This window comes from Eublepharis macularius, chromosome 2 (genome assembly GCF_028583425.1).
Source record: "Eublepharis macularius isolate TG4126 chromosome 2, MPM_Emac_v1.0, whole genome shotgun sequence".
In the NCBI taxonomy this organism is placed as follows: Eukaryota; Metazoa; Chordata; class Lepidosauria; order Squamata; family Eublepharidae; genus Eublepharis; species Eublepharis macularius.
Genome location: NC_072791.1, coordinates 151,486,000 through 151,614,340, shown reverse-complemented (window position 1 = coordinate 151,614,340; position 128,341 = coordinate 151,486,000). Strand labels below are relative to the sequence as shown.

Sequence of the window (128,341 nt, the reverse complement as noted above, 5' to 3'; positions counted from 1 at the left end):
TCTTTTTACACTGTTAGTTATCTCTGTCCATTTAATTGCCAGTTTACAATAGCTAAATTTCTCCCATGTGAAGTGATTTCAAATTCTACATCTAGAGTAGTCACAGGTGTGTACGTATTTTAAGAAGCAACAGAGAGCTGCCATAAGCAGATCTATTCAGCACGAAGTTCTATTTTATTTGGTGGAACTTATTCCCAGGAAAGTGTTCTAAGGATTGCACCCGTAGTCTTGTTGTTTTTTAATGGTGAATAATAAAGTCAGGAAGCAAATGAAAGCCAAGAAAGTAGCTTTGTCTATAAGCCACAATCTGATTGTTCTGATCCGATTTCAGGCTTTCCAACAGGGATAACGTAACCCAAACTGATTGTGTAACTTGCAATTTCCCCCCTCCTGTTTCTGCCTCAGCAAATACAGTATAAAAGGCTTAACAACACAGGGCTTGATTAAGTGAATGCATAAGCCTTAAACTACAAAGCAATTGTTCCCACAAAAGGACTAGGGAAGAAAAGAGGGAACCAATATACAGTGCTGCCTGGGTAAACAAGCCATAACTGGCAGTGGGTTTGAAGTATGAGATAGGTTAGGGACTTTGACCTTAGACTGCCTATCCCATCGTGTGGGAATTCTGATCCAGTCCAACTGCTGGGTAAAATTGAGAGGGAATGGGAGTTTTACCATAGTCCCAGTTGAACTATGTTGCTTATTGGACGTCCATTTTGTTGATTATATTGATTTACACTGTGTAATCTGCTTTGAGTCTCAGTGAGAAAGGTAGACTATAAATAACATAAATAAATAATACAGGAGGCTTCCCATCTCATATAGCCATTTCTCTAGGGATGCAGGGGTTGCCAGGTCTCCCCAGCAACTAACAGGAGGATGGTAACCCTGGAACTTACCAGGGTTAATTCCTGTGCTTGTGCACAGTGTGCATGGACTCCCAGCTGGCACACAATGACATCACTTCCAGAAGTTATGGAGGTGAGCAACCCCATGTCCTGATCAGGAAAGAGAAAATGTCCTGCCTGCCTTGCAATTTCCGTTTTTTTTTTCAGTGCCCTTATGTCCTTCAGTTTGAGCCATCCCACAAACTTGAATGACATCAGCTTTTTACTTCAAAGGTATGCTTCAAGGGTCTATCGCATCTTGAATATCATCAGAACCGAAGCCCCGTCCCCCTCTGTTATCTCTAGCAACAAACAATTTAAGCACTATGCATTGATGATCAAAGCTAAAAAAGACCAAACCATTTTGGGTCTCAAAGGAATAGTTCATTAACTGCCATATACACAGAAGTTTAAGCAAATGTCTCTGTGATCCAGTTGCTACTAAGGTATGATGCACAAACTCCCCATATCCATTTCAATGATTCTATAGTGAACACATTTATACCTACTGCTTTGTCATTACATCGCAACCTGTTTTAAAATGACTGTCTTGATATCAAATAGCTTTTCCCAATGGGTTTTCTTTTCAAATAACAGCCTGACTCCAGTTTTATGACATCTTGGTAGCCAAAATAATAATTTGTATGTGGAACTTGGAATCAGCTCAAAGTTAATGGGACCCCCATTGGGTGGATCCTTCTTCCCATTAGCTTACTATTATCTGAAGACTCTGGGAAATAGTGAGGCGGGAACTTATTGAAAGGTCAGGCTGGGTGTTCCTTCTCCTTCCAGTCAACTTCAAGAAATTAAACAAGGAGTGACTCTTGAAAGACTAATGAAATATGACTCATAAGATTTTAAAGTCAAACAAAGATATTGCTGTCAAGAGACTGAATCACTAGGAGAGATGCAGGAGCACAGTTCAACATACAATGTGGCCGTATCCCATCAGCCAGTATTAACCACTGTTACTGCAGATTGACAGAACAAACTCTTTTCCAGTGCCTACTACTAGAGACCTGGGAATGCCAGGGCCTGAACTTTGGACCTTTTGCAAATAAAGTAATGTGCTGTACCACTGAGCCACACCTCTATCAATTGTGGTTTGGCAGCTGCCATCAGACATCTTTTCTCCTCCTACCTTTTGATACCGCTTGAAAAGATCCATCTTATCACTGATGAATCCAGGCAATCCCCACTGTTTGCAAGCTAGTGTTCAATTTCCTTGAAAGATTTGTTGTTTCTCATAACTTGGAGTCTCTTACACAAGTAGGATCAATTTAAGAACTTACACTTGTTCTCCCATGGTGGATACACATGCACTACTAGGGAGACAGAGCATACATGAATATAAGACTACACAGATAGTAAGTCACTTGAGCATCCCCGTGTAAGATACCTTGTACAGAGAGAGACTGCACAATGGTTTCACTCTAGCTGTTTACAATGTAATCTCAAGAACACTTTCCTGGGAGTAAGCCCCCTTGAACAGACCAGAGTCGGATTCCATGTAGGTTTGCTTAGGGTTGCTCTGCTAGTCTAGAAAAAACATCATTTGTTTATCCAGTTCTTACACAGAATCCAGGCAACATTTTTGCCAATTGGCTATATTCCATTGTATTCTGTGTCTTTACTCAAGCCCTGGTTTGTGGTAATATATTTTTTTTAGTGCATCATCCATCCACTTGTGAATTGACAAAAGTGGTATTGAGACTTCCCCACTCTACTGTCCTTTATATATTTGTCCTTTTATAAAATTAAAAAAGCAGCTTTTGATTGATTGTTGGGGCACCATAGTATTTCTGAATGAACCTTTATCAGGGACAGATTGATCACTGCTTGTTTGTTTGTTTAAAATTACCCCCCGCCCCCAGGGAACCACTGCCCTGGAACTTATTCCTAAACTCCCTACCATGAATAGTCCCCCTGCCCTATATCTCTTCCCTCTTAGGGATTCCTTGTCTTGCCTTCCAGCCAGCTCTTTGTCTTGGTCTGGTTGAGGTGGCTGGGTTTTCTGGCTACCTTAGGACTGTGACAAATGTGGAATTCACTGCCAGAGGATGGCCCATGGCCAGCGAGGCCATGTTTTGCTGGCTTTGTTCTCCGTGGTGAGAGGGCACTAATCTGCCTAGAAAAGCACTATAGAAACACACTGTTCTTGTCACCATTATGTCTGAGTTGGGATTGGGAAATACCTGGAGATTTTTGAGGTGGAGCTTGAGGGGTGGGTGTTGCCTTCTGACACACTTCCGGTGATGGCAGGGGGTGTGGCATATGCAAATCAGTTATGCTAATGACACACTTCTGGTGATAGGATGGGACTGTGGCATATGCTAATGAGTTATGCTAATGAGTTCCTGCAGCTCTTTTTCTCCAAAATGACCCCTGACTAAAGCCCTCTTTTTGTCACAGAAACCAGAAACTCTCCTTATGCAGAGGGAGGGGTCAGGGGTCTACTATGTTGCCCATTCCAACACTGTTTTAGCTTACCAGACTGCCCTGATCTTTATTAGTTGAGGGGTGGTAAAAATACTTTAATTACTGATTTTCTTTTGTGATAATTTACAAAATTATGATCCTGAAAAGGCAAAACGTACTGAGTTTCACTGAAAACAGAAAAGCTATAATTAAAGCCTTCCTACCCGCAGGAAATGAATTAAGGATCCATCCAGACACTGTGGGAATGAACCAATGAATTAATTAGGCATAAAGTATCTATGAAAGTAAGCGATAACTGCAGGGGGAAGTGGGACTTTTGCTGCATGGCTGTTACTACCAATTTAGCATAATACAAAAGGACAGGAATTGCTGGATTTTTATGTGGAATATAGTGCTATAATAAGTACTACATGAAACCACTATTCCATATGCAGATGAATGCAGAAAAAGGATTGGTCGAAAGGTCATAGTGTGGACAACTTTTAGTCAGCCTGGGTGCAAGTTGTCTTATTGTCATTGTTCCTTAAGAACTGAAGGCAGATTTAAAAGAATTAGTAGACTCCTGGCAGACTCACGTTCAGCTTGTGATTGACTAGCTGAGATCATTTCCTGGCTCCCCACCACCACTGAAGGGATTTTTTATTTTGAATACACATACACTCATTAATTTCACAACAATAACAAAAATACATATTATCATACATCCACTATAAAGTGTTAACTTAAATTGCTAACTTAAGTTGATTTCCATGTAGATTTGTAAAAAAAATATTGTGTAAGGCCTCAAGAGAGATGGCCCCTTCTTTGTGCGACCCTTATGATCCTTGGAGCTTTTCGCGCTCCGCAAGTATGAGCCGGGCCGCTTCTCCTGGACCCTTTCAGCTCACCGATACAGTCGTCTTCTGACGTTACATGGTTACTGCAGTCCCGAACTCCTGACCTCAAGCGATCCGCCGGCCTCAGCCTCCCGTGGTTAGACTGGGATTACAGGCGCGCGCCACCACGCCTGTAATCCCAGTCTAACCACTGGAGGCGCACGCCACCACGCCTGTAATCCCAGTCTAACCACAGGAGGCTGAGGCTGGCGGATCGCTTGAGGTCAGGAGTTCGGGACTGCAGTAACCATGTAACGTCAGAAGGCCCCTTCTTTGTAACAGTGTTACATCATGTACAATGTGTCTTTCACTGTCTCTAAGTATTCCCCAACCAACATCTTATCAATTTTGAATGGCAATCCTTTCCACGCATTATTCATACATCTTTTGCTAAATTGTATACAGTTCCCCTTGAGGGACATGACAGAAGCAAAATAAGAGTTGAGCAGCTCCACTTTCTTGTTGTCATCGGTTAACATGTTGCCACCTTCACTGAGCAGTGGGCTTACTGTTTGCTTCCTCTGCCTTCTTTGAGTTTATCTTTAAAGCCCTTTTTGTTGTTCTTAGTCTCAGCTCATTTTGAGCATTAACTTTCCTGACAATGTCCCTGCAAATCCAGGATACTTGCATTGCTGGGTGAAAATGGAGAAACTCTGACAGAGAAGGAAGAAAGGCTCATTGCCTATTTTGCCTCAGTTTTCTCCCTGAAGGAGAGAACAGGCCCACCTAAAGATGGTAGTAGGCAAAGTATGGCTTTGGGGATGCTGGGCAGAGAACTTGTGGCAGAAAACTTGTGGAGAAGCACTGTGTTGAACTGGATGCGTACAAGTCTTCTGGGCCAGATCAGGTGCGCCTTAATGGAATAGGCGACTCGGCATGCCTTGGACATGGGGGGGGCTGCATCTCTCTCTCTGTGTATGTGTCACTCTCTTGATATTAAGCAGTTTCTCTTTATCTAATGTGGGAACACCTCCAGACTCCTCCTCCGTCTCTATGTCTCTTGGGAGATGTCTTCTTGCCTCATGGCCTTCAAAAGGGGAAGGATGTATTTCTCAGAGCTCCTGCCATGAAGGCCTCATCCACAGACCCAATTGCAGCCTTGATGTTGGACTATCTGGCCATAGTATTTATAGGGAAAGTGACTCTTTAGAACTGGACTCTCTCCGAGATATTGTTATACATGGAATCTACCTCAATAAACTCTATGTTCTATCTTTTCTGCAATTTGATTGCCTGGCCCTTTGTTGATCATCTTCCAGGCCTCTTGAAGGATAAGTGATGTGCCAGAAAACTGGAGGAGGGCAAATGTCATCCAAATCTTCAAGAAAGGGAAAAAGACGATCCTGGGAACCAGGGCCGGATCTACGGTTGCCAGCGCCCAGGGCAATCGTAGTCGGGCTCTACGCGTGCGCATAGTGCGTGCGCGCTCCTGGTGCTGCGTGATGATGTCACTCCCGTGACGTCATCATGCTGGGGTGCCCCCACCGCCCCCGCAGCAAGCCGGCTGTCCCGGCGCGCCGCAGAGCTGGCGGCAGCGCGAGTAGCTTGGAGGCTGCCTGCGCCGTTCACCTGCCCCGCAGGACAAGGGGCGGCCGGCTTGCCATGTGCCCCTTGTCCTGGGGAAAGGCGAATGGCACGGGTGGCCTCCCAGCCACTCGCGCTGCCTTTTGCCTTTCCCCAGGACAAGGGGCGGCCGCTTAACGGTCCTCCCCTGGTCCTGGGGAAAGGCAAACGGTACAGGTGGCTTCCCAGCCACCTGCGCTGCCTTTTGCCTTTCCCCAGGACAAGGGGTGGGCGGCAAGCCAGCCGCCCCTTGTCCTGGGGAAAGGCAAAAGGCAATGCGGGTGGCTGGGAGCACTCCTGCTCTGTTCACCTTTCCCCAGGCGTGCTCCCGGGGCTGGCAGCGCACTCCTGGGGCTGGCAACTGTGCCCGGCGCCCCCTTTTTGGCGGCGTCGGGGGCAGACTACCCAACCTGCCCCCACCCCCCGTCGATCCGGCCCTGCTGGGAACTACAAGCCAGTCAGCCTCAGGGAACTACAGGCCAGTCAGCCCCTATCCCAAAGAAGATACTGGAGCAGATATTAAAGGTGTCAATCTGCAAGCATCTGATGGAGAACATGGTGATATGAGGAAGTCAGCACGGATTTGTCCCCAACAGGTCCTGCCAGACCAACCTCATCTCCTTCTATGACTGAGTGATAGGCTTACTGGGTCACAGCAGGTAGGGTAGCCAGCCTCCAGGTGGTAGCTGGAGATCTCCCGGAATTACAACTGATCTCCAGGCAACAGAGACCAGTTCCCCTGGAGAAAATGGCTGCTCTGAAGGGTGAACTCTATGACATTATACACCACTGAGGCCACCCCCCTCCCCAAACCCTGCCCTCTCCTGGCCCCACCTCCCAAATCTCCAGGAATTTCCCAATCTGGACCTGGCAACCCTAGTTGCAGGAATGCTGTTGATGTTTTTCTGGATTTCAGTAAAGCTTTTAATAACGTTCCTCATGATATTCTGATGGGTAAAGTGGAGGACTGTGGACTGGACTCTAGAATGGCTAGATGGATAGGGAACTTGCTGAATAACCACACACAAAGAATACTTGTCAATTACATCCATTTGATTGGAGAATGGTGTCCAGTGAAGTGCCACAGGTTCTGGCCCAGTGCAGAGCTGGATCTAGGGGTGTGGGCGCTAAGTGCAACCCTTGCCCCCAGCGCTGCATGTTGATGTCACTTTCATGATGTCATCATGCACGGCAGGAGTCATGCCCACCCGCGCAGCAAGCCAGCCACCCCAGCGCCCGGTGTGTAGCGGAGCTGGTGGCGGCAGTGGATGCAAGGGCGTGCACTGGGGCGGGCGGCTGGCTTGCCGCATGCGCAGGACCTCCCAGCCCTGCACTCAGCCACGTGCGTGGCAAGCCAGCTGCCCCAGTGTACGCCCTCAACGCCACTGCTGACCACCGCCAGCTCTGTGGTGCACCTGGCGCTGGGGCAGCTGGCTTGCCACGTGGCCGGCTGAGTGCAAGGCTAGGAGGCCCTCCATGTGGTTTGCGTGCCCTGCTGCCCTGTGCCGTCCGCGTGGCAAGCTGGCTGCCCCAGCACATGGTGTGCCACAGAGCTGGCAGCAGCAGCTGGGAGGTCCTGCACACACGGCAAGCCAACAACATCATCGGCGAGGCTGGCGAGGGCCTGCCAACCCTGCGCTCAGCCTCCCACGCAGCAAGCCGCGGCACGCTCCCGGGCGGCTGGCAGCCGCGCCCAGCACCCCCGCTTTGGCGGCACCAGGGGCAGGCTACCCCCCTGCCCCTCCCCGATCCGGCCCTGGCCCAGTGCGTTTCAATATTTTTATAAATGATCTGGCTGAGTGTGTGAAGGGATTACTCGTTAAGTTTACAGATTACACCAAACTGGGAGCAGTAGCAAACACCCTTGAATACAGAAATAGAATTCAACAAGATCTGAACACACTGGAAAACTGGGTAAATTTGAACAGGATGTGATTTAACATGGATAAGTGCTGGGTTCTCCACCTGGGTGACAAAAATGCAAAGCATGCTCACAGGATGCACACAAGGATACCAGGGATACACTTCTGGGTAGCAGTGTGTGTAAATGAGATCTTGGGATACGGGTGGATGGGAAGCTAAATATGAATAGTCACTGTGATGCAGCAGCAAAAAAGGCAAATGCAATCTTGGATTGTATTAACAAATCATTGTTCCACTATATACTGCACTGGTCAGGCCCCACCTGGAATACTGTGTGCAATTCTGGAGGCCTCATTTCAAAAGGAACGTGGAAGAAATTGAATGGGTGCAGAAGAGAGCAACCAGGATGATCAGGGGCCTGGAGACTGAGCCCTACGAGGAAAGACTGAGGGACTTGGGAATGTTCAGTTTGGAGAAGAGGAAATTGAGGGGAGACATGATTGCTCTCTTCAAGTATTTAAAAGACTGTCAGAGGAGGGAAGGGAGCTGTTCTGTCGGCAAGAGAGGATAAGGCCGAATCCACACTACCGTTGTTCTTGCGGCAGTTTTTCACTTCTGCAGCGCCATTCCTTCATCTGTTCACATGCATCGTCTCCAAAGCCGTCATTAATTCGCCATGGCGTCGCCACAGCCCATTGCACTTTTGCCGCGGGTTATCTTTTGATGAATAACTGCCCTCCGTTGAATTCCAAGCCTCTCTTGACCCGCCTCCCAATTAAGGAGTAATTCTCCGCCTTTGTCCCCACCCCTTTTTTAAAAAAATAAGAGTACCGTGTCGATATGGCGATATCTCATCATATTAATCTCATTTTAAAAAAGCGGGCAGACCTCAAATATCAGAGGAACAATTTCATATGTTAATTCAATTTATATATTGGGGGGGGGCATCCACATGATACTGAAATCACGGCTCATGTTACGCCCCGACACGGACTGTGCCGACAAGTTAGGCACAGATTTCAATTTTCCAAAGACAAATTGAAGCTCTGCTGTGGGATGCTGCTGTAGGTGATCGTGAATGCTCACCCATTCCCGGATGATTTCAACCAGCATGCAGGCTGTGATGTTCCGAGCGCTCATCGTAAGTGTCTCGGGTGATTTTTTAAAATATATTATCTTAATGGTGTCATTGCACTATTGAACCAGGATGCTTACTCGTCGATATAGCGTCAATTTGTCCTTTAAAAAAAAAAAAAACGCGGAGCCGTTCGGGTTTTTCCCGCCCCTTTACCCGTCTTTTTGAAAGGGGATGTGATCAACGGATTGCGCAGGAGAAGCGCTATTCAAAGGGTGATGTGGACAAACAAGCGAAGAATGCGCAATAACAGATGGAGCAATCATTGCACAAGAAAAGCGGGAGCTAAGGTAGTGTGGAATCGGCCTAAGACTCACAGTAATGGGTTTAAACTACAGGAGGGAAGATACCAACTGGAAAGTAGGAAAAACTTTTTCACATTAAAAGTAATTCAACAGTGGAATCAGCTGCCTAGAGATATGGTGGGTTCCCCCTCATTGCCAATCTTCAAGGAGTGGCTGGACGAATACTTGAGGCTATTTCTGCATTGGGCAGGGGTTTGAACTAGATGGGCTGTAAGACCTCTTCCAACTCTATGATTCTATGATCTGTAGAAGTCCCTTCTGTCACTTATATGTTTCTTATGTGTCTTTTCTCAGTTTCAGCTCATCACTTTTATTTTTTATGCAGCCACACTGGTTTCTTAAAATGGCTCCCATTTTTCTTTCCTATTGTTATTTTTTAAATTGTGCCTTTCTATTTATTTATTTAGATATTTGTTCCCCACTTTTCTCTCTGTTGGGGACCCAAAACAACTCACAACAATGCAAAAATAAGATACAAATAAACAAGCAAACAAAGCAACAAGTTTGGTCCTAAATCTAGATGGCTGGCACATCCAAGGCCACAGCTGCAAGCAATGGGCTCTGAGCACTATGCTTACCAGGTTCCACAGGGGGCAGGGTATGCCCCACCCCAGCTCCTGTTCCCTACTGCCACTCCAGTAGCCAGCAACAGAAAAAAATTAAATCACCATTGGCATGACGGCATGACGTCACTTCTAGAAAAAACCTGGAAGTGATGTCAGTCCACTCTAGGGATTACTGGAAACTATAGCTTTATGGTGATTCCTCAAGTGGACTGATGCCACTTCCAGGTTTTCTTTGAAAGTTATGTAACACTATTGCAATGATGTCCCCCATCTCTCCCCCCAGCCCTCAGACTTCTACCACTGCCAGCCACTGGCAATCCTTCTGAACACCTCTGACCATTCCCAAGATTTTATTTGGAACAAGAAGAGAAAACTATAGCTCAGGCAAGATGTTAGCTGGTACAGGTGTTCCTCCCTCCCACCCACCTGCTGAAAGAGCAAGTGGCCCTATCAAATCTTTATACTTGGAACAGAATTAAAGCTGCTTTCACACACTCTGTATAATGCACTTTCAATCTACTTTAGCAATCATTTGCATGTGTGAAAGCTTAGTAATTCCTTTTTCAGGAATTCAATCCCTTTCTCATACAGGTTCTCTAGACATAGAATCCTTCCTACCATTTCCCTAATTTTATGAAAATCAGTTTTCTGAAGTTCAAGTACTTGTACTTTAACTTTCCATAGGGCAGTGCTGCTGTCAGGACATGGTTTGGGTGCAAAAATTCAGGACCCCAGCTCACTGGCTCACTGAGGGTGAAGGGGGGGAGCCTCTAGTTTTGCATTTGAAGTATCTGTTACCATCTATAGGAATTCTTGCATAAGAGTCTAAAAGTAGTTAACTGCACCACTGCCATAGGATCAAGAATTCCAATATTATGTGGATACGTCCCCCCAAAATTCCTGCTACCTATACTTCGTTGACCAATTCTTTCCAATTGGTTAAGTCTTAACCAACCTTTTTGAGCCTGTGGGCACATTTGGAGCTCTGACACAGTGTGGTGGGTGCAGCAACAAAATGGTTGTTGTGGGATGCAGAACCAGCCCCAAAATAGCTGCTACAGTTTACCTTCAGTCACACAGTGAAGTTCCTTGTGCTGTGAAAGCAGCTTCTGCCAAAGCAATGTATTTTTCAAAATCTGCACAGCCAATCAAGTCATGCTTGGGGAAAGCCACACCTGGCCACACCCACTTTCTGTAATCCCTTGTCAGGCACCAGGAAAGGTATAAACAGGTGTAATAGTGCCCCTGGGCACCATGTTGGGGATCCCTGGGTTGAAATAAAATCAAAGATAACCAATCCCCTTATTCAGTCCTCCAGCTTTTGAAAAAGGATGCTGTCCGCAAAACACATCAGGAATGTGTTCTATATTTTATGCTTTGCAGAGTTTCAGTGCAATCCTAAGTACAGTTGCACCCTCCTCCTAAGACCATTGACCTCAGTAAATTTAGAAGGGATGTGACATGGTGTATCTGCAGTGTCAAAAACGAGTCAACACTCCAGAGAAGCTAAGGTTGTCCTTTTCATTGATTAGCTCAGTGCTAATCAGCAGTTTCTAAAGTTAGCAGTCATCCTGCAGTGTTACCAGAACTGCTCTTTATTATAATGGGGAATTAGCTGTAGCAGTCTGTAACTATTAATATTAATATTAAGCGAGGATCATAACCTATGTTTACGGAGGTCCCGATCCCAGACACTCTAGTGAAAAAGAGGCAGACAAGGAGTAAGGTCCAAACACGTGTATTGAGTGTAGCGTAAGCCTAGCTTGCACAATCATACAAAGAACATACAAGGTCTAAGAAATACAGAGTAGGAAATACAGAGACGTTCGCATTAGCTGGTTCCCAACGATGATAGGGGGAATACTCACTTATCCTGAAGCGAAGCAGAGACACAACAGCGAGGTGGCCCAATGCCAGCACTGGAACCACAGACGGACAGCAAGGAAGTCTGGATAGGAATGGCCTAAGCACCGAGTGGTCTGGGAGACCAGCTTAAATACCCCAAAACGTACCCTGGGGCTGGTGCTGTACTTGGTGGTTCTCACAGATTAAAACAAAGGGTCTAATGGGCTACTGAATGGCTTGAATGGGCCACTTTGGTAATCAGATTGTGATAAGTGACACCTCAGGAAGAGGGGACAAAAGAGGGAGGGGGAAATCCGAGTGGGCTGAATGGATGTTCCAGCGGACAGGGCTTGTCCTGATGTCATCAGCTTTGGAATGCGGAGGTTTCTTTGAGATGCATTCTTTAAGTGCTTGGGATGGTCGGCACTTAGTTCCTTCTCCGGGGCGGCTCCTAAGATATGCAGAGCGGGGCGAGGGGCTCTCGCTGCGGACGTGGTGTGCCCGCTTCGCCGAAATGGCTTCTCAAAGCAGTCTCTTCCTCTGGGTCTTCTGGCTGCCTGAGAACATGGATGCCGGCTGGGCATAGCTGGGGCTGGATAGCAGGCTGCCCGGTAGCGAGGGCAAGCTCGGCGACCGGCTCGCGGGAGGCTCCAGGCGGGAACTGACCAGGGAGCGCCTAGCCAGGCTCGCTGGAGGTTTCCCCGGCAGGCGCCCGGCTGCTAGCAGCGGCTTGGGCCCATATGAGGCAGGCTTCCATGGAGGCAGCGGGAACAACACTCTAAAACACAGTCCAAAGCAGGGAACAGGCACGGTCCGTGGTAGATGGCAGTGCAGGCACGGGGCACACTTGTAACAGAGTCCAAACACACACAGGGAATTCCAGATATAGGTCAGGGCAGGGCTGCCCAGAAGGAGAGTCCTTTGTGCAGTTAACCAAACATGGAGTCAGTAAACTACACAGTCTATAACAGCAGCAAGGTAATTGACACGCAGGCAGGAAACTGACACGTGCATCAGAGCACACACGTGCAAAGCAGTCTTTGGGTGTAGCAGTAAAACAGCAACGCAGGAAACTTTAGCACAGTTCATAGCAGGCTTCAAAGCAGGGGAGGGGGCCTACTTGGCAACAGCAGATGGGTTGGTGTGTCCTTTAATACCTCCACCTGTTTTCACCCAGTTTTCTTAGGCCTGCTTCCCCTCCTGAGATCCTTGGTAGCTCCCAGATCTGGTCACCTCTTTTCCTGTCAGGATTATCACTAGTTGTAGCTAGCCCCCCATCTTGCCTAGCCCAATGGTAGTTGTAGTCTCTTGACCATGAAAGTCACCTTTCTGGTATCAAGGAGTCCTGTGTCCCTTCCCCTCGCTGTAGAGAGGTCAGGCTGGCTGCTCTCCCTCCCTGTTCCTAGCAGGTCCCAGCCAGACACTTTCCCCCTTACAGCCATCACTTGGCCCTTTTAATCCTCCTCCTCCTAGATCCGCCCAGCTCCAGCTGCCCTGTGCCTACTCCTGAGAAGGTCTTATTCTTTGCCCTACTATCTGTTCCTGCCCTGCCCTTATCAAGCCTCAGGGTGCCTCCTTCAGCCCCTTACAGGGCTGCTGACATGCTTAGGACAGCACCCATGCCCCACCTCTTCTTCCCCAGGGCTCAAGTGTCCCTCTAAACAGACATTAGGGTAGTCCAAGTCTCCCATTATCACTAATTCTTTCTTTCTTGAAATCTACAATTTATTACAGGAAATCCTCATTCACAATAACCACAATGACAAATGGAGCTTGACTGTTGAAAGCTTAAACTTTGTTTGTCTTCAAGGTGCTACTGGACTCAAATCTTGCTCTTCTACTGCAGACCAACACAGCTACCTACTTGAAAATAACCACAATATAATTGTTATCTCTTTTTATCTCAATGTAATTTTTATCTCTTTGGTTGCTTCCACACATAGGCTGTGATCAATGTATGGAAGTTGGAGGACAAAGTCAGCAGGCATGTCCTTGTCCCCCCTACACTGCTGTTAGCACACAATTATCATATGTGCAAGGCTATAGTTTTAGTGTGTTGAAGAATTTCTTCTGGGAATCCCAACTGCTTTGAGTGGTCTACTAATAATAGGGGGCTTGGAAAGTAGAAATTCTTCATTTATTTTAATTACTGCAAACTTTGTTAAATGATGCAAATGGAGACAGAGAGGTAGATTGAATTGGTATCAGGGCTCAGCAAATATTGGGCACTTATCAAAGCATGTGAATTCAGAAAGCGAAGAGGCACTAGAGATCACATTTACAATGGCTAATGGAACATACCAAGTAATTTCAGAAGAAAATCAGCCTATGTTTGGTAGATTACAGCAAATCTTTTGACTATGTGGATCATGAAAAGCTATGGATGAAGTTAAAAGAAATGGGGTATGCCGCTGCATCTTTCTTTCTTTTTTTTTGGATATGCAACCTGTAGTCTAGACAAGAGGCTATTGTTAGGACAGAATATGGGGAAACAGAATGGTTTCCAATGGACAAAGATATCAGACAAAGATATATATTATCTCCCTATCTGTTCAACTTATATACATAACATATCATAAGAAAAGCTGGATTAGATTTAGAAGAAGGTGGAGTGAAAATTGGTAGAAGGAACATTAACAATTTGAGATATACAGAAGACACGATGTTACTGGCAGCAAATAGTGAAGATTTGAAACAGATGTTGATGAAGGTTAAAGGAAAAAGTGCCAAAGCAAGATTACTGCTCAACATCAAGAAGACAAAAATAATGACTGCAGATGAATTACACAATTTTAAGGTTGACAATGAAGAAATTGAAATGGTTAAAGATCTTCTATTCTGTGGCTCCATCATAAAACCAAAAGGGAGACTGTAACAAAGAAATCAGAAGGTTGAGACTTGGAGGGAACTAGAAAAGATCCTTAAAGATAAGGATGTCACTCTGGGGACCAAGATCAAGATAAGCCAAACTATAGTATTCCCCATTATTATGTATTGATGTGAAAGATGGACAGTGAAGAAAGCTAAATCCAAAAGAGTCCAGTAGCACCTTTAAGACTAACCAATTTTATTGTAGCATAAGCTTTCGAGAATCACAGTTCTCGAAAGCTTATGCTACAATAAAATTGGTTAGTCTTAAAGGTGCTACTGGACTCTTTTTGATTTTGCTACTATAGACTAACACGGCTAACTCCTCTGGATCAGCGAAGAAAGCGGACTGGAAGAAAATGGATTCATTTGAAATGTGATGCTGGAGGAGAGATTTGTGGATACCATGGACAGCCCAAAAGACAAATAAATAGGTTCTAGATCAAGGGCGTTTCCACACTCTCTTAAAGAGATGGCCCACTCACCGAACTCTGGTGGGTTTTCTCACTCACTCCATACATCTCCGATTTCAAAGCGGAAGCAGGCTGTTTGGCTTTCATTTTTTCAGCATCTTTTCGGGGGCACAGGAAAGTGTGGGAAATTGCTGATAAAATGGAAGCCATGTCCTCCAGTTTGCAAGATCTGAGCAAATCTGTTAATGATAGAGCATTTTGGAGGTCTTTTATTCATAGGGTCATCATAAGTTGGAAGCTACTTGGCAGCACATAACACACACACATCAAAGCATGATGTGTGTAGAAGAAACAAACTTTATTTAATGGTATACAATTCTTACTACAATTGTATTGAACCCAAAATGTCTACCACCCTAGGTTTCAATAATCTTCAGGTACTCCTCACAGCTACTTCCTGCTACACGTCCACCTATAGATATACAACTAGGTTCCTATTTATCATGTCATTTTCCCAGCCTTTCCTGTTACATATTTCTCATTGCAAAACCCTATGTAATCTAGCCCTATGCATGTTTAATTAAAAGTAAATTTAACTGAGTTCAGTTAATCTTACTCCCAAGTAAGTATACACAGGATTTCAGCCTTAATGGGAGACCTGACTGTTCAAGGTAGCCTTATGGATTATTGAATATATGTGTTGGAAAGGGTAAGACAGAGGGTGAAATTCTACTTTTATGCTTTTTGTTTCATAGGCTTCGTTTTGCATTTTGTTTGGAAATCCTGTTGTGCATGGTGACTGTTGCTTGCATTCTGAGGTTATACGCTTCTGCACTATTTTATTCTGTATCTATTTAAGGGCAACAGCAAACCACCAGTAAAGTCAACTACTTTTTCTGAAGTCAATGAAGCAAGAAACTATTTTCCCTAGGGTGCAAGTATTTTTAAACTTTTTATAATGTACAGATGTGAACAAGTGGCTTGCTACCAAGTGTGGAATCCAATTTGGCTTTCATTGTTAGGTCACTTGCATAATCCTAGGAGCAATGTCAGAGGATAAATAGCTCCCCTCTCAGTAGAAAATAGTAGTTTCATTTGCTTTGTTTATAACTGAATGCAACCATTTGGATGGTGGTTATCAATGGCAGTCCCACTGGGCTTGTTCCACAGAAATGCATATCCCCTTGTTGTGGTCCTGCCTCCTAAATGGTAGCTTTCTTTTGGGAACAGGAAGTGAAGATTATGTATTTTCTCAGTTCTATGATTCTGAGCTGTTGTTACTATGGCAATCATACACTTCTCCCTCTTCCCTTGTTTCTGCTAGTCCATGTTGGCATAGCAGCAAACAAAACAAGATTTTTTTCCTTTCTTCTATGTGAATGTTTGCAAGTGATTGGCATTCTAATTCAAAATACAGACCACTTGCAAAGTTTAAGATCTGGAACTGCCATTCTAATTGAGACTTATTTCCTCAACAAAGCCTTTCCTTAAAACTACTTCATAGTCCCAGCTAAGATCTGATATTCTCCTTCAACCGTCTCACTACTCACTGCTCACTGTTTATCACTAAACTGTCCTCCATCTCTCTATTATTCATCAGTAATTGATTTTAATCCTTTTGTTCAACAGCTCTGCCATGTTTCTTTTCTGTGCGGTGCATGACACAACAATAACGATGATGTGTTAAGCAATTCTGTCAAGGATAGTAGTGAAACAGGAAAATCTACTTGCAAACAGTCACGAAAGTGTATTGAAAGTGCATTATCTAATGTATGTGAAAGCAGCCAGGGTCTTGATCCTATGCACAACTGCAACAGAGTCAACAATATAATAGCTGTGGAAACAAAGCTCCAACATATACTGTCACAGCATCCTTGACAACTCTGCTGCCACCAACCATCCACAAAGATCCACTCAGAGGAAAATCCCATTTTATCCATGCATAGAAAGCATGGTTCTAGCCTAAGTGGCCCCATGACATCAGCTAATGCAATATACAACATACCCTTCACACTCAGCCAGACAGCAAAAAGACCTCAATGTCTCCCTTTGTAATATGTCAGAGTCTTGCTGCGGGAACAATTTTTTGATACAAAAAATGTTATAACATATAACATGCAAGACATTTGTTTTGTGAGGGAAATTAATATTTAGCAGAGGAGATCTAAATGGATGTAGTCTTCACACACCTAAGATGACTCAAGGTTTTGACTAATTTTATCAGACCAAAAATCCACTGTAGAAGGATAATAGGAGAAATGACAAAGCAGGCCTACAATTGTCTGCTAGCTGCACACACAGCTCACATTCTCTAGGCCCAGCAAGCCAAGAAGTAATCTTTACAGAACTGTTTCATACATCATACTTTCCTCCTTTGTGTTTTCCTAGTTCTGTTCATTGTTTCTACAAATTGAACTGATCCAGAGTGGAGAAGGGGGGGGGGGAGGAGTCCTGCCTTGGCCAAGAGTGCATCTTAGAATAACTTAGTATCTCTTCATAGTCCGACTGTTTTCCTAGACATTTACTTCTGCTCTACGAGGATGTCTTGCAAACTCAAGTTTCTGTTTGGTATCTGCCAGGAAGTCATTTTATGATCAATACTTGGCATATATCCTTTTCTATGATCAAGCGTTTATGTTTCTCATGCTTAAATCCTAGAAATGTATTTTGTGACAGTACCTCCAAATACTTCTTTTTAATTGCCCCATTCACTCCTCAAAAGTAGGCCAATACTCTTTTTAAAATGGTTGATTTCCACTTCTTTCCTCCCCAGTAATGATGACCAACATGGAAAAAACATAGCACCTGCTTTCAGCAGAGAAGTTCAATGCCTAATTAGTCATAGCTGATCTAAATAAATCTAAATGCATACACAATCGTGTTTCAAAACATTAAAAATGTAGCATGTGTTGTATATTGATAAGAGAGCAAAACATTTGCAGGACAATGTTAGAGGTCCCACCATCATTTTTCTACAAAGTTCCTTTTCGGATCTGAACAAAATGCATTGCCAGCTCCTTTGATGCTGAGTGGTAGGTTCCATGCTAACAAGGCTTGGAAATCCTCAGAGATGATGGGGCTATTATCTGAAACTATTTCTACAGGTAATCCATAAGAAACAAACAGGTTGAAGCACTTCAGTGGTTTTCGCTGAAGATGTGTTAGACACAGGGATTACTTCAGGCCACATGGAATACACATCGATAACAATCTGCTATGTGTTATTTTCAGTAAAATCTCTGTTTAGCCCTCGTCAAGACTGTATACTCATTTCAACAGGTGATAACTGAGAGCTAAGCAAATTACTCGAGGAGGAGCATGTGAAGGGAGTCGCAAAGTTAGCCAGGAAGCTGAGTTTTAAAAGAGATTGGAAGGCTTTGTTAATTTCCCCTCTCTACAGAACCAGCTAGATCCCTGCTCAGAAGGTTTGTTTATTTCCTCTTTGCCTCTTAGAAGGGGAGGTGAAATGGACAGAGCCTTTTGGGATGCAAAGAGGAAATTAACAAACCCTCCAAGGAGTGATCTCCCTGGCTCTGTAGAGAGGGGAAATTAACAAAGCCTTCCAATCTCTTTTAAAACTCAGCTTCCTGGCTAACATTGCAACTCCCTTCACATGCTCCTCCTCAAGTAACTTGCTTAGCTTGGGTCTAAGCCTTTTGTGCAGCAAGAACCAGTATGGTGTAGCAGTGGTTGGACTACTACAGGGACACCCAGGTTCAAGTCTCAGCTTCCAAAGAAACTTACTGGGTGATATTGGGCCAGTTATTCTCTGTCAGCGTAACATACATGGTGCCAAAACTTTGGAACGCCCTCCCCAGTGAGATTCATCTGTCTCCCTCTATCAGTGTTTTCTGCCAATGGGTAAAGACATTTTTATTTCATTTTATAACCCCAATAACTGTTACTGGCCCTCCTCCATGAGTCTGACGCTGTGTGTTAATTATGTTTTCATTGCATAATTTTATATATTATTTGAATATTATTTTAATATTCAAATGTTTTAATGATCATATTTTTGCTTCCTTGAGGACCCTCTTTGGGTGGGAAGGTGGCATTCAAATGTTTTAAATAAAATACCTCATAGGGCTCTTGTGAGGATCACATGAAGGAAGGGAGAACTATGTACACTTCCCTGGACTCCTTGGAAAAAGAATTGGATAAAAATCCACAGAATAAATGAATATGAACATACTTCACAGCCATTACTTTATAGTTCTGTATCCTGTTTAAGGTCTGTCCACCAGATTTTTAATTTCTGGTCTTTGTTGGTGCTGCTCATGTAGCTCTGCTAGAATTATGTCCTGCAAGTTTTGGGGAATTACAATTTTTAGTCCTTAGAGAAACCCATTGACCCCAGACAATTCTGTTTCTAGAAAAGTAGGAACAGAGTTGCATGTTGGCAGCATCAGATGGCCTCCCTTCTAGGGTTGTTGCATCACTTTATTTTGCTGTGTCTGGTAACTCTTGGAAGGATATTCTAAACAAGGACTCTTCAAGGATCGCTGTCTCCCCTAAAAACTGCAACTGTTTCAATGCATCTGCATTGACAGTCCACAGGACTGGTATGATGGTCCCTGGCAATGGGATCACAGCACCTGAGGGGCAAATGACAGCGTAACTGACAATGCCAAGAAGTGGAATGATGTAATAACATACCCAGGACTGGAATGACAGTTCCTGGGAGTGGATTGACCATTCTGGGAGTGCAGTTATAGACTCAACATGGCAATTAATGTTGAGTGATGATCCCATAATTACCACTCTGCCCTCTGCATTCTTTGTGGGCCTTGCTTTCATCCGTTCATCTTGCTTTGAAAGTCATGGCACTGGTATCAATCTCTTTATATACCATTGCTGCTATATTGCTGCTACACCTCATTTTTCTTTCTTAGAGACCTATTGTAGAAATCTCTGCTTCCCTCTTCCCACCATTACCTATCATCCTGTCTTGGTCCCTTCTCCATATTCATGTGTTGCATAGACTCCTGGCCCACAATATCTCTCTTGAGGTTTGCTCTAAAATGCTCCAAACTCCAAACAGTGCCTCCACTATTTCTTTTTTTCCCACTTCCTTACCAGGAAATTAATGATTAACTAAACTGCAATGTTCTTTAAAATCATGTAATCCTCAGAGCTTTCTCTAAAGAAACCTCAATCACAGGAGAAAAAACCCTGTTGAACACTTTTAACTAGATACGTGTAAGACTGTCCTGTAAACTAGAATGACATCATTTTGGCTTTAAGGCAATGCTAATAGAGAACTACAAAGCTATTCCAGGGCTTTGGCATCATCCATTTACTCTATACAGGTACATTCTTCAAACTGTGGTGTGGGTCTCTCCAGGGCTGTACAAGCAACAGCTACATGAAGTACATATGCATATGCAGAACAATACTGTGCATACTTGCTCTGAAGAAAATCTTACTGTGTTAATTGTGTTGTTCCCAGGTAAGTGTGACTAGGATGGCAGTTTTTGGAGAGCACCTCTATTGTGGGCAAAGAGAAAAAGAGGTACATAAGTCCAGCAGGTGTAGTCTTTTCTGGTATGGATAAAAGTGATAGTAAATGTTTCATCTTCACGTGACGTGAAAGACATAGCGGCAGGTCCAGCAAAAAAAGGAGAAAATGACAAATCTGTTGATAATTCTCCCCACCACCACTTGGTTGCTTTATCAATAGAAATTAGGAGCCCTGCCAGGAAATGAAATAAAAATAAATGACAGTTCTGTGAGGCCAAATACATTATTAGAATGCAATGAATCTTACCTGTGGTCTTTGGGCATTGTATGGTAGGTGCAGTGCAGCCTTCCTTGTGCTAGGCAGGAAGCACAGCGACCACATCCTTCCTCCTAGCAGCCCTCTCTCACACTGCAACAACAACAAAAGAGCTGCTGGCTGTGACATGTTTGAAGTCTCATCTTCCTTACAGGAGGAGGAAAAGAACGGGCTGGAGATAGTTTGCTTGCCAGCCAGTCAAGGACAATAGCACCTTCACTCATCTATTTGTTGAGAATTTTGCTAGTAGCTGTTGGCTGCTGGCTGAAGGTACGAGGAAGGCACAGGCAGGCAGCAGCTCCTGACAGATTACAAGGAGGACCAGCTGGGGCAAAAGGAGAAAATACAAACAAGGGAGTACAGTTGGACATGTCTGACAACCCTCCTGGGCAAGGATTACAGAACATAGTCACAGCCAGGGCTTGCCTCAGTGATGTCCTAACAGTCATGAGGTCCCATGGCCATCATTCTACTCTGTGTGTGTGTGTGTGTGTGTGTGGATCATTGCATTTCCTGGACCTTCATTCAACTCCCAGCAACACCATATACTTCTCAAGGGTCTTCCTTACACTTAGGCAGACTGGCTAGCTGAAATGGCACTGGGAAAAGACACCGTAATAACCCTTCCTGCCCCTGCCTCCTCCATCCACACTTGGAGGAGAATCCGATGCAGCCAAGGCAGGAGAGGTTTTCATTTGGCTGGGGGAAGGCTCTCTGCACCCACCCAATACAGCAAAGAGCTGGATAGAAGGGAAGGAGGCCCACTGCTTCCCAGTCATCACCCTGGCAACTGCTGGGACGCATCTGGCCTAGGGTTGCCAGCCTCCAGGTGGGGGCTGGACACTAGAGCTCTCTCAGAATTACAACTGAACCTTCAGATAGAGTCTGTTGTTTCTAATGGGTAGTCTTGTAATTTATTTTCGTACATCCCTTACAGGATGTTCTTTCTGGTGGATTAAAAGAAAAAACTCTGCAGCTTCTTCTAGCGGTAGCTCCTTCTTCTGTGCCATTTTCTTCTCTGCATCTAACACCAGCATCGGTTTCTCTGAGGCTGCATTTTCTACTGCATGGAAAGGAGGAAGCAACACCCTTCCCCCCCGCCCCCCCACTCTCGATTAAAGTGGACCATCCACATGATGGGCTCATTCTGAGCATGACTCATCCCATTCCCAGAGCCTTCTCCTTCAAGAGAAAGAAAAACAAAACCTGGGAATCTACAGGGCAGCTGCTGGTGAAGCATCCATCTGGATGCTGATGTTCCCCTGTCACCACTGCAGGGTGGGGGGTGGAGCTAAGCACTGCTTCCAAAATGGTACTCGGAGCTGGCTACCATGCATCCGTTCCCTGTTCAGTACTTTAAAGGACTCCCCCTCTCCTTTTCCTGCTAAAGCACACTGTAGTGATACACCAGGGCTTGGTAGAAAAAGTGACAGTAAAGAGAAAGTAGAGATTTCTGGGCTGTAGGAAGACCCGGAGAAATTGCTATCATTTCCTGCACAGGTGCAGTAGGGAGAAAAGGGAGGAGTAGGGATTGGGGGCAGCAGCAGTGAGTAAGGAAAGGATTCCATTCCTGCCCACTCCTGCACCTCTTGCTGTTGCTGCCATGGGGAAGCAGCCAGTTTTCTTCAGGAGAACCCATAGCTACACGCAGCAGCCAGTTTCCTCAAGTATGCAAGAAGCTGTTAAATGCTTACTTGTCTCATTCAGTTGGTCTTGTACATGGAATTTATATCATTCTGCTTGGAAGCTATTAGCAGGCAGCACATAATGGCTATTCAACATTGTAATAACCAGTTTATTGCCCACTTGCCCAGGCTTTTGTGGGTAAGCTAAATCCTGCAGCAAAACAAAAGTTACCTTCCCTACTCAAACGAGACATGCAGGCCACCTCTTTTTCCTCACTGCCATTTGCTTTGAAGTACTGCTCCAGCCTTTGAACACCGGCTTCAAAATACTTCTTTTAAAAAATTAAATCACAAACCTTCAATGCTTCTGTCAGTAGCTATTTCCTCCTCCGTGCTTAACTTGAAGCCTATTCTCAACAAAATCCCACCTTTGTTGCTAAGTAATTATTAGGAACTGTTAAGGATAGTGTGCCAGGACTGGGTGCAAAGCTGATTTCTACCCTAGAGGATGGCTACAGGGGCAGACTAGGAGGAAATGGTGTGGGGGGGGGGGGAAGAGGGCGTTCATATATCTTTACTGATTCCAGTAGAAGTATCTTAACATGCTATTACTTTGGCGGGCATAACATTATAACGTAAGGTGTGGGACTGGACCTTGAAGGAATGTAAGATTCTGTTCTTCCCCCAATGCTGCCTAGTTTTCTGCTTCCAACAGTGAAGTCTAATTGCTGGCCTAAGAATAGCTCCCTGTCAGACAAGAATATTGCTCCTGCAGTTTATTTTTTTCCCACAAACATAGCATAGTGTTTCATATGTACAAGGGGATTTAGGAGCAATCATATCGAGCCCTGAGTGTGTAGTAAGGATAGGAGTGCTTGGTACATTTTTTAAAAAATTGTTTAAATAAAGCACAGCATTTTCTTTCATGCCCCAATCTATCCTCTAACTCCCTCCCTCCCCCTTTTCAGCCAAGTGATTTAAAAACACACTTCTTAAAAAAAATAATTTTTCCCTTTATTAAAATCAAAATAAACTGTTTACACAACATGTATAAGATGTTCTACATATAATAAACATAGTGATGTATGTTATATATAATTACAAGCATATAAACAGATATCCATAAGGGATCATAATAACATGTAGAAACTTTCTAAGGTTAATCAAAAAACATCTTCTTACTATATAATTGAGTAAGCGTGTTTCAGATGACTCACTTTATACCCTGGTGCAGCACCAGAGGGCGCTGCCACAGAGGAAAGCCCAGGTAACTCACCATATCGCTCCAGAAAACATGCCTTGCTGGGAAGGCCAGGCAGGGAACAGAAGCGGAGCACATAGCAATGTCCTCCCCATGCCTTAACCCAGCCGGTATTAGGTGCGGAGCAGGTGGCAATGCCCACCCCCAACTTAACCCAGCTGGTAATAGTAGTGGAGCAGGTAGCAATGCTTGCTCCCCTTCAGCCAGCTGGTATTAGGAGTGGAGAAGATGGCAATGACTGCACCCTGCCTTAACCCAGCTGGTATTAGGAGTGGAGCAGATGGCAATGCCCGCCCCTGCCTTAACCCAGCTGGTATTAGGAGCAGAACAGGTGTCAATGCCCGCTCCCAGCATTAACCCAGTTGATATTAGGAGTGGAGCAGGTGGCAATACCACCCCCTTCAGCCAGCTGGATCAGGAGCAGAGTAGGTGGTAATGCCCACTCTCTGCCTTAAGCAGCTGTAATTAGGAGCGGAGCAGGTGGCAATGCCAGTCCCCCCACCTTAACCCAGCTGATATTAGGAATGGAGCAGGTGGCAACGCCCTCCCTTGTTCACCCAGCTGGGATCAGGAGCAGAGAAGGCGGCTATGCCCACTCTCCACCTTAACACAACCGGTATTAGGAGCGGAGAAGGTGGCAATGTCCACTTCCCACCTTAACACAGCCAGTAATATTTGCGTAGCAGGTGGCAATGGCCATGCCCACCTTAATCCAGCTGGTATTAGGAGCAGAGCAGGTGGCAATGCCTGTCCCCCGCCTTAGCCCACTGGTATTAGGAGTGGAGCAGGTGGCAATGCCCACCCCCACCTTATCACAACTGTATTAGGAGCAGAGCAGGTGGCAATGCCTGCCCCCCACCTTAACCCAGCTGGTATTAGCAGTGAAGCAGGTGGCAATGCCCACCCCCCTTCAACCAGCTGCGATCAGAAGTGGGGCAGGTGTCTATGCCCACTCTCCACCTTAACCCAGCTGGTATTAGGAGCAGAGAAGGTGGCAATGCCCACCCCCCTTCACCCAGGTAGGATCAGGAGCAGAGTAGAGCAGGTGGCAATGCCCATACCCTTCACCCAGCTGGGATCAGTAGTGGAGCAGGTGCTAATGCCCACCCAGTGCCTTCACCTGGGTAGGATCAGGCACAGAGCAGGAGGCAATTCCCTTTCTTCCCTTCACCCAGCCAGGATAAGAAGTGGTGCAGGTGGCAATGCCCACCCCCTTCAACCTACTGGAATAAGGCACTGAGCAGGCGACAACGCCCACCCCATCTTCACCCTGTCAGAATCAGGAGCTAAGCAGGCAGCAATCTCTGCCCTCCTTCAACCTGCTGGAATCAGGAGCAGAGGCGGTGGCCCGCACCCCCTTCACCCAGTTGGGATCAGGAGTGGAGCACGTAGCAAAGCCCACTGCCCACCTTTGCCTGTCAGGATCAGGTGAGGAGCAGAAGGTAATGCCCGCTCCTCCCTTCACCCAGCAGAGAACAGGAGGCAATGCCCACCCCACTTCACCCATCTGAGATCAGGCTTGGAGCAGGCAGCAATGCCTGCCCCCCTTCACCCAGTGGTAATCAGGCGCAGGTCAGAAGGCAATGCCCATTTTCCCTTCACCTGCCTGGGATCAGGAGCAGAGCAGGTGGCAATGCCTGCCCCACTTTACCCAGCCTGTATCAGGCGTACAGCAGGTAGCAAAGCTCACCACCCCTCCACATTGCTGAGATCAGGTATGGAGCAGGTGGCAATGCCCGCCCCCTCCTTCACTAGCCAGGATCAGTGACAGTGGAGAAGGAAATTCCACTCTCGCCTTTCTAGAGCCTGTTGTATTTTTCCGCACAACGGAAATATGCTTCTCTTTCTTCCATATCATAATTTTGATGTTTTGTTTGCATAGTCAAAATTAAATTACTCTTTATAAAGTCATAACATAGGTTGTTACGTTTTTTGGCGGTTGTAAACAGGGCCGGATTGAGGGGGGCAGGGGGGTAGCCTGCCCCCAATGCCGCCAAAGAGGGGGTGCCGAGCGCAGCTGCCAGCCACCTGGGAGTGCACTGCAGCTTGCTGCGCGGGAGGCTGAGCACAGGGTTGGGAGACCCTTGCCGGCCTCGCCGGTGGGGCGGCTGGCTTGCTGTGCATGCAGGACCTCCCAGCCCTATGCTCAGCCACCTATGTGGCTAGCCAACTGCCCCAGTGCACACCCTCGCCACCGCTGCCACCACCAGCTCTGCGGCGCACCGTGCACTGGGGCGGCCGGCCTGCCACGCGGGCGGCACAGGGCAGCAGGGCACACGAACTGCACGGAGGGCCTCCCAGCCCTGCACTCAGCCACCCGTGTGGCAAGCCAGCTGCCCCAGCGCACACCCTCACCACCACGGCCACTGCCAGCTCCACGGCACACCATGCTCTGGGGTGGCCGGCTTGCCACACGGACGGCACAGGGCAGTGGGGCATGCGAACCGTGCGGAGGGCCTCCTAGCCCTGTGCTCAGCCAGCCGTGTGGCAAACCAGCCACCCCAGCGCACAGTGTGCTGCAGAGATGGCGGTGGCAGCGGTGAGGGCATGCACTGGGGCAGCTGGCTTGCCACATGGGTGGCTGAGTGCCAGGCTGGGAGGTCCTGCATGCGTGGCAAGCTAGCCGGCCGCCCCAGCGCACGTGCACACTGCCGCCGCCGCCAGGTCCACGGCTCACTGGGCGCTGAGGCGGTTGGCTTGCTGCGCGGGCAGGCACGCCTCCCACCCTACATGATGACGTCACGAAAGTGATGTCATCACGTAGGAATGGGGAGTGCACGTGCACGCAGAGACCCGGGCAAGGGTTGCACCAGGCACCCGCACCCCTAGATCCAGCTCTGGTTGTAAATTGTTTCCAGATATGTATTAAAAAAATGGATTCCATTTTGTTATAAAATCAGTTTCGCTTGGGAAGTGCTCTGCTTGAAAGATTTTATCATAATTTTTTTTCTTGTAAATTATGGTCCCAAATTCTGATCATCCAGCTGTCAATTGATGGCATTTTCACTGATTTCCAATGTTTAGCTATTAACGATTTATCCACTACTAAAAATGTACTGATTAGGGTTTTTCTTTCTGATTTTAGGTATTTCAATGCCATTCCATTGGTCTAAAAATAGAAGTTCTGGGTCAAGGGGGATTGTTTAGCCAGTTATGTCCTTGATGTGTTTTAGTATTTCAATCCAAAAATTTTGAAGTTGTAGGCATCCCCACCAGCAGTGAGCAAATGTACCAGGAGTGCCGCAGACTTTCTAGCACAGTGGTGAACTGTTAGAGGAGATCAATGATAGCTTTTTAGGTGTTAAATACCATCTGTGGAGTATTTTGAAGGATTGCAACTTAGTAGATAATATTCTGGAGTTAAATATGTTAGAGGTCCAAACTTTTCCCCATTGTTCTTCTGTATAGTTTAATTTACAGTCTTGATGCCAGTCTTTTTGATAAAAACATGCTTGATAGGGAGAGACTATCCACATAGGGCCAGTTCTGCTTTTGCTGACTTCCCAACACCATTTCTTCTCTAACCCCTAACCCCTAAGTGGTTTATTCTGGGGAAATAGCAAATGTGTGGAACATATTGCATGCCTATGATACAATATATGTCCAACAAAACACACAGAAATACCATACTGGCAAGAGTTCTGCTTCCCACTCTGCTCTGAAATGTTTTGTTATCACCGTTCTCAGGTTGTATCTCATCAGTCAGGCAGCAGAACTGACACTTTAACAACCCTCTGCCTCCCACTCAGTTGTTGCCAAGTAGGCCCCCTCCCCTGCTTTGAAGCCTGCTATGAACTGTGTTAAAGTTTCCAGCATTACTGTTTTACTGCTGCACCAAAGACTGCTTTGCACGTGTGTGCTCTGATACATGTGTCAGTTTCCTGCCTGCGTGTCAATTACCTTGCTGCTGCAATAGACTGTGTAGTTTACTGACTCCATGTTTGGTTGACTGCACAAAAAGGACTCTCTTCCTGGGCAAGCCCTGCCCTGGCCTATATCTGGAATTCCCTGTGTGCGTTTGGACTCTGTTACAAGTGTGCCCCGTGCCTGCATTGCCATCTGCCACGGACCGTGCCTGTTCCCTGCTTTGGACTGTGTTTTAAAGTGTTGTTCCCGCTGCCTCCATGGAAGCCTGCCTCATATGGGCCCAAGCCGCTGCTAGCAGCCGGGCGCCTGCCGGGGAAACCTCCAGCGAGCCTGGCTAGGCGCTCCCTGGTCAGTTCCCGCCTGGAGCCTCCCGCGAGCCGGTCGCCGAGCTTGCCCTCGCTACCGGGCAGCCTGCTATCCAGCCCCAGCTATGCCCAGCCGGCATCCATGTTCTCAGGCAGCCAGAAGACCCTGGGAAGAAGACTGCTTTGAGAAGCCATTTCGGCGAAGCGGGCACACCACGTCCGCAGCGAGAGCCCCTCGCCCCGCTCTGCATATCTTAGGAGCCGCCCCGGAGAAGGAACTAAGTGCCGACCATCCCAAGCACTTAGAGAATGCATCTCAAAGAAACCTCCGCATTCCAAAGCTGATGACATCAGGACCAGCCCTGTCCGCTGGAACATCCTTTCAGCCCACTTGGATTTCCCCCTCCCTCTTTTGTCCCCTCTTCCTGAGGTGTCACTTATCACAATCTGATTACCAAAGTGGCCCATCCAAGCCATTCAGTGACCCATTAGACCCTTTGTTTTAAACTGTGAGAACCACCAAGTAAAGCACCAGCCCCAGGGTACGTTTTGGGGTATTTAAGCTGGTCTCTCAGACCACTCGGTGCCTCGGCCATTCCCTATCCAGACCTCCTTGCTGTCCGTCTGTGGTCCCAGTGCTGGCATTGGGCCACTCTCGCTGCCGTGTCTCTGCTTCGCTCCAGGATTGTGAGTATTTCCCTTATCATCGTTGGGAACCAGCTAATGCGAACGTCTCTGTATTTCCTACTCTGTATTTCTTAGACCTTGTATGTTCTTTGTATGATTGTGCAAGCTAGGCTTACACTACACTCAATACACGTGTTTGGACCTTACTCCTTGTCTGCCTCTTTTTCACTAGAGTGTCTGGGATCGGGACCTCCGTAAACATAGGTTATGATCCTCGCTTAATATTAATAGTTACAGACTGCTACAGCTAATTCCCCATTATAATAAAGAGCAGTTCTGGTAACACAGTGCTCTTACTCTGGCTTCTTCCCATTTCAGATCCTGGACCTGCTGACTTTCCTGGAGCAGAAGCAACCTTTCACTCTCCCCTGCCATCCATCACCATGTCTTCTGGTTGTCTTTACCTATTTCAGCTGACTCACAAGCACTCTCAGGTTTGGGACTGGGAAATGTCAGTTCTGAAGATCTGCTTTCATTTTGGAAACGGAGAAGATTTTCCAAAGAGGTTGCCAATTTGGAAGTCGGAGGGGAGAGAGCTCCTTGCAGTTATTATATGAAAACAAATCAGCACTCCCAAATAAGCGCTCTATTCTTTGCTTTCTTTTGTTATCTAAGAAGGAGACAATTTCTTCAAATAAAATGTTTTAATGCACAATGTAGTGTGTGCCTATCCTAATACACATTCATTCAGAACATTCAAGTACTAAGAAAACAGAGCAAGAGAAATAGAGCCAGTTGCATGAGCAGGTTCTCATCTAAGTACGCTGGAACTGGGGTGTAATTATACGACCGTGTTCACTGGTTCCCTTTTTTGGGTGTGTTCTTTTATTGAAAAAAAATGACCTGAGCACTACTGGAATGATTAGGGTTAAGGCATCTGTGAGTGCCTCAACATCAGCAAATGGCCTACCCCTCCAACATTCTTACTTTGCAAAAAAAAAGTCAGAGATGGCATTAAAAGAACTCTCCATTAGAATGTTCTTCCCCAGTCTGATCATAGCCACACTTAAAAATGGAGACAAAATTCAGGAGCTCTGGTTCCTTGCCTTTCTAAAGTCCTGCTCAGTCCCACCATTTAGAATTCATTCCCTATCCAGATTAGAGACAGCGCATGATGCACTTCTGCAGGAAGACTTTTCTGAAAGACAGATTGTCTACTCTTACAAGTCTTCTTTTATAATATGTAGGCACAGCAAGCTGAGTGGGGTGCATTTTAGGGCAGCCTCTTCTTTTGTGTGCAGTAACTGGCCCCAAAATCTGGCTGACATCCTTCACAAGTGAAAAGTGCATCCTAAAAGTTCACATCCCATAATTCTTTGCAAAATATAGTGATTCCATGACAGTCATGCAGGGATTTTTGAAGAAGGTTCTGTCCAAAAATGTTCATGCCTTGAGCATAATACAAGGATTTGGCTGCTCTCCTAATGAAGTGTGTTCCAACATGAAGAACTGTGAGCAGCAAGTAGGAATTGTAATTACATAATTTTGTGTTTTGGCACCGTTGTCTCATGGCACTGCTACTTGAAGGACAAGGTACAGAACACCCTTGTAAGGGAAAGTGCTACGGACCAAAAGCAAATAGGTCCCCCACCAGTATCGAATTTGTTCGGTTTCTTTCTCCGCATCACAGAGACATCTTGTGGTTGGTTCCTGTATTGCAATATAAACAATGCACGTTCAGTCTGTGGTTGGCTATCCATTTCACCACATATTCACTCTTTTCAGATGTACTGCAGGGGTACAAACACACATGATAGGGGAAGTAGGATCAAGAAAGCATGTACCTGTGGGCAGAATTTTAGAATTGGAGCAGACCCCTGCCCAGGCCTGTGACATGGAGCCAGTTGATAGCTTGACAGAATCTTCCAAAGGCCTCAATAAGTTAAATTTCATTTCTTGAGGTCTGGCAGAAGAATTCACCCCTACTTGTGAAGGAAACCAGATAGAGCCATAAAATAGCTACTAATTGGCAAAGGGCCTTTTGACCTTCGCATGTAAATTGTAACAGGACAGGAAGATAAGCACCGGAGTTGTTGCTATCTCTGGGAGGAACAAAGTGACCCAGGAGACCCAGGCTGGGAGGGGCGGGGCGGGGGGACTGGCGAAGTGTGAAAAATCCTTTTGTAATTTATAACTGTAGTTGGGATGTATATCAAGAAAGCTGTCCATCTGAAAGAAGGGAATGTCCTGATGGATGGCCTTCCAACACCTCCACATCAGAAATACATTTGAAGAACACAGTTTGACGCAATTGATGAGGTTGTCAAACTATGCATTCCTTTGATATTTTCCTATAAAAAGGAGAAGCACAGAGCATTGGGTACCTTCCTCTTGCTAGGACGCATAGACTTGTCAGGTCCTGTGGCTTGCAACTTGGGCGGGGTGGGGAGTTCTTGATTGGGGAAAAGGATATTGTAGTTATCTTGTAGTTTATTGTGTCTTGCATGCTTGCTTGTGTATCTGTATCTATCTCTTGAGTGTCTAGTGTCTGGTGGGGGCAGGACCTAGGACTGGTGCCTTGCCCCACCACTTTTTATTCTCTTTTGCCTTTTTAATAAAGCTTCCAGTCTTGGTTAAGAACTTTTCTGTGCTGAGTACATCACTCCTAGCAAGAACTTTAGATCAGTGCTAGGGACAGACCAGCTAGTTTGCACTCCTTACATGCCTTTGGTAAGGGGCTGAACCGAGCAACGAAGCTGCTCTGCTGGTGGGAACGGGTCCCAGTAGAGAAATTCTCACAACAGTACCTCCCCCAATTTAGGCAGTATAATGTAATGGTTAGAACATTTACTAAGGGCCAAACCAGAACCGATCGTCTCACGGATGACAATGCCATTTTAAATTCATTTAAAAATGCTGTGAGGACCAGATCTTTATCAGGCAGCAGGATGAGGCACTCTTCCCCCCCCCCGCCCCATTACCTTTACAAATGCCAAAACAACTGTGGGGGCAGTTTTGACACTTTAAAAAGCACAAGAGGTGATCAAGAGTGCCTCAGCCCACCATGCTACTGGCCTGATAAGGATCTGGCTCTAGGGTTCCCATTCCCCAACCTGGGGTAGGGAATCCCCGATCCCACCCTTTCCCCCATGCCCACTTACTTAGCCTTCAGGATGGTGCGCTCCCTGTGGCATCCCCTCCCCATGCCCCAGAGTGGGGGGCGCGCTCCCACACTACGAGAGTGGGCAGCAGTGGCAAGAGCGGGCCAGCTCTTGCCACCACTGCCACTGCCCACTCTCGCCGCCACTGCTGCCATCCGCTCTTGCAGCCACCGCCCACTCTCTCCACCCGTTCTTTCCACCGCTGCCACCCACTCTCGCCACCACCGCCTGCTCTCGCTGCCCGTGCTCGCCACCACTGCCCACTCCCACCACCACCGCCCCTTTGCACCCAACGAGAGGGGGCTGCAGCAGTGGTGGCAAGAGCGAGCCATGGCTGCAGCAAGAGCGCCAGTGAGGAAAAGGGTGCCCTTTGACCTGGGGTGCCCTTTGACCCCCGTGTGATGACATCACTACTGGAAGTGATGTCATCCCACGAGCTCTGTGCGTGCACAAAGAAAGAACCTGGAGGTAAGTGGCTCTCAATCCCCAGCCGGGAGAGTTCAGGGACCTGGGCATCTCCAGACGAGGGACTCCAGGTCCCTGGCGACCCTATCTGGCTTTCATAGCATTTTTAAATCACTTTAAAATGATGGCAGCATCCCCATAGCAGACATGAAGATGTCATCATGTCTAGTTTGGCCCTCAGTCATAGAAGCTCACTGTTCGACCCTGAACCAGTCACTGTCTCTAACCTACCTCACAGAGTTGTTGTGAACATATAATGGAGGAAGGGAGTATAAAGCTGTAAGCTACATTGGGTCTTCTTTGGGGGAAAAGTGGGGGATAGATAGACAGATAGATACTGTCGTGGGCCAGTCAGGGCACAATAGTGTTGAGGACTCCTCGAGAGGACTACTCATGAGAAGAGGAGCCCTCGGTAGCTAGCCCTGAACCAGGAACCAGCAAGCAAGCTGACGAGCTGCAGGCTTGTCAGGTCTTTTCACACAGCACACTTTAAGCCAGTCAGTGTCTGCGTATTCACACACACATTCACACACCCCGATCAGAACTGAATTGGCTTGGGCTCCTGGCATTCTGCACTGCACAACCTCAAGGCAATTTGTTGTTTGCTAACAATTGGAGATTGAAACCGATGTTTGAAACCAATGTTTGTGGAGGCTGGAGCTGACATCGCTTTTTTTTTTTTTAAATGTGCATGGGTTGTAACATTGCAATGTTGGAGTCCACCCCCCACCCCCATCCCTATATTTGCTGATTGGGCTGTCCCGTGCCCTCTGAAGAGGCAATTGATGGTGGAGTTCTGGGGGAAAACATGTACTTTTGTGCTTGGCCCACAATCATTTTTTAAAAAATGAAAGAGTCTAATGTCGCTGCTTCATTTGCTTCCTCCCTCCTGGGCCGTTTCCACACGGCTTACCTGCTTGCATTATGTCCCGGCAGATCGCACAAATCTCGTGTGAAAAAACGTGATCTTCCACATTTTTTGCGCGATCTGCCGGGACATAACACAAGCAGGTAAGCCGTGTGGAAACGGCCCTGGTTTTAAAAGCCAGGAAAGGGTTAAAGTATAGCCATAGCCTGGCTTTTAAAGCTAGAATGAAGGAAATGAATGAAGCAGCAATGTTAGACTTTTTCCTGTTTTTTTTTTTTTAAATAAATGAGCATGCATAGCTGGGGGGGAAGAAGCGACGGGGAGCATCGGCCTTATGAACCTTCCCTTGCTTTTAAAGCCAGGAGGGAGGAAGCAAACGGAGCAACAGCATTACAAATCTTACCTTGCTTTAATGATAAAAATGGTGGAAACGGAGTTCAGAGAGCTGAGGGAGTGGTTACTGGTGGGCAGTTAACAATTAGCGCCCGGGAAAAGGAAAGGGGGGGAGAGACGCAGTTAGGGACTAAGACTTTTGCACACACATAGGACATTTAAGCAGCAACGCAGAGGCAGCTTCAAGAAAAAGTCACGGTTTGTTTGCAGGGGGAAAACTCGGGGGAAAAATGGACAATATTAGATTCTGAATCCCATGTGATGGAATAGGCGATTCAGCATGCCTTGGACATTAGGGGGCGCTGCATGTCTCTCTGAGTGTATGTGTAACTCTTTTGATAGTAAGCTGCTTCTCTTTGTCTAAGGTGGAAACGCCTCCTGACCCCTCCTCTGTCTCTGTGCCTCTTGGGAGATTTCTCCCTCTCTTGCCTCATGGGTCACTTCCACACGTCCTTAATGAGACGGCCTGCCAACGGAACTTTGGCGGGTTATCTCACTCATTACACACATCATTGTTTCCCATGCACGAGCAGGTAATGATGATCCCACTTTTTAAGCGTTTTTTGTGAAACTTGTTTTAGTCCGTTTTCATTTTTGATGCTGTTTTTTCCACGCGATTATCTAGCTTATCAATGTATATGGACGCTTTTTTGCACTTTTGAAGTGCCCTCCCACAAATCTCCAAACCCTCCTCTTGCCAAGACCCCTCCCACACATGTGTCTGCCTCGCATGCACAATTGTATAATTCTCCCCCCCCCTTTTTTACTTTTTTAAATAGTCCTTGCGCTTTTACAGTATCTGTGTATACAAAGGGAGTCATACTACGGTGCTTGCTACATTAGATCACTCAGCAATCAGACTATCAGTCTAGGAACAACATTAGGAATGGAATGCCATTTCTGATTTTATTTCAAACTAGCAATAAAGCCAGTTGTTTGGGGAAATACAACAGGCCCTAGCAACGCTTCCCCTCCCTGCGCCTCTCCCCAAGGCATCAGTCAAGGGGGGGATCGGGGAAGAGAGCAGAGGCTCCCTCCTCCAACCCCTCAGCCGTCACTTGGCTTGTGTGCAGCTCTTCCAAGGCCCCATGGTGTTGGCAGGAAGCCCTGCCCCCGCTGCTGTGGGACTTTGGGAGGGTCTTGCCACTGCACCGAGTCTTCCCACAGCCGCGCTGGGCTTTTCCGGACCTCTGGAGGCCCCAAGGAGGCAGCAAGTAGGCAAACTGTTCCCCCCCACCCCGCTTCTTATCCCTGCATACTGCACCCGAGCGGGGATAAGGAGTGAATGCTGAGGAACACAATTTGCCTTTATATAGAAGGATATGGAATCGTGTGATTGCGCTACTCTACTGTTTGCATATTTCTTAAACTTTTGCATTTAAAACTTTGAGCGGAAATCAATGGTAGAGAACGGAATACTGCGCATGCCCAGTTTCTACAGAAGCTGAAAGACAGAACAACAGTATAGCGTAATTCTGCATTCACTCAAAAAAAAAGAAAAGAAAGTTGGGCGGGAATGCACATTTTCTGTTTTGGGACCTTTTTTCCCTCATGACAAACACCTACAAAACATGCATGAGGTTGATGCATGTGGAAGGTGAGTTCTTGAAGCAGATCAGGAAGACGAGGCTCTGGGACATGGAACCGCCGCCAAAATTGGAGCGTGTGGAAGCGACCATGGTTTTCCAAGGAGGAGCATGTGATTCTCTTGAGCTCCAGCCGTGAAGACTTCATCCACAGACCTGCATCTCAGCCTGGCTGCCAAACTCAGGCCATGGTTTAGTGATAGGGAAAATGACTCCTAGGATTAGGACTCTTTCTCTCTTCTCCAAGATATTGCTATGGATGGAATCTGCCACAATAAAATTGTGAGTTCTGTCTTTCTACAGGAGCCCCGTGGCGCAGAGTGGTAAGCTGCAGTACTGCAGCCCAAGCTCTGCTCATGACCTGAGTTTGATCCTGGCGGAAGCTGGGTTCACATAACTGACTCAAGGTTGACTCAGCTTCCCATCCTTACAAGGTTGGTAAAATGAGTACCCAGGTTCCTGGGGGTAAAGCGTAGATGACTGGGGAAGACAATGGCAAACCACCCCATAACAAAAAGTCTGCCAAGAAAATGTTGTGATGCAACGTCCCCCCATGAGTCAGTAATGACTCGCTGCTTGCACAGAGGACTACCTTTACCTTTACTTTATCTTTCTACAATTTGTCTGAAGATTAATTAATGCACATTGGGTAAATGCTTCTGACTAAGTAACTCTGCTATCATGAATGAAATATAACTAATTCCTAATACTATTACTCCTTTGCACATGCAGAACTCTGGAGATCATGGGAAGCAGAATGGAAACTGAACCACTGCAAAATGACCATGTGCGTCAGTTTATGGAATTCCAGTTACTCTGATTTCATCTCCCACCCCCTGGCTGCAAGAACTCCAAGGTCTCTTGAGTCAAAAGGTTCTTTATTGAGAAATTATATTCAAGGTACAGGTGTCCATAATTAATCCAAAGGCATGAAAGCTTCTGGCTGACCATGAAGCTTTGTTGAGAATGACATGTTAGTTACAAGTTGCAATATATCAAAACTTCCTTCCACTCTCCCCCCCCCCATTGCCCGGCTACAGTAGATGCCTGGGAAGGCGAGGGAAGCTCTTCCAAGGTCGATGTCTAGTCCTGGTAGATAAGGCCTTCCTGGGAACACAGCTGGCTCTCTGTGAACCTGTAGGCAAATAATACTGGAAAACTACAGAATGAGAAAGCATCAGAAAACAATATGGCGTTACTGTGGATAGCAGGCCTGACATTCTGCCTCCCTTAAGGCCCCCCTCACCCGTCAGCCCCCACCTTTTCTGGGTATTTTTTGTGAAACTTGGCTAAAAGCTTGGGAGCATTCACATGGGAGGACTCTACCCACTCTCTGAAACTATCATCGAAATCTTTCCATTTGATAAGGTAAAATACTTTGTTATGCTTCTGTTTGGAGTCCAATTTCTCCTCCACCTCATAATGTATTTGTCCATCTATAAGGGTAGGGTGGGCCACCGCCTTTTCAGGATGCCACTCATCTGGTGGGGGTGCCTTTTTGAGTAGACTGAAGTGGAATGTAGAGTGCATTTGGTGTAGATTTTTTGGTAATTCCAATTCTACTGTCATGTCATTAATCACTCGTTTGACTGGAAAAGGTCCCATGTATTTTAATCCTAGTTTTTTGCCTGGTTGTTCGCTTCTAAAGTGTTTTGTGGAAACATAAACTTTATCTCCTGGTTGCAATTTCCACTGCTCCACACGATGGTGATCTGCGTACTTCTTGTAATCCTCTTTGGCTTTGTTCAAAGTTTGCTGCATAACAGTCCATTGTTTTGCCAGGGATGACCACCATTCCCCCAAATCTCCTGGTTTCTTCGGTTCTGGGTTAATTTCAAAGGGGATGGCTTGCCCTTCATATCCGTGTACAATTTTAAAAGGGGACTCCCCCGTAGAACTGTGGATCGAGTTATTGTAGGCATATTCGGCATAAGGATTAAAATGTATCCAATTGTCCTGTTGGTAATTAATATAACATCTGAGGAATTGCTCTAGGACTTGATTTATTCTTTCCATTTGTCCGTCGGTCTCGGGGTGATGGGCGGAACCTATTCCCTGCTCGATGCCTGCTACTTGTAGAAGCTCCTGCCAGAAGTTGGCAATGAACTGTACGTCCCTGTCAGAAATTACCTTGGTGGGAAAAGAATGAAATCTTACTATATTTTTCATGAACAAGCTAGCCAACTTCTTAGCTGTGGGAATGGCGGTACATGGAATGAAGTGAGCTTGTTTGGAAAATAGATCTACCATCACTAGGATACAAGTACAGCCCTTGGAGGGAGGTAAATCCGTTATAAAGTCCATAGAAATCACCTCCCAAGGTCTAGATGGGTTTTCCAGTGGTTGCAATAATCCCGGAGGGCTTTCCCTTTCTCGTTTTGGCCATTATGCAAGTAGGACATGAGGACACATATTGGGATACATCTCTCCTCATATTCGGCCACCAGAATTGTCTTTGAACCAGGTGGACGGTTTTTAGGTAGCCAAAATGTCCTGCAAGTTTGGCATCGTGGCACTGCTGAAGTACTTCTTTCCTTAAACTGAAAGGAATGTAAAGTTTAGAGCCTTTAAGCCATTCTCCCGCCTCCGTTTTTGTGAGTTCATTTTTGGGTGCTTCCTCCCCCTCGTTTTCCACTTTGCTTTTCACTTTTGCTCTCCACCCACTGGGATCGGGTTGCTTTCCCATTCGTGTTCTGGTTGCTTGGCTACGCGTAGTCACCACTCCTCCCAATTGGGTGGGCGAGAAGACAGTGTCTATTATCTCCTCCCTCTGGCTATCGTGTTGGGGCATGTGTGAAAGGGCGTCAGCTAAGAAGTTAGATTTGCCAGGCAAGTAATTCAGCGTGAAGTTGAACTTAGAGAAAAATTCTGCCCATCGAAGCTGTTTAGCATTGAGCGACGGGGTGTGTGTAGTGCCTCTAAGTTTTTGTGATCTGTCCACACTTAGAAGGGGTGATGATGAGCCCCTTCCAACCACTGTCTCCAGGTGGAAAGAGCTAACTTTACAGCAAAGGCTTCCTTTCCCCATACATTCCAATTTCTTTCTGCGTCTGTGAATTTTCGTGACAGATAGGCACACGGACGCAATTTTTTATCATTGCCCTGCTGCATTAGCACCCCTCCTATGGCCGTGTCACTGGCGTCCAACTGCATGATAAATTTCCGATTTTCATCGGGGTGCTGCAACACTGGCTCAGAGGTGAATTTGTGTTTCAAGCCTTCAAAGGCTTGTTGACAATCAGGGGTCCAATTTAACTTTGCCTGTGGTTTATTTGCCTGGTCTCCCTTTCCCTTGGTTTTTAGTAAGTCCATTAAGGGTAAGGCGATTTGGGCAAAGTTTTCTATGAAGGGCCTGTAGAAATTAGCAAACCCCAAGAAAGATTGCAACTGTTTCCTGGTTGTAGGAGCCCTCCTGCTTGGATCTTGCTTGGACCTGCTTGGATCTTGGCCGGGTCCATTTTTAACCCCTGGCCAGATATACGATAGCCTAAGTAGTCCAATTCCTCCTTGTGAAACTCACATTTGGACAGTTTGACGGGCAATTTGTGCTGCATTAAGGCTTTCAACACCTTCCGGACTAATTCCACATGGGAAGCTTTATCTTCTGAATAAATCAAAACATAATCTAGGTAAACAACGACCCCTTTATATAAATATTCATGTAGAACTTCATTTATGACTGTCATGTAAACAGATGGAGCCCCTTTCAGCCCGAAAGGCATGACAAAGTATTCGTATTGTCCTAGGGACGTATTGAATGCAGTTTTCTTTTTCTTTTTTTAAAAAATAATTTTATTGGGTGAGTCAACATACAAATTAGTTAATATACATTCTATTTCCCCACCTATTCCTGTTTCCTCCACCCACTCCCTCCCCCCTTTTCTTGTTAGACTTCCAACAGCTTTCCAACCCATTATCTAATTGTATCTATTATTCTAACTAATACATTATCTAAAAAAAAAAGAATATTATTTTTACACTATTAACTTATTTTAACTTTCCAAATATTATTCCCATTGGTAAAGACCCCCTATCTCCCCCTTCAATAATTGTCCAATGACCACACTTCCCCCTTACGTCCCATTTCTTTTCCAAATATCTTTCAAATTTCCCCCAGTCAATAAGAAATTCTTCTGAACCTTGTTCTCTTATTTTCCTTGTCAATTTGTCCATCTCTGCCATGTACAGCAATTTCTGTATCCAATCTTCTATTGTCGGTATCTCTTGTGTCTTCCATAATTGTGCATATAACATCCTTGCTGCAGTTATCATATAAAACATTAGCGTTCTATCTTGGGTCACAAAATCTTCTAAACCTATACATAGCAATAACAACTCTGGGTTTTTACTCACTTTTTTCGGTACTATGTCTGACATAACATCAACAATATTCCCCCAAAATTGTTTAGCTTTTTTACAAGACCACCACATATGATAAAACAACCCTTCATGCTTTTTACATTTCCAACATTTATCTGACATTTGGCTATTCCCCAAAGCTAATTTCTTTGGTGTTAAATACCATCTATACATCATTTTGTAAACATTCTCCCTTATATTAGTACATGTTGATATCTTTAATGTATTTCTCCACAAATGTTCCCATGCTTCCATTGTAATATCTTTGTTACAATTTATTGCCCACTTTACCATTTGCACTTTTACTACTTCCTTCCGTAAACCATTTTAACAAAAGCTTATATATCTTAGATATCATTTTTTCCCTTCTTGTAGTAAACATTCTTCCAATTCTGAATTTTTTAATCTGAATACTATTTTCCTCCAAGCTGAATCATACAAATCTTTAATTTGTCTGTACTGGAACCACCCATATTGAAATGGTAATTCTTCATTTGCTTTAATTGTAACTGTTTTTTGTTCCATTCTCAAAATTTCTTTGTATGTCATCCACTCTTCGCCATTATATTCCATTTTAGGATTTACATCTTCTGCCAGTACAATCCACAATGGGGTTTCTTCATCTAAATATCTCTTATATTTTTGCCAAACCATAAATAAACTCCTTCTCACATGATGATGTAAAAACATAGCATCTGCTTGGACCTTATCATACCATAGATATGCATGCCATCCAAATATTTTATTATGTCCTTCCAAGGCTAGTAACTTATGATTCTTTAATAACATCCAATCTTTCAGCCACACTAAACAAATTGCTTCGTGGTAAAGTCGCAGGTTAGGTAATTGTAGTCCTCCTCGTTCCTTGGCATCATACAGCACTTTCCTGCCCACACAAAATTTAGTATCTTTTTTTGCCATTTTTCAAATTGCTTTTTGTCTTTTACTGTTGGTATTGTTTGTAGTAGAAACATCATCCTTGGAAGTACATTCATTTTAATCACTGCAATACGGCCTAACCATGACAAATTTAGATTATTCCATTTCATCATATCCCTATCTATTTGTTGCCACAGTTTGTCATGGTTATTCTTAAATAAGTCAATATTCTTAGCAGTGAGATCAATCCCTAAATATTTTACTTTATGTACCACCTCGCAATTTGTTATCTCCATTAGTTCTTGCTGTTTTTGCTTGGTCATATTTTTACATAACAGCTTGGATTTGCTTCTGTTGATATAAAACCCGGCAAGGTCACCAAATTCTTTTATTTTATTTAACAACTTTGGCATGTTTTGAATTGGATCTTCAATTATAACCATCATGTCGTCAGCAAATGCTCTTACTTTATATGAAAAACCTTTAATTTTCATTGCTCTTATATTGTCATCTTCCCGTATCTGTCTTAATAAAATTTCTAATACCATCACAAACAACAATGGCGATAGTGGGCAACCTTGTCTTGTACCTTTTCTTATCTCCAGCTTTTTTGATAACTCGTTATTTACCACAATTGTTGCACATTGGTCTTTATATATTGCTTTCACTGCTTGTATAAATTCCTTGCCCATCTGCATCTTTTCCATAACTGCAAACATAAAATCCCAGTTCAAATTATCAAAGGCCTTCTCTGCATCCACAAAGAAAAAGCCTCCTTCCCCGGATGTTTTTCGTAATATTCTATTGCATTTATTACCACTCTCAAATTATCTTTAATTTCTCTATCTGGCAAAAAAACTGCTTGTTCTTCTGCCACAAATTCCATCAACCAACCTTTTAGTCTTTCTGCTAGTATCTTAGCAAAAATTTTGTAATCGTTGTTTGTTAAAGATATTGGTCGATAATTTTTCACATTCAATAAATCTTGCTCCCCTTTTGGTATCAATGTAATATTTGCTTCATTCCACGTATCAGGCAGTCCTTTTCCTTCCAGTATTCCATTCATTAGTGATAGAGCATCTGCTTTGCATGGAGAAGGTCCTAGGTTCAATCTGCAGCATCTCTAGTTAAAAAGGCTCAGGTAGTAAATTTTGTGGAAGACCTTCACTTGAGACCATGGAGAGCTGGGGCTCAGTGCTTTCCATGCAGGAGGTCTGAGATCCAGTCTTCAGCACCTCTAGTTTAAAGAATCAAGTAGCAGGATGCCCTAGAGAGCCACTTCCAGGCAGATTAGACAATACTAACCGTGACAAGCCAGTGGTCTGACTTGATATAAGGCAGTTTCATGTGTTCTGTTCAAAATAGTGATAGTTTTGTAGCAGTATTCCAATGCCGTAAAATGGGTAAAGCAATATCCAGAAGCAGGGGTGATTCTGGGGCCCCAGGAAAAACTCAACAATTGGCCTCAGAATCACTCAGGAAGTGTGTGTGTTGGGGGGAGAACAGCTGTAGGGCAGTGAGGAGGGCACCTTCCTACAGCTCATTGCACCCCCCCATTCTGAGTCTCGGGCAGCACAGGGGATGAGCAGTGGCTTCAGGGCAGTGTCTGGACATGCTAGCCGCAGGGTGGAGTGAGGGGCTTTCAGTGCAGGGGTTTCCATAGGGCAGCTGCTCTGGACGCCCATGGCTAATAGTGTCCCTGTCCAGAAAACACCTGGCACAACCACATTCCATACAACAAATACAATAGGCACTAATGCTTTCTCAGGAGGAAATCTTGCACATTCTCTGGTACACTTGAATGAACAGAAAACATGGTGATTTCAACATGTGAAAAATGTAACCTTGATGAAAGATATAAGGTGGTGTGCAGCACATGAAGAACAAATGCACATTTATTGTGCAACAGATAGTGTAGAAAGCCTCAGAATTTACACACAGCTTACCAAGCAGAAAGTATTACTTTTCTTACAGCTTTGAAGAATCTTCTCCAGGTTGGGAAAGCAGGCTGTAAATCATACTTTTATTTCTCCCTGTTGTGGTACATCTCCATTTTTGTTATATATAATAATCTCCAGTTTGAATAGTTTGCTCATGAATTTTTATATTGTGTTGTTGATTGTCTGTGACTTACTGGAAGCCCCTTTGGGTCCCGTTGTGAGGCAGAAAGGCAGGGTAGAACATTTTAAAAGAAAAAAACACAAATAAATAATAACAAAACCAACAACATTCAATTTATATAATACTGCTCTTTATGACAACACCCACTCAGAGCGGTTTACAAAGTGTGTTGTCATTATCCTCACAACAATCACTCTGTGAGATGGGTGGGGCTGAGAGAGCTCTGAAAGAGCTGTGACTGACCCAAGGTCACCCAACTAACTTCAAGCGGAGGAGTGGGGAATCAAACCTAGTTCTCAAGATTAGAGTCCTGTTGCTCTTAACAACTACACCAAACTGTCTCACTATAATGATTTCAGTGACAGGGGAAGCACTAATGTTTTATGAAGCTGCATCGTCCACATTTAAACAATGCAGCTGTGTTGACAAGGGATAATATTACTGCAGAGCTGGAAGTAAGCAGCAACATGATAAGAAAGGAGGACTAGACGGAAGGGTCATGAAAAGTTCTTGTCCATGAATTAAGTACTTGGACATTTTGCTGCAAAAGAACTACAACCTTTACATATGTTTTTTAAAAATATTTTTATTAATTTTCCAAATTTTAAATATAACAATAGGAACATATAACAAATAGCAAGTAACAATAAAGAATCTACAATTACAGCGACCCTACCACCCAACCCTGCCAGTAATACATACAGTAATACATTTCCTGTTCAGAGTTGAACTGCAGCCATTGCTTTGCTGTGAAGGAAGAAAGAGGGGCTGCCAGGCCATGAGCGCATGAAGCTGCCATCAGTCCCTCATAGTCAGTATTGTCTACTCAGAATGGCAGTGGTTGTTCAGGATCTCAGATGAAGGTCTTTCGCATCACATACCTCCTGATCCTTTTACCTGGAAATGTGGGGAATTGAACCAGATGGAACCTTCTGCTTACCAAGCAGATAGCCTACCACTGAGCCACAAAATCCCTCCTCATTGATGATTCCGTGTTTGTGGGAGGGATGGGAGGCAGAGACAGCCGAGAGTAGCATGGGGATGGGTCATGCAGGCACCATCACCTGCCCATCCACCTCCACCCCACTCACTGATACTCAGAGTGCTGCTGTTTTGTGTTTCCATGTGGAAACAGCCACAGTGTGCTTGGGTGTGGTTTTTATTCCAAACTGGAACAATTAGGGCCTAGTCTGCCACGTGATTCTTGTTTACACACAGACCATAGTGGTGGCATGGGACTAGAGCACGCCTATGACGCACCCTGCAGCCGTTCCGCATGGCCTGTTTTACCATAGGCAGAGGCATCCAGGCCTTATATAATTTGCAGGCGTCCTGTTTGAGCACAAATGCTGTCTGGGAGCTGAAAGGTGTGTGGGTGTCAGATCAGGCTCAGGATGGGATTAGCTGAGAGGACATCCCTGCAGGTGTGCTGCCGCCTTGCTACACTTAATCTGACAAGAAGCTAAACCAGTTACTGAGGGCAAGAACATTAACATTTCTCTAGGGAGAGAATCACTCATGGTGCCAGAGACCCATATGCTGTCGTTATTAGGCAGGATGTGGAGGTGAGAGAATACTTTCAGAAGGGAATCTGTAACTCTGCCATTACTCATCCCTGTTTGAGGGCTACAGCTTTTTAAAAAGACTATATTGATCTCTCAACTGTCTACAGCAGAGGATGTTCTTAAATAAATGTTTTCCAAACTTTTTGAATGTGGCCCTTCTTCTTAAAACTTTATTCAGCTATCCAAAGCCTGTTATCCCTGAACCCAATATTGGCTGGATAGACAGGGAAATTCTTCTGCACTGTTGCCACTGTTGCCACTGTTCATGAGAATCTGTGGATTGGGGTGAATGCATGTTGAATGTTGTTTTAGTAAAAGGGCTACTTCCATCTCTTCATCACCATCACTTTCATTCTGCTGCCTGAATTAGGGCCAAGCTAGAAGTGATGAATTACACTTGAATGGCAAGTGAACAAACTCACATGTATTCCTCCCTGTTCACTTGCGCTCCACTTGCACTCCGATCGAGTGGAGTGCAAGTGGAGCGCAAGTGAACAGGGAGGAATACGTGAGTCTGTTCACTTGCCATTCAAGTGTAATTCGTCACTTCTAGCTTGGCCCTGAGAAACCCCTGAAAAACAAGCATTTAGAGTTTTCAAGACACGCGATGTTCAGAGGCGATTTGCCATTACCTGCCTCTGTGTAGCAACCCTCAACTTTGGTGGTCTCCCATCCAATTACTAACCTGGGCCAATCCTGCTTAGTTTCTGAGAGCTGATTGGATCAGGCTAGATTGGGCCATCCAGATATGTATTAGTGATTATATAAATAGTGAATGTCTTAGTTCCAGTTTTTGGCCGAATCCACACTCACTCACCATCCACTTATCTTGCGCAGTCGTGGCAATCGGGTTCATTCCGCTATCATGCTGTGCACCTTCACATTCACTCTTCCATTGCGTCTTTATGGCGCAATCAGTTCTCCACACGCCACTGAGTAAAGCGTCACAGTGGGCGGTTCCATCCTCCGCCGTCAGAATTGACGGCGCTCGTCACTTACGTTTTTTTTTTTAAAGGGTCAATTATCCGGTACACCGATATCTTGACTCTGGTGACCGTTTCTTTTCCCACACAAACCGCTGCTCACTATGGTTGGTTTACCGGTATACCGACCTTTATCCACTGTGAAAAAAAAGGGGAGAAAACGCATTTCCGCCAATATCACGTGGTTTTGAGGGAAGGCGTAATAGTGGCACGGTGATGGCGGGGAACACGCGGAATGGGAAAGCGTGTGAGTATCTGCATGAATAGCACGCTGCTTGCAAAAAAGGCGCGGAAACAAAAAGGATGTGTGGATTCGGCCTATGTCAAAGCAAACAATATTCTAGCTTAACTATGTGACTATAACTTTTGTTAACTATGATCATTGATGACCAAATAGAACCTCCATGTTCAGGGCAGTGTACTCTTGTATGCCCGTTTTGGGGGACAACTGTTTGAGGTGGCTTTATTCCCTGCTGGCAGGATTCTTAGAAGCATCTGGCTGGCTAGCATGGGAAATAATACTAGAGAAACCTCTGGTGTGATCCAGCAAGATTCTCATTTTATTCTTATGAAAGATACAGGGCATGTAGTAATCTTATCCTCATTTTTACAGTGGGGTTTGAAAATACTATTCAGCGATCCTACTGCTTCTATTGTGTCTAACTATGCTACTGTATTATTGAAGTGTTTGGGAAGAACAGATACTGCAGAGTTTTAATGTTGAGGGAAAGGCATTCTGTGCATGCCCAGAAGTATTTTTCTTCCAGAACTCAGCCTCTGCCAAAAACAAACTCTTAGGCTGTCCTAGTGACATCTTGGCACAAACTGAGTAATTAGAAAAGTTAGATTCTAGAGCGGTAGCTATTAGTCAGTCTGTTGTGACAACGCCAAAAAGTAATCTTGTGCCCCCATAAAAAACTAACAGACAGTTTTCATGTTTAGAATCTACTTCATCAGATGTGTGACGTGAATTCTCATCCTGCAGATATTGCTACACATGGGGAAAGTGTTTATTAGTAAGGAAGAAAAGCCATTTTAATTCCCATTAAAATGCATGCTATGGCGCTATGATAACCTTGCAATTCACTAATATTATAAATTTTTTAAAGTTCATATGCAAGGGAAACAAATCCAAGGGTAAGCCTCATTGAATAAAATGGGACTTAAGTTTCTAAGGATGCCTGCTTTAGATTGCTCGACAAAGATCTGTGCCTTCAACTAATCAGAAGCATGGATCAGGCCACTCTGGAAATTGTTTCCAGGATAACTTCAGTTGCTCAGCTCCCCCCCCCCCCAGCCCCTGCTCTCCTGCTTTCCTTTTTCCTATTTAAGGAGGCAGCAATAGGAGAGGAGGGTATGGGAGGATGGAGGATATGGAAGCTGAGAGTTGGAGCTAGTTGGATTTCGACATCAGGGAACTAGAATCCATTTCTAAAGTTAGTGCAGGTGCATGAAGACAGCACCACCTGGGGACTTGGCTCACCTGCCTCCTCTCTGGACAATAAAACCGACTTTTCCCTTCCCCATTAAGCATCCTTACTTTGTTGTTTGTTTTTTAGGGTTTTTTAATTTGTTGCAGGTTAGTAGAAATGTTTTCAAAGTATTTTTGCAGTTCAGTATTTCTTGAGAGAGGCTGATGTCTCACTTAATTCAATGGGGCTTATTCCCAGGTAACTTGTGCCTCACCTACATTTAATTGTTAGTGCACATCAGTGTTCTGGCCAGGTCCCTTGGCTAGGGAGTCTTTCTGATTATTTTTAATCCTGTTATTTGTTTGGCACTGAATCCCATTGCAATTTGCACTGTGCAAATCATAAGCAAAATTTATTTTAAAATAATCCTATTCCTTTTCCATTAATGTTACCTACCTACTGAGCAATTATTATTCTGTTCACAGAAACAGAAAGCCAAGTGATTTGTTTTGTTATACTTGTTTTGGAGTGGGGTCTTATGGGAGGGGCAGATGTAATTTTTGTCCCGGGGCCCATGGTGGCTCTTGGCAACCCTGGCTATGGGAGTGCTTGGTCATGCTGTCACTATACTGTCTCTTTTTTTCCTCTAGCTGTTAATACACTTTTGGTGTTGTTGTTTGGTGCTGTGTAGGATCCCAACTAGTGCCACTGACATGAGCTGTAGTGTAAAAGTGCCATATCAGCTGGACCACAGAATTGCCCTGAGAGCATTTTAAAAAAAACCTCAAAGGGAAATGTTAGCATTACTTAACAATGAATTAAAAAAAAACGAGTTTCGGCTTTCTAGGGGAAGCTGGATTTGTCCTCTCAGGATTCTTGTACACAGGCAGAGGGCCAGTTCTGATGTTAATTTTTCCTTTTCTTTCATGTAGGGAAACAGTGGAAAAATGCTCAAAGATGTGAGTCTTGGCAAGACTGGAATGGCCTATGCACGCAACTGGCAACAATCCTTGAGGCTGGTCTGCTAGTTGCATGTGTCACAATCCCATCTTAGCCAATCAGCTCTTACATATCCTAAGTATTCAGCTATTTCCCCTCCTCTTCTAAAAGCCTACTCAAACATTATGGGGGAAATTAATGTTTGGTCTGAGTACATGGTGGCTTGTCATAGTTGATCTAAGGAAAGGAAATTGTCCTCTAGCAAAAAGGAAATTACCAAAGCATGATGAAGTTAGAAACTTCAGTTTGGAGACTTTGTTTTTGAATCTTTCTGCAACATCTTTGTGTTCTTTGTATTTACAAAAAGCATTATGCTTGCAATTTACTTTCAGTTTATGGATTTTGTTGCTCAGGGAAAAAGAATTCTGGTAATACAAAGACACTTTATTAAGAGAACCATCGGGGTGCAGTGCAACTTCAAAATAAATCAACAGAAATTACTAGAACATATGTTTACTCTGATGACCAAAGAGGGGATGAAAAATCTTTGATTGGGTCTTCAGTATATTTTTTCTTTATAAATAGCTCAGGAGGCCACAATGTGGTCTGGGGGGGGGGATGTAAACTCTTTCCCTCCATGCCATTTTTCCAACCTCAAGTGCCCCTCCTCCCAGAGCTGATATTTGTCCCATCTTTCTACAACACAGCAAATATAAACTTGGGGTGCGGGAAGAGATCTGAGATCACAAAAATGGCATGGAGGAATTTCCCCCCACCTGCACTATCAATGGTCCCACCAGTGTCAGTCAAGTCCTCCTGAGGCAGCTATTTGGTTCCTGATGAGGACTGACTCCTCACAAACATTGCCTGCCCGTGCCCCTTGCTGGGATTTTCAAGAACATGCACTGCTGCCATTGGAAAACAGGTTCTTCTGACAGTGTCCCAGAGAGAAAGGACGTTTTTAAGCAGTTAGTGAGGCACTTCCCAGAAGGTTGAAAAGCTCCCTCAGTCAGGATTTGTAGAAGACAACTTCTGGCATATATGCCAACAGCCAGTGGCATATCAGACCATTTTGTTTGACCACCAGGGCCAGATCTCTGCCCCAGCAACTGAAGCACTGTCAGCACCTCTGGGGACAGCAGTGCAGGATAAGGCTTATGCCCATCTCTGTCCCCACCCCCCATCCCTCCACAGCCACCAGCCAATTCCAAGGTGAAACCCTGAGATATGGCAGTGCTGATAGGGCTTGGCTTGCTCCAGTCCTGTCTGGTCAAGTACAACCCTCAGCGCCACCCCACCTCATTTTGTTTACCAGCACACCAACATCTTCAGAGGGAGACAGGGCATTCTAGCCCCTACAGTAGACTCTGACTCTGAGGCAAGAGAAACTGATGGACGAAGAGAGTATTTGGCCAAACCAAGTATGTGGAGGGAGAGGAATGGGCAGGCATTAAGCTAAGGAGAGAACCAGCCTATGGTCATAAAAGGAGGATCTGGAGAGAGTAAACAGAGCAGTGCAGAGCTGAAGACCACACAACCCTCCCCACTCAAGCACGCAGCCACAGAGAGACTCGGCAGAGAGATCAAGGTACAGGTTCCATAGGGTGTGGCATAAGGACAGGTAGTAGGCAAATCATGACCCCTCAGCTTCTGTTTGACCGCTGGAACTTCTCAAAATCTAGCCCTGGCACTTATTTTTCAATGTCAAGACTAAAGCCTGCAACATACAAATAGGTGAAAGTGCCCCTGAGCAGAAACAGAGTACATTTCCCTCACACCAAGTATTTACAGAGAGTTCCAACTTCACATATGGCAGAGATGAATGGAATGTCTCCAAACTGTACAGAACTGAGCCCCAGCACGTTATTTCCTAAAACTGACTGCAAGGCAGTGCCAGACTCAATGAGCTGTAGTTGGCAAAACAGCAACAAAATGGAATGCCTCTTACAGAGTCCAGGCTCTGCACTTCTCAGAACCATGTATCCAGGTAGAAGGAAGACTTTCTCTTTGCAGTTCCTGGCTCTGGCCTGTCCTCTCTTGTCCGGCCAGTAGGCTTCTGGGTAAAATGGAAGGTCTTTCCCCGAGTGTCTGGTTTCTTCCTGGCCTGCAGTTTTTTTCGACCTTGTACTTCATCAGAAGCCTTCTCTGGCTGCCTCTGCTCCTTGGGGGGTGAAGGTGGTGGTTCTACCTTGATCTGGGGGATGAGGAAGGCTTGAGTGTGGGTTCCATGAGCCTCCTTGCCTATCTGTACATCCTCCAGCTGTTGAGCATCAAAGACAGCCTTTGCACCAGATAGTCGATTTTCTGGGTCATACTGGAATTCAGGCCTTGTGGTGCGCAGTTTGGCCAGCTGGATGCGATACTCACGTTCCAGGTCACGGTCTGAAATGGGCACATCATGGACCTGCCAGACAGGAGAAGAGCTGCAGGAGTATCTTTGGAATTTGACCCCTAAGGCCTGTAACTGTAGACAGTAAGAAATACAGAATGGGGTTGCTAACCTCTCGGTGGAGCCTGGAGCTCTCCTGGAATTACAACTTATCTCCAGACTACAGATATCAATTCCCCTGGAGAAAATGGCAGCTTTGGACAAGTGGATTCTATAGTATTACATCCCTGCTAAGATCCCTCCCTTTCCCGAACTCTCCTCAGGTTGCGCCCACAAAACTCCAGGAATTTCCCATTCCAAAATTGGCAGCCCTCACGCAATGCAACATGTACATTTGCAAACACTTGTCATATAAGACGATTATTGAGGAAGCCGTGTTGGGCTGCAGCTAGTGAAAAACTAAAGTCTGATGCCATCTAATAAATGAAGAGTCTCCAGTTGTCAATTGTTTAGTGCACAGGGCCCAGTGTGCATGTGACTGTTGTTGCATTTAACTAGAATTGCTTATGGGATAGGACTACTGTGTTCTAGGAGAAAAACCACAAGTATGGTGTATGAAGCTTCAAATGGTGGGTAAAGTAATTCCTAGCAGGAAGAATTTATGGAGTTTCACCTGTTGTGATTCAGCACATGTGAGTCCCAGAAGACTATACAAGGATAAAGTAAATACTTGTCTAGTAATTACAGCCCTACACACACCACCACCACCACCACCACCACCAAGGAGCCTGGTTTGATTGACATATGAGCAGGGCTCATTTTGAGGGGGAACGCACAGGAATACAGTTCAGGTAGTTCCCCAAAGAGGTCACATGTCATGTGGCCCCTCCCACCTGACTCTCAGCCATTTTGGGCCCGTTTTGGCCTGGATTGGGGCCGAAATGGCCCGGATCAGGCCTCTGACGGGTGGTGGATCGCTCTCCTGCTCAGCAGTGGCCTGATCTTGATCATTTTGGGCCCCTTTTCAGCCAATTTTCAGCCCCTTTTTGCCATTTGGGCCCAATTTTGGCCCTGAATGGCCAGGATTGGGTCCAAAATAGCCAGGATAGGTGATGTCAGGGGGTGTGGCATATGCAGATCAATTATGCTAATGACACACTTTCGGTGATGGCAAGGGACATGGTATATGCTAATGATTTACGCTAATGAGTTATGCTAATGAGTTCCTCCAGCTCTTTTTCTACGAAATGACCTCTGCATACAAGAGACAGTCGCTCAGAACTTCAACCACCTTTTAGCTAGTATTGTATAATGGTTAGAGTGCTGGAAAGGGAGGTATTAGTGTTCTGGGGCCCTGGGCAAAAGTCAGCAATGTCCCTTCACATCTTCTTTATTGCCAGCCTCACATACCTCAGTCACACCTGTGAGATGCTTGCTGCTGCTTTGGCAGCAGTGGGTGATGTACAGTGTGAGGACAGTTGCTGTGCAGTCTGCTGATGAGAAGAAGGAGCATGTGGTACACTCCTGTGTGCATGCTGCCTTCTTCCCACCCAGCTGCAGCCTGGCATACCATCCAGTCAGACAGCAAGGGCATCTGGCTGCGCAGGCACAGGCTCTCTCTGCTAGCAACAAGGCAGGACTGGGACGTAAAGGGAGAAGTGGTGCTGGACTCTCAGCCCATCCTACCTCACAAGGTTATTGTTGCAAAGATAAAATGGAAGACAAGAGAACGATGTTCTAATGATGTTCTAGGGTTGCCAGCAGAGGGCTGGAATTTGAAGGTGGAACGTTTGAAGGTGGAGTCTGAGGAGGAGGACCATTACTTACACTGTAACATCACTTCTGGATGGGCACCCAGAAATGATGTCACTGGACCTGTGACTCTGTAGGAATTCTTGCAATCTATGATAAAGACCATAGAAATTTGGGGACATTCATAGAGCATCACAGGTGCCATGACATTGAAATGTCCATGGCATTATTTTCCCCATCCATTTTGTTTCCCATTGTTTGATCAGGTGAGTGGGGGGCCTGAAGGACCATGGGGAGAGGAGGTTGTCTGTCATGGGTGGGCAACCAGTAAGCCTATTTGAGTCCCTACTGGGAGAAAAGTGGGGCATAACTATCTGAATAAATAAATGTGTCCCCCCCCGCCCTGCTAAATCATGAAACCAGCGTAAAGGAAGCTGCAAGCCAAATGCACCCTCTCTTTCCTATGGCAGCAGAGAGGAAGAAGCCATCCTATGCCATCTCACTCAGAACACTGGAGAGAATCAAGTGCAGACTGAACTCATGAGCTACAGGAAAATCAGTCAGTGGCCATCAGGGCTGGGCTTGCCCTAACCAAAGCTTAGCCGGACCTTGGAAATCAATCAGCATTGCAAGAGTTGTCAAATGCGCCCATGTTTTTCATAGCTGCTGCATTTGCAGATGTTATCTTGTGAAAATTCTTGCCTCTTTATTCTTTATGCATCAAAATGCTATTAAAGGCACAGGAGTTAGCCATGCAAATTTTGTACCATCAGCTGGCAACTCTAGCAGACCCACTAAATCACCAGGGAAGATCTTACTCTGAATTACAGGCAAGCAGAAGCAAGAGAGGGAACCACCACCCTCAGTGAAAGGGGCTGCTTCTGTTTTCAACCTAGGCAACTGATGGCAGCCAAGGAGGCGGCACTGGAGAGAAGTCCCACAGTGGAGGACCCCACAGGATTCTACCTCTGCCATGAATGAGTCTTCTTGCAAGAGAAGAGCTGGGATACTGCGTAGTTTCTCCAGGGTCTCTACTAGTCCAGAACAACCATGCCGTTTCTCAGAGGTCCCCAGGGCCAAACGGACCAACAACAGCCCTACACGAAAGAGCACCTTGACTCCTACAGAAAGAGAATGAATGTCAGGGGGGCAGGAACCAGGGAAGGCCAAATGTCCCATGGTTTCCTAGAAACAGAAAAGTCCTGGGTAAGTTAAATTAGTATTTTCATAAAGGATATATTGGGTTTTGTTTGTGTGTGTGAGGTGACAATACGTAAAGGGTTAAGTGTTACATCTTTGAAGGAAACCCCCTCAATGTTTCTTACAGTTAGAATATTTCATTTTTAACCCAGTAGCTCCCTAAAGAGTAACAAGATTTCCTGGGAGTCAAAGCTCTCTTCGTCAGAGCTTTGCCTCTCAAAAGTTTATACTCTGGAAATACTGTTGGTCTTTAAGGTGCTACTGGACTTGAATCTTGTTCTTCTTTTCTATAGCAGATTACCATCTGAAAGGACCTTCATTTTTAATAATTGCCAAACAATGATCCAGTATTATATTCTATATGAGTAGCTTATAGGAGTGATGCACATATTTCATTTTATATACTAGCCTCATAGGCTCTGACTGGACTATATTCGAAAAGAATTTCCTACTTCAAGATAATCCCCCTTTCATACCATCCCCCCCTTTCCTCAGCCTGTTTCTTCCACACTGACTTAAAGAACGCAGGCTACTTAACAATTCATCCAAGGAAGACTTTTAACAGAATTAAATTCACCCCTAGCCTATCCTACCTCCCCATATAAAATCAAGATGACTTATCCAGCCCTCCCTCAAAGCTAACAATTCCATCCTATTTGCCTAGAGTTGCTGCTGTCATGTAATGTCCCGTCATCTGAGCCCCACATTCCTTGCAAAGAATTCACAGTTCCTTAGGCACCAGTCTCCCACTCACCTTCACTAAGAAAGACATCCCAGACCCTCAGTACTATGGGAAAGGGAAGAGTGCGGGTGAAGAGGCAAAGGAACCACTCAGGCACATAGAGCAAAGGCCCCACTCCATGCTTTTGCAAGTGTTTATATGCCCGGGGGCACACACGATGCAGGAGGGCAACAAACACTTCACTGTCCAATAGCAGTGCCTCCTGCAAAAGAAGGTGTGAAAGCATCACACTTAACACCACAAATAGGGGGCAAATGCAATTTAATTCCAGCATAAGCTTTTGTGAAGGAGAGCCCACTTATTTAGATGCAACGAGTGGATCCTCACTATGCAGTCATTTTATGTAGGGGAAAGAAAGGAACAAACAGCAGGTCAAGGGGTTGTGAAATGTAACTATTTCAAATCTAATTGAGAAAAGTGCAGAGACCATTCCCTAGTTATGTTATTAACACCTATCATGGGTGAGGAATCGAAGGTTTTGCTAAAGAGTGAGAAATCCCAAATCTTTATGTGCAACACAGTTTGTTACATATCCTTAGTCACCCTTCATACTCCCATGAACCACAAAAACCACTTCCCATATCCTGCAGGATGTACTACTCATTTACCAAAAAAAAAAAGTCCAATGTCAACAGTTGCCCTTTTCTCTAGTAGAGCTCCTGTTCTTTTTGCAGCTCTGTGACGAGCAGAAATTTAACTAGTGACACCTTTCCCAATTACCCATGCTGGGAAAAGATGTGCTTGTTGAATTTCAAATAGGAAAAAATTGGCGGCTCTACTAATATCTGAGCCTTATGCCCCACATACCATCCCCCCAAATTCCCAGTTTCTCCCTTCCCATTTTACTTAAAGGATAATGCACAGCTCAGCCTGGGGTGCGAAAAGTCCCTCATTCATGGCTCTGGCTTCTTAGATCCAAGTGAATCCTGTCACCTCACAGCTGCTCAGTTCCTGTTCCTATGGAAAGATTCCCCCCTCAAATGTACCCTGTTCCCTACATATCTCACCATCTTAGGGCTGTAGTAGCCAGGCAGGTAGTGCTCACAGATCTGCACCAGGCACCAGAAGGCTGGCTGAAAGGAGAGATAAGCAACAGTGAAACTTGGTGACCAATGCAGGGGGGGGGCAGTTGTTGAGGAAAGGAAGCGGTAGGAGTAGGGGACACCTGGAGCAAAAGAAGGAAGGAGGGAAGAGATACTGTTATGGGAATGTGGGAATGGACGGGAAAGGGATACCTGTGGGAACAGAGCTTAGAACAAGACTCACCTCTGGAGGCATATGCATGAGGAGCAGGGCAGCCAGCGGTCCCTGGGCCTGACAGTAGCCCTCCTGGGGACGATAGACAGTGTAAGCCTTCAGCACCTGCAGTAGCCCCTGCTGCCTATGTAGGAAGAGAGGGATACAGGCAAGTCTGTGATGTACAAGCACTCTCTTACCTCAGACCCCAACACACGAGATCCAACCGGTGAGAGCATCCCTCCTCCACCATCAGCTGTCCTACAATAGTCCTAAAGATCTTCACCGCAATGGGACTCATGATCTTCTTCCTACCCCCAGAAGAGGCCTGTATGGCTCCACCTCTTGACCTTTCAGCTAAAAAATCTACATGGACATCATGTGCTCCATATATTTGTGAGTTTGCCATGCAATCATGGCATCCATTCTTGCAGGTTTTGGCATCCTGAGAACTTCATTTAAAAAATAACAACCCAAAGTTACTAGTTTTCATGGTTGGGGGTGGGGGGATGAAACCAAACAGAGCTAGAAGCAACTGGGAATGTAGCTTAAGTGCCCTGCAGACCACCCTGAATGTATTGCCACGACTGCAGTTTTCTGTTCCTCTGGCCATATACTATTAAATGGCATTCTTCACCCCCCTCCCCAACCCAATCTTTGCTAGGCTAGTTGAATTCATTTCCAAAGGCAGCACATAGAAGCAGACACTTTACGGAAGCTCAAAGCTTACCCATCGCCAGGACCCTCCAGCGGTGGCTATTTCAAGGTGGGAGCCACCTGTCAACTGCAGCTCCCCTGAACAATGGTCTTGCTGACTTTTCTGAACAATGGGGTGGGTGCCTCGCTGGAGAACAGTGCTCAGAATAACCACAGGTAGAATGTCAAAGAGCCAGATGTGACTTCTGAGCCTCTGAGTGAGTATCAGTGCTATACTAGGAGAACAAATGTAATCTACCTAATATATTCTGTTGTGCAGAGTTTGGATTACTGGCTTATCATTTCAGAGGGTATATCCAGCTCCAAATAAGACTTCAACATCATTATGCCTGTTGCCTGAGGTCTTGGCACTTCAGGAAAATGATTCAGAGGCTGTCTTCTTACACTTCTTTGCTGGAGTAGAAGGTGTAAGTGCCACCTTTTTCTGTGCTACCCAGGTAATACGAGAGGCCATGACTACATGGGAGGAGCCCCTGGTGCAACTCCTTCCTATGCCAGTGTTAGCCAGTTTTCCAGGATTTGATCCTGGCATAGGATCAAGCATAGCATTTTTCTTTGTGCCTCTAATTTCATCCTGGCAGTGCAGAAAGTTCTCAGAAAGAGCCCCATCTTAATATACTGGAAAGCTAACAGAAAGTTTAAGAACAAACAAACCACTCACCAACACTATCTGGTTTAATGTTTAGGTGAACAAGCTTATCATAATCAATAGTAATTTTTTTAAAATATATATATATGTATTTTAATTTAGGCATAAGAATGAAGGCTCTTGGCTCCCTCTAGGGGAAAGGAAATAAAAAATGAGAAGCAAGGGTGCCTTTGGTTGGTTTCCCATGTCACTTGGTCTGCAGCTGACCAGCATTAATCACAATCTGTATTTGCCAGGAAGGTTACTTTGCATATAGTTCACTGGGCTCAGAATAGGCTGAAATGCAACCTTTGAATCTTTCCACATGTACCTCTCTCTTTCCCCAAATAGCAATATATCCAACAAGAGGTAAGGTCGTAGCTTCTTTGAGGTGAAGTGACCTATGCTATCATAGACAGAACTGTGGGATAGATTAGGTACTCTAGCCACAGACTCAGATGTCTCATGCACCTATTTAACTGGGAAAGAAAGAACTGGGTGAGAAAGAAGGGGAAGGAAAGGAGATTCCAGCAGAATATTATAAAGCATTAGAAGATACTATTCTCCTACCCTTTAAAAATATGATCTGTACAGCGGTAGAAGAGGTATCCTTGCCAGAATCATGGATGGAAGCAACAATCTCATTAATACATAAAGAAGGAACAGACAGGAGAGAAATTAAGAACTATCATCCTATATCGTTGCTTAATTGTGACTATAAAATCTTTGCTACAATTTTAGCTACAAGATTGAAAAAAGTACTAATAGATATAATACATCAAGATCAGATGGGATTTCTTCCCAAAAGACAACTGAGAAATAACATTAGAATTGCCTTAAATCTATTGGAATATTATGAACATCATCCAGAGAAGCAGATGGCCATGATATTTTTAGACGCTGAAAAAGCCTTTGATAATGTTAATTGGAATTTTTTTTATTGAACAGATGAAGGAGATGGAATTTGGAACGGAATTTACAAAAGTGGTTGAAGCCATTTACAAAAAGCAGAAGGCAAAAATAATTATAAATGATGATTATACTGAAAATATAGAGATGGAAAAAGGAACGAGACAAGGCTGCCCCCTTTCGCCATTAATATTTATTTTGATGGTGGAAGTACTGATGAGGAACGTAAGGAGCGATATGGCAATTAAGGGAGCATCTATCAAAGGGCATAAATATAAAGTACAGGCATTCACAGATGATTTACTATTTATAGTGGAAGAACCTCTAGAATCAATAAAGAAATTAATGGATTGCCTCAAAGAGTATGGTGAGATGGCAGGAATGAAAATTAATTACCAGAAAACTAATGTGATAATGAAGAACATGACAATGCCCCCCCAAATGGAATTCACAGAAGTGACAGGATTTCAACTTGCAACGAAGGTTAAATATTTAGGAGTCTATTTAACAGCTAAATGTAGTTCATTAATGAAAGATAATTATATGAAACTCTTACAAGAAATTAAACATGACTTAGAGAAATGGAAAGGAACACAGCTTTCGCTATTGGGAAGAATTGCAACTATTAAAATGAATATATTACCACGGATTATCTTCTTATATCAAACTATCCCAATTTGTATCAATAAGATTTTCTTTGAAGAACTAAATAAGATAATATCTAAATTTATATGGCAAGGGAAGAAACCAAGGATTAAGCTGAAAAGACTGCAAGATTTCAAAGATAATGCAGGTTTTGCTCTACCGGATTGGAGAATATACTATAAAGCATGTTGCCTGGTGTGGATGAGAGATTGGATTTTACTAGAAAATCAAAGATTGCTTGCCCTAGAAGGGCATGATTTGCAACTAGGTTGGCATGCTTTTCTATGGTATGGGAAAGCTAAAGGGCATAAATATTTCAAGAATCATTTGATTAGGAAATCCATTATGACTATATGGGAAAAAATTGTACCGGAAATTTACAAGAAGGTTCCACAATGGGTTTCACTTTTAGAAGCATTCTCACAACCAAAGACGTTTTCCCTAGATAAAGAGTATTAGATACAGAGATCTTTTAGACTATAAAGGAGTATTAAAATCAAAAGAAGAACTCCAAAGACAAGGTTTTAATTTAGGTTGGTGGGCAAGGGCTCAGATTGAGTCCAGATACAACAAAGATAAAAAACTGGGAGGCTTTTACTTAGAACAAAATGCATTCAAAACTTTGCTATGTAATTCTGATGAGAAACTGATAAAAAAGATGTGTTTTTAATGCAATTGGAAAAAAGAAATGAGGGAGTGGAAGAATATAAAATGAAATGGTCACAAAACTTAGGATATAACTTGGATTTGATGCAATGGAATAAGATATGAAAAGTTAATATTAAAATAACTAAATAAGTTGCTTTTAAAGATAATCTGTATAAGATGTTTTATAGATGGTACTTGATACCAGATAGGCTAGCTAAAATGTATAAAAATATGTCAAACAAGTGTTGGAAATGTGTGAAACACACAGGAACATTTTATCATATGTGGTGGACATGTAAAGAAGTCCACAAATTCTGGATAATGGTGCATAATGTGTTACAACAAATTTTACAACGTACAATCCCTTTTAAACCTGAGATATTTTTGTTAAATTGTGTACCAGAATAAATTGGAAAAGATCAGAAATATTTTATAATCCATGGAGTAACAGCAGCAAGAACTCTATTGGCATCCTTCTGGAAAAGAGCAATAATACCCCGAGAAGAATTGATAGCGAAGATAATGGAAAATGCAGAAATGGACAAACTAACTTCATTAATGAAAGGACAAATAGAAGAAGATTTTGCAGCCCCATGGACACCATTTTATGAATGGATAAAAAACAAATATAGTGACTTGAATGTAGTAACTATATGAAGACACTACTGTAATGTATTATTAATAATCACAGTTAAATGTTTGATGAAATGTTATGATGAAAGGACATAGATAAGGAGAATTCTAACTCGAGCAGACTCTATGATATATATTGGATATTCCCTCCCTGCCTTTTCCCTTGTCCTCCCCTATTCCTATATGAGAAAACTAATAAAAAGCTATTTTAAAAAAAGGAAAGGAGATTCAAAAGAACAATTTCATCTGCTCTGGTTTGTTTAGGGCCCTCAGCAAAGTTTACAACACCTTTTATTCAGCTTTGTAGAGCTAATAACTATGACTTTTTAAAAAATCTGATTTCAGTGTTCCATGGGTTCTGGGAGACTCACATTGTGCTACACATGATGTGCAGTCACAGTGCTGTTTGCGCACAAACCACACACTCCATCTGGCAAAATTTTCCCTTACATAATGCTGCGTTGGGTTTCTCTAGTCCAGCTGTCTGCAATGGCCAGCCAAATTCATCTGGAAACTCACCAGCAAGGCATGAAAGTGATGGCCACCACCCTCTTACTAATGGAGAGCATCTTTTTTGTGGTTATATTTCCAAATTTCAGTGTATTGTTTTGAATTCTGTATGCAAGGCCTGCACTGATCTGAAATCAGCCTCAACAGGATGATCTTGTATAAAGCACAGCACCATTTTGTTTCCATTTTTATCAATATCTGGTAACTCTTTTCCTATATTTGATCAATGGGGTGGTACTTTGGGGGATTAGTCAATTTCATTCCTCTGCTATTAGAATTAGAAAATTGAAAATGTTTTCACTGGAATTATATTTATAGCTGTGTTCAGAAAAGATGTGACCTGGACAACTGGAGTAGGGCCTGGAGATCTCCCAGAATTACAAGTGATCTCCAAGCTACACACATCAGGAGGAAAAGCCTGCTTTGGATTCAACGGCATGATACCCCACAGAGGTCCTTCCCCTCCCCAAACTCCATTCTCCCCAGGCTCCTCCTCCAAAATCTCCAGGAATTTCCCTACCCAGATTTGGCAACCCTAAACTGGAGCCTGGGAGCACACCACAACAAAGGCCAAAGAAACAACAGGGATATTTCTTGCACAGGTGGAAATCCTTATTCAATGGGCTAGATGCTTGGGTCACATAGCCTCAGCCTCACGCAGCCTCTAAAGAACAGCAAAACTGTATTTCCACAATAGAAAGTAAAATAACATTTCAAAACAAAATGGCAAGGGAAGTTATGCCGCTTCTCTCCAGTGAGGTCTCAGCTAGTTGTGCAACCACCATATCTAGAAAAGTATTGAGGCACAGCTGAGGGAGAACTACATTTTCCATGCAACGGGTTGTGGCTAGAAAATACAATTTCCCCTCGAACAGTAATGACTTTAAATGAAAGGCACCAGTATTTCCTGAAATTATGAGGTGCTGCTTGGAGGAAAGAGATTTGGATCCCTAACAACAAAAAAGTAATTTCTATTTCATCCAACTACACATTAATTGGTGTTGATAGTAATAGTAATAGTAGTAGCAACAGCAGTTATTTTAAAACAGGATTTTAAAAAAATGAAACGTTGCCTCAAAATGCACTTTGTGAGGTTACAAGAGTCATCCAACCCACCCTGTTCATAGCCAGTTTCTGCTGGGAACTAGCTGGTCTGATTCTTCTGTGCTCAGCCTTGCAAGGAAGATTGAGTGCACCCCTAAGGTTAGTACTGAACTGTTGATAATAGCAGTGCATTCACTACATTTTGACCAGATGCACTTCCCTGGATCAAGCTCAGGGAAAATAATGTCTGTGCTTGGGTTGCCAACTCCAGGTTGGGAAATTCCTGGGGCTTGTGGGGGGGTGTTGTTTGAAGAGACAGGGTTTGGGGAGGGGAGAGTGTAATGCCACTCAGACCATCCTTCAGAGTAGCCATTTTCTCTAGGGGATCTGATCTCTGCGCTCTGGAAAGTAGTAATTCCAGGAGATCTCCAGGTTCTAGTGATTAGTACTGTATGACTATGAGAACCAAAGGACACTAACAAATTTTCCCTCCCTGTAGCAATTTTTCACCATTAAAGAAAAATTGCTTTTGCTTCTTTTTCCTTTTTAAAAAAGGAATGGGGCAATAAATGTACATTAACAGTGCATTCCTAAGCAGGGTTACAACCTTCCTAAGCCTCCTAAGCCTATTAACATAAATGGACATAGAAGGGCGTAGGAAAGGTTGCACTACAAACTGAATAAATATATTCACAGAACTTTAAGATTAAAGCAGGCAGACAGGAACTCACCAAGCCCCATCACGCTAGGGGGTCCACACCCAGTACGTCTGCAGTGAATATTATGTTCATTGGACAGATGATTGATGTTGTCAGCTTTGACATAATACCACTCACTGTTCAGGGGAGCCAGAGAAGGGGAGGGTGTGTGTGTGTGTGTTTGCATGAGAGCACTTCTGAATAAGAGCCAATGTGTTATCTTTGTGTAAGGTCAGAAGGCAAACTCCAGATATGCAAAATGGGAAAATGTGGACAGAATCCTACTCATGTATTAGTATCCATTCTGGCAATTTGCCTGGAAAATGAAACATTAGTAAGAAAGCATCCACATTTGAAAACTGAATCCAAATCTATCAAAACCCTATGGACAACTCAATAACAATGGGAAAATTAGGGAAACACTTTCCAAAACACAAATACAGGAAATCACATTGTTCACATTTGGAAACACCAAATATATGCTGGAAGGCCTTTTCAAAGTTGTCTAGCTTCATGTTCCAAACGGAATAAAATTAGATGCAGATGCCACCTTTCAGGGTAGAGCTTCTATTGATGGGATCTCATGTTTTTTGAACACTCCACCATTGTGTCATTCTTTTCCCAAGAGTAATAGTCCAGCCATTGCTACAGTTTTAAATGTGTTTTACGAGATCCATGGGTTAGACCAAGCATGTGTCATTTGTACCAGTCACATGTTGGAGATTCAATTTAACTTTATTTAAAAATATAAAATATTAGCAAGGTTAATTCTTCCCTACCATATTATCAGTTTCTTTATTTTCTTGGAAGGCGGCACATTCTGCTTCTTCAAGTGGAATAAAATAGGTAAACCCATTCAAAAACATGCAATCAAAAACTTGCATGATAAAATGGATGCAAAACTTTGGATAAGAAATAACATTTCAACAGTGGGAGAATCTTTGGACAAAGGGTATAAAGTTTACGGCAAGTCAAACACTAAGGGAAAACTGGTATAAGATGTTTTTCAGATGGTATATCACACCAAAGGACATTGAGAAAATCGGTAAGAAATATATAGGGTCATGTTGGAAATGTAAAGAAGCAGATGGCTCTTTTTATCATATGTGGTGATAAAAAAGTAAAAAAAAAATGGAAAGACATACATGCTGAGATGCAAAAAAATTTAAAATTAGATTTCGCCTTGAAACCCCAGACTATGTTGTTGGAAATAATACCAGAAAATATTCATAAAACATTACATGAATTATTCAGATATTTGTTGACGGCGGCAAGAGTGACATTTGCAAGTAAATGGAAAGCAGTTGAATGTCCAACCAAGGAAATCTGGAAAGACAAGATGGCAGAATATGCAGTGATGGCAAAACTGACGCGTTATATAAATAGAAGACCAATAAGAGAATCTGAAGAGAAATGGGGGAATTATTTTGCTTATAAAGAATAGAATAAATAAGAGGCTGCAGTTTTACAAATCGGAATAAGATCATATGCTGACTTACTGTATATAGCTTATAAGAGGTTATAGTCTGACAAGGGGGGAAATGTATGAATATATAATCGAATATATAATTGCTAAAATCGTTTGTAGATATGGAAACATTGATAAAGCTAGGGATAAGTAGAGAGGATTGCTATATTAATCAGTTATATAAAAAGATGAAATATTGTAGTAATAATGGAATGAGTTTTTCCTTTTTGATTGTTAATTTTTATTACTAAGTGTGGAGAAGGAGGTGGGAGGCATTAAGTATGTGTAGTATAGAGGAATAATATATAGTAATGGGACATAACAGTTGCAATCTTCATTGCTATATGGATAAATATTGAAAAAGATTAAGTTTTTGTGTACTCTGTATTTTAAGAATTCCTGTAGCGAAAAGTCGCAAAATCTTCTTGACCTTATTAATTTTTCCCTCCCCCCTTTTTTCTTTTTGTATCTTTTTTTTTACTTTGACAAAATAAAATATATGTATATATATAAAAACATGCAACCCCACTAAACTGTGATGCATGGCTGGCCATCTGAACCTTCTCCTTTCACTTTCACCCCCCTCCCTGGTTTCTATTTTTGAAGAAATGTGATCTGCTGAAAGATCTCCTATTCAGCCTTCCATTCCTTATGCTTCCTATGCTCTATGGATGCTTCCTATGCTCTATGGATACTTGGATGTTTGTTTACTACTCTTTTTCATGTTCCCAGGCCCTTCACTCACCCAGGCCCTTCAGGCGACAGGAACATCTCATGGAAAGGGAACTGGCGATGAATGTCTTTTGTAATGGTCTCTACCCATTGAGGATCACCAGGTGCCTCCAGCAATTCCTACAACAATAACAAAACACTTTCAGGAGGGTCTGGTTGAGAATGCTACTAAATGCTGTACAGCCATGCAAAGGAATAAGCAAATATAAGATTACTAGCAACAAAGCCCGTTGTGGCAAAAAAATACAGGCTCTAGAAAGAGCAGGGGGGCAAGCCATTACCCCCTCCCCAACACACGGATATGGGGCAGGGGGTAGGAGAGCAGGGTAGTCTGGCTGGGCACTGCCCCCTCCCCAGTACCCCAATCTGGGGCAGGGAAGCAGGACAGGCTGGCGGGGCTCGGTATTGCCCCCTCCCCAACACCTCAATATGGGAAAGAGGGAGGAGGGCAGTACGACCCGGCCGGGCCCCCTCCCACGCCACGCGCCCCAATCTGGGTTGGAGGGAGGAGGGCAGAGCAGGGGGAGGAGGCTTGGCAGGTGGGCAGCCCCGTCTCCCTGCCCTTCACAGCCACGAGCGCACCCGCAAAGGGCTGCAGGTGCGCCTGCCCCTCTCCAGGCTCCGGGGCTGGAAGCTTGGCAGGCGGGCAGGTGCGTCTTCCACGACCGCGGCTGCAAAGGGCTGCAGGCGTGCCAGCCCCTCTCCAGGCTCCGGAGCTGGAGGCTTGGCAGGTGGGCAGGTGCCTTCCACAATCACGGCTGAGAAGGGCTGCAGGTGTGCCCGCCCGACTCCAGGGCTGGAGGCTTGGCAGGTGCGCCTCACAGCCATTCACAGCCACGAAGGGCTGCAGGCGCGCCTGTCCATCTCCAGGGCTGGAGGCTTGGCAGGTGGGCAGACGCCCCTTCCACGATTGTGGCCGCGAAGGGCTGTAGGTGCACCCGCCCGTCTCCAGGCTCCGGGGCTGGAGGCTTGGGGGGCAGAACGTGCCAGGCGCCCAGCTCCTGCACCCGGCAGCTGTCCGTTCAGGCCCCATTGTGGTCAGAGTGGGCTGCTGCCCAGGCGCTGCAGGTGGTGAGGGCTGGGGGAGGTGGAGCCAAGTGCCCTGAGGGGCTTTTGTGCAGAACAGCAGCCGTCCCCTTCCGGCCCATCTGTGGGGATCCGGCCGCTGCAGGTGGGGAACAACTCTCCTCTTATCCTCTAGGGGTGCACTTCTTCGCCTGCTCAGTGGAATCAATGTGAGTCGTCGGACACCCGCTAAGACAATTATGTTATAGGATTTTTGCTGCCTAGAACAACAAACCCTTCATATTAAAAGAACCACCCTTGTCAAACCTAGACTACTGTTCTTTTCTCTCTGTAAGGGGAAGTAACCAGGTAATAGGGTAAAATATGCAAATCAACAACAATCCAGTGGAACCTCCATGTTCAGTGACAATATACCTCTAAATACCTCTAAAAGGGCCAATATCAGTGGGAGACTTTGGCATCTGAGCTTCTGCAATGTAAATTCCAGGACATTTGATTGGCCCTTTGGGGAAACAGGATGATGAACTAGACGGACCAATGATTTGAACGTGTAGGGCTCTTCTCAGCAAGGGGTGGTGGTGGCAAAAGTTTCTGGGAAGGGGAGCATGGCAGACAAGGAGAAAAGCAATGACAGAGGCTATGGCAAGCAGGAGGAGGAATATGAGAGTGTGAAGTCATAGGAGATGAGACCTCACCTGATACTTTTGGGGGTTCTTCTTAGTTTTTTCCTGTCCTCCACACAGCAGAGGCCAACAACGGGCACGTACGGATGAAGGGATCCCCTTCCGGCAAAGCAATTTTACCTGAGCCAAGAAAACTGATCAGCAAAACTGTAATCTTCTACACAACCTCACAACAAAATGGTTCCCCCCTCAATCCTAATCAAGGCTTAGACCGAAGACTCCCAAACTTTTTTGTGATAAATAAATCGTATGTTGGCCTCAGAAACCTAATTAAAGGATTCCATGTTTGGGCCGTTAGCAGAGTTTATTGTTTAGCAGTGGAACAAGCATGATTATAGGTGGTTGTGAGCTGGTTCTGCTGGCTGGTGTGTGTGCAGGACAGAAAACAAATCATACACTTGCTTTATATTTAGAAAAGAAATAAGAGTTCTTTATTGTAAAGGAAATAGGAAAGAAGGAGAGACAGATCCTATCTACCTATCTAGTCTAAGGATGCACATGGATGCTAGGACAAGTCCTGCATCCATGGTTGCAAGATGGAGGGAGGAGGTGAAGAGAGATGGTGCCTGGAAGAAAGCCAGGAAGAGAAGAGCGAGAGGAAGGAAGTTAGGAGGAGGAAGTCCTGAGAATAGCAATCTACATATCAAAGGGATAGTCAGAGCAATGAACAGTAAACAGGATACCCTGACCTCTCTTTCTAACTCTGGTTTGTCCCCTTCTGAAACCTGAGGGGGACAGTGCTGAGTCCTCCTCTTTCAACATTTTGAATCTGTGAGCAGTTCTGGAATTCTGAGAACAGGTACACCACAAAAAAATGTGGCTCAGTCTAATCACAAAACGTGTGATTCCACAACAAGCTACCTCTTATGATGGAGGGAGCTATTTGCAAATGGGTGCACCCTGCTGACACAAAGATGATGCCTCCTGGGCTCTTCTAAAGTACTTCTTACTCCAATTAACTATTTGCCTTTCTTTGAAGCTAACCGTCAATGAAAATGGACCCTCCATTCCCTTACTGTAGACAAAAGGCTTACGTTATGACATTGGAGACATAAATGCCTACCTTCCATAGTTCAATTGATTGAGGACCTTACAACTTTATCAATATTTGAACCTATGGTATATAGACAACAGCTGTAAATTGACTTATTTTTATATGGTTGGAAACCTTTTCTAGATTCTTTTGTGTAGACCTGCCAATATTGTTGTCATATTTTTATTTCCATTTTGTGAGTTTTTTTTAAAAAAAATTGAAATAAAACATGTAAAACTAGTTTTTTAAAAAATTCTTACTCCAATCAAGTGGAGAAAAGCCAGGACAGGCTCTTTGCTTTTGGGGGTGCTTGTGGGAAGAAGCAAAAGGAAGCCAAGAAACACATTGGTGGATGTCATGGGAAGCACTGGCTTAGACATGAATAGTTGGCAGGAAAGCTAACAGTACCAGCTGATTGTCTCTTAAGGAATGTGGTATCAAGGCTGGGCAACTGGGTGGAGTTCATAGATGACTGAGGAACTTACTGAGCTAAGCCACAATCCCACCATGATCCCTCATTCACTGTCCTCAGTGTTCTCCTAGTATTTGGGGGAAAGTAGGACGTGTGAATTACAAATTTTAGAAGCGGGTGAGTGCTAAACTCTTGTTATGGAGGAGGCTGAGCCAGGCAGAGGCCACCCAAAGCCAATCCTGATTATGTTATGTGACCAGTTGCCCTTTGGTCCCAGTGGGATGTTTGTGCCTGAAGTTCCTTGTGAAAATTATTTGAGATTAGAGACTACAGCATCATCACTTAAACCAACAAATGATCTCTCATTCCATCTCACCTTTCTGTAGCGTCGGGCCATGGTTTTCTCCCAATGAGCTGTCATCTCCAACCACTTTGTCTCCCGGTGCCGGATGAGCTCAACTGGAAGTTGACCTAAACTGCGTGTGGAACAGAAATGAGCAAAACTAAGGTCATTGTTCTAGACTGCACTGGGGAACTATGAGTCTTTCCCTCATCCCCACCCTTACTTCTTGACTTCTGCCTTTCACTGAGCTGTCTTTCTGGATTATGCTGGCTCCAATTAACTCTTTCTCTTGTGATGGTGCCTAGTTAACCCCACCCCATGTTTGTTTTATAATTCTAATGATATGGAAAATCAGCAGGTAGGAAGAAAGTGTTTGACTCTTCCTCACCTGCCAATCCTCTCTCCCAGGTGTTTTTATCTCTCCCCACTCCCTCTTGGACTCTGGAAAGGAAAACAAATCCAGCTGCAGTATAGCAGGTTTGGGGATATTTGCATAGGAGACTCAAGTGAGAATATTCCCTTTTCTTTGTTTGCATTACCTTGAGAACATTTGCCAAGGTAATGTGTAGTTCTATACTATGGGCCAAACTACAAGTGATGAATAACACAGGTTGGACACTTGTCAGCTTCCCTCAAGTTTTGATGGGAAATGTAGGCATCCTGGTCTTGCAGCTTGGCTCTCCGACTGCAGTCCAGTGGACTTTTCAACTGTCACTTGTCCAACATTCTGCCAAGCTGCCTACATTTCCCATCATAACTTGAGGGAAGCTGACAAGTATCCAACCAGTGTCAGGCATCACTTGTATCCATGAGACCATCCCAGTACTCAACTGTATCTGAAACTCCCAAACAGATAGACTTTGGGATCTTTTCCTTGTATGAACATGGAGCTACATTATACAAATAAAAAAACCTAGATTTCTAATCCTGTGATCATAACTGTGATGAGGGACTGCAGAACTGAGAATCAGCTCTTATGCGTGGGTGGGGTGGGGTGGGGTGGGGGTTAGGGAACCTACTGATTCTTCTGCATAGCCCTCACCTAGTCCTGTTTTTTTCTCCGTCTCTGCTGCCCATTTGACACATTAAGCCTTTATTAAAGGGACAAGATGTTTTTCTCCAGGCCACCTGGCAGTCCTATTGGTAGGGTTGGAGAAAGTACCCCCTGTGCCACTAGCACTTCCTTGAAGATGCCAGTGTATTATACCAGCAGACACATTTTGAAACATGTGCCTGCCAAGGTAATATAATCCTGCCTTTAGATATCACGACATCCTGACTCATGATGAAAGTGAATTAAATTATACCGATCGAATGTTCTTTCTGCTCAGATTCCCAGATAAAACCATCAAGACTTTATTATTGTCATAAATAAAGGGGGAAAGTAGATTTTTCCCTCTATTCCATTTTCTTGCAGATGCAAAGTAAATTTGCAAAGTTTATAACTTGAAATACTCTTGTGAGTTGCTGTTTAATTATTATGAATGGACTTGGCTAAAAGTGGCGTCCTTGATGGATATCAGGGCCTATGGCAAAAATATTAATATTCTTCAGTGCCTCTGGAACATCTTGCTGTTTGGAGAGGTTGGGGACATATAACACTGGGTTGAATTCAGTAGAAAATATACACATGTACAAGGGAGGTGATTCTCCCTTGCATGGCAGCCCAGTCCAGCTTCCCCATTCTGTTGCTCCCAGGGCTCCCAAATCCCCTACAAGCCGCACTGCAGGAGGCATTTCAGGCTGCCTCACATAAATGCTTCTGTACATGAACCTTTTTGTCAGGATCCAAACCACTATGATGTTAATTAACTTGCACTGGAACTGATTTCTTCTTTTTGACATGACAGCTCAGTTGTTGCTTCATTGCTTTATTAGCAGCTCATCTCTCTTTCTCACCCTAACTGCCAACTATCCTATTTAAAGAGCCTCAGTGAAGAAGTACATAATTTGGAGGAAAATGAATGACATAACAAATGGGCAGGTAGATACCATTCGAAACTGGTAATGAGGTAGGATCAGTCCTTATAGCAATAGGTACCTTAACAAAGGAACTAGTACTGAAGGGTCTGTATTCCCAGATTTCTTTCTCTGCATGTAAGAGATCTTTATCAAGCTTTATAAGCAAAACCTTCTTCAAAGCCAATCCATAACCAGAGCAGACCTGGAGACTAAAATGGCCCTGGAGAGGGACCTATTCCCTCCCACACCACAGACCCATCAGAGAATGGACCAACCTGGGCAACTTGTGTGCAGTGCCTGGCTTAGCCAGCAGCCATCTCAGCTGAGTTGCTTGGCCAGGCAGGTGAAGTAGTTTTTGTTGCCTGGGCAGGCTGTGCTGCCACACAGCTTTCTGCACCAGGCTTTAGGTGGCTGGGCCCTGGCAGGGCAGGGAGGTCAGAAGAGATGGCCCTCCAGGCCATCAGCCTCTCAGGATTTCCCTGATCAGGATGGCCATGTTGGCTGATTCACTCCAACCCACAACCTCTTTTCCTTAAGGTGCACCAGGCAGAAGCTGGCTTGGGGGTGCTACCTCATTAACAATGCCATTCTAAGCAGAGTTACAGCCTTCTAAATCCACTGGAGTCAATGGGCTCAGAAGGGTGTGACTCCACTTAGGATTGTGCTCTTAGACAAAAGAACTCTGAGCCTGTAGTATAGGAAAAGAGACAGCTTTTTCATATTTATCTTTATTGTAACAAAATATGTATTGCAGCAGGAGCTGGTATCCACCATGCATCTCAGTGAGAAAATCGGACTATAAATATATTTTTTAAAGTCATTTCTTTCATTTATAACCTGCCTTTCTCACTGAGACTCAAAGAGGATTACAGCCTAACTCAAACAGGGCACAGTATCTTATTCCAGGACACCAAAATACTGGACAACACTTCCAACTACTTTGTCAGACTGCACAGGGAAGCCATTGAAATTCACAAGCACAAGCAAAACTTCAACAGGAAAGAAGAAACCTTAAGAATGAACCGAGCATGGTTGCCAGTTCTGAAAAACACGAGGCTAACAAAACATTCTATCCCCGACAATAGCCCTGCAGAGAAGACTAGCACATCAAGTACCAATCCATATGCAAAAGAACCTCCTCAGGATACAGTGAAGCCTCCCGCCATTAGCATTCCACACCCTGGGAAACTCTTACAGGATGACTCAGCTCAACCCCACCCCTCCTGAGTAGATACAAATGACCTACATCTTTTCCACACTGTGACACTGAGAGATCTCTGTCTTTTGGTGCTACACCTCTGAAGATGCCAGCCACAGCTGCTGGCGAAACGTCAGGAACTACAATGCCAAGACCACGGCAATACAGCCCGGAAAACCCACAACAACCAGGATTACAGACGTTGAAAACAGTCAGACAGCAAGCACCTCTAAAAAACAATGCAGGAGGACCAGGATTAGAGTTTCAGAAAACAACACAAACAAGAACAAAAACAACAATGAAATGAAGGAAAAAAAGTCTAGACGTGATATGCCTTAACGTAGAAAGTGGGCTACAAAAGCAGAATACAGTGCAGTAAAAAGAAGGTGGCACATACAATAGGCACTGCAATAGGCGACTTTCCTCTTGAGTTGTTCCATTATACTACATATTTAAGCCCTTCATTCAAAGGCCTTCCTGAACATTTCTGCTTTGCACATTCTGCAAAACAATAGTAGTGTGAGAGCCTCTCTGACCTCTTCAGGCAGCCCGTTCCACAAGGTTCGAGCCACCATGGAAAATGTGAGTGAATGGGCAGCTGCTGATCTCACCCCTTTGCAGGGTTGTACCTCCAGAAGACTGAGCTCAGGTGAGCAAAGCTGTCATGGCAGGGCATAATAGGAGAGGTGATCTTGCAGGTATGTGAGACCAAAGCCATTAAGGGTTCTGTAGGCAATAACCAGAACCTTGAACTGAAACCGGTAACTGATTGGTAACCAAGAGAGTATCTGTAGGATGGGGCTGATATGCACGTCACACCTCACACCTGATACTAACCATGCTGCAGTGTTCTGTAGCAATTGGAAGTTTCCAAGTTGTTTTTTTTTTTTGAAAAATTTCCATTTGTTACAATGTGCAAAAACTGAATCAGTGAAGCTTAGCCACTCAGTAACAAAGAAATAAACTGAATATTCATTGTGGAATAACTGTAAGGAATACTGAGCAAGTAAATGAAAGGGCAGCGGTTTTGCTGCAGCTGAGTGAAAAGTAAGCAATAAATGATAAAGTTACAAGGAAGCAAAACACTTGAATAAATGTTAGTAAACATCACTTGTGTGAGCAAAAAGTAGTCAATATTTAACTTTAAATCACTGAAGTAATAAACTTTAATTGGAAGCAAATATAGTGCATGGCCTGATATAATGAACAAGTAAATATTGATTACACCTTTTAAAGATGGTCATAGCAAAACTCAGTGATACCGCAAGGTGGGCCCAACATGCTGCTATCCCAGGATCACACCTTTCTGGCAACCCACTAGGAGCTTTGGAGTACTAATCTTGGGCTCCATGCTTCGTATAATATAGTCCATGGATGCTTAACCAATAGAGTCAGAGAACAGCAGAGAAAGGCACAGGAGCAGTTACAATATGGAGGAAAAAGAGGCAAGATATGGTTAATTCAAAAGTCCCATCAGATATTATGTGTGACCCACCACAGAGTGTGTATAGAGAACATGGTATATGATAGTGGTTAGAGTGTTGGTAAAGACTTCGGAGACCTGAGTTCAAATCCACACACGGCCATCTTAATATGAAGCAAGTGTAAATACACTGGACTCATTCGCCATCTTGGCTTGCAGACAGGAAAAATCCAAACGAATGCTCAGGACTTCACCAGATAAGCAGGATTATTCTATTGTCCCAGGGATCTCCAATTCCATGGGTGCACTTGCTGGCTATGTTATTCAAATTTAAAGGTGTCTGTTTCAGCAAAAGCTCGGTTATTTTCAAGGTGTGTGTACAAAACCACATAATACAGTCCTTACTTACCTCATGAAGTCATGAGCATAAAAGAAGAAAATCTCATGCATGCTGCCACAAATGTTTTGGTGGAAAGGCAAGGAATAAATATGATAGATAAGGAATTGTATGCAAATATATACATAACCACGATATCTCATCTCTGACACTGCTTCCAAGTGGTGATTTATCCCTGCTTCTATTGATTCTTCTGCCTCTTTGGTAGTATGGACTGTCTTGGCTTTTGTTCTGATAAAACCACCCCATTACTAGTGCCAGTGCAACTGCTTTGCATGTAAAAGGTCCAGGTCCAATCCCTGGCATCTCCAGTTAACAGACTTCATGTAACAGATCTCAGATATCAGGTGTTGGGAAAGAGACCCTTGAGAACTGCTGTCAGTGAGAGATGATGATGATAGTGCTTATATACCACTCTTCTAGACAGATTAGTGCCCCTGCTCAACTTTAGGGGAATTAACATGCAAAACCCCCTTCAGCAAAGGAGTCAAACAGGGGTGTATACTTGCCTCTTTTTATTTAACTTATTTCTTAATGATTTTGCTCCCTTCTTAGTAGAAGAAGATTATCATTTTCCCAAACTGGGTACTACCCATGTACCCATTCTACTTCATGCGTATGATGCAGTACTACTTTCTTGTACAAGGGTGGGGCTCAGATGTCTGCTGAATAGATGCCTTAGCTTCTTCTCTACAACTAAATTACAGCTGACTTATGAGAAATCTAAAATATTAGTATTTGCCAAGTCCTGTAAAACCCCAAAATGGATATTCGATGGAAAAGAAATAGAGCAGGTAAAGCATTTTAAATATTTGGGTCTTCTCTTCACTTACAATATGTCCTGGTTAAGCCATCATAAACCAGCAATTAATATAGCTACCATCAGTGCATCAGCCATCTCACGTTTCTTTTTCAATAGAGGTAATCAGTTTGTTCCAGCCGTGCTAAAAGTTTTTAAGGCCAAAGTGATCCCACAGCTACTGTATGGTATTCCAGCATGGATAAGTGCCTTCAAGGCTGGTATTGAAAGAGTTCAATCCAAGTTCATGCGAAAAATCATGGGTCTCCCATGCTGTGTTCCATACGCAGTCCTTTGTTTAGAAACTGGCCTTAACATGGTAGAAACAAGAGCATGGCTTATGTTAATTAAATATTGGCTACGACTAGTGCACTATAATGCCTAGGAGCTTTTTACATCAAATGCTGTCAGAATTTACCATCTCCAATTGGACTGCCTGCATAGAGAAAAAAATAACTACAATGGGCTTATCTTTAGATTCATTATTTATGCTCCCCTTCCCAAATGCATATCACTTAATTAAACACAGAATTTTAGACACTGAATTGCAAAAGCTTGCCAGTTCTGCCAAAAAATCCTGTTCCCCTCTGAATTTTGAAATCCCTTTAATTACTGGCCGACTGGCTCCTTATTTATCCGCCTCTTATATCCCACAAATGCACAGAGCGTTTGCACTTGCTAGGTGCAATGCTATCCCTTCTGCAGTTACCTATGGCAGATATAATAAGATCACATATTCTGCAAGACTCTGTGCTTGTAGTTCAAATTCAGTTGAGTCGGTGCCTCATATCCTACTCCATCGTTCCCAGTATGCTGATATACATTCTAATCTCTTAGACCCAATTTTATTTAATATGCTGGGTCATTCGGAGGCCTTGATGGTGTACCATCTTCTGAATGACTCATCATCCGAAATAACTGAAAAGGTAGCCTTATTTTTAAGTCTGGTAATCAAGGATCTATTGAAAAACGTCTAACTGTTTATACCCAAATTACCCTTGTTGCCTTTATATTTGTTTACTGCCTGTATCGATAACTTGAGATATGCCAATAAAGGCTTTGTTGTTGTTGCTGATTAGTGCCCCTTGTTGCCAAGTAGGCCCCCTCTCCTGCTTTAAGGCCTGTCATGAACTGTGTTAAAGTTTCCTGCATTGCTGTTTTATTGCTACACAAAGATTGCCTTGCACGTGTGTATTCTGATACACGTGTCAGTTTCCTGCCTGCGTGTCAATTGCCTTGCTGCTGTTATAGACTGTGTAGTTCCCTGACTCCATGTTTGGATAACTGCACAAAGGACTCTCTTTCTGGGCAGCCCTGCCCTAACCTGTATCTGGACTTCCTAGTGTGTGTTTGGACTTTATTACAAGTGAGCCCCGTGCCTGCATTGCCATCTGCCACGGACCGTGCCTGTTCCCTGCTTTGGACTGTGTTTTAAGTGTTGTTCCCCCTGCCTCCATGGAAGCCTGCCTCATATGGGCCCAAGCTGCTGCTAGCAGCCGGGCGCCAGCCGGGGAAACCTCCAGCGAGCCTGGCTAGGCGCTCCCTGGCCAGTTCCCGCCTGGACCCTCCCGCAGGTCGGTCCCCGAGCTTGCCCTCGCTACCGGGCAGCCTGCTATCCAGCCCCAGCCATGCCCAGCCGGCATCCATGTTATTAGGCAACCAGAAGACCCAGAGGAAGAGACTGCTTTGGGAAGCCATTTCGGCGAAGCGGGCACACCACGTCCGCAGCGAGAGTACCTCGCCCCACTCTGCATATCTTAGGAGCCGCCCAGGAGAAGGAACTAAGTGCCGACCATCCCAAGCACTTAGAGAATGCATCTCAAAGAAACCTCCGCATTCCAGAGCTGATGACATCAGGACAAGCCCTGTCCGCTGGAACATCCTTTCAGCCCGCTTGGATTTCCCCCTCCCTCTTTTGTCCCCTCTTCCTGAGGTGTCACTTATCACAATCAGATTACCAAAGTGGCCCATCCAAGCCATTCAGTAACCCATTAGAACCTTTGTCTTAATCTGTGAGAACCACCAAGTACAGCACCAGCCCCAGGGTACGTTTTGGGGTATTTAAGCTGGTCTCTCAGACCACTCGGTGCCTCGGCCATTCCCTATCCAGAACCCCTCGCTGTCTGTGGCTTAGGCCATTCCCATCCAGAACCCCTCGCTGTCTGTGGCTTAGGCCATTCCCATCCAGAACCCCTCGCTGTCTGTGGCCTCGGCCATTCCTATCCAGACTTCCTTGCTGTCCCCCTGTGGTTCCAGTGCTGGCATTGGGCCACCTTGCTGCTGTGTCTCTGCTTCGCTTCAGGATAAGTGAGTATTCCCCACCATCGTTGGGAACCAGCTAATGCGAACGTCTCTGTATTTCCTACTCTGTATTTCTTAGATCTTGTGTGTTCTTTGTATGCTTGTGCAAGTTTAGGCTTACGCCACACTAAATACACGTGTTTGGAACCTATTTGTAGTCTGCCTCTTTTTCACTAGAGTGTCTGGGATCGGGACCTCCGTAGACATAGGTTAAGATCCGCGCTAATTTTAAGTTACAGACTGCTACAGCTAATTCCCCATTATAATAAAGAGCAGTTCTGGTAACACCCTCTCCAAGCAGTGAACAAAGTCAGTGTTATTATTATCCTCCCAATATAGCTGGGGAGCTGGGGCTGAGATGACTGGCTTACCCAAGACCACTTGCTGAGCTCATAGAAGTAGTGGGATTCGAACTAGCAAAGTGCTGATCTGAAGGCTGACCACTTAACCACTATGCTACTGCAGAAAAACACTGCATTTGATGGTCTGACTCAGTGCAAGGCAGCTTCAAATGTTTCCTGGCAAGGATATACTTTTTATGGGGAGGAATATTTTTCTTTCTTCCCCAGTAGATTCCTCTTCTGCCTATGGTATACTCAGCATGGGGCAAGACACGTCAGTTGGCCAAAGTTACACCTTACATCACAAAAGTAAAAGAAATCACGGGCAACACAAAGGAAACATGGTGTTTCTTATTAATGGTTAGTTACTCAGACACTTTAGTCTCCAGTTTGACTACTTGTGGAAGAATACAGTTCCATCACTCAGATGCAGTTTAGCAAAACAATACGCCCCACCCAGCGACTCTCATATCCAGACAGTGATGCCAGTCCCCTGCTGAGGATGGCGGATTCCCCCACTCCCACCCTCCACCCTTGCTTACCTGGGCAGTGTGGGGGAACGTGCCTCCCGGGGTGTGCCCCCAGGCAATGCGGTGTGCTCCTGGGTGGTGGGCTGCTGCGTAGCGCAGGAGTGCTGCCATGCTATGTATCAGCCAGATCCGGGCCAATTTGGGCCTGAATAGGGCTGAATCAGGCTGCTGTATAGTGAAGGAGCGCTGTTGCCTGGCGCTCCCAGGGCAGCCCATGACCCATGTGATGACATCACTTCCCAGAAGTGACGTCATCGTGCAAGCTTGGAGCGCTAGCGCAAAAAGGGAAAACAGAAGGTAGGAGACGTGCCCTCGATCTCCCACCAGGGGGTCAGGGGACCTGGCAACCCTATATCCAGGCATTAGTCAAGACTATTTCTAAAAGTTTATGCTGGTGACAAAGAATATGAAGGCTACATATAAGGGCTATGCTCCAGTCTTTGACCACCCTCTTTTTCTCCATTACTCCCTCTAATACCCTTTAAGATTCTAAGAAACTCACTCTAGTAACCACCAGGACACATTTTACTTGGTTCTTTATCCATCAACACGCATATGCCATGAACAACAACAAAAACAACAACAACAACAGACCAAGTAATGTATGATATGAAACACACTATTTCCAGGGTAAGATCTTAGTTTTTAAAACACAGGTCAAAGCCCTGCATCAAATTAAGCACCAAAGTTGGTTCTTACAGGAACCACTTCATATTAGATAATTTTCCTTCAGAAATATTATTCTACATAGGAAAGTGTGAACACCTGTAACGTTACTAGTTGCAGATATCTCCCCCTCCCCATTATTATGGTTGCAAAGAATGAGGAAGTGAGAATGTGAGAAGGTGGCATGGAAGGAGAGGAGGGGAAGAAGCAAAAGGCAGGGGCAGTCATTCAGGAGGGCTGGCCTGTGACCATTTTCAGAGGCTTCATGACCCAGTTCAGGGTCCCAACCTACAGGTTGGGAAACACTTATATAGGTTTGCAGTATAGATTTGGCTGAGTATGATACCTTGCAGGCAGAAGAGTCAGAAACCTTGTCACTAACCACTGTAACCACACTTGTTGCTATGGTGCCCAAGTTGCCATGGAGACAGGGGGAGGATGTGGTGAGCAGGATTGCTAAAACAGGATGTGGAAGTTAGTAGGTAGAGGAAAATTCCTATCAGCTCTTCTTCTTCTGCCTTGCAGGAAATTTTAGATCAATACTCACCATAGCCCTGATTTGAAACTTTATACCTCTGTTAGGAATTGAACTTCAAAACAACTGTGGAAGCAGCCTAGTACAAATAGTATAAGTAATATTGTACAGAGTTCTGAGACTGCATTGCAGAAAAGCTACAAAAACAAGGTCTGTGCAGAAGTAAGGAAGCTGGGCAGTCTTTTCACTGAGACTCAAGAGTTTCTTTCTGAAACCTACATAAAGCCTATGAGCAATGACTGGATAAAATTTCCTGAATTCCAGTATGCAAGAAATCAGTCTGAACTCCTAAAATATTCCTTTCCTTCTTCTGATCCTATATATGCTTTGATGAGCAGTTTTAAAGTATCATTGAAAAGAATCACCCTCTTTAAGCTATTTCTGGAGTATCTAACCTTGACAAATGAAGTCCTCAGACTCTTTAACAATCCCATTCTCAAATGTTACCATTTCACAAAGGGCTGTAATTTTTACTCCCACCCAACTATTTCAGTCATTTTCTCATTGTGGAAGAACTGTGGTCAAGGAATGATGGTACTTTGCTTTAGGATGAGGGTCTTCGGGGCCTATGAAGAGTTCAGCCTGAAGGGCTAACCATTCAATAAAGTCATGTTAGTTCAAAGACAAAAAGGTAATTTATACAAATAATCACATTCCAGACTTTAATCTAAATACATCTGAAGTTGGTACATCTCTAGCCTGTAACAGTTTATTAGTTTCACCAAGAGATAAATGTCCAGCCATCTGAAAACTAATAGATTGGAATGATGCAGAATTATGCCATAATTAAATAAGAGTATTACCGATGTTTGTATCAGATATAGTTGTTACCGAGCACTGGATTATAGTAAGAGAAACTGTCAGATAAACTATGCATAATAAGGTAAACATGCATAATTGCACAATGGCTGATCTGTTATTTATGTATACTTTAGAAAACATGCTAAGGGCCTCAGACTTTGCATTGTCCATTTGCCCACAAAGGTAAGTTAAGTACCATCATTGCAAGCCATATGAAAGCAGATTTCCATGTACAGAGTTAATATGGATGAGCATCAGATTATGCCCATCCACATCATGATGCTCCTCTGGATACCACTGGATGCACTGCATGCATCTTTTGCTATGAATGTGGATGCTCTTCCCCTCTAGAGCTGCTACTTATTGTGGGCTTCAACCAAGGAACCAGGGTCTTTGTCATCCTACATAATAAAACTGGAAACAAATTACATTCGCTCCTGTATGTTCTAAACAGATAGAAAAGAAAGGGACACCTATAAGTGAAAGACTGGGAAGGCTTGGAGATGTGCACTGGAGATCTTGCCATCTTGGTCCCTCTTTCCAAGATTACTTCCACATTCTTGTCAAGAGGGGAAGTGGTGGCTGCAGGGGGCAGAAGCAAAGAAAGTGTGGATGCTTCATTACCACTTCATTCACAGCAATAACAAGAACTACACAGAGAATAATCTCCATGTGGAAGCAGCCCAGCACATGATCTAGTGGAGATCCAGAATATGATCATTCATGACAGCCACTGATTGACTGGGGGAATCCCCCTCTCTCTGTCTCACCCCTACATCTGTGAAGTGTTCTCTGTTGCAAAGTTAAATCAAATGAAAGAGCTTTATTGTATGGAATCTATCGATGTAACAAGCCAGGTAAGAACAACGATATCATTCAAAGTATGATACTAATCAAAATTCAAAAACCCTTGGAATTGCCCATTTCTGGAAACAGGCCCCACAAGAAGGAGGTATGATGATATATGTGAAAGAATGTTTCTATCATTAAAAAACAAGTATAGTACAGACACACAACAGGACTGTTCACCATCATCTTTCTTTCAATGATACTCCTCTTATACACAAATGCTTCTCAATGGTTTTTGAATACAACCCTCCTCTTACCTGTCCTTAAGGCCACTGCCCCCGATAAAGCCATAGCGATCAATCTGGCGATATGGAGCCATCCCATTCAACTCAGAGTCAGAGCCCAAGGAGCTGGCATCATCATCCCGACCCAATGAGAAATCAGAGGCCTCAGGCAGCTCAGCCAGGTCTTGGCTTCCACTGGGGAGCTCAGCTGAAAGAGAAAGGTGCGACATCTTTCTCTGCAAGACGTTGTGGATGAGCCCCTTATGCAGGCTGAGGCCAGCACCCTTATTTATCTCAGGCTGGTTTCCAGGCTTCACATGCAAAGCACCGTGCATCTATGCATGTGCCCTTGGCAGTACTGCTGTGACTAGAGTTCACCACAGGTTCTGCAAACTACTTCCTCCCACAACCATTTCCTGATACAATTGACAGCACCAGGGCCCTAAAAAAGAAATGGAGCTGGGGGTGGGTGGGGTGGGACAGAGGGAGCAGCGAGCAAGAACAAGTGGAAGAGAGTAGAAAATATTTGGGGAGGAAAAAATGCAGGACAGCTTTCTGTGATGCTTCTCATAGAGGCCTGCAAAGTAGCTGAAACATTCCTTGTTCTTTACTGCTCCCCCTTCAGGTTGGAATGGAGAAGCAGCTTACCTTGCCTTTCCTGCATCTTGCAGTGCCCCCTGCTGAAGGGCATGTGTCCCAACCTGGTTTCAAAAATCCTTGGTGAGAGGCCACCAGCGAACGGTCTTCAAGAAGTTTAATGCCCTATATTATTTACAGGTGACTCATATACAGTTTGTGTTGCTCCTGAAGTAGAAATGACTCAGGTCATCCAGATTCCCAGGGAACAGTAAGTGTTACTTCTTGAGGGAGGGCTGTGTTTATGCACCGTCTTGAGTGGTCTTTTTAGTATCACAATTTGGACAACCTCAGTCACTGAATGTGTAAAGACTTTTACAATACAATGGCTGGAATAGCTGTGAGCTCCGTAACCAAACCTGGTTCTCCACAACACTTTAAGAAAACCAGGACATTGTATAATTGAGCAGTTCTTCCACATATCCAATGTCATGGCCACATAGTTCTCAAGAGCATGAGATGCAGACAGTTTGTATGTGTATTTTCAAGATTAAGGGTGGGGTGATTCAGCTGCATATTCCAACTGGGCTAGGAAAAGGACCTAGACTGTCTTAATCAAACAAGAAAAGCTTTTATAAGTGAACAGTAATTTATAAAAGGAAGGCATTTCTGTGCAAGAATGAGCATGCACACACATGCAAGTGATCATGTGTAATGATCACAGAGTGAAGTTTTTCATTCATACATACCTAGATTTTCTCTTTAACTCAGAGACTTCAGCTGGTGCAGAACATGGCAGCTTGGTTATTACTGGGAGTTATCAGGAACATGAATATTACATCACATACACAACACGGCCTTGGTCCATCATATCTATGGGACTGCCTCTCTCCCTATGTTTCACCATGACAGCTTCTTTCATCTGAACAGGGACTTCTGCTGGTGCCATCTTGCACATGGGCAAAATCAAAAGCTGCCTGTACGCGTGCATCCTCTGTGGTGGCCCCAACCTTATGACACATCCTACCTGAAGAAGTCAGGAAAGCTTCCACACTCCTGGCTTTCTGCAAATGATGCAAAACTGAATTATTCAAGATCACTTTTTACTCAGATAGGAGGGCTGTATGGTAAGAAAGTGGTCTCAAAGTGATATATTATTAAAGGGACTATAGACTTTATTGCTATGTACTGGCTGTTGCTGTAAGTATGATGTTACTGGATAGTTTCTGTGTTGTTTTAATATGTCAGGCTTAGAATTGTGTTCTGTTTCAGTATTCCTTCACCTCTGGATTTTTGCTGGTTTTAAATCTTTATAAATTTTCATTTATATATGCTATTACATTTTTAATTGAAATATCTTTGAAACTGACTGCACTGATCCACGCTGTGTAATCTGTCTTGAGTCTCAGTGAGTAAGGTAGACTATAAATAACTTAAATTCTGTATATCTCATAGCATCTGAATTATGTGGCATAGTATATACAAAGCATGAAAAAACTTCCCAAGCGATTGTAATATGGGATGATCTACAGGTAGGATGCATATTCATTACTCAACCAAAATGCTTTCCATATAGAAATTTAAGTACATGTGAAGCAGAAACCCTGCACTGAAGCCAATCTGGGAGCAACTATAATTTACTCATTTCTCTTTCCTTCTCTCAGGCATGGTGCACTGCCATATGGTTTCTGTTATTTTCTGTTCCCCGCAACAGGAAAAATGGATAGAGAAGTGTAATGGAAATGTTAGACGCAGTGATAACTAATATGACCCCGTGAACAGACAGCTGGGAGAGGTCAAAAACAAAGCCTGTTTTGTATTTTGGTGGGCCTACTCCAGCTGTGAGTACCCTAACAGTGGGAGGTCTTGGAGAAGTCATTGGCTTTCAGGCTCACTCCCCTGAGTTCTAAAGTGGGAATAAAAGGGACTCATTCCCAGGGTATTTATAAGTTGTTGGCAACCATGTCTATCTGAAATAAAATCCCAAACAAAAACACAATCCATGTAATGCCTTTTATTAGGACCAACCAAAATGACACAGCTGGGTGGGCTTTTGAACTCACCCGACTCTTCATCATGCTGGCTGTTATGAAAGTAACTTTTAGCCTGAAGAATTCTTCAATATTTATTTTATTATTTATTTATTTATGTCATTTATAGTCCACCCTTCTCACTGAGACTCAAGGCAGATCAGTATGAGATTAGTACAATCAGTATCAAGGACATTTCCATAAACAATGCCATAGAGTAAATAGATACAAGTTTAAAAGACATAGTATTAGCAAGAATCCAATACAGAGTAGAAAAAATACTGAAGCAGAACATAATCAGTTCTAGGACTAACATTAGACAACATGGAACATAAGTGGTACATAGGAGTACATATCTAAAGCAACAGATAATATGTAAGGCAATATAGTGATGAAGTCTATGGTCCCTAACTCATTAGCGAAGCATCTGAGACCTCATCCCTTCAATACAGCCCTCCCATTTGAGTAAAAAGCCTTTTTGAATAGTTTGGTTTTGCATTATGAAAAGCCAGGAGAGTGGGGGCTCTTCTGACTTCCTCAGGTAGGTCATTCCACAGGATAGGAGCCACCACAGAGAAAGCCTGTGTATGGGTTGCTGCTGACTTCACCCATGTGCAGCCTGGCACCTGCAGGAGACCCTGTTCAGATGAGCGAAACTGCCACGGAAGAACATAGGGAGAGAGGCAGTCCCTTAGGTTTGCTGGACCAAAGCTGTGAAGAACTTTGTATGTAATAACTAATAGCTTGAACTGAGCATGATAACTGATCAATGGAGTGACTGCAGGATGGGAGTGATGTTCATGCTCCTGCTCGCTCCTGATAACAGTAGAGCTGCAGCATTTTGCACTAATTGGAGCCTCCTCATTAACTTAGAAGAGAGACTTCTGTATAGAGCATTACAATAGTCAAGCCTTGATGTTACCATAGCATGGATCCAAGTGGCCAGGTCAGCTGTGTCAAGATAAGAAGCCCAGGCTAGAGTGAGGTTGTTGAAAGCATTTTTTGCCGCTGCCTTAACTTCTGAGGAATTGTTTTGTATCATTGTGGTTTGTCCTAATACATGATGGTATTACATGGATTTAAGGATTATAGATCTGGACAAACTTTATAACTGTATATGTTTATAACTACAACCCAAAATGGAATACAGACAAGCCAGAAGTGATGGTGGAATGGAATGCTGAAGTTTTCAAAGGAATTGATTGGTCTGTGGTAGATAAGGTAGCTGCTCTTCTGTTGCACCAAATGAAGAACTTAGGAGCACTCTTGGCTTTTTGAAAAACAGACTGCAATTTGTCCTTAATGCCCTGTTTCACTTACATGCCTTGTTGGACTTGCTATGCTCATCCAGGCTTCTGTAACTTCTACGGAACTATTGTAAAGCCCTGTGTACTGGGGGATGCCCATGAGGACTATTCAGAAACTTCAACCTTCAGCCTATTCTGCATGTTCATATGCCAATCAAGATGTTTGGCAATCGGTGGTGGTGGTACCATCCCTTAATATGTGAGAACAGTGGGATTTACACCCAATGTTTTCCTGTCCCCCCCTCCCCATCAGGAAACATCTTCCTGTAAAAGGTGTGGAAGTCTCTATCATTCTTGAATTTTCATAAGAAATGGAAAATATCTGTTTCAGGATTCCATTGATGAGTTTTCTTTTGGCTGCCTTGTATTTTAAAAATTATTTATTTGGTGTATCTCTGCTATTGGCTGTCGATTGTTTTGTTGAATACCCGTATTTATTCAAAAGGAAGATGACCCTGAATGTAAGACTAACGATGTTAAACCCCGCAAGGTTATTATTATTAGACATAATTGTAAGTGGTATGCAAATTTAAGGCAGCCTCCTCTGGTTTGTCTGACGTTTGGCCCGACTAAACACCTCCCCCGGGCACCTGCTTGCTCAGAGAGGCTCCCCGACGCCTTTTCTCTCGGGAGAGGCCAAGGATGGCGCAATCTCAGGGCAAGTTCACGCTGCTTGGCTCGTGTTGATCCCTCCAGCCTGTAGGTGGCGGCTGCGGCTGCGGCGGCCGACGGAGCCTGTGCGCGCTCGGCTTCCTTTCCTGCTTCCTCGCTTCGGCGGAGCCTCCTCGGCGAGAAGTGGCTGAAGAGAGCCGGCCCTACCCCTGCCGCTTGCTCGCTGGTATCGCCGAGGAGGGGTGCGCCAAGTGGGAGGACCTCAGGCGGCCGAAGCTTCCTTTCCTCGCCACTGCCGCCATGTCGGACGGCGAGAAACTCAATTTGGATTCCATCATCGGGCGCCTGCTGGAAGGTGCGAGGCCGAGCTTGTGAGCCCTTCGTCTAGCCGGCCGCGATTTGGGCGGCGGCGAGCCGGCGCCGAGGACTCCGTTTCCTGCCCCCGAGTAAAAGGCGGGCAAGGCGTGGGGGATGCTGGCCGGCTCCCGCGCCAGAATGCGTCGCGGCGCACTCGCCAGATCGCGCTGTCCGCACGGAGAGAAGCGCAAACTCCCGTGGCGCGTTGGGAGTTGTTCTGAGGCAGCCCGGGGCGCCGCTTGGCGTGCGGGCTGCGCTGTGCCTGGCTGAGGACGTCTTTGTTTGGTCTCAGGGCGCATTCTGGGGATTGGTGGGTCGCGGTGGCGGGAGGTGAAAAGGCAGGAGAGGGTGGTGGTTTAACGGGGGTGAAGGGGCCGTTCGGCGCCGGTGGGGGTTGCGATTGGTCCGCTTCCAGTGACCGGGACCGAAACCAGGAGCGCGCTGTTGGGTAACTCCTGGCTGTCTCTCCTCCGCAAAAGCTGTTTTTTGTTAACGGCTTGTTCTAACCTTGTGGCTTCCGAGGGAGGCCTCGCTGCGATCTGGGCTGCGGGCTCCGAAGCAGTTATTCGGTAGGATGGAGAGCGAGCTGGGCAGGGAGATCGAGGGGGCAGCGTTGCAGGAGCTGGGTGCGGGGGAGGGGGGAACGAAGCAGGCGGCTCCCTACGAGGAGGCGTCTCTGGGATTCCCCCTCCCAACCGGCGGCGGGGGTGGCCGAGGGGCAGATTCCTTTGGGGGGTGGCGACAGATCGCGACAAAGGTCTGGGGAGGGGCACTCCCTCCTTAATCTATTGCGAGCGCTTTCCCACGCGAAGGGACGAAGAAGGTCTGCCCAAAGGCGCTGGGAACCGACTAGAGCCTGTTCCGCCTCACGAGAAATTTCCTTTGGCTGTGGGTTGGCTGTCTGGATGGCATTTCGGGGCGGAAGCCCTGTTACGGTGCTGGGCGTAAAATAGCGGGGTAGAGTTTGGGTCAGGAGGGAGTGGAGGTGAGGCTGGGGGAGGGCGGGCCGACTCCCGAGGGCGGCTGTCTGGCTCTGTGGTCCCGGCTTCTGCAGACGGCCTTGGCCAAAGGATCAGTGGCCCCTCCGGGGGGGGGGCTTTATTCTTGGGCGGGGTGGCTGCTTTTCTCCCTGACATTCACAGGCAGGCGGGGAACAGGCACATGCAATGTTATGGTTGCCTCGTGAAACACTTTAACCCCCGTTTGCAAAACCTCCTTTGCATTCTGTGCAGCACAAGCCTAAGCATGTCTACTCGGAAGTAGGTTCCAGTGAGAGCAGGTTTTCTAACCAGCCTGGGCAGGGTGCTGAATCTAGGGGGAACTAGGCTATTCCTGGTCAACCGGCTGTGCGTAGGTTCACCACCAACACCCCTCCCCAGTAGCTGTGTTTATTCTAAACACTGGCTTTCAGATAGGTCCTCCACTCCTGCACAGGTGGGAAACTGAGGCTGAGAGAGGTTAACAGCTTATGGAGAGTTGAAGGTGAAACTGAATTTATTGATGTCAGTCCTGAAGTTGCCTGTGCTTACTTATTGGTATGGTTCAGAGCTGGTTATTGCAAGAAAAAGGCACCTGGCCACAGAAGAAGGGCAACCTTTTTGTGATTGGAGAAGTGCTGGCTCTGCTGCTTGAAACAGTTACGAAGATAAACCATGGTAGCAGATTCTAGTTGGTGGAGGCGGACTTGTTGGTGGCATCATGGTCCAAAGTTTTAGGCTTTCCTGTGCCATCTCTGTAGAGTGTTCATGTTGGCTTTCCTTTGCTTGCTTTTCTTCCTGGAAGCCTGGCTAAAGGTCAGGTCAGGTCAACTGATGTTGGGCTTTTTGATTGTTTGTTCCAGTGCTTCTTAATCCTGGTGTTTTTTATTTGTGTGGGGAGATTAGAGTGTGGGCTGGGCTTTTCTTGGCCCACAGACAATACACAGATGTCCAGGCAGAGAGGGATGCAGCCAGGAACAAACTCCCAGGGGAGAGCAGAGACACAACTGGCCTCACATCTGGCATCAGATACTGGAGCAAAAGTTGCACTGCAATGGATAACTCAGGTGTGGTGCAGCTACCTTTGTGAGTAATCCCAGCATAGAACTCTCGAGATGGTTTCAGTGTGACCCTTAAGGAGCTGCATTTGCATGCTCTAGAGACAGGAGTCCTACCAACTGTTATTGCCCTTCCCAAGCCAAGAACATAGCTGTGCCTCTGAGAGTGTGGCCTAGTTGCTGGCAATGTGTGTCAATCCATGGCACAGAAAGGAGGAAAAAGAATGTGGACAGTGTGGGGTCCTGGTGCTGAGATGGAGGGATATGGCTTGGGAAAATTAATGCTAGCATTTGGAAGGATGTGAGACAGCCTGTTTTGTTTTTCCCCAGTGCAAGGCTCACGTCCTGGCAAAAATGTGCAGCTGACAGAAAACGAGATCCGGGGATTGTGCCTGAAGTCCCGGGAGATCTTCTTGAGCCAGCCCATCTTACTGGAGCTGGAAGCTCCACTCAAGATTTGTGGTAAGCTGGTTCCTCCTCCACAACAAAAGAGAAGGGGGGGGGGTTGACTGGCCTGTGTTCTAAAAGAAGGGAGGGATACGTTAGGAGCTGTTGATACTGTCAGCATTTTTCTTCTTGTTCACTAGGTGATATACATGGGCAGTACTATGACTTGCTGCGACTTTTTGAATATGGGGGCTTCCCCCCAGAGAGCAACTACCTCTTCCTGGGTGACTATGTGGATCGGGGGAAACAGTCACTGGAGACCATCTGCCTCTTGTTGGCCTACAAGATTAAGTATCCTGAGAACTTCTTCCTGTTGCGCGGGAACCACGAGTGTGCAAGCATCAATCGCATCTATGGTTTTTATGATGAATGTGAGCACAAAACTCCTAGTTTTAGGGAATGCAAGCATGTGGGGGTGAGGCACAGTGCTTTTCTCTAGGGAAATGTGGCAGTATTGGATTGGAAAAGGCCCTGTGATTTGTGCATCAGCCTGTTCTGACTGTGGTTCTCTCTTGCACCCTCCCCACTCCCAGGAACTCATTGACTACTCAGTCCATTTCCTTCCTTCCTAATTTCCTCTGTTCTTTACAGGTAAGAGGCGCTATAACATCAAACTGTGGAAAACCTTCACTGACTGCTTCAATTGCTTGCCTATTGCTGCCATTGTTGATGAGAAGATCTTCTGCTGCCACGGAGGTGAGCCAGCCCGAGGACTGGACCGGAAGGAAGATGTGCAAAACTGGTTCTGCTGCTGTGCCACTAGGCACAGTACAAAACATAGATGTGGTGCAGGAACAAAACCCAACAGTTTGCTGGGCGATTTGAATGCCTTGTATATTCTCAAGATGATGCTCTTCCTCAGCGAGTGGCACATCTGGAGGAAGATTTTGTCTGAAGATCTGTAACAAAGTTGCATAGAGCTTTAGACAAAAGCTTTCTTTAGATGTTGTTCTTCCTCCTGAGGAAGAGCACCAGTTCAAACCATGCAAGGCACCTAGTTCTGAAGGACTAGTAATCTGTAATTTTGTCTTGTCTGACTTCTGCTGCAGGGAGTCCTTTTTTCTTTCAATTTTGACAGAAAAGGCTGGTGGAAGAGAGAATATTGGGAGTTCTGTAATAAGGATGTACCGTGCAGGATTCGTGATCCGTCTAAATAGCCAGATTTATGCCAGTCTGGCATACTCCTGCTATGCCAAATCACAGTAGAGAATCCCAGATCAGACTTGGAAGCCAAACTCTCCTGGACTGGATTTATTCAGTCGCAGGCAGCCACTGCGGAGGCAGAGCAGCAGTGAGCGAGAGGGCAGTGGCACAAAGCAAAGGCAGGTTCTGTGCCGTGGTTGGAGAGTGGCATGAAGCAGTAGGGGACAGGAGGCAGCAGGCAGAGCTGATTTTCATCCTGCCCCCCAACTCTGCCTGAGCTCCAGAAGAGTCTTTCAAGCTGCCAGCTGCCTTTTAAACCCTGCGGCCCCCCACTTCAGTTTGGAATTATTAAACTTTTATATTGGGGTTTTCTGATGTAACATTGGTGCACCACCTTCACTTTGGTTCTGTTGGGCTTTGTTGGTTCAGTTTATGTTGGGAGTGGGAATTGCATTGAGACTGGCTTTTGGACAGGGCTTGCCCCTGAGTCCAGTCTTCATGAAACTTGGTTGGAGCATCTTTAGTGAACAGGAAGGAGTAAGTTTCTGCAGATTTGGTGGTGTTTGCTTGAAAAATGACACCACCACCCCTCATATTTTTCCAATAGGGAATAATGGCTGGATAAATTGGGGGGGGGTTAACAAAGCAAAACTGCAGTGTAAACTAAGGGAGGTGCTGGAAAATTTACCATGTAAGGGAGGGAATGTAAAGATTGACCAGTTAAGGGACAGATAGGTATGCAATGAATTAATATGGGGGCAGCTACCCTTGTGCTTCCCCATGGCAGTCTAACAACACTTTCTTCTTGTCTTCTAGGACTCTCTCCTGACCTCCAGTCCATGGAGCAGATTCGGCGGATCATGAGGCCTACAGATGTCCCTGACCAGGGTCTGCTGTGTGACTTACTCTGGTCTGATCCTGACAAAGATGTGCAGGGCTGGGGCGAGAATGACCGTGGAGTATCATTTACCTTTGGTTCAGAGGTTGTCGCCAAATTCCTGCACAAACATGATCTGGATTTGATCTGTCGAGCACACCAGGTTAGAGCAATGTGGGTTAGGAGGCATGGCTAAATCCTCTGATGGTGGCAGCAGCAATCACATCTGAGCTAAGCTGGAAAATCCCAAGACCAGAAAGCTCAGGGGCAGGCTTAAATGGGCTTTCCTTTTATTATCGGACCTAGATCTTGCCTTAGAAACTGAGGCAGTTTAGGGTGGAAGGGTAATTGCTGCTTCTGGCAAGGGGTCTGAACAGAATGTGGTACAAGATGTGTCATTTTCAGGGCTTTTTTTCAGCTGGAACGCAGTGGAATGGATTTCCAGAACCTCTTGAAAATGGTCACATGGTTGGTGGCCCCGCCCCCTGATCTCCAGACAGAGGAGCTGAGTGGCGGGGAGGGCAATCTAAACTCCCCTGTCTGGAGATCAGGGGGCGGGGTCACCAGCCATGTGGGGGTGGGGCACCCCCAGCCATCATGGGGCGGGGCCACCAGCCATGTGACCATTTTCTCCGAGGGCAACCCACTGAGTTCCACCACCACTTTTGCCAGAAAAAAAGCCCTGGTCATTTTTCTGATTTGGGAACATATGGGTGCTTGTGAGTTAATTGTTTTTTAAATCTCTCCCCTCCCTCCAGGTGGTAGAAGATGGCTATGAGTTTTTTGCCAAACGGCAGTTGGTAACACTCTTTTCTGCTCCAAACTACTGTGGTGAGTTTGATAATGCAGGTGCAATGATGAGCGTTGATGAGACTCTGATGTGCTCCTTCCAGGTGAGAACAGTTGAAAGTAGCACTTTGTTAATTGCCCTTTCTTCTCAGGGTTACAGTATCTCAATTTGAGTAGACAGTATGTGAGAGGTTGTATAGTAGTAAAAACAGGAGCCAGGGCTCCCTGCCCCCTTGAAAGTTGAAATCGTTATGATCCTATATTCAGATACCAAATTAGATGTGTGGAATCCTAGAATATGACCACCTGTTTTTATAAACCCTTTTTAATTTTTAAAACGCATCTTTTAAATTTTTAAGAATTAAAACTTAGCAGTTTTTAAAAAAACTGAACAGGGCTACTCCTTTGTGAGCCCATTGACTCTGATGGATTTAGGAGACTGTAACTCTGTTTAATATTACACTGTTAGATACGCTGAATCACTGTAACTATGTATACAAAACACTTCTTGATAACAGTATCAAAATCAGAAATCTGAGTTGGCAGGCATTTGAGGCTGTACTTTTGTTTGTGAAACTGATTTGCAATGGGAGGTATCTTTTGTTTTTACTTTCCAATTGATTTTTGTCCAATGTATATTTTAAAATGCTGTGCACCTGGAGTTCAAGTTGCTCTATCCAGACCAGAGCCTAGATAAAAATACAAGAATAAAACACTTACTTGTGTCTTCTTAATTCTACACAAGGCATGTTTGACGAGGGAGGGAAAAGATCGATCAGATCTCAAGTTTAATATAATTGTTCTGATACATATAGACAACCTTATTGCTATATCCTGCTGTCCATGATGTATGTGGTGCTTCAGAATTGCAGAAAATAAAGCAAAATGTAGACAGATCATTTCCCCCAAAGCTTTCATAACCCCAAAACTGAGGGTGGGGAAGAAAACAGTAGGAAGGAGAGAGACTTACCTGTGGTTATAACTGGGAACGAGGATTGAGAGTTTAAAATAAAAGCCTTGTGGAAATAATGGAACTACATTTTTAATAGTTTTCTTTAAAATACTGGTAATGTGAGATTCCCGTCTGCCTTTCCTTGCTGAAAATCTGCCATCTTGATGCTAAGGTGAAATGGGCGGGGGTTAACAGGTAGAGCAGAAAAAAGGACTTTTCCCATCTGGGCTCCAACATCTAATTCTTTTTTCTCTTCTCCATCCTACAGATCTTGAAACCAGCTGATAAGAACAAGGGTAAATATGGCCAGTTCAGTGGTCTGAACCCTGGTGGGCGCCCCGTCACTCCACCACGCAACTCGGCCAAAGCCAAGAAGTAACTAGTCCTGCCTGTCCCCTCCCCTCAGCTGTAGGTGTGGGGCCCAGGCTGTCTTGCGTAGCGCTTACACTGTACAGCGGCTGCCTACCTCGCCAGGGGCCCAGCCATGTAATTTTTTAAAAAACTTCTGAATATGAATACCAAAAATTCTGCTCCCCTGGGAATGGGGATGTCTTTATTTTTGGGGGTATTTTTGATTGACTTTTTTGCCAACTTTGTCCTGATGTATGCCCTCCCTTCCCCCATGGGGGTACTACATCTTTTTTGAATAAACATGTAAGATTCTTATGTGGGGCTGCCTTTGGTGTTTACTCTTTGGGAAAATAAAAAGATGGGGGTTGGATGGTGAGATGGAACAATGCTTTTCATCTTGATATGGGAATTTGACTTTTATAAGTGTAAGATGGTGTTTACTCGACATAGGAGGAAGATGTGTTTTTTATAATTTAAAAAGGAAATAGTATGTCTGCTGTTTTAGATAGTGGCTGAAATAATAGTATTGTAATCATTCACCATCTGTATCTTCCTGTGCAAACAGAAACCTCTAGGAGGTGAACAGTTACAGTAGCACAGTATCCTACCATGCATGGATCCAGCCTGCATGAGATGTCTTAAGGAAAAAATAGGATGAGGTTGATAGCTTGCTCTTAAAAGCAATCACTAATAGTAATTAAGATTGAGTTTGATTGCTGATGAGAAATCTGGCATTAAAAAGTGAGGGGAACTATCCCTATCTAAGGGCCATAGTTTTGCACCACCCCTCTCCTTCCTCCACCACACCTGGGGGAAGGTTGTCTATAGCAGGATCAGGGCCTAGCTGATATACTGCCCTCCATATCTTGCCAGCTAAAATCCTTTTACAGTAACCTGTGTGGAGGTCAAACTACAACGGGGACTTCCAGAATCTAGAGAGTCTTTTGAGTTTTGAGGGTTCTGATTCAGAACCTTCTAGAAGGTGGGGCCCATAAAGATGGTTTTCATTAGCCTACTGTCCAGGCAGTCTAGCTATAAACCATACACATTCAACTTTCTGTTAGTGATTTCCTAGGGCAGTTACGGAAAAATCTACATTTCAGCACAGCACAGCACAGCCTTGGCAGCTCTCTCATATGCTGTAATCTGTTTAGAGGGTCCTTTGCCCTTTCATTCTAAATATGAATCAGTCTTTTGTTGCTTGCTTAGGTTTTTTACATTCCAGGCCACAGCACAGTATTATTAGCCCTCTCTTACTGGGCTCAGGTAATCACGGCAGGCTTAACCAGAAAGAGGGGCAAAGCATCAGTAGCTGCAAGCAAAACCCATGTGAAGAGATCGAGTTATTTGGAGTACAGAAGGTGGTACTATGAGCAGTAAGGTAGATAGAAATTCATGTTCTTGTACACAACTGCTTGACTATTTACCCCCTGCCTATAAAACTGAGTAGTCTATACATTTACATATTAGATCGCTTCTTGCAGTTGTCGCTCTATTAAAGGAGCTTTATATTGTAAAAAGGACTTTCTCATAATACCCTAACCTAGTGCAGGACCCATAGCAAATAAGTGAAATAGACATGGCCAGTACTTTTTTGTGTGGTTTAAAAAAAAAACACCGAATTGGGAAAACAAATAGGTTGAAATTTTTTAAAAAACCTTTTGTATACAGATGCCAAGACCAATGCCACCCCAATAGATATTGAAATCTTTAATAAAATTCCAAGAATTAAAACTATATGATTAAAACAGTATCACTCTGGTTCCACCTTCCCTTAGTGTAGAAATTCTTAAACAATTGCACCCATACATATGGGGATGTCAAACATTTACAGGTATCTTTTAAAAAAATTAGCCGCTATTGTTAGTCGTCATTATACATGTGTCATCAAACATGTTTTGGCCAAACCATAGATTATAGGATGCCTGACCAAGCAACACACACACACACATACGTAGATGCTCATGGAGTAAGTAGGTCCCAGTTCCCCTATACACCATTTTTGATTAGATTTACCCTGACTTGGCTTATAGAGATCTTAGATATATAAATTGAATGTTATTATTATTAGATACTTGGGACTACTAAAAAATTATAATATACACTAATATGTCTTTGGTAATCCTGTTCTGTTTGAATGGAGAAGTGGGAACTACTCACTCCAGGAGTGAAGGCCAAAACACATTTGGTTACATGAATATATATAATGACTGTAACAGTACCTGGTCATTTTTAAGATGTCTGTAAATGTTTAGAATCATCATGTGTATGGGTGTAAATTGTTTAAGAATTTTTAGACTAGGGGAAGGTACTTACATATATGGAAACAGAATGATACTGTTTTAATGAGTTTTAATTATTGGAATTTTATTAAAGATTTTGGTACCTTTTGGGCATTTGTATGTAGAATATTTTTTCTTTCAACCTTTTTGATTACCCAGGTCTTTTTGGGTTGAAACCCCCCCTCTTCTCTGATAGTAAAAAAAAGTGCCAGTAATTATATACAAAGTTGTGCTGATTTCCACCAGTTCCCTTCTTCTTCTGCACATCTCCACTGGGCTGTTCCTGAGAGTCTTTGGCTGAGTGGGACAGGCCAAGGCCCAGTTCAGTGCTTTCGCACCTCCCACAATAGTGTTCAGGCCAGTACTGTGGCTCTAAACCCTCCCTTAATATTTCTCTTCCTGTTGCAATCCTCTTTCGGTTTCCACATGCGTTATGACTAATGATGGATCAATTGCAAAGGAGAAAAAGGGCTGCTTCTGACTTGTAGAAGGCCAAAAATCTACAAATATATTTATTGGGAGACATACTCTGCCTCTCTACATTAGTCAAAAATCCATTGCAATAAGGCATCTTGAAGCCATTGCCATTTTTGAATAGCATTCCAAAAAATACTGAGCTCATCATGGGTTGTATTCTGGTTGTATGATTCTATCTGCAGCAGGGAAAAGGCTTCTTTCCCCCCAGAAACATTTGAAAAATGAGCGCTTGTGATAGGGAAAGATCTCTCTGGTTCAGTCATCCAGGGCTCCTCTTGATCCTTTTCTGGATAGGGCTGGACCAGCTTGGTAGCCCAACAGATGGTGGCTCTTCTTGCCAGTTGTCATATTGAAGCATCTAGCTGGTCTTAATTAGCAGGAACTGTCTCAGGATTCTCCCTCACTGTCCTCTGCGAGCACCTCTTGCCCAGAGCCTGGGTACATCAGGGTCTGTGACTGGTTTAGCACTGAACCGAAGAACAAGGAACGGAACTATAAAAGCAAAAGAAAGAAAAGGTTTGGAGCAGGAGATCTAGAAAACTAAAGGGCACAACTGCCATTCAAGTAGTGGTTTGTGTGCCAGAATAGAGGGACAGTTAGAAAACTCACCGCGTGTACCAAGACAAATACAATCTCTGCAGATGGTTTATTCAGATCAGAAGACGAAGGGTTCTGCAAGCCTCCCTGCTATTCCCAATTGCTCGAAACTATCACAGCCTCCCAAATGCATCCCTTCTGCAGAGTTTCTGCCACACCCATAAAAAACAAATGGGTACATATTTGGAAGCGTAGTGCAAAGTCTGACTATTGTGACTGGAATTTTAGGGTGCAGATAATGGCTTGGTTCCAGCTAAAATTAGTCATGGTTAAGCCCCACTCAACAAGCTAACTCTTAACATTCTACTACTTTCAGTTAAGGAATTGTACCACCCCCACCCCCCGGTTGCAGCTGGTTTTCAAGTTTGTTTATTTTTCTTTATTATATTTTGGCTTTGCTTCATTGGGAAACCTTTCCAACTCCCACTCCTCATCCCGCTGAGATGAAATTCTCAGGGATTGCCCTTCTCCCACAGGATCTTCCCTGCCAAAAAACTCAGATGGGCAAAGGCATCGCTGTTTCATGGACAATTTAAGTTCTTAGTTGCAGAGCAGGGTCAGGGAGATAATTCACGAAAGCAGACTGTGAGCACAGAATTAGAAGGGGATCTTCCTTTATTTCCACATGTTCACCCATTTGCATGTAAAAGAACAGGGTGGGGGACAATGTCTATTTAATCAAAACTAAAGATGCATGAAAAGGGAGCTCTTCCAGGGGGACATTAAAGCTGGGTTGACAGGAAAATTCCTTCAACTATTGAGAACAGCAAAGCAAGTTGCAGAAAGCGGGCAGGCTTTTGGTTCCTTCATCTGCATGCTCCATTGTTTAAAAATATACTCCTACTCTTCCCTTAAACATTAACAAATCTCTCTCTCTCTCACACACACACTCTCTCACACACGGAAACACGGCCCTTAGTTTATCTTTTTAAAAGGGGGAAATAACCATTTCCTGGTGTGCTAACACAACCACTATTGACACCTAAAAATCTCAAAATGTTATTACTGATCACTTTCATCTTCTCTGGTTTGGCATTAGATCAATCTTCTTCACATGTTACTGTCTGATAGTAGTGTGTGAAGATCAGGATAGCAAAGCTGATTTTGCCAGGCATCTAGGGGAATAAGTGTTGTATGGGCCTCCATTCTTACATGCTGAAATTAGTTAAGTATTCCCACTGAAACAATGAAGTGGCCTGAAGGTTCTCCTGAGCATAATGTCTCACGTTCCACACATACAAATTGCCAGCATCTCATGGTTTTGAGAACTATGTGGCAGCAAGTCTTGCATTGCACATATATACCTTTTTTTGTGGTGGTGTGCCTGGCACAGTCCCCTCAGGATCACTATCCAAGTCTTCTGTGTCAGAACTGGCATGTGGCGTGGGAAAGGTGGGGCTGGGAGATGGAGACGCTCCCTCTGTGCCAGCACATGTGGTTTCCATGGCAATCATGTAGGCATCAATGTCATCACTGGTGAAGTCATAAGCAGAAGCAACAGCCTTGGGTGTGCTAGAGAGAGAGAAATGGAAATAGTCAGGAAGCGCCAGGCCCACATTCCTAGGAACAGGAGGAGGAGTTCAGAGGAGATCTGCCTTGGCTGGAGCAGGGGAGAGAGAGCAAGTTGTAATCCTATCAAGTGTGTTGATTCAGTCTCCCACCATTTAAGCAAAGTTATAAAATTAACCCAGGTCAACTATGGCATAAATGCTTAGCATAAAGCCAAGATGATGAGCTGTTCCCATAGAAGCCAAGGCAAAGGTGAAAGCCAGCTGATAAAGAGGACAGCCCTGATTAGGAATGGGAGGTGACAGACAGGGTCTGCTCAATAAGCATGACAATGCCAGTCATCCAGCAACCCCAAGCTAAGCCCTTCTCTGCCAAGCAGAGACCAAGAAGAAACCCCTATTTACCCCATTTATCTCTAATTTCTTAGCTACTTGGTTTGGCTCTCTGTGCTTCCATATGTGGGGCAGAACTTTGCTTACCAGCTAGTCATCTGGGAACTGTGACTATCTGGCTCTGACAGTGTGGCCAAGACCAGATGCACTTCTAGCAGGGGGTCCTCTAAAGTGAAGATAGCTGGCCTGTGAGGAGAAAACTGATGAGGACCCAACTCTCAAGAGCCTGCAAAGCAGTAATGGCACTCAGGCCACTGCCTCTTTAGAGAACAGAAACAAAGACTGCTCTTCTCCTCAGGAGTTTCCTCAGAGAAAGCTTACCTGCCAGGGATATCAAAGTGGATATTAAGGGGAAGATTTGAAGACTCTGCAAAACTTAGAAGACCCTAAAAAACAGAGATGAAACAGGGTAGGAAGGGCAAAGGCAACCACCCCAAATTCACGCAAGGAACAGGAAGTTCACTCACCCGGAATTCCTTAAGACAGAAAGTGACTTGTGTTTCCTGCTTGACGTGGAAGACTTGGAACTCATCCTCACTCAAACACAGTTCTGTCACCATCGTTCGGCCAGCCTCTGAGGCAGTGACAAAGGTCAGAACTCTTTTTCTCATGTAGCTAACCCTGGCCGCATTCCAAACTATTGCCTCCCCTCCCCAGCAAGGAAGCGCAGTAGGGGACGTTGTCAGGGACCGTCAATGACCCTCCATTTCAGACAGACTGCCCCATCAAGCAGAAACTTCTCAGGCAAAAAAAAAAGCCTGAACAGAGAAGCTTTTGAATATCCATGCTATTAAGGAGCGACAAAGAAGCTTCAACTTCCCTGATGGGTTCTGAGGACAAGGTGGAAGAAGGGGCATGGTAGGAAGCTCACCTGTCTCTTCTTCCAGGTAACTACGGAAGCTTACTTTCCCACCAGGGCTGGCTCCCATTGTCACCTCAGCTAGAGTCAATGGGAAGTGAACCACAGCATCCACTAATAACCTGAATTGGACAAAGGAGGGGCAGGGAAATGGGTAAAAATGGAGGCAATGAGCAAATCCCTTAGCTGAGCATAACCAACTGTGTCCTTTTGAGTCCAATAGGTTGTTCCAATTAAACTATTAAGGAACAGTCTGTGCACACAGCATGTGTGCATGAAGTACCCATCATTTTTTCCTCTATCATAACTTTATGTAAATCCATATACTAGGTTCCCACTTTCTTGGTTTAGTGTATTAGAACTAAACCAGTAGTTCAAGGAACATCTTCAGAAAAAAGAGAGATGTATATTTTCCCAGACACCTTGCTGCTCACCCACACATGGCCCATAAGCTAAACCACGTTAGCTGCTACTATGCAAGGAGGCTGCTGTGCATCTGGATTGTAGGGGTCAAACATATAGCAGATGGATAGGTGATCCCTTCCCACTTTCTAAGCTGCTGAGAATTACTGGACAAATCTATACACTTTAACCACAAAACCCTTTGTCCCGATTCCTTTTGCCCCATTGCAAACATCATGGCCCCAACCTGGGAGGAGCACGCAGAGTATGGGTGCACTGTTCTGTGTCAAAAACTGCCTGCAGTGATTCACACTCCTGGAACGACAAGTCATGAGTCTTGACAACACCTGCAGAGAAAACCTTAGTTGAAAGTGGCCATAAAGAAAGTTTGTCTTCCCAAGAACCCCTGTGCCACTAGGAAATTTTTCTAGAAATGTGAAGATCTTCCCACAACACACACAAACCATTTTTTTACTCCCCCAGTCTGAAAAACTGAAAATGTTGAGGGAACATACTCTTCTGAAATAAATTCTTTTCTAAATTATGATCAAAATACTTTTTCAGCAAAAGTTTTAAAACAATATTGTTACAGCCAATCCATGCAGCTGTAAATCTTAGATCCAAGATTCAAATGTAGTAATACTAGCAGGATAGAGCTTTTTTTAGTAAAATGCAATCCTTCAGGACTTGGTACTTCTAAACACTGAAGAATACAAAAGATCTTCAGGGGTCTGGTTCTATCCAGGAGCCTCCCAAGCACACTGCTCCTGCAACATGGCAACAAGGCTTTTGCAGAGTATGGGACTCCTCTTGCCTCAGATACCTACATCTCTACATTAAGTAAGAAAACCAGGAAACGTCTGAAGTCACAGACACACAATACCAAGGAGCAACCATGAAAAAGTTGAGAAATTTGCTTTAATTCATACAAGTCTTCCATCTTCTGATGCTTGTGAAAGTTCAGAACCAGAATAGACCTGTCTTCACTGCAGTACTGGGGATTAGACTATCAGTCAGAATGACCCTTAGTCATTGTGGCACTGGTGTGGTCTGGATTTTGTTGATCTGCCACATATTTATCCTACCATTTCTCCAAGGAGCAAAGAATAACATACATGGTTAGTCTTCCAGTATTTCCTCACAACCACTGTGTAAGGTAAGAGGCTGCATAAGAGAGACCAGCCCAAAGCAACCCAATGAGCTTCATGGCTGGTTGGGGATTTGAACCTCCGTCTCCACAGCTGTACTCCAGCATTCTAACCATTACAGCACCACTGGCTGCCACAGTGATCTGATATATGTGGATCATAGTGCTTGGCAGCAAAGAATTTTTAAGCGTGGGCAACAGCTGAGCATTTTCATTGAACAGACTGTTTTCTGTGGACTGTGCCCCTTTTACCCATCAGCTCTACTTGGTGACCCAACTAGGCCTTGCACATGGAAGTAGCTCAGCAGGATGGGTGGACATGTACCATTCTCTCTTTTTGGAGGAGTCCGCCATCTCTGATTCTTGTGCAGTCTTCAATGGGCAGGCAAGATAGTGATTCCAATTTAAGTCTCTTGGCAAAACTGACCAGGAGCTTTGCCTCAGGAGTGCCCCAGATTTCCTGTTTCTCTTTTCTCCTCAGAGTTAAGGAAGAGAGTTCTAAGTTCCTACAACTGACTTTCCATGGGTTCCCCTTTTGATAACTACATTGTTTTCTCCAAATATACCCGGAACCACAAGGGCTCTATTCTATCTCAGCACCAAGTCGCCTGTCGGCCTGCAGAACGTCTGCTCCAGCAAAGGTCCTTTTCCCACAGCCTTTGCAAAGCCTTTTGGCTGCTGGTTGCCAGTGGACTTTTAGTGCCATTTCAGACACTATTTGAAATAGTCGTAGCGATTCACATACAGTTCATACCTGAGGGACTGCCTCTCCCTATATATACCTCGGAGAGTGCTTAGATCAGCAGAAAAACATCTACTGGTGGTCTCTGGCCCCAGAGAGGCTCAGCTGGCCTCAACCAGGGCCAGGGTCTTTTCAGTCCTGGACCCTACCTGGTGGAACTCTCTATCAGAGGACACTCGGGTCCGCCAGGACCTTATGTCTTTTTGACATGCCTGCAAGATGGAGATGTTCCTCCAGGCATTTGGTTGAGGCCAGTCTTAGTTGTTTTAGAAATGCCTCCCAACCAGTCTCCTATAAGGGGGGGTACATAACATCTGCCCCCCTATATGCAAAGCCACAGCATGACACCAGCTCGTACTCTCTCCTCCCTTACTTATATTGGCTAGGATGATGTGGAGAGAGCCGCCATCTTGGTATTTTATATGTACTTATTGCTGACTCTGATTTTAAAGTATTTAAATGATTCATCTGTTTTATGATGTTGTTGTTGTTGTTATTGATTATGATCGTGGTGGTGGTGGTGGATGTAAATGCTGTTTGAAACTGCCACCTCCACATCGTTTTACACAGTTGGGGCAGCTACGGATAACAACCACATTAAAATGGAAATGTGAAAGCGGCCAAAGGGTTACGCTGTCAGCCATGTATCCCTCCACATTGCCCAACATATCAGACTTTATGTTCAGGCAGATTCCTCCTACCCAGCACTCACCGTATCTGCAGTGCAGTTGCACACGGAGCATGCTGGCACAGAAACGCAGTGAGATGAGACATTTCTCCACTGTCTTCTCCAGCAAGGAGAGTGAGCGGAACACAGTCAGAAAAGACTGGAAGACACAAGAGAAGCCGACAATGATATGTATATTTTTTCCCCAACACTCTTCCCCAAAACAAGGAACAGCTGCCATGTACAACAATGTAGCCATTAGTACCTACTCCCCTCCCAGAAGACCAAGATGGGGTGTCCTGATTTCATTTCAGACAGCTTTAGTTTTTTGCTGGCAGAACTATTTCTACTCACAGTCAAAACAGTTCAGTTTTGAAGCCTGAATAAAGGCTGTTTTTGGCAGTTTGACTGAGTAACAATGAGGAATGGAATGATTTTAGCCCAAGCTATAGGCAGAACTTGGTGTGTGCTTGCCTCCATGTGCTTTGAAAGTATTTGTTAATCAACACAGGGTGCACAGCACCATAAAAATCACAGCAGCTTAAAAAAAAGAATGTGACATTTCTGACAGCTCTATACCCTTGCATCCACCCGTAGTTTTTATCAGTTCATAGCAGCAGCCCTGCCAGATCAGACTAAACATCTGTGATGTACAGTATTTGGACTGAATAGCATAGACCGCCCATCAGTTTTTAATCAGTGTTTGATGCTCAGAGATGTTGCTTTGGAGCTGTTTCCTTTAATGGCTAACAACCACCTTTAGACATCTCACAAACTTTGCCCATTATATTTTTATTCCATTGTTACTTAAAAGAGCTCAGGGCAATGAACATGCCCCGCTTCCCAACGACCCAAGGAGGTAGGTTAGGCTATGAACTTGTTACTGGCCCAAGGTCACCCGTAAGACCCTAGCAGAGCAGAATTTTGAAGTCAGGTTTCCCCAGTCATTGTCTGGCAAACTAATCATCACATCACATGGGCTCTCAGTTTCTTCTCTCGTCTTCTTCAGTTTTGTAGAAAGGAAGATGTATATCCAACCCACACTCATTTTTTTAAAAAAACACTGAATTAGTAAAGTGACAGAATAAGGAATTATTTTAACCCTCTTAGACCACTTCTTCATATGGGCAGGAAAAGTAGAAGCAGCAGCAAATTGGGGGGCAGCAAGCAGAGATGAAATTCCTGTTCTGCTCACTGCTCTCCCCTCCCTCTTCCTTGTGCTAACCAAGGCAATGACAATCCGACCTCCACCCCCTCCACCCTGGCAACTCTCTCCCCCTGCACAGCCAAGCCATGGTTAAGGAGACGCTGCTACGCATTTGAAGCCCTAAAGGGGTGAAAAGGGGCAAAATGCAGAAACCCCATGTAGGGAATTTCTGTCCACAAAGCAGGGGCATCCAACTGGCCACACAGGGAAGTGTGGAAGTGGCCTTGCAGCCTGATCCTTTCACATGCACAGGAAATCCTGCTGAAATTAACAGGGCTTAGGCCTATGTAAGCATACAAAAGCATGCAGCCAGATTCCAAGTCTAGGAAGAGGGAAACAAAACGCAAAATAGAATCTCTACTGCTCTAACTGATACACCAACTCCTCCTTCACACCTGAGAACAGAACTCAAGACTTCCACTTGTGACACCAAGGTGCATGGCATACGATCAAGTCTGATCCTCTTTGCAATCATCCTGCAAAGGACGAGTCCATGTGGTGAAACGCAGAATCTTGCTGCAAGTTTTTTGTTTTTATGGTTTTTAGCTATGTATATAGTTTTAATTGTAAAATATATGTTGTTAGCCGCCCTGAGCCTGTCTGCAGGGAGGGCAGGGTATAAATTTGATAAAATAAAATAAAAATAAATAAAATAAACTACCCAACAAACAACATCCTGGTTCACAGCCAGTTCATGAAATGGAAAGCCTAACTGGACTACAATGCTCAGACTGCAAATCTTAAATGAATGCCTCTCTCTATAACACAACTTTGTGCACATGGAAAATTAAATGTCAGGGAGAGAAGTATGGCCTAGCTTCCTCTCTCACATGCTAGTTTTCTTCATCTAGAAATTTTTTCCATGGGGGAATGGTAAACAGGTTATCACCTACAATCTGAAGTGGTACGGTCCATCACAATTATATCACCCACTCATGATGTTCTCCTAAGTCAGCCTATTGTCACAGTCAGCAGGTGCTATTTTATAATTTATTCAGTTTGTAGTCTGCTCTCCCCGCAAGCAGGCTCAGAGCGGATTCCACCCATTTAAAATACAAATTACACCACTAAAACAGGTAGCATAAAGAGAGCAGCTCACAACCCACCCTCAGCAGCGTATATTGCACAATCCCACATGTAATCATTTGGGCCCATGGTGGCTGATGGCAAACAACAAACAAAGGAGCTAAAACTGAGAGGGAGTGCTCCCCACAGTAAGGGGCCGGAGAGGGGTCCCCGTTTGCCTCAACCACCAAAGGTCTGGTGGAATATCTCCATCTTACAGGCCCGGTGGAATGATAATAAATTCCTCTGGGCTCAAGTTGTCTCAGACAGAAAGTTCCACCAGGTTGGGGCCCAGACTGAAAAAGCCCGGGCCCTGGGCGAGGCAAGATTTCCTTGGGGCCAGGGACCACCAGTAGATGTTTTCCTGCTGAGTGGAGCGCCCTCTGGGGTAAGAGGCAATCCCTTATGCTGGAACCTTCCAAGAAGAGCACGCAATTGTCCCCTGTGCAATCTATATACAGCCCAATATAACTAACCTTCATAAGCACTTTACATCTGACAGGGCCGGCATCGGGAACAGACTTTGATTCTACAGGCACATAGTGCTGGAAGAAAAGTGGAGCAAACAGGAAGCAGGCATACGCTGAACGAGATGCATTTACTGCACGCAAGGAGAGCTGGAAAGACAGAATGAAAGCATCAGGACTGTCATCCTCACAGTAGATCAGAAGGTGCCCAACTTCCTTTTACCCTCCTATTAGCTTAAGCCGCTTTGCACAGGCACAGCATCACTGGCCTACATACATGCACATTACCAGACCACTTCCTCTTTAAATAACACGTTGTCAGTGAAGAGAAAAACAGTAGCACAGGAGAAATATATACATTTCAGAGAAATATGCCTGGACTGTGTTTCCCTCATTTTGTCTCATAGGTGACACATCACTAATGAATAATCATCTTAACCCTTTAAAATTTTAGTTTTTTAAAAATAAAACTTCAAGATGTTATACCCAATAAGTCCAGAATCTCAGCTCCAGCACACTGGTAGTATATCTTCTTCTAATATATTGCTAGAATGCTTTACTCAAAGCCCCCAATTTCCAATTTCCACCCTTCCCTGCAACCCTTTAAACTCTGTCTTAAAAAACACCAGCATGTTAATTTTGCTGTGGATAATCCCTTTCCACACTTGATCACATTCCTCTTTCAAAACCTCTCCTCTTCCTCTCTCCGCCCTTTGCCTTACCCCTTCTTGCAGAGGCTCAATGTAGACTTCATCTCCGATACGGGATAGAGAGTGCACTGCTTTCCCCAGAGCTGCATGAGGAACAGAAGAACACCAAGTCATTATGAATAAGAGCCAAGCTACAAGTGACGCCTGACACAGGTTGGACACTTGTCAGCTTCCCGCAAATCATCTACATGGGAAATGTAGGCGTCCTGGTCTTTCAGCTTGGCTCTCTGACTGCTGTCCAATGGACTTTTCAACTGTCTCTTGTCCAACATTCCACCAAGCTGCCTACATTTCCCATCAAAACTTGAGGGAAGCTCACAAGTGTCCAACCTGTGTCAGGCGTCACTTGTAGTTTGGCTCTAAGCCTAAAAGACTTTCAGTGCATTCCACTACAGCTCCTTTGCACAGGCTGAGATCACCTCATACAGTTTCACCTTGCATTAAACAATCTTGAACCATTGTTTATATTTTATTGTTATTCTACAGCGAAATCCCTTCCCACACAAAACAAAACATTCTTTTTCTGTATATCTCCAATACAGTGCCACAATGCTTCCCACTGCCACCATTTTCTTTCCATTCTCTTCTCTTGCCCAACAGGAAATTCTCTTTTTACGGCAGAAAGCTCTCATCTGGGTGCTTTTCCTCTACTATGCTTAAACAAAGGGCCATTAAAATCCAAGGCAGATAATAACTCTTGCTGCTGAAAACTTGATACAGAATCCTATAGATTTAAATTCTTTCCTGCACTACCCATACGTTCCCATACCAAACTCACAGCCCCTCCAAACAGAGCAATTATTTCTGAAGCATATGAGCCACATAGTACTATCTGATGCAAGTATGTTTAGCAATGCTATGAGCGTCAAGCTCCCAGCTCTATACCATCTGCCATTTAAATTGAGACTTTGGCTAATAAATAAAATATTTTATATTGTCCAAGCTATTCAGCAGCTGTAGAAGGGGAAGCCTCCTGTTCTTCTGTTCATGTAAAACAGTCTCCTGCCTTGAGGAAGACCTGCTCATTGTCACCACCGCCCAGAGGTGAATGCCCATATCCAAACATCATGTTGCCTCACCTTTCACATTACCACCCGTAACGATGCACTTCATGCTCAAGAAGAGAAGCCACCAAGGTCATCTACATCAGGGGCAGACTAGATGAGGGGAACTAAATGCTTGTGAAATTATTCTTCACTTTGTTTCCTGATGTCAGCACTGGTTTGGGATAGAAAGAAACCCCATGAGGTTCAAAGTGGATACCAGAAAAAATAGAAAATAAATCCATTATTAAATTCATTATTATTCCAACTAACATTTCGTTGACTACTTATTTCGGTTAAGGAGAAACACCTCTTGTGTGGCAATCACCAGATATTGCTTTGAAATTAGGCCCACTAGGTCAACAATACAGCTAATTGGAGCCTTATAAATTGCCAGTTTTCCAGTGTGGACTTAGTGGCTGTAGGTAGATCAAAAAGTGAATTCTTTATCTTTACCCGCTGTAGGAGTACTGTAAAAAAACCCAACAGATTCAGGGAAACTCATTTGCATACGTTGGGAATTAGAGTATAAAATGTTTATAGTCCTTAGTTTTTCTGGCTCACAGCCCAGTGATATGCTTCGTTACTCACAAGTAAGTCTTGCTGCCTTTAACTGCATTGAAATCCAAGTAAATGGGCACAAGATGCCAGCTTCAGTATCTGCACAGCTGCTTCCAAGTTGGAATATGATTTAGGCCTCTATCACTGCAGTGCTATGCTTAAAAAAGTAAAGGTAGTTCCCCTGTGCAAGCCCCGAGTCATTACTGACCCACAGGGGGACGTCGCATCACGACGTTTTCTTGGCAGACTTGTTACAGGGTGGTTTGCCATTGCCTTCCCCAGTCATCTACACTTTACCCCAAGGAACCTGGGTACTCATTTTACCGACCTTGGATGGATGGGGGAGTCAACCTTGAGCCGGCTATCTGAACCCAGCTTCACCAGACTGACTAGTAGGACTTACTTCTTAGTGGACATGCATAGACTAGTACTGTTAGTTTCACTGCAAATTATGTGTTCACTAATTCAGCATTTTGTGGGAGTTTGCTGTCCTTCCCATAGGCTGTAGCCCTGCATACATACATATTGTACAACACCGACCCAGCTAGTTCTGCTCTTGACATTAAAAGGCAGGCAGTAACCTTATTATTCCACAAGGCATTTGAAGTTCAGAAAATGGACATCTTTATTAATGTCATCATAACTACTCTCTTAGTAGTTCATTTTTAATGTTTTATGAATGTTATGTTTGTTAGCACTTTGCCAAAGAGTACTTGCTACTGCACTTTGTGAATTTATATTTTAGTGATGGCTTTTGTACTGCTCATTACTGTCCCAGACAGAACCTCTTAGTCTAGGAGTAGCACACAATACCTTTAACAAATCAAAGAACTAAACAGTGGTATAAACATAAGAAGCAAACACAGAAATAGCGCACAAGTGGAAACAAAGAGGCATCCCTACAAGGTCGCACATCTATTATCCTATATCAGATCCTTCCCTTGCTCCTTTTTGCTTCTGGGTTGGAAACTGGAGGATGCAGCTCAGCTGTCACGCTTTCGGCACCAGGGTTGGCTTGGGAGGGGGGGACGAGTACTTGAATCCGAACCCTCCTAAAAAGCATACCTGTTCCTTTATGGGTTTTATGGCAAGAGAGAGGGGAGGAAGCGAGCCTCTAAAAAGTACAAGCGCGTCCTACAATTCCAGCCTAAAACTCTTTTAAGGAGGGGTTTGGGGGGGGTCCCATTCAAGTATTTTAGGGCAGTACTCAAAGCTAGCCTCTCCCACAGGGAGGGTTCCCCTGGGTCGGGTGTGCTTGTTCTGGTCTCTACACAAGCGATTCCCCCATTCGAACCTTCTCACGCCAAACGCCCCACTAACGACCTCGCACTCCTCGGCGTCTCCTACCTCCCTCCAAAGCCAACCAGGCGCGCCAAATTCCTCTCCCTTGACAGCCCGCCTTTTTCTCCCAAGCTGCCTTCTTATTGGACAATGCGCCGATCATGTTCTGGGGATGCTGAAGAAGCAAGGCGGGCAAGGACGGGTTAAGACGCATTGGAAGAGGACTTCCGGTCACATGATCGTACGAGGGCGGATGCCTGCCGGAATGTTCTTGGCTGTCTCCGCCGCTTTAAGGGCGAGAGAGAAGTTGACGGTGTTTTTTTTTCATTCATCGGGCCTTTGACTACAGCAGCGAGACGGAAACTGGTTCTAGAATAGATGAGCGAGCGGGGTAGGGGTGGGGGTTAGCTGCCAAAGCAGCCTTCTCTCCTTCAGTTTATCCTCACGACAATCCTGTGAGGTAGGCTCGGCTGAGAGGATGTGACTGGCCCAGGGTCACCTGGCAAGCTTCTACGTCAAAGCGAGGATTCCTACTAGAGTCTCCCAGAGCTAAACTCGACTCTCTCGTACAACATGATGGGTTGGATGTCAAGATGATGGTTAAAGGAAGGCCCTTCTTTTCTAATTTTCCAAATATGCAGTTTGGCTGTCCAGGATCCAGACGACTTATTATGCTTTTGTAACTTGCACTGTGCAAGTTTTAACATAAAGACAGATTGGGAAGAGTGAGGAAATCTTTTTCTCTTATTCCAAATATTTGGGAGCTGGTTGTGATGAACTTCATATAGGCATTTATGACTGCTGAATATTTAACTGGCTGTGCTTTATAATTAGCGGTGATGTTCAGTTATTTAAGACAAAGTTTCCTTAGCTTTTAACAGTTTACAGTACAAGAAGAAGCAGTCTTTAGTATGGTTGTTGTGGGTTTTCCGGGCTGTATTGCCTGGTCTTGGCATTGTAGTTCCTGATGTTTCGCCAGCAGCTGTGGCTGGCATCTTCAGAGGTGTAGCACCAAAAGACAGAGATTTCTCAGTGTCACGAGAGATCACTGTCTGACACTGAGATCACTGTCTGACACTGAGAGATCTCTGTCTTTTGGTGCTACACCTCTGAAGATGCCAGCCACAGCTGCTGGCGAAACGTCAGGAACTACAATGCCAAGACCACGGCAATACAGCCCGGAAAACCCACAACAACCATCGTTCTCCGGCCGTGAAAGCCTTCGACAATACAGTCTTTAGTATGTTCAGCCTTCTCTGCAATAATATTGGGATTCGCTTTCCATGGTTCCTTATTTATTTTAAATGTGTATCTTTTTTCCAAAAAGAATGGACTTGCAGCTATAAATACAATAATAATATCATTGTAAACTCCAAACCCTCCCCGCAAAGAATAAACCACCCAACAACATCAGTTAAAAAAAATATACTACTGCCCCCCCGCCTCCATCTGGCAACCTCAGTCAGGAAACAAAACAGCCTGATACCTTTTCTAACACATCTTCAAAAAGGAAACTTTTCAGTAGTTCATTCCATAAGGTTGGTGTAGCAACAGAGTAGGATGGTCTGTGGAGAAGCAAGAGCATCCAACTCTGGCACATAGATTTGTTTGGGGAGAGATGACGCTTCCGATATATGAGTCCCGGGTAGTGAACTGCTTATTTAGCACTGTTGCTCTGCCGAGTATACCCCTTGGCCTTCCAGTCTGCACTGCACAGTTCTGTATTTACTGCCATCAGAAATACATATTTTCTCAAATTTAAACCAAAAGATGTTAGCAGTAATGGAAGACAATAGTTTATTCTTATTTTTGTAGTATTTACAGTGTGGCATTGCTCAAGGCCCATTGGCCAAATTAGCAGTATCATTAACGTAAAAGTAATGAAGGACACATCTTGAAAAGGTATTGTGGAAATGTTTCAAAAGGGATCAAGAAAGTGTGATTCTAAACACCCCTACTAGAAAAGTCAGTCTTCTGAAATGCGGTTGTGTGTGCTTAAGATTGTGGTGAGCAACTAGGGCCATTTTCCCCTCTTGCAAAATCGCACAAAACTCACAGAACGACGGTATCTTCATGGTGCAATTTCCCATCATTCCATTTCGTGGCACAATGACGTCAGAAATCGTGCCGTGGAATGGAATCAAGATGGGAAATCCGTGAGTTGTGCAATTTTTTGCTAGGGGAAAGACACATGAAAACGGCCCAGGATTTGCTTACAAAAAAGAAAATAATCTGGCTTGGTCTTCATCTTTGAGAGCAAATTATCTGCTACATCAATGTGAAGTCTCACAGCTTGGAGAAAAGCATTATTGCTAACAGCTGCTGCCAGAACAAGAAGAGCTTCCTTTCTCCCTTCTGTGCAAAAACTGTGGGGGGGGGGAGTATTCTCATTTCTGCTGCTGCATGTGGAGGCAAGACTTGTGTGTAGAAAAGTACACCTATTTAGCATGCAAGCCATTTCCAAGAGCTTTCATGAAGCTGACTGTTCAGTCACTTGAGTGTTCAGCATATCATTCATTGTGTATTATATAGCATATAAAGTTCCTCACCAACTTACGAGAAAGTTACCATCTGAGAGCCATGAACATAGTAACAACCCTCTTCTTCCTTCAGCTAAATGCAAACAGCCACCATGACAAGAATTATCATTAGGAAATAAGAATATAAGAAAGGGTTATACATGTTAGCAAAAACAGACTGGTGCACTTTTTGCAGTAGTGAAATGCCATTCCGTAATATATGCAGATACGAAGAATTCTGGGCCAATGAAGATATTTTCCAGCTCCATTGGTTCATTTTGCAGAAGTCACCATTGCCCACTGCATGCTTTCATAGCCAGCCTGCATTATGTCTATTCATGTAAAACACACACATACATATATTTAAAAAGGAAGTTGATATTACCATTATGGTCTGAAGAAGGGAGTACTCACTCTTGAAAGCTTACACTCTGACTCAAATCCTGCTGTTCTACTGCAAACCAACACAGCTACCCACCTAAAACTATTACCATTAAGGTGTAAAGTAAGCACACTTTCAGGACCACTGACTACTAACATAACTGTAATCTGTGTGACTACCTGAAATTATTTCTTACCTTGAAGTAACAGAGAATAGAGAGTGGTGTTTGGGTGATTCAAGATGGGGTGTGAGTGGGGGGGGGAGTAATTTTCCTCTCTGCTCAGATTCATACCAACAATGTTATTTAATATTTTTGCTGTTCATTGGCATTAGTGTTGATGTTCCCCCTCCCTCTTTACATGACACAGTTGGAGAATGCTGTAATTTGACTGCTCTGTATTCTGAATTGTTTTACAAGTTTGAATGTGTCTGGTGCTGGGACTGCATGCTAAATATGTAAATTTGATTTGCTTCAGAAGTTGTCTGTTCTTTGTTAGCTTTACTGTAATTAACATGAGCTATGAAACATGGGGAAAAAACAATAATACCGTGCAAAACAGACATGTTTGAAGTCTTACATTTAAACAAACTCAAGGACAGGACCTTAAGACCACTACTGAAAATGGTGCCTTTTCTCTCCATCTCTCTCCCCCCACCCTAATGTAAAATGGCTCCCCTGGGACCAGTACCTAACAATCCTTGAAAATCAAATAAGTTTCCTCTCTGGAAAGAAAATACCTTGCCAGTACAAACAGACCTGATTTTTAAAAAAAGCCTAAGAGGGTAATAATATTTGCCTGTTTTAAGAGAGCACCTGGGGTTAAACTTGGCGCTTGGAATGCTACAAAACAAAATTGAAAGGTAAACGTATGATCTCATCGTATTCATGCACAATCTAATCAAGTGCAGGATATACATTAGTACAAATAGTCTTCAAATAAAACTTGCTGCTAAATCCTCATCTATAACTCAGTTCTACCTGAATGTCTCTGAAGTGGTCGTGTAGGCCAGGACTCTCTCAGTCCTTTGGAACTTAATTTTCCTCTACTGCTAATAGTAGGTAGCCTCCTCCCCAGTCCAGGCAAGTCAAATTACTTGGGACTGACCTGAGTGAGTCCCAGTTACACAATGGGATTAAACTCGTTTAAGAAATCCAAGGGTTTTGTCTTAAATGTATTATGGATCAGCTTGCTAATCAGGTTGGCCATGGTCCGAAGAACCATGTGAATAGCTCCACTTGCCCAGTGAGGCTTTAAGACCTACTGTTTCTCAAACAGCAATCCCAGATACTGCATAGCAAATCACTTTTGAAAGTCAGTGAAGTTTTAAAATACTTTTGTAGTACAACATGAGGATTTGTTGTTCCTAGAAAGATGTCAGAAGTTTTTTTGTTATGTAGAAACTCTTAGACATGCCCAAAGAAGATCTCTGAAATGTGCTTTTGTCTTCAAGGAAAAGCTTGTAGCCTGATCCTAGGCAGGCTTACTGAAAAACAATCATACTGAATTACATGGTACTTATTTCCTAGTAAATGCACATAGAAATGCAACCCTAGAATGTTTTCCCTTTCCCTCATGTCTAAAGAAGGGAGCTGTGACTGTTGAAAGCTTACACTTTGAAAATCTTGTTGGTCTCCAAGGTGCCACTAGACTCAAATCCTGCTGTTCTACTGCAAGCTTACTTGGCTACCCACCTAATCTTCCCTTTTTAAAGTGAGGCTAACAGCTTTGCATCTGAAATTACTGTTGTATTGAACAGTCAGTATTGAAGCACATGCAAGCAAAAGTTAGTCTCTTTTGTTTGGTGCCAACATTCATATACAAGGCACATATGAAATACACACACCTTGACGTAATCTGCTTCAATATTACGGAGTTAAAGCACAGGGTACAGTGACAGAAAGGCAAGTAGCATCTGGGCCTTCCCGCTCCTGTCCTAGTATTCCACAAGCTGATGCCTGTACAGCCAGACAGTATCCATGCTACAGGTGTGTGTTCTTATAGCAAGGGGGGACTTACCCCAGTTCCCTAAGCAATGAGAAATTCCAAGGGTGCCCCCTGTAGAGGTTTTGCTTCATTGAGAAAGTGCTCTGGAGGAAAGATATTTTGTAATATTTACAGGACAATCCTAGGCAGAATTACACCATTCTAATTCCTCTGAAGTCAATAGATTTAGAAGAGTATAACTCTTTTTAGCATTGCATTGTTAGTGGCTTACAAATACACAAGCAGTTCCCTGAAGCAGACAGCACAACTGTGAATTGTATGTCAGATTTCTAAAAAGCAAATGTACCAACCACTAAATCACAGCTCTCTTAATTCAAATTCAAGGCTTCGGGCTATCCGGACATTGCTCTGGCCACAAGTTCTGACAGAAGTGACATCTTGTCACCTACTATGTTTTGCTAGGTTATATGAAACTATAGCCTAGTTTCCTTTTCAGTGACAGGATCTGAAGAAAGTGGATTTGAATTTTTAACCTAGTGATTCACATGAACATGTGGAGCTGCCTTATACTGAATCAGACCATTGGTCCATCAAGGTCAGTATTGTTTACTCTGACTGGCAGCTGCTTTCCAGGGTCTTAGGTAGAGGTCCTTCACATCACCTTCAGCCTGATCCTTTAAACTGGAGATGGAACATGGGACCTTCCGCATGCCAAGCAGATGGTCTATCTATTAACTAATTTGTTGTTTGTAGACTCTGACAAGCCTCCAAAAATAATGGCTATTACAATTACATCATACCTTGAGGCCTGCAAGTAACTTTCTCTGCCTGCAGCAGAGAAATCCTTTGCGGCAAAATGATTTCTGCTGACTGAACACAACTTAAGGCATCATCTGTTGTCTGTCAAAGCAACACACATTTCAAGCAAAACAAAACAAAGCAAAACTAGAGAAAAAAAAACCTAATGTCAAACGTAAACACAATGTATGTGATTGTGAATCATCAGATCTATGCCTGTATGACAAAACAGACCCAACAATTGAACAATGAAATGGCTTGGACCTACACTAAAATAACCAGCTAGAAACGGATCAGTGTTGACAGCCATCTGGACTGCTGGAGATCCTTGAACTTGCTGACCAGTAATAGCAAAATGTGCAATGACCGTTCCATCAAACTGGCTACTGAAAATGAGAGTTTTGATTTATACACAGAGCTCCCTTGCCTGCAAGGATTCAGCTCCCCATTCATTTTAATCTGCATGTTTATTTCTTGGTGGGCATAGATCTGCTGCCTGGATGGAGGGGAGGAGAAGGACTACAGTGGCCTATAGTGTTATCTTGGGGATCTGATACCAGATCAAGAGTTTTGTAAACTGCTTTTATTTGCTTCCATTTATGCTCTAGTGTTTATGTGTATATACAATTAAAATATTATATGGACACCTTAAGTCTCCAGTGTTCTTTCACTAAAGGAGAAAACTGAAGAGATGACAAAATTAGAAACAACTCAAAAGGAGGAGAGATAATCCAAACAACTTTTTGTTGCTTTAATTGTTATTTATGTGTATCTGGTAGCAGAAATGGGGGCAAAGTACAAAAAGGACAAAAGACAGAAGAGTGCAAGACAGAAGACTCTTTGGGCCCAATGTACCAGTATAGCTTAAAGGACGTTCTGCTATCCCTTCCTCCCGACTGACTACAAGTGCAATACTTGTGACAATATGATTATCTTTGAACTGAAAGGCTGAGAAGAAGTGGCAGTGCTCCTCCCATGTATGTGTGCTGCTGCTGGACCAGGTGCTTGAGCATCCGTAGTACAAGGAGGCCTCCCATCCTGATCTGCTTATACCCTGAGACTATGGCAGAGGAGAGACAGCATGCTAAGATGCTCTACAGAAAGAGAAGAAGCAAAGGAAAGACATCTAAAGTGGCTGTGGGACTGTTTCCGTTTTAGAAAAAATACCTGCCATGATTCAAGATTGCTGGACTTTTCTGAAGACACCACAATACAAAGGTTACAAACAAACATTACATGCACACATACTACGACAGAATAATTTCTCACATTAAATATAACAGATCTAAAAATATGAGAAACACATGTCTAAAATTTAAAAGGTATTCTTTTAACCTGTCGTTCTTGAAATATATTTGAGACAAAGGCTGTCACATATGGCTCAGTTCAAAGAATGAAAAACAATGGCTTATTTTAACTATATTTACTTTTCAAAACAGGATTTATCTCCTACCTAGATGATCACTGTAATCCTGGCTTGCCTCAACAAATGTGGTTTGCTCTGGCCAGGCATGTCTGTAGTAGGGGAGTGAGCAAAGGAGGCTCTGGGGAACAAGTCAGGATTCAGGATGTCAGTGTTTGTATGTCATGTGAAACCATAGCTAACAATAACTCTGGTCAATTAACTTCATGCATGGTTTCAGATCCTGTTTTGAAGGAATAGAACTAGCCATAGTTAGTGGAGTGGCCTGTGTTTGGATGATTGCACAAACCCTAGGCAAGATGATGCAGTCGAACACACAGTAACAATTTTTGATTTTTTTCTGTTGGTGGTATAAACGCAGAGGCATTTGTGATAGCAGTGGATTGTATGCATGGTGGTATTTCCCTCTACATTTCCCTTGAAATTAACACACAGAGTGGGAGGAGGCTTGAATGTACTGGTCCCCCCCATCTATCTGTGATTGCCAGCTTGTGAGCAGAGTCTACATGTGTGTGGGTGTAGGATCTTCTTGCATGAAAGAGAATGTTTAAAAAGAAGGGTTCCTGTTCACAGAGATAGAATCCCTCTGCAGATGTTTCTTTCATGCAGGAGTGCTGGGGGTGGGGCGGGCTGGGGGGAAAAAATTCCCAGGGCCCATAGGCAGATTGAGAGCCCTGAGGTGGAGGTTCTCTGACAGCCAACACAGTGCAGTTTAGCTTCCCTGGATTGCCTCTGCTAACCTCTGCCTTTTCAGCTGCTGTCAAAGCACCACGACTACACACAAAAAGAGTGACAGGTGGATGCTGTGGGTTGACTCAGCTTCCCCTGCCTGCTCCCTTTCTGGGCCTGCATAGCCAGCCATCCTTACATGTGGGGCTATGCTCTGGGAAGGCAGCACATGCATCATGTGCTCCTTTTCCGTAGCATGAAGATCACAGCAGCAGCTAGTCCCTTGTGGTTGTCATCCTTCTCCTCACATCTGCTTTACAAAAAGCCCACTGTGAATGATGCTCATTCCATGTCCCTTTTCCTCAGCTAAATGGGAATGCTTCTCTATCCCCAGAACAGGGCTGTCATCTGGTCAATGACTCCCTAGCTGGAGGAAGCGGAGGAGGCTGGGGGAAGGAAGGAGTTCTCTTGGAGTGTGCAGGAAAAAAATTAATTTGGATCTGGTATTCAAGAACACCATATATATTTGATATTCCTGATATCCAGTTCAGATTCTTGATTCAGTTTTAACTGGGGATAGTGAATATATTCAGCCATTATTCCCTATGAGGAAAACTCTCTAGGGGGCTAGGTGTATGTGTGTGTGTCCATTTTCAAGCAACCTTCACCAAATTTGCAGGGAACCTAATTCTGACTGTCCACCAAAGACTCCACGAAGTTCAGGGATACTGGACCCTGGGGTCCAATTCTGGGGGCCTCTGATCAAGGAGCCCATCAGTTTCCTATGGAGGAAATGTTCTGAGGCTTTCCAGGCAAAGAAACCTTAATTGAAGGGGCAATCCCACACCAAAAGCCACTTCTCAATGCAAGTCCCAATGCAAGCTGAACTAACAAAGCCCATCAGAACCAAACTGAAAAAAGGGAATCCCACCAGAACTAAATTGAAGCAACATCACACCAGAGAATCCCACCATATCAATATCAAAACAGTGAAGCCTAATAGAACCAATGACAACTAAGGGAATCTCAGTAGAACCAAACTGAAGCAAGAAAGGACACCATTACAAACCCATCAGAACCAATGCCATTCAAAGAACCCAGGGGCAATGCAAGTACAACAGAACCAGCCCCGAACCACAGAATCCTGTAAAAGGGGTTAACCTCACTCATTCACGCACTCACCCTTCTGCATTACTCTCTCCTCCCCTGGGGAAAAAGCCCAGGAAAGCCTCAGAAAATTGTGTGTGTGTGTGGGGGGGGGGGTAGCTTGCAAGAGCAGCCAGCCAGCTTTTTAAAAGCCATAGCTGCCTTTGCTGGATAAACCCCAATAATATTTGGGCTTATCCAGAACTGATTTAATCAGTATCCCAGTTTTATTTGGGATTCTCTAATGTTATTTGATATACCTAGATATGACCAAATCAGCAATTATTCAGTATATATTTGGTATACTGCATCACACACCCCTAGAGTTTTCAGTTTATTTCATGCCCCAGAGAAGAATGTGATGGATGGGGCAGGGCTGTGAAATCTCACACTGCAATGCTGGAAACCCAAAAATGTTTCCAGGCAGTTGCTCAGGATAAGCATCAAGACCAAGGAAAGAGAGACTGGTGTCTCAAAAGCAGTGGGAGCTCCAGACAGGATTTTCAGCTGACCAAGAAAGAGGCTTTATTTGCTCCTCTGCCATTAATGGGAATCTGATCTACAGAAATCAGCAAGTGGAACTTTTGAAAACAAAGCAAATGCTTATTACTGGCTCATGACTGCAGTTCAAGCTGTTGTAAAAGACACAGTACAAGTTCGTAAGAAAAAAGTTGGCAACACCTAGATCTAGGTAATTGCAGGGGGTTGTGGGCGGAGCATTTGGTGCTGGTGAATGTTTTCTAAAGTTTAGTGCACATGAGAGCAGCCAACATCATCTGGGGATATGGACCACCTGTCTCTTCCCCATGGAGGATACAATGGACTTTTTCATGTCTCCTGTTTTTCTTCTTTACATCTTTTGTCTTACTATATTCATTGGGGTTTATTCCCAGGAGTAACTTGTGTCTCATGCACATTTATAGTGCACGGTAGTGTTATAGCTAGGCCCCTTCACTGAGGTGTCTTACTGACTCTGCTTTTCATTTTTTCCCTGTGAGTACACACAATAATTTTTTCTATTGTTCACATTGTTCTATTGTTCACAGCACAGGTATTCCAAATGATTGTTTCCTGGAGGCGCCAAGGAGACACCTCGTGGGTTGTTTTAAAGTACCTGCTCCTGGAGATGGGGGGAATGCCAAGACTCATTCTTTGCTTTAGAGAAGAGATACTTTGGGGAAAGAAGGAAATGGTTGCCAAGCAACAGACCTGTGGCTGCTAAGGTGGATACCAGTTGCACCCCCCACACACACCACCAAAAAACTGTATGATATCTAGTCATCGTCTCCCTACTTTTCCTAAGAAAGAAAGTGAGACAGAGAAAGGGCGAGAGTCTGCAAAACAGACTGAGAGAAAGAAAGAATAGGGCCCAAAAGAACAGACCGCCACCATAAATACCTATTGCAATGTGACCTGTGTAAATAAGTAAAATCTATTATTTAATCATCCTGTTCTTCTAACTTTAACATTCCTTACCTAATGAACAACTATTATTGTATTCATGGTAAGAACATGATCACGGTCACATGGGGGCCCATGATGGCTCTCAGCAGTCCAGCTTCATGGGAAGCAACAGCCAGCCAGCCATGCATTTCAGAAGTGCAATTTGTACAATCACCATGTCGTATAAATTGGGCAATACATGGATTTTCTATGTGGCAAATTATGCTCCCAAATTGACATGGCAAATTACACTCCAAAAACACTCCATTGGCAGGCTCCTGTACTGCGTGATCAGAATGCAACATAATGTCTGAAGAGGGCCTATGCATGTACACTTCTTATGCACCTAGACTCATGCTTGTTAGACAGTGATCACATACAAGGCCAGCTTGCTCCTTCCCACTCCCCATCTATGCATATGTAATGTCATGGGTAGAGGGCTACTAACTCATCACCCAACTCAGGTGATGAGAGGCTCCTTCAGAATAAAGAGGAGATACCTAAAAATTCATTTAAACCCCTGGATGACTCCATAGAGAGTTTTTAAACCCAATGGCTTCCCTTTGAATATATTCCCTTAACATTTAGAAGATACTAGCTACTACCCCCGCCCCCAAGTAAAATCTATACGCTTGTGACGTTTTTGAAATTGTTGCACTAACGGTAGGCCCACCTTGTGATGTGAATATCCTATGTACGTCCTTAGTTTTGGTTTTCTCACCATTTTGTTATGACAGAGTTTGCAAAAGGACAACAGATTGCACAGATCACACTTCAGTGCCACACATGGGTGCTGCTCCTAAATTCTTCATCTCTCCCACCTACAGAGTTCTTAAAAGTTGTTGTTCTAACAGTACATACAGGAATCTCAGGGGAACAACCTTTGGGTGGCTTCAGGGGAAATTCTTTCAGTGGTGAAATTCTGGGTCTCTCATTGTGTTTTTTCAAAGGCACATTACATACTGCGGACCAAAAAGTCGTGTTGTCTTTCATTCACTTAAAAGAATTCCATTAATTTATTTCAACAACCTGGTATATTAAGTAGGACATGGAGATATTTGCTAGATATATTTACCAACTTTTAAAATGTGATACAATGCAGGCTTTGGGTCTGCAATTTAAAGGGGAAGATGGATGCAGGGAAAGAAGGAGCATTTTTGAATTTCAATGATATACTTTTCTGAGAATCCATTTTATCATATTATCTGTTTGGTGAAAGTGTGTTGATGATAATGACTGTACTCTTGGACACGGCTTTTCAGAAATATGACTTTTCCTGGTGTGGGTTAAGAGTACCAAAGAATTCAAACTAACAAACCATCTCAGTATAAAAGAATTCCAGAGGAGCTGACGTGACAGTGAGTTGCCACCTGAACAACAAAAGGTCTTGTGGCATTTCAGTGCCTATGGTGGCATAAGCATAAAATAAATGAACTGTTTAGTCACAAAGGATTCTAAAGAATTGTCCACATCTGCATACAAACCCCCCACAAAGTAACAATATGCTTAGATGGGAGCTGATGGGAGCAGGGAGCAGTGTAAAGCATCTGCTTTTCATACAGAAGTTCCCTGGTCCAAGCCCTGGCTTCTCCAGTGTAAAGGATCAGGTAGTATAATAAGTGAAAGACTGTAATGTAGTGTAGCGGTTGAAGCGTTGGACTAGGAGACCTGGGTTCCGATCCCCACTTTGCCATGGAAGCTCACTTAGTGTCCTTGGGATGGTCACTTTCTCAGCACGACCTACTTCACAGGGTGGACGTGAGAATAAAACGGAAGAAGGGAGAATGGTGTGGAAAATCGCTTTAGGTTCCTATTGGAAAGAAAAGCACGTGATGAATAGCAAAATAAATTAGCTGACACCCTAAAGAACTACTACCAGTCAGAGCAGAAGAACAATGGTCTGACTCAGCATAAAGCTGCTTCAGGTAAGTTTCTGCAGAACACACCCGAGGAACAGTTTATACTATGAGAAATTCCTCAGGCTGAAAAATTGTTCAGATTTTTGGACTGTGCATATCAGTCAGATGGGTTAATTCAAGATCAGAGTACCTGTAATTTTTCCATAATATGCTGAAAATCATCTAGGGGCATTTTCAGCAGAAAAAGAGGGCGATGAGTTAATGTGCCATATAAAGTTAGTCACTTTGTATGGTATGGAACAGTCCATGGTTACACAGTTCTTTTTCAATTTAGACTAATCAAATAGTTTTGCCTAAGCCCTTAGATGCTCCAAACGACTTTTGCATATCTAGTTAAGTGATCTCTCCTCACCACCCCTTCATTTCCACAGCACGTTCTGCTTAGCAAGTGTGCTATTTCTTAATTGGTGTGGTTTTCAGTAGGATGCATATAGTATCTTTTATTGGTGGTGGTGATAGAAAGTGCTGTCAAGTTGTAGCCTACTCATGGTGACCTCTGCTGGGGTTTTCAAGGCAAAAGACTAACAGAGGTGGTTTGCCATTGCCTGCCTCTGCATAGCAGCCTTGGTCTTCCTTGGAGGTCTCCCCTTCAGTTACTAACCAAGGCTGACCTTGCTAAGCTTCCAAGATCTGATGAGATCAGGCTTGCTTGGGCTATTCAGGTAAGGGCAATACTTCTATTAGAACTAACTAAAACAACACAAAACAGTATGCAAGCTTTCAAGTTCACCAGAACTGTTCATCAGACTGGATGTTACAAAAAAGAGAGAGCGATGGGAAGGAGGGACAAGATGTTCAAGCCATGATTTTAAGCCATAAACAAAGCACAATTGCAATATCTTTTATTAAGACCAACCAAAATGACACAGAATAGGTTCAGTATAGTATGTTGCGTCTTTGTGTTCCTTTCTTGGCCAGTAGGGGGCATAAATAACCCATGGGTTTGAAGCTGGATGGTTCCCATAAGGGTAGCATCTCCTATAACAGAAGAAGAGTTCAGGCCAAGACAAATGTAATGAGAACTGGAGATTCTTTGGGATGTTCCAGGTTCCTGCTGCTTTTGCAGAATAATTCAGTTCAATGATGCAGAAAGAATTGGGTATAAGTGGGAAGATTTCTCTTCATCTACATTTTAAATAGAGATACCAGTGTTTCTTCCCTTCCCTCAGAATATTGGCTGAAAACTGGAGTCTATATCAGGAGGTAGTCAGCAGCAAACCAAAACCATTGCCTTTTCTTTGTGTACATGTGGTTGCCTATGGCCAGGAGGTCACTGATGTTCTGCCCATGAACATGCACATAAAATATGCCAGTATCCAGACATACATGGACAAACAGACTGGGCCTTTGTGTATCTTCTCTAAGGTAGGTACAACAGAGCAGACAAAATCTGGGGCCATGGCAGGAGGGTCTCAGTCAATCTATTCCCCTTAATTTTTCACTGATGGCTTTCTTCTCTTAATTAAGGCTGCCAGTCTAATCAGTACAGAGAATCATAGTTGGAAGAGACCTCTAGGGTCATCTAGTCCAATGCCCTGCACAGTACACAAAATTTACAACTACCCATCCCCAGTGACCCCTGCTCCATGACCAGAAGATGGCAAAAAAACCTCCAGGATCCCTGGCCATGAACCAATTAAAGCTTTTGTGATTCATCAGCAATGACCAATTTAATCAGTAGGGTGGAAATTTAAGGACATATGCACCACTTTTAAAAGGATATTATGGTTCTTGCACATAATGTTTGTTTGCTGAATTTTATACTGTCTCAAATGACTTTCAGTGTCTAAAACACTTATACTGAGGTTTTAGTTACATGTAAGTTTAAATTTTGATTAATGGTGATTAATCAATGAAAATTCTTTAAATCAATTGAGTTTGACTCAATTTCTATAGTCCCGAAGAACAGTTCGCACAATCAAGTCAGAAAGTAACTTTTTGTCCTATTGCCTATGTACATGGCTTTTCCTAGTGACCAGGTCAAGGTTTGTACTTCCTAATCCTTATCCTTAAGTTGTGGGCAGGGATTCTCTTTTTTCCTACAGGGCTTCAGACACGAAAGTCCAATGCCAAATGACATGGTATAGAAAATGGCTTTGTTCACCCACAGGCATTTCCTCTTCCCTAGAGAGGCTGTAGACCCCTTCTGTGTATGAGAAGAAAGAATGAAGAGACAGGTAACATAGAGATGGAGAGGGGAAGGCTGCTTGCAATTTCACACCATGTGGGGATTCACTGCCACAGGATGTGATGGTGTCCACTATCTTAAACCAGTTTAAAAGGGCCAACATGATATAGTTGTCGAGTGCTACACTAGAATGCAGAACTGAATTCAAACACCCACTCAGCTATGAAGCTGCCTGAGCTACACATTCTTTCGTTTTAATGGACTTCACAAGGATGTTGTGAGGATAAAATGAAGACTAGGAGACGGATGCATAACTCTTTATAGGGGGAAGGTGGGATTAAAGTTTGTTATAAATTTAAAAGGATTAAATTTCTGAGAATAAATTTGTCCACAGCTATTACTCATTATAGCTTAATGGAACCTCTGTATTTAGAGGTAGTATATCTCAGAATACCAGGTGCTGAGGATAAACAGTGGGGGAGGCTGCTGCTTCCATGCCCTGGTTGTGGGCTTCCTAGCAGCATCTGTGGGGCCACTGTTAGAAATAGGGTATTATACTAAATGGACCCTTGGTATGATGATGCAGCAAAGTTATGTGTCTTTTACATGATAATTCTGAAAATAAGAGGCAACCACCTAGTTCTATAAATGTAGTAAAAAAAATTTAATAAAAAAGGGAGGCCATTGGGCAATATAATTGAGATCACCTTAACGAAAAGTTCGAGTTCCAACCGGGCTTTCATTCAAGCTGAAACTGCCGATGACGTCTATGGACGTGGTTTAACTTTCCACTCCACCTCTCTTTTCTTGCTTATATCTCCCCCCACCATTAGAACTGTTAGTAAAAAGGCGTCGCAGTCGTCGCGGCTTCTCTCAGTCTTTTATTCTTCTTAAAATTTCAGTTATAAGGATAATCCCCTTGTGAGAACGAAGGGCCGGGGGGCATGACATTCATGTTTTGTATTAAAACACACACACAACCACCACCAAAGCCCTAGCCCGATTTTTCCGACGCTTCCGTTGAGAAATTCCAGCACCTCCGTGCTTTGGAGCAGGGACTTGAAATTTGGCAGTAGATAGACTTCGCTTTGGTGTTAGGCGGGAGCTTTCCTTTTGTCGGGCTCGAGAAAATCTGCCCACATTTGGCCGTATTGGAAGCCTCCAAAACATTGCAGCTTATGCATGCTTAGCAGAGACTTTTAAGAACTTGGCAGGCGACGTTGCCAAGCTGTCTGCACCGAGAGCGCGCCAGCAATCGGATGGGAAATCTGAGGGGAATCCACGGAGCTGCGTTTCTTGACCGCCAGGTGGTGGCTGCAGCGCTCGAGATCCGAGAGGAGCTGCTGGTCTCACTGCGCCCCCTGCTGGCTATAAAGAGTAGAAACAGAAAATAGGGCTACTACAGTGACGGGCAATGGGTAGAGACACACCGTCTGAATAGCGAGGTATTCTTCCGCTAGAAGTCCAGCGTTTTCACCTCGTGTCTTTATGCTTGGTCCCGTTGCATTGGAACATCCTAGCAAACAGGGCAAGGGGAGCTCTTAGGCAAGGCACTCTCTTCCCCCCTTCCCCTCCATCTGCAACATGAGAATGGTGCAATGCTTACCGTACAGGTTCATTGCAAAGATCACCGAGATATAAAACAGTTTGAGCGCTTGAAATGCACTATAGATACTGTTATATGGATATGCAGCATTTAAGAACATTTTTAGTCATCACAGATAGTGTTGAATCACACCTGAAATTCAAGTGGCAAATATATAAATAAAAAGATGTTTGTTACATCATCATCAAGTTTTGTCCCGTTTTTCATGGCTGTGGTCCCTGATTGACCATCCCAGTTGAGAGGCGTGGTTGCAATGATCTACAACTGTATTGCTGCCCATTTGCTGTACAGAACAGATCCAGCTGTAGTTACTCTTCCGTCAATGGTTGATCACCAGGTGATTTTGTGATGACAAATGAAGATTGTGGTGAATGATTTCTAGTGATTCTAAATACTAACTATATTTAAAATCAAACTGTCTTTAAGAAAGGGTAAGTCACATGGGCATATGTAAGATAAATTAGATGTTGTATAAGAACACTGTCATATTTCTTTTTCCAAGGGTATAGGAGAAGCAGGTAGTGAGATGTACTGCCATTATGTAAAGCATACATGCACCGATAAAACAACACATACTGGGAGTGCTGGCAGAGGCCTATCAAAAATTTAGATGCGCTAATTTCATATGATCAAGGGAAGAGAAAAAGGAATGGTTATGGAATTTCACAATAAGCTACCAGAGAACTTGTCCCTTTAGAACTTGCACAGGAACACTAACAGTGCAATCCTATGGAGAGTTACTCCAGTCTAAGCCCATTGACTTCAATGGGCTTAGTCTGGAATAAATCTTCATAGGATTGCATTGCAAGTTCTCTGATCTTTGAGGGACTCTCTGAGAACCCTCCTGATAAAATTACTAGATCCCTAGGTGTTTCAGCGATAATCTGCATGACCATTTTGGCATTTGTGTACGTTGAATTCATGCAGATTCAGCCTACTTCCACAATCCTTCCCATAGCTCTCATTCTGTTGCAAATGTAAAGGCAGTTTAGTGGCTGCCTTTACATTTGCAATGACTTCTTTACTCAGTTTTCCACACACTTTCCATGCCACAGTTCTCTCAATAGCACTGCAGTGGCATGGTAAATGTTCGGCGATTCTGAAGCAATTGATGGTCATTTCACCAAAACCCAGATTCTCAACATCATAATGTTGTGTGAATTAGCCCGTTGTTGTGTTTGCTTACTGAAATGGACATATGAAATTGCTGTAGCCCATCTGTCAGTGCCTCTCCAAAAGTTCTTCTTAGGCCTGCTACTCAAGATCTTTTAAAATAGAGGTGCCTGGGACTGAATCATCTGCATATGCTCCCTCACTGAAATATGATCCCTTCTCCACAGGAACAAAATTTACCTTATGCTTTACTTTAAAGGCATTGACCCATCAAAGCACAATTTCAGGACCATTGATAGTGGTACAAGTCATCATGATCCCAAAGAATAGGAATTTTGAGTTTTTAAAAACCCTAACAAATGTAAATGTAAATCCTACAAAATGTAAATTTTGTAATCCTGTGTGTAATCCTACAGCATGTGTGCAGAGACATAGAGCCTCTGTACACGTATAGAATTTTGGTCAGTAAAATATTGTCTCCAGGACTGAATTCAATATAAAATGGCTCAGTCAGTTTTCAGCAAAAGTCAGCTGTATACAGTGCTGACTGGCTAGCACTCATAGTGTCACCAACACCTCACCCCAAATTTTCATCTTAAAAAAAATTGCTTTGAACAGTAAGAGAGAGAGAAAGAGAATTGAAGCACGGGGAGTCTGGGCAAATCTGAAGATTAAATCAGCATTAGGATATGAAGGCAATGTTTTCTATAGGAACCCTGCTACACTGAGTACATTCTACATCGATATTGCATGCAGAACTAATCTGGTTTCTTGCGGTGAGTCCATTTTCTATTAGAGGTCTTGCCTGTTTTGTTGGTTAAAGTAGAAAGCTTGTTACAAATAAAACTCAGGAAAAGCATGAAAATTGGTGCAGTGTGTACAGCTGAACCCACCACTCCAACTTCTTTTTTGCTCCTGTCTTTGCCACATAAGCCCCTTCTGCACCAGTGACATAACTCCTCACTATCCCAGAAGTCAAACCGAAAGGCATGGAATTGACTTGTCTGGACTCTTTTGCACCTCTCATGTTTGGTCAGTGTGGTGCTGTTCTTTTTAGTCTGCACTGTGACAAAATGTGTTGGGATCGATGAGTGCTGGCACTTTTGTCACTGATGCATCATAGCGACAGACTTTCCTTTTTCTTTTTTGCACACATGATGAATCGATGCGTCGCAGGAACACTGGATCAATCTGTTTTCTGGATTTCTTCCTCTCAACTCATTGGTACATCAATTCTATGCTGGATTAAAAAAATTAAAAATGAGTGGGAGAGAAATGGGAAGGGGGAGGAATGGAGAGGAGGGAGAGGGAGTGGCTGGATAGACAAGAGTGGCCAATCACGATGAAGTGGGCTGGCAGAGGGTGAGAGGGGGCAGAAGAGGGTGGACTGATAAAAGACAGGATAAAGAGTGTGCACAGGGAAACAGCAGATTGGAAAATTATTTTTTTTTTAAAAGTCAGGGTATAAGAGCTCCCAGGAAAGCCGAGGAAAAGCCACATAGTAGCCAGAGTGATTACTCATTGCAGCAAATTGGGTGCAGATGGTCACTAAAAAAAAAAAAGCTACAACATGAGAGCTGAACTGGCAAAATTGGCCCATGCAGAAGTTTGCATGTGAGAGTAACCAAATTATCTACCTAGATTTATAAATGACCCTATTGCAAAGCCTTGGGACCACTAAATATATGTTCCTTGCTTAGTTTTAGACTAGATGGCTTATGAGAATAGTTTTGTCTTATCAAATGTGCAATACATTTCTCAAAAGTAGGCGCCCTTTCTGAAGCTACCTTTTGCTATCACCACAGCTAGCATCAGTTCAGTGGATTAGAAATACTTGTGTGCAGCCATTTTATGTGAAACTACATTGTGGGGTTATGTGGAATGAGATGAAGAGATACTCAGTTAAGATCTAGTCAACTGTTTTAGCTGAAATATTGCACTTTTACTCCCATTCTCCTGCCTGGCTCCAGTCCCACTCTAGCACCCACCAATTCCAGCTAGAATATAGTAAGGTGTGACTGTCTGAAAGTGTCACCTATACTTCCTGGGACGTTTGGAACTCATGGCCTCGTCCTCACATGGAGAAGATAGTATCTACACCACAGTTTAAGAATGCAGAGTATAAGAGAATTTCCAAACTATACAAGATTGTGTAAGAATTAAATAATAGGACATAAATGTTAAGGATAACACCCCAAATTAAAGGGGTACTTTCATCCTTAGAAGAAATACCTAATCAAGAGATAAAGATATTAGCTAGTAAAGCATCTATAAGGAGTGCTGTGACACACCTTGGGGGGAAATGAGTAATTCTCTAGTCACTGCAGCATTTAATGGTTGCAGTAAACAAAACCTGGGGCTAAAAAATGAATGATGATGATGACACGAAAGAGGGAAGTTACTTCAACTGAACTAAACCATTTTCATTTTCAGATGAAACCCCCTTCACCTCAAATAGCCTTGTATTAAAAAACCAAACACAAACAATCTATAATATGAAGACTTTCTTAAACCTGTTTGCTTCAGGTAGAATAAATAAATGGATAGAGATGAGAATCAAGGCATTTTTGTGCAGTGACATATGCTTCCAGAATTATTCACTGACATGTTAGCACGGTTTCCCCCACCTTCACTAATTGCTAGGCTTTTTTCTGCCTTAACTTTTTAGTCTCTTTAAACAATTAAGAGCTATTCAACTTTTTAAAAAATTACACAATTCTGTGTTGTTCCCTGGAATTTTTAATTATTTCAGTAAACAGTGGCATTTTTAAAGCTTGTATTTTAATCCTTAGTCTTTTTTAAAGATGCACATCAATATGCATCTATGGGGAAAATGGGAATATGGGATTCTATGGGGAAAATGGCATGTGCCACTCTAGCTTTGTGAGTGTGTGTAGCGGGTGGGGGTGATGTTAGGTGCTTTCACCCAGACTCCATAAGCCACAGAATGCTTGTGTTTTGGCCCTCACTGCCCCACCGTGCCTGACCCAAGTTCTACTAGCTCATGCAGCTATGCAGTGCAATCTGTGATTGAGCCCCAAATTGTGGGCCTAGGAGAGGTATAGACGCAGACACAGCTGTTTTGGATGACTCTGGTCAGGTCTGATACAGATATAGGTATGTAGGGCTTTTTTTCTGGGAAAAGAGGTGGTGGAACTCTCAAGAGGGAAATGAGGGAGAAACACATGGGATTCTTTGAAATATTATTATTCGAGATCCATAATAAATTCAACCGATGTGATCTTTCTATGAAGAACTTCATATGTGCTCTGCTATATACAGTTGGTCTATTGGTTCTCCCACAGCATGTTAGGCAATCTGGTAGCAGAAAGAATGCAGGCACTGCATTTTCATTTGGAACCCGCACTGCTGCAGCTGCTAGGGAAAGACTCTGCCCCCAGCACCAGCAGTAGGGACACATGCACAAATCACTGCCTAGAATTCCCCGCTAGCTTCTGGGATTTGTAGTTTGTGCCTAGCAAACAGGGCAAGGGGAGCTCCTGTCATACCTCCTCCCACACTTGACACAGTAAGACAGATTTTGCTGGGAGAGGGAGAGGAAAGAGGTTCTGGAACTCCATTCCACTGCATTCCCGCTGAAAAAAAGCCCTGTAGGTATGCATTTAAGAAGCCTTGAGCATCTAGTTAACTTTCCTATATCAAATCATTTACCTCCTGGCTAGACATCCACCACAGATAATGTGGGTATTGTACACATTGTTACCGGGTATTGTACACAAGAAATACAATTATGAAGTCTCTGTTTCCATTTTAAGACTTTATTATTACAAAATAATTCAGTATTCTTGATATCACTTCAGTCAACAGAAAATCATACCATTCATTGTAACTACATAGAACATTAAAGGAGAACAATTACATGAGTCCCAAAAAGTATCCTACCCAAAGATACAAAGGTCACAGACAAGGAGCCCCTTCTAAGAGGAAGCTCTTGATAAAGTTAGCCTGTCCTATTTATAGGGTTTCAAAACCTTTTCTTAACAGTAACTGCTTGTCTTGCTTCAAAAGCTCAAATTCTTGGCTGACTTATCTTATGATTTCATATACTGAACAAGGTTATCCATATTTAAAACATCTTCTTGAAACATATAACAATAGTTAGTTCATTCTTGCTACTTCTTGTCTTAACAAAGTCTATGTAGAATTAGTGGTTGCAATTTGCTCATGCATCTAAATATCTTTTGGCCCTCCGCCAATGTATCCTCGAATAATGTTGCCAGCCTCTATGAAGTTAGACATTCCTGCTATCTCAGATATTCCCTGCACCTGGACCTTGGTACACTGTATATATTGATATGAGTTAGATCATGGCTCTTCTAATCTACACATGGCAATGCAACTGTGTAACTCTATTGTTTTATGTTCCTCTCCAAGATTGTTCTGTTCTAGGCCTCTAAACTCCCTTTGTGGCATATCTAGTTATGAGGCTGGGCTAGCCCTGTTTCTGTGTGAAAAGGCATCTTGAATGACTTTACTGGTCATATCCAGCAACAATTCTCCTATAGTTCTAGCTATATCCATGACACAACTTTTGAAAAAGGGTTTCTTGTTATGGATTGTAAAGTGTCATATATTATAAAGGACTAGCTGTAGACTCACTAGAACCTATACTGGGCATTTCACGCCCACCCCACTATTTCCTCTTCCCTAAAAGCCCCCATAGCTTCTCCTCCTTTGTCTGCTTCCTTCTCTCCTTTCCACCCAGCAGCCAACCTGTCTTTATAGGTCACATGTCTTCAGCTTTCCCTCCTTTCTTACTCCTGGGAACCTCTACCCAGGAAAACTGTGGCTGACTTGTGCAGTGTCAATTGCTGACCAGGACCTGACCAGCCCCAGTTACATACTGCTGGCTGGATGAGGCCCAGTTGCACTGTGGGGAACTGCAATGGCTTGTGAGGACACCTCACTGTCCTTGGTATCCCCCCTTACACTATTTCCCCTCTTCCTGGCAGCTCCCACATCCTCAACTTTTCCTGCCTTCTTCTGTCTTTCCCACCCACCTACCAACCTACCTTTTACTGCCCCCTCAATCTTCAGTTGTATCTATTATTATTTCATTAATACCTTGCCTTCTTCCCCATTGAGGACCCAAAGTATCTTACATCATTCTCCTCTTCTCCATTTTATCCTCACAACTCTTGTGAGGTAGGCTAGACTGAGGGCCAAGCTACAAGTGATGAATGACACTTGCCTGGCAAGTGTCATTCGTCACTTGTAGCTTGGCCCTCAGAGTATATGACTGGTCCCAAATCACCCCGTAATCTTCCATTGGAGAGTGGGGATATCAACCAGATCCTATTTGAAACTCTAACCACTACACCACATGGGTTGGTTGCTGTTGAACTGTAGCAAGCAGCTGGGCATGGGTGAGTCGTGCGTATGATATGGTATCAAGTCAACTGGTGGTTGCTGCTGAGCCTGGCCCTGATGAGTCCTTCCTTATAGGCCTGTAAAGGGCCATGCCCCTACCTCTGCCTTTTACTGACTGAAAGCTGGCTTGAAAGCTGGCAATAAGGCCACTGAGGGCATTTGTTTCTCAAAGCTGTAGGTACTGATTCTAATATTGGGGGGGGGGGGGTTTAACCCTCACAGGATTTTATTTATTTATTCATTTATTAAATTTATTTTTAGATTTCAGAGTTTTCTGAAAACCTGGGACCTTTTCCAGGCTTGTATAAAGACTTGTAATGTCTAGTCATGACTCCAGTATCTACAGATTTGACTATGTTGAGAATTAGCTCTATTAACAAGGGCGGGTCTGACAAGGACTTACAGTGGGCATCACATTTTATCTTGCCTTACTATTTCCTCTTTCCTTTCCCCGAAAGCCCCCCTATCCTCTCTCCTTTTCCTGCTTCCCTTTCTTCTTCCTACCCACCAGACAACCTAGAAGCATCCCTATATGTTGTTTAAAATTTGTGACTGACCTGACAGCTGTAAGGAACAAGTGGGTTAAAGAACAAAGTTAACTGAATTCCC

The 128,341-nt window shown here is 44.1% G+C and overlaps 3 protein-coding genes across 3 annotated transcripts; 1 reads left to right on the top strand and 2 right to left on the bottom strand.

Moving 5' to 3' along the window:
- Positions 1–47,399: 47,399 nt before the first annotated feature.
- Positions 47,400–78,624, bottom strand: TBC1D10C (TBC1 domain family member 10C). Its single transcript, XM_054969901.1, has 9 exons — positions 78,399–78,624; positions 66,373–66,472; positions 64,564–64,671; positions 62,856–62,962; positions 54,241–54,355; positions 53,982–54,047; positions 52,987–53,176; positions 51,999–52,153; positions 47,400–49,355 (listed from the first exon to the last, which is right to left on the bottom strand). The coding sequence occupies exons 1-9, from the start codon at positions 78,593–78,595 to the stop codon at positions 48,921–48,923; spliced, it is 1,473 nt and encodes a 490-aa protein (XP_054825876.1). The 5' UTR covers positions 78,596–78,624; the 3' UTR covers positions 47,400–48,920.
- Positions 78,625–83,022: 4,398 nt separating this feature from the next.
- PPP1CA (protein phosphatase 1 catalytic subunit alpha) lies at positions 83,023–90,156 on the top strand. Its single transcript, XM_054970604.1, has 7 exons — positions 83,023–83,245; positions 85,613–85,744; positions 85,870–86,100; positions 86,321–86,425; positions 87,689–87,912; positions 88,508–88,642; positions 89,759–90,156. The coding sequence occupies exons 1-7, from the start codon at positions 83,191–83,193 to the stop codon at positions 89,867–89,869; spliced, it is 993 nt and encodes a 330-aa protein (XP_054826579.1). The 5' UTR covers positions 83,023–83,190; the 3' UTR covers positions 89,870–90,156.
- A 1,972-nt stretch (positions 90,157–92,128) lies between these two features.
- RAD9A (RAD9 checkpoint clamp component A) lies at positions 92,129–105,315 on the bottom strand. Its single transcript, XM_054970603.1, has 12 exons — positions 105,263–105,315; positions 103,444–103,570; positions 102,377–102,447; positions 101,664–101,804; positions 98,961–99,075; positions 96,607–96,706; positions 95,970–96,079; positions 95,566–95,672; positions 95,420–95,484; positions 95,186–95,284; positions 94,502–94,709; positions 92,129–93,092 (listed from the first exon to the last, which is right to left on the bottom strand). The coding sequence occupies exons 2-12, from the start codon at positions 103,475–103,477 to the stop codon at positions 92,988–92,990; spliced, it is 1,155 nt and encodes a 384-aa protein (XP_054826578.1). The 5' UTR covers positions 103,478–103,570; positions 105,263–105,315; the 3' UTR covers positions 92,129–92,987.
- Between the last annotated feature and the right edge of the window lie 23,026 nt (positions 105,316–128,341).

What these genes read in the sequence shown, in the direction of transcription:
- RAD9A (XM_054970603.1), bottom strand. Translation starts at nt 103,477, where the DNA reads ATGAAGTGCATCGTTACGGGTGGTAATGTGAAAG. An exon ending in TTGAGCCTCTGCAAGAAGGG is followed by an intron (nt 101,805 to 102,376) that starts GTAAGGCAAAGG and finishes CTGTCTTTCCAG; the next exon opens with CTCTCCTTGCGTGCAGTAAA. An exon ending in GCAACTGCACTGCAGATACG is followed by an intron (nt 96,707 to 98,960) that starts GTGAGTGCTGGG and finishes TTTTCTCTGCAG; the next exon opens with GTGTTGTCAAGACTCATGAC.
- PPP1CA (XM_054970604.1), top strand. Translation starts at nt 83,191, where the DNA reads ATGTCGGACGGCGAGAAACTCAATTTGGATTCCATCATCGGGCGCCTG. An exon ending in CATCGGGCGCCTGCTGGAAG is followed by an intron (nt 83,246 to 85,612) that starts GTGCGAGGCCGA and finishes GTTTTTCCCCAG; the next exon opens with TGCAAGGCTCACGTCCTGGC. An exon ending in CTATGGTTTTTATGATGAAT is followed by an intron (nt 86,101 to 86,320) that starts GTGAGCACAAAA and finishes TGTTCTTTACAG; the next exon opens with GTAAGAGGCGCTATAACATC.
- TBC1D10C (XM_054969901.1), bottom strand. Translation starts at nt 78,595, where the DNA reads ATGTCGCACCTTTCTCTTTCAGCTGAGCTCCCCAGTGGAAGCCAAGAC. An exon ending in CTGTCGCCTGAAGGGCCTGG is followed by an intron (nt 54,356 to 62,855) that starts GTGAGTGAAGGG and finishes CTTCCTACATAG; the next exon opens with GCAGCAGGGGCTACTGCAGG. An exon ending in TCATGCATATGCCTCCAGAG is followed by an intron (nt 54,048 to 54,240) that starts GTGAGTCTTGTT and finishes CTCTCCTTTCAG; the next exon opens with CCAGCCTTCTGGTGCCTGGT.